This window comes from Dendropsophus ebraccatus, chromosome 11 (genome assembly GCF_027789765.1).
Source record: "Dendropsophus ebraccatus isolate aDenEbr1 chromosome 11, aDenEbr1.pat, whole genome shotgun sequence".
Classification (NCBI taxonomy): Eukaryota; Metazoa; Chordata; class Amphibia; order Anura; family Hylidae; genus Dendropsophus; species Dendropsophus ebraccatus.
In genome coordinates, this window is record NC_091464.1 from 61196976 (window position 1) to 61341154 (window position 144179).

General features: G+C 44.5%; 3 protein-coding genes across 13 annotated transcripts; 1 reads left to right on the forward strand and 2 right to left on the reverse strand.

Annotated features, from left to right (window-relative positions):
- Positions 1 to 5104: 5104 nt before the first annotated feature.
- Positions 5105 to 94828, reverse strand: TTC3 (tetratricopeptide repeat domain 3). 2 transcript variants are annotated; one of them, XM_069946206.1, is made up of 46 exons: positions 94670 to 94828; positions 91994 to 92061; positions 89286 to 89334; positions 86619 to 86748; positions 84530 to 84617; positions 83754 to 83807; positions 83339 to 83480; positions 83158 to 83243; positions 82941 to 83035; positions 81557 to 81619; positions 74061 to 74115; positions 52036 to 52198; positions 51283 to 51331; positions 49078 to 49159; positions 44197 to 44254; positions 44057 to 44114; positions 43755 to 43809; positions 38464 to 38601; positions 38167 to 38247; positions 32600 to 32712; positions 32331 to 32457; positions 31988 to 32110; positions 31620 to 31721; positions 31425 to 31517; positions 30675 to 30739; positions 23184 to 23311; positions 22778 to 23092; positions 22399 to 22668; positions 21697 to 21743; positions 20551 to 20610; positions 19188 to 19261; positions 18628 to 18780; positions 16996 to 17704; positions 15810 to 15875; positions 14538 to 14687; positions 13855 to 13994; positions 13117 to 13185; positions 12180 to 12279; positions 11531 to 11634; positions 11303 to 11381; positions 11087 to 11167; positions 8188 to 8531; positions 7123 to 7267; positions 6909 to 7040; positions 6507 to 6599; positions 5105 to 6236 (listed from the first exon to the last, which is right to left on the reverse strand). In XM_069946206.1, the coding sequence occupies exons 2-46, from the start codon at positions 92057 to 92059 to the stop codon at positions 6129 to 6131; spliced, it is 5502 nt and encodes a 1833-aa protein (XP_069802307.1). In that variant the 5' UTR covers positions 92060 to 92061; positions 94670 to 94828; the 3' UTR covers positions 5105 to 6128. The 2 variants fall into 2 exon arrangements, with proteins under 2 accessions (XP_069802307.1, XP_069802308.1); XM_069946207.1 differs by lacking the exons at positions 74061 to 74115; positions 81557 to 81619; positions 82941 to 83035; ... (6 more) ...; positions 91994 to 92061; positions 94670 to 94828 and adding an exon at positions 64893 to 65105.
- Positions 65244 to 113945, forward strand: PIGP (phosphatidylinositol glycan anchor biosynthesis class P). 9 transcript variants are annotated; one of them, XM_069946213.1, is made up of 11 exons: positions 65244 to 65350; positions 74351 to 74394; positions 76556 to 76721; positions 83781 to 83828; positions 84134 to 84361; positions 88968 to 89035; positions 111414 to 111477; positions 111654 to 111753; positions 112693 to 112765; positions 112877 to 112995; positions 113739 to 113945. In XM_069946213.1, exons 8-11 carry the CDS (start codon positions 111672 to 111674, stop codon positions 113885 to 113887), a joined length of 423 nt encoding a protein of 140 aa, XP_069802314.1. In that variant the 5' UTR covers positions 65244 to 65350; positions 74351 to 74394; positions 76556 to 76721; positions 83781 to 83828; positions 84134 to 84361; positions 88968 to 89035; positions 111414 to 111477; positions 111654 to 111671; the 3' UTR covers positions 113888 to 113945. The 9 variants fall into 9 exon arrangements, with proteins under 9 accessions (XP_069802314.1, XP_069802309.1, XP_069802312.1 ...); XM_069946208.1 differs by having other exon boundaries at positions 111414 to 111473; XM_069946211.1 differs by having other exon boundaries at positions 76587 to 76721; positions 111414 to 111473.
- An 11225-nt stretch (positions 113946 to 125170) lies between these two features.
- Positions 125171 to 141051, reverse strand: RIPPLY3 (ripply transcriptional repressor 3). 2 transcript variants are annotated; one of them, XM_069945936.1, is made up of 4 exons: positions 140983 to 141051; positions 126822 to 126891; positions 126186 to 126256; positions 125171 to 125824 (listed from the first exon to the last, which is right to left on the reverse strand). In XM_069945936.1, exons 2-4 carry the CDS (start codon positions 126843 to 126845, stop codon positions 125569 to 125571), a joined length of 351 nt encoding a protein of 116 aa, XP_069802037.1. In that variant the 5' UTR covers positions 126846 to 126891; positions 140983 to 141051; the 3' UTR covers positions 125171 to 125568. The 2 variants fall into 2 exon arrangements, with proteins under 2 accessions (XP_069802037.1, XP_069802036.1); XM_069945935.1 differs by lacking the exon at positions 140983 to 141051 and adding an exon at positions 140452 to 140517.
- Between the last annotated feature and the right edge of the window lie 3128 nt (positions 141052 to 144179).

The window sequence follows — 144179 nt, forward strand, 5'->3', positions numbered from 1 at the left end:
TGTCCTCAAGAAGCAATCTCCCAGCCTCCCCCCCTGACTTCTTATCTGTGCATTATCAGGCAAACACGTCTTCATTACAGAGAAGCCAGTGAAGACTGGTTCTGCTCTCTCCATTGTAAGCCTATGAAGGGGGAGGGGCTGAAGGAGATGAGGGAGCAGGAAGAGGTGACATGAATGTCAGCTGTTTGTAGACTCTCTGGGCACCTAAAACGCTAAATTCAGGTGTCAGAAAGGTGAGTGCTTATCTATGAACTTACTGAGAGAAGATTGCAGGGTGTTGTGCTGTGCAGGACTGCTCCGTGCTCAGTCCCTCCTAACAGCCCCTCCCCTCTCCATAGCCACATAATGGAGACAGAAATCCTGCTTCATCTGCAGTGAGGGGGGAGGCTGGGAGATTGCTTTTTCAGTACAGAAGGAAACTCTTTTGGTACATAAAACCTATTATAGAGTTTCTTAAAATCGCTTGTACTGTTGATATTTAATGTTTTCAGAAAAATGACCCTGAAATTACAGTTACTCTTTAAACTGCCCACAGCAACCAATCACAGCTCAGCTTTCAGATCTGGTAAAATGAAAGCTGAGCTGTGATTGGTTGTTGTGTGCAGTTTACACCAGGTGTATATTTAAACCCCTTCACAAATCTACCCCAATGTGTTTAAAGGGGAACAGCAGTGGAAAGTTGTTGTTTTTTTTTTTCTTTCAAATGAGCAAGTGCCAGAAAGTTAAACAGATTTGTAATTTACTTCTATTTAAAATTCTCCAGTACTTATCATCTGCTGTATGTCGTACAGGGAGTGGTGTATTCTTTCCAGTCTCTCAGTGCTCTCTTCTGCCTCCTCTGTTTGTGTCAGGAACTGTGCAGAGCAGGAGATTTTCTATGAGTTATTTGCTCCTGCTCTGGACAGTTCCTGACATGGACAGAGGTGGGAACAGAGAGCACTGTGTCAGACTGGAAAGAATACACCATTTCCTGCAGGGCCTACAGCAGCTGATAAGTACTAGAAGACTGGAGCATTTTAAATAGAAGTAAATTTCAAATCTGTATAATTTTGACACTAGTTCATTTGAAAGAACAAATGTTGCCAGCATACACCTTTTAAGTGGCAAGGACCTATATTACAGTGCTGATTATCAGCTGCATATGCTTGGTGGCTGGGACATGTAAGTATATGGATGCTTCCCTTCTCTTAGTTTATCACAGGTTCCTAGAGCTGTAGTGCAGTCTTTTTTTTTTTTTTTATAGAGCTACAGACTCCAGAGATTGCCCAGAGGATTGCCATATAATGCAAATACTGCAATCTGAAAAGACTTACAACCATGACTATCACACACAATCAATATTGTACTGGTGAGTCACATAACACAACACTCTGCAACCCTACCCATTGCTCTGCTATCCCCATCAGTCACCAAACAAACCTTATTCCTTACTGTAGTGAACATGCTGGGTTGTCCTTCCTGACTAACTACATACTGAAGTTACAAGGTGCTGCCTAAATAATACAAAACAAAGGTATTCTGCCAAAGTCATAACCCAACAGCTATCACTCATGCCAACTACAACTGAAATAAATATTTCCAAAGAAAATAAAATCAGTCAAAAGACAATAAAATTTCCAAAAAGTCTGATTCTGTGTGGTGCATAAACCAATAATCCGGGGAGAGGAACCTGTGGGCAAAACTACAATGGGCCGGGCTGTCCAGATGGGTATTCTAGCTTTGCAACAGCTGAAGGTCTGCAGGTTCCCTATCCCTGATCTATAGAGATGCTCCCAGGCTCAGGGCATCACTGCTTTCCATACAGTTTTGCATTCAGGCTATTCTCAGCTATTACTTAACCCCTCTCTATCCCAATGTAATTGTTACTAAACCTACAGTGATAAATCCTGCATTGTTTAGTGTGGGTTATAGTCAGAAGTGCTGCAATAATTCCGTCAGCATATACATATCCATACAAAAAAAAACACCCATGTAGTTACAGTATATTACATTTATTTTACAGCCAAACATTTTTTTTCAATCAAATACAAAATAAATGAAAAACAGAAACTGTGCAACAACATGTAATAAGAAGCGGGCCATGTTCTATCATAATATGAAGGCGGCTGCTGAGGCAACGTCAGCATCATAGTGATCTGCAAGCCGTTTAGGTCATCAGACCAGCACTGGAGCCTGCACCTTGCGACTGTAACATGGATGCAAGATTAAACTATTACTATTCTGAAGCTTTGTGTGAAGCTACAAAATGGCCTTTCATCATTGTTTCCACTGCTTGAAGGGGTTATCCAACATTGAAAACACAGCCACTTTCTTGCTAAAACAGCACTACCCCTGTCCTCAGCTTGTATTTAACAATTCAGCTTCTACAATACCGCACCAAATCTGAGGACAGAGGTGGTGCTGTTTCTGAAAGGAAGTGGCCATGTTTTTCTAAGGCTGGACAACCCCTCTAAAAAATGATGGATGTGGGGGGGGGGGGGGGGGGGGGGGTGTTAGGTAGCTTTTCTGCTATTGTTTTTTATGGAGTACACTGTTGTATAGTTAATGATAAATCCAGTACAATTACATCAATACTAAGTTGATATAATTTTTTTAACCCCTTCATGACCAAAAGGATATTGATGCATAGTTGTCCCTTGTCACACTGAAAGTGTATTCCTTCTTGCCTTCTAAGACCCAGAATGCTTTCATTTTTTGACCTACAGGGCTGGTTGGAGTAATTTTTTGCACCACGATCTATAGGGTTTATTGGTATCATATGGGTGTCCCCCCCCCCTCTATTCATTCAACATGTAAGAATAATATTGTACAATATTAGGGTACAAACACACACACCGTATACGCAGCAGATCTGCAGCAGACTTGGTGGTTCAGATTTGATGCTGTGTTCAGTTATTTAGATCTAATCCGCTGCGTATCTGCTGCGTATCGCAGCAGTAAATAAGCTGCGTATACGGTGTGTGTGTTTGTACCCTTAATAGTTTTTAAGCATATTTTTATTTGAATAATAAGAAAGGGAACGATTTACCCTTTAGCATAGCATTAATCAGTATTATCGGTCCTTTCCTCAAAGAGTCTGCCTGAGGCAGACTATGAGAAGATTGCTGATCGACAGGGTGGAGGTATTACCTCAAGTGATCAGGATCCCTGGCAGGTAGCAGCACGATCACTGCTGTCAGTATGCACGGCTCCTGGAACACTTACACTAAAGCAGCACATACACATTAAAAATTCCTTCATGTCAGGAACATTTATACACATTCTTACCGCAAGGGGCATCGGCAGTAGGAAAGTATATAGCCATATGGCTGACATTAAGGGGTTAACAAGACTGGTCTCGGTGAGGGCTTTTTTAGTGAGAGGAGTGTCTTCATTTTCCCTGTTGACATTTGAGTTGTTACATGTGACGTTCTGATCATATTTATTCCATGTTTTGGGACATGTATGAACCGTGTGGAATAACAAACCAAAGGGGGAAAAAAGGCACTTTATAGTTTGAAATACCAATTATGTAGTTATTCTTTTCTGTATATAAAAACTATTTTAATTAAGGAAAAACACAATTTTATATACAATGGCTTTAATGTGAATACTCCCTATAACAAGGTGCAGACATGGCAAAAAAAAAAAAAGTGTCATTTAAAATATATGAAACAAACCTCTCAATAAAACATAATAGGTGAACTTCTTTCAAGAACAGGGTTCCCCAACCTGTGCAAACCAGCTGTTGCAAAACTACAACTCCCAGCATGCCACTCTAAGGCTGAGGAACACTGATACAGGCTAATAAAACAATAGTGTGAGCCACAGCTTATAATAAAAATCAACCAAACATTGCATTAACATGGCCAATGTTCTAGGGTAAGAAACCAGCAGAATAAGCAATTTTTAGCATGTTCTGTTTCTTTCATACACCGCACTGTTACCCTGTCATTTAGCATATAGTTGGAACTGTGCCTGCTTCTTGTCACTACTAAGGGACTGATCTGTACACAACCCCTATTTAGACTATTAAGTCAGTATACATGTAATGTGCCTACAGGAGGCAAGTGTAACTAAAAGGGATGGAGCCCTGTGGCCTATTCTAATATATTATAATACTCAAAGTAACTAGAGGTTAAGGGGGTTGTACAGCACGTCTCCTGTCTAGAGATGAGCAAACCGGGTTTGGGTTCGAGTCCATCCGAACCCGAACATTCGGCATTTGATTAGCTGGGGGCTGCTGAAGTTGGATAAAGCTCTAAGGTTGTCTGGAAAACATGGATACAGCCAATGACTATATCCATGTTTTCCACATAGCCTTAGGGCTTTATCCAACTTCAGCAGCCACCGCTAATCAAATGCCAAAAGTTCGGGTTCGGATGGACTCAAGCATGCTCGAGGTTCGCTCATCTCTACTCCTGTCCCCTCTTTGGGGGCAATTTGAATGGAGTAGAGTGAATGGAGCTGAACTGTAATACCACACACAACCTGAGGACAGGGGTTGCACTGCAGGCAGTTAGAAACACAACATAATACTGAAAAGTCTTAATGGGGTTTTAACTTAAAAAAATGTCCAGAACAGCAATTTAGTTGGATTTTAAAAAAACAAAAAAAAACATATACAATGCTCTTGTGTAGATATTGCTGTTACATATTTGTCACAGGGCCCCCTGGTGTTCTCAGGTCCCTCTTCATGTCCAGGGCTAGTGGTTGCACATGCTCAGAAGCTCGGTACCATCACCTGGGCTGGCTTGTAAACTGCCAGTGAACACTTCCTGCTATTGTGCGGCCAATAGGTTTCAGCAGCCTTTCTACCACTGGACACAGAAGTATTTGGGTTTTAGAAAAGTGCATGGTTTTGCATAATTCATCCTTTACAGAAAGTTATGTAGTCCTGTGGAGGGCTGTAACAGGGAGCTAAGGGAAGAAACTGAAGTACTCATCCATCACTTACTCACAAAGTAGTGAATGGACATAATAGAGCATTACATACTAGCTAAACAGATTCTTGGTGGTTTCAGAACCAGGGCAGAGAGGTAAGCAATACTATTTGCCTCTGCAGCATTTTTATTGTTTTTCTTCTTTTACGTGACATCAGAGTACCCATTAATATATATATAGGGAATATACGGACTGGAAATCAAAAGTACAGCAGGGGGCACTTGACCTAACAGTGACCTCTACACACGGGGCTATTTTTCCTTCTATTATCTATATTGGAAAAATGATCAACCCCTTTATACAAGGAAATGCCAGCCCAGTTTAGGTTAAGACAACTAATGTCTGGGCAGCAAGATTTAACACGCTGGGCGATTAATCTGGGGGACATATGAGTCCAAGTTGGCACACGAAAAAAAATATAGGAATTTAACATTGTCTTTTGAGCCAAAGCTTCAAAATGAATGGGAAACATGTAGGAATAACTTATACGTCTCTCCTTGACACAAAAACTGCCCCGCGTGACCCCAGCCTTTTAACCCTGTGCCCAGGCTTTCCTGGTCCCCTATACCAGGACGTCTACATAACACATCACTGAAGGCAAGTAAAGGGGCACCAAGGAAGCCTTACAATGGAATCAGCAAAATTCTTCTTTTTAAATGATTTTCCACAGATTTGGATAGTGTCGCAGATCCACAGGTGATCTGCAGCAAAATCCGCAAAACACAGGAAATTGATTGATAATATGGAGAAAATCAAAGACAAATGCTTGCACTAAGGGAAAGCTGACTAATTCTCACACAAAAAGCTGCAGACAGAACTGGGCTGTTACACTGCAACTAATGTCTTCAGAGGTCATTTGCTGTTTTTGCCATTAAGGGGGTATTCCAGAAACCAAAAAGCATACCGGGGGGGGGGGTTGTCTCCCATAAATATGAGAACAGGGGCCAGACTCACAATACTAAATGGAGCGGTGGGTTAGCATGAATTCCATTCATTCTCTATAGGGCAGCAACTAGCTTCTTAGAGAATCAATAAAGCTCATGCCAATCCACTGCCCATATTTAGCCAGTAGAATCTCCATTCCCATGATCAGAGGTAGGGTGGGGGTGTCAGCATTTGGGCCCACCCACCACCCTCGTGAACAGCCATATATCCTGTGTTTTTTGTGACTGGATTATCCCCTTCTGCCCTGGGAGGAAACAACACTATGCGGTTCTCATCCTTCCTGCAAGGACAGGGAAATCTTCTGGTAATAGAGCGTGTTCACGGCAGGTTGGACAAGTGCTTTGAGTATGGAGCCAGGTCTTGATACACTGCGGAAACAAACAACAAACTGCAATGTCAATGCTGAAAAGCTGAACCAGTTTTAAGCTTGCTAAACCACTTGGCTTATTTCCAGAAAAACAAAAACTGTCACAATCATTCTCTCCCCCAACATCTAAATGCTAGTAAGGACCCAGATAAAGATAGACAGACATAGATGATTGTCGGCTGTTGCAATTGAATTAGTCCATATATATATCTAACATGTATGGCTACCTTAAGATGACTTGTCTATAGATCAATCCCATCATAATACTCACATGCTTATGGAAGTAGTGACCGCAGTCCAACTTGTGTACAGGGAACTGTTTCAGCTCATCATGACAGATTATACAGGGGTCTTCACCAAAAGACTGTATAAAAGACAACCACACAACACAGTCACTATATCAGATCTATCTCTATTCAGATGGCAGTCAGCCTCATAAAACTGTATATGTGAATGAGTAACCTCATAGGGAAAGAAGCAAAATATAGACCAATCCAGACCACTACTATTGTGGCCAAAAGTAGCAATGAAATGATGAGGTGGATTCCTACTTATGAGTCTAGTGACCGACAGCTGGCATATATCTGTACACACAGCAGCCACGGTCAGTCACTGGACAGGGTGCAACTCATGGTATTTGCTTGTGTGGAAATCTTTAATGTGAATATCGCACCTCTAAGTCATCAGAGTTCTGCCACTTGTTTTTGGCCCCTCCGGTGACCACCCTCCATGGCTGCTTTGGCTGGGGTGGAGAGGGCTGGGCAATACCAGATCCAAAATTAGAAGCATTCAGTCCAGTTGTGTTCTGTAAAAAACAACAAATTCAAAGTGAACAGGAATAAATTATAGAAGTTTGGCTATGATGGTCCAGACAGAACTCTCCTCACCTGGGGGGCTGCGGGTGGGGGGCTCTTAGCCTGGCAGTCAAGTATATGTTCTGTCACCCTACAAATAATTTCCTCATGTGACAAGCCGGACAAAGTCCCATTATTTCGGACACGGAAATCCTTTATAAAACCAGCCAGTTCAGCGCTGCAAATAAAATAAGATGGTATTGATTACTTAGCGTAGTGCTCAAAGGTATTATACCAAAATAAGATTGTCATATCCTACCCCAAGAATGGGTGATTGGCAGCTGATCAGTGGAGGCCTGACTGCTGGAATAGAGATCAATTGTCTTTCAAGTGAATGAAGCAGCAATGCAGTTCAGCCACCACTCTTATAAGACTTCTGAACAAGCCAGGGTCAGCAAGGCTCAGAAGCCTATATACAATGAACTGGGGGACAACTGATATCTGTTCTTGTAATGATTGGGGGGGAAGGGGGTCTCTGTGGTCAGACTCCTAATGATCAGCTAGTAATAAAATGAAAAAAGGTGTCTACCGTATTTTCCGGCGTATAAGACGACTTTGTAACCTCCGCGCGTCTTCTCCTGTCCCGTTCCCCAGCGCAGGCGGTGAAGCACACTGACTTCGCCGAGGATGCCCAAAGCTCTCCCGAGCAGCTGAGTGTCTAATCGGAGATGCTGGGCTGCTCGGGAAAGCTTCGGAAGTACCCGAAGCCTCTGTCATTCTTCTGAAGTTCTCCCGAGCAGCCGAGCGTCTCCGATTAGACGCTCGGCTGCTGGGGAGAGTTTCGGGCATCCCCGGCGCAGTCAGCGTAGGTCACACTGGCTGCGCCGGCAACGGGAGCGGAGGGAGGAGAAGACGCGCTGAGGCCGGGAACAGGATCGGGTGAGTTAACTGTTTTTTTTCATTAGTTTAGATGCATTTTCCGGCGTATAAGGCCAATCCCTGACAATCTGATTAAAAGTCAAGGGTCGTCTTATACGCCGGAAAATACGGTATATGTGCAGTAGGTAAAAGAAAAAGCAACATATCTGTGATGTATATCTAAAATATAGATCAAGATCTGTGCATCTAGGTATGACCAATTCAGAACGATGCTGTTACCTTTTATAATGAGGAAATATATCATGAAGTTCCTCAATGATCTTATCAAATAATGTTGGTTTAGCAGATGGAGATGGTTTGGTTTCTAGCTGCCCATGTGCCCTTGGATCAGGACCTGATGCCCCAGGAACCTTTGCTGGGGAAGGAGTTGGGGTCTTGGGTTTGTGACTATTAGACACAGAGGGTGTTGGAGGCTTGTTGGTGACTTTTTGTTGGGCTTTCTTACTGACAACAGTTTTCTTTCCAGGAGATTTGACAGGAACTGGATTAGACGGATTGCTGGGTGATGGACTGGGGTTACTGGTTACAGGGGCTGCACTCGCTAAAGAAGAATTTGTTAACGCCTGAAATAAGAAAACCACATAATAAAACACATGAAAAAGAAAACCTTACAAAATCAATCATAAGCCCATGGCTAAAGCTATGCTCCCGCAGTGTATTGTCCTGTTAATAGAGTACACAGTGGAATATGGGTGCCCACTTTAAAATCTTTTCCTCTTTGGGGGACACAGCTACCACCCAAATTTCTATTTTTACCCACGTAACTTGTTTACCGATTACCATTGGTATGTCTCAGGATACCAATTGCAGTATTTCTATTTAAAGAAATAGAACTTTCTACTGCATCAGTGCAGACTGTCTGCAGGAGGAGTATAACTTGGTAGGAGATAGAACTATTCTGTGCTTAAAAGGGTTATGGAATGCTACAAAAACATGGCCATTTTTCCCCCTCTCTTGCCTCCAGATTGGGTGGCGTTTCAAACTCAGTTCCACTGAAGTAAACGGAGCGTAACTGTCATTTCAGGGTCATTTTTTTTAAAACATTAAATATCAACAGTACAAGCGATTTTAAGAAACTCTGTAATAGGTTTTATAAACCAAAAGAGTTTCCTTCTGTACCGAAAAAGCAATCTCCCAGCCTCCCCCCTGTAACCGGATGGGTTTATTTCAGATTGTTAAAGTGTCTTATTCATGTGATAGGAAGGAATGTAGTGTTTTCATGTCTTATTTGTATCCATCCATCCATCCATCCATCCATCCATCCATCCATCCATCCAAGCTGGCTGTGTAAGTGGGATTGGTTTGTATTTAGCTATGTGCATGGGAATAGGTAGATGTATTGTTATGTCAACTGTTCGGCCATAAACCTCCCCAGTAGTGTCATCCTCCCCACATTGGAGGACACAGTTGTTGTTATTGCCCAAATGCATGTAGCTGTAATTGTACAACCACATTTTGCTTGATAAACATGTACAAGGCCTGGGAAACTTCCATTCATGGTCATCAGTGGTCTACATAGACATTTCTGGCAGCACATCACCCCCCACCCAAACTTACTATAAAGATCGGGGGTATGTAGCTTCTAGTCAGCCTCAGCTGGGACCATGGATGGAAGGTGCCCAGCACCTTGTCATCGGGCGAGATGGGTGTATATTAGTGCATAATATACAATGGGGCTCCCCATTTCATTGTGGAAGGAACATCTATGCATCTGTACCATCTGTAACTGCAGCTAAGTATTGTTTTCTGTAATAAATCTCTTATTTTTCTATAATTCTGTGTGGTTATAGCCTTCTCAGACTATTATCAAAAGCAACCGGTTACACCCCCTCACATCAAATGAAGCAGGATTTCTGTCTCCATTATGTGGCTATGGAGAGGAGAGGGGCTGTTAGGAGTGACTGAGCACGGAGCAGTCCTGCACAGCACAACACCCTGCAATCTTCTCCCAGTAAGTTCATAGATAAGCACTGGCCTTTCTGACACCTGAATTTAGCGTTTTAGGTGCCCAGAGAGTCTACAAACAGCTGACCTTCATGTTACCTCTTCCTGCTCCCTCATCTCCCTCAGCCCCTCCCCCCTCCATAGGCTTACAATGGAGAGAGCAGAACCCGTCTTCACTGGCTTCTCTGTAGTGAAGACATGTTTGCCTGATAATGCACAGATAAGAAGTCAGGGGGGGAGGCTGGGAGATTGCTTCTTGAGTACAGAAGGAGGCTTTTTTGGCTGATAAAACCTATTACAGAGTTTCTTAAAATTGCTTATACTTCTGATTTCTGTAATAAAAAAAAATATGACAGTTACTCTTTAATTGCAAACTGCACCTGAACTGGAGACAAGAGAGGGGGGAAAGTGGCCATGTTTTTGTAGCGCTAGATAACCCCTTTAACCCCTTAACGACGCATGATGGGTATACCAGTCATGCGGCCGTTAAGGGTAATCAGAGAGGGCTCCCAGCGTCAGCACTCTCTACAGCCTGCGGTCACCGGTTGCCATGTATAGCCAGGGACCGCAGGTATTAGCCGCCGCGGGCGGCCAATTAACAGTTCAAATGCAGCTGTCAAACAACAGTGGTGGTGGTCCCTCTCCCTGGTGTCTAGTGGGGGATCTCCCCCCCGCGATGCGATGCACGCGTAATCGCCCAAACTATTACATTATTACATTCCTGATCTCGCACGGTAAACGCCGTAAGCGTGAAAACCCGCCAAAGTGAAAATTGTGCATTTTTGTTTACATTAAATCCAGAAAAAAATTTAATAAAAAGTGATCAAAAAGTCACATATATGCAAACAAGGTACCAAAAGAAAGAACAGATCGCGGCGCAAAAAATTACACCACACACGGCCCCATAGACCAAACAAAAGCGGTATAAGGATGGGAATAGAGCGATTTTAAACACATTTAGTTTTTCTTAAAAAGGTTTAAATTTTTTAAAAGCCATCAAATAATGGCAGTGGTCTTTTAAACATGGAGGGAAAAACGAAAGCGCAAAAATGAAAACTGGCTAAGTCCCTAAAAGGTTTATGTCGCCTCTTAGTGGCAGCAGCCTTTGCCCAGTGCACAATACCCGAGCCATTTATTAGGCCTGTTGCATGTCTTATACAGCCCTTATACTTACAGGAGTAGTTTGCAGATTCACTGCTGCAGGACTTAACTTGACATTTTTTTTCATAGTGGTAATTTTTTCATCAAATTCAGACTATGAGAGATATAGAAGATTTAAAAGGAAATTAGTAGGGACGGATCTGTTTTCTATCTGCAGATTTCACGTTTTGAAAAGAGATTGTAAGAATAAGAAAATTATTATAATTAAAGCGAATACAAATTCACTCACCTGCAACTTTTCCATTTCTTTCCTTAGTTTGGACAGACAAGACTCCATGGTAATGATCTGGTCTAAAGTGGCTGGATTACTGTAGAGAGAAAGAGTATACGTCTCATAAATCCATCAATCTAGATAAAGCGCAGAAATATACTACGACCGGAATGCTGATCTCAACTGAAAACAGGTTAGAGCGAAATGACACAAATTAATAAAAATAAATCAGGCAAACATAAGTACCTGCTGGCCATTGGTTTTAACATTTTGATGCTCTGTTCCGCATTAGAGGCTTTCAGACGGAGTTTTAATAATTCAGCTTGCTTTGTGTTTTCCAAAATCATAACCTACAGAGAGAAATGGTTACATAATGCATGTAAAATTAATAATATAAAAGTGTACCTAAACAGAGACCACAGATCCCTTACATGCTGCGGTCATCATTGGACTGCGGCATGTAACAGGATTGCCAGGATTGAAGGTATCTCTGGTCCTGGCATCAGTAGGGGGAGCCCGGCTGTCAGTATGATCCCTGCACAGAGACATGTGCCACGCTGCTAGGTTGTGACTGATGTAAAAATATATATATGGGCAGTCAGTCTGGGTTAAAAAAAAATAAAAATGCAGGTCAATTTTTACACAGAAGATTTCATCCATTGTGTACGGAGGGTGTGACCTGTCCATTATAGGACAGGTCCTAGTGCAGATCTGCATTTGCAGCATGGATCACTATCTTTCGTAGTGGTCTGTGAATTGCAGGTCACTACTGATGCACATTTGTAGCGTAGTCTGCAATTACAGGCTGCACTATGGACGTGTGAATGAGGCGTTAATGTATAAAGCAGGAAGAAAGCATTTGTCCCCCCTCAGTCCCACATCCAATGATCCTCACCTCGGCCACAACAGCCCTCTGTACAGCTTCTTCTTTGTCCGCCTCCCGCTTAGTAATGTGTTTTTCCAACTTCGCTTTTTCGCTTTCAAATTTGGTGCAACTGAGTGACAAATAAAACTGAATCAGCCAAACTGCTTAAGATAGCTTTTTTAGCACATACAGCAGATTTTGTAGCAAAACAGTTGCATTTAACTGAATGAGGCTGCTGCAGCATTAAGTACATGGATTTCTGCAAAAATGGGATGTGACCATGTACTGGCACTTCTAGGTTTTATAGCTTTCCAGAATCTAGTTTTGTTACTGACAGAAAGCATTTCTGTACTATGTTCCATGTCATGTTTTTACATATTTTATTTTTACTTTATGTCTTGTTTTAAAACAAAAAAAATGTTTTAATAAAAAAGATCTTATTTAAAAACTAATAGTGCTTTTAGACGGAACGATTATCGTTCAAATTTGCGCGATAATCGGAGTCGAACAATAATCGTACGCGTAAATGCTGCGAACGATCAAACGACGAGCGAGAAATCGTTCATTTTGATCTTTCAACATGTTCTTAAATTGTCGTTCGTAAAAAATTCGCAGATCGTTCCGTGTAAACAGTCGTTCACCGATTTAACCTATGTGTGAGATAGGCTTAAGCGATCGCAAAACGATTTTTCCGTACGATGTATCGTTCCGTCTAAACGCTGATCGTTATAAAAAACATCGTTCATTCAAAATCGTTAATCGTGTGATCGGGCGAATTATCACTCCGTCTAAAAGCACCATAAGTGTTGAAACTAACAGTACTTTCATGTCCATGGGAGTTGTAGTTCTGCAACAGCTGGACTGCCAAATTAAGGAACACTGCAGTGACCAGAACCTGACCTTCACATGAGATCATGGCTCCTTTTTTTGTTGTTTATGCAAATTTTGAGCAGCCTAATATACTTACTGTATCTTTGCAAAATCCTCTATATAGACTTCATACTGCTTCTTCATCTCTTCTATACCTTTTGAAAATCTAGCAAAGAAACATGAAGATGTTAGGACGAGGAGCAAAATGGATACCAATTAGATCATGGATTCTGTAGCCTGGGCAGGCGTCTAACCCATGATGGGAAATCTTCATTCCCATCACCCCTTTTAGCTTCTGACTTACGCACTGTTCACTTATGCATTGTAAGCAACCATCTGGAGTTGTAATGGCATGAATGGTGCAATCAGCAGGCATATTCCTGCTATCAAAATGTTGAAGATTAACACCCCCCACTCAAGCCCATGGGGTCACTGTCCTGTGGCACAGGCAGCGCTGATGGAAGTACAGACTGCTTGTGACCTGGTTATTGACAGCACAGATATATACATATCTGTGCTGTCAGTTTCCCTTTATCGTCCACACATAAGAGTTTACAAAGGAAGATGTATGGCCGAGAACGATAAATTTTGTAGCAGGCTTGAAGATGTCACTTTACATGGGCCGATTATGAGCTGCAGGAGCATTTCTAGCAACACTCCTGGCCTATATTCAGCCCGTGTAAACGACCTTTACTGCAGAAAGAAGATACATAACTGCTCCAACTAAACTAAAGTGCCATAAAACATGACGGCTAATACAAACCTAAAAGAGAGTAAATGCAGAACACCCCCCATATAAGTTCATTACTATGGGCCGACCTAGTGAACCACTCACCTCTCATTCCCTTCAGTTACAGTTTTTATGTTATTCTTGAGAGACTTCAACTTTTCCTGATTTTCCTTCCTTTCCTGCTGCCATTTCTTGGTCTCATTCTCATATTCCTGCCGAAGCCAAACCAGTTCTGTCTTTGCAATCTGCAATAAAGAATCATATACACTAGTCAGATACATCTTAATTATGCTGTAATCGTGAGAAAAATCACTATTTAGCATATAATGCTGCATATTCTCTGTAGTGGCCATTGCAACCAGTGTATGCATGACTAGTTGTGGCTCTAATTCTGGCTATCCGCTGTTCATTTTACATGTCAGCTCTTTCCCTCTAGCCACTCGGGTTACAGCGCATGAACCAAGACACCTCCTGTGCGCTTACCATCATCATGCCTTTTAATTATCGCACTTGGCGTTCACTACATAGCAGCAGCCTCATAAATGTACAGCAGTCTATCCTAAGTGGTTAAGCATATAATATGTATCCTGTTGCTAAAGCTACTGTCTTATCATACAGTAAAGAAGTTGTGCAGAAACTATAAATGAGCAAAAGTTACTCAAAACTCCAGGTTGTGTGTGTGTGTGTGTGTGTGTGTGTGTGTGTATGTGTATATGGTGAAGCAGATATTAGTCCACAAAAGGAGCATTGAGCTACTTTTTAATGCAGTGTATGAATACAACACAAACCTTATTGCTTTCTGTAGTGTTTCTTATCTGCTCTTCCAGGACTGCTATTTCTTCCTGGTAGCGACTCTGCAGATTATTGTACTTGTCGGTAGCCTCCTGAAGCTGGTCCCTTAGTACTATATGTTCTTTTTCCATACGCAAAATATCCCCCTGAAATAAAACTATGTTTTAGGATGACAGTAATCGTGCTGTCCTACTAATAATCGCTCAACACCCTTCTTAGCTCTGAGTTGGTAATTTGGTTCATTAAAGGGGTTATCCAGCGCTTCAAAAACATGGCCACTTTTTCCCCTACTGTTGTTTCCAGTTCGGGTGCAGTTTGCAATTAAGCTCCATTTACTTCAATGGAACGGAGTTTCAAAACCCCACCCAATCTGGAGACAACAGTAGGGGGAAAGTGGCCATGTCTTTGTAGCGCTGGATAACCCCTTTAATCTGGAAGAGGTTGTTATCTGTAATAAGTGTAAGACCAGACCAGCATTCCCACTAAAACAACAAGTCAAATCAATCAGCACAGTGGGCCACATAGTCTGTACATTAGAGAATGGATATTGAAATCGTTGCACCTGCCCAGGTAATTTATGAATAAGGCAGCAGAGACCAAGGATATCACAGATTCTCTCTACCATGTGCAACCATAGCTCACACATTGCACATCACTGACCTCTATAATGTTACTCTGCAGCTTAGAGCTTCTCTGTCCAGTAGACGGTCTAGTTTGCTGGGTCATAGTCCAGTAAGTAAAGCTAGGGTTTGATACTATATCTAACATTGCAGTATTGACATCCCGGGCCAGTTAATCATTGACAGAATTTCCTCCTACAATCATCACAGCTGTACAGGAGGAGTTTGGAATAAGATACCTCAACTTGTGCAATCGGTCTGTCTGAGAAAACTAGAGACTACTAGGGCCTGCTGAATGGAAATGGGGCTACCCTGAGGATTTACACTTTGTCACCTGAGTTTAGTTAAAACAGGAAATTATTTGCAATTCACTGACATGACATGAGATTACTGAAATATGGTGTCAGCCAAGTAAACAACCTACACACAGGTCATGTCACTCCTGGCATCTATTTAAAAGGGATATTGTCAACAGATATATGGTCGTCAGACAAGTCAAAAACTACCCATGCTTCACTCCCTGGCGTGCAGGGACAGACAAATTGTTTGATCCATAGTCTCTAATAAAGTGAATCGGATTTGATTGACAGCTGGGGAGGGAAGCACGCTGCCCATATGCATCTGTGCAAAGCTGTAAAAAGATGTTACCTGCTGTGTCTCAAAGGGTTGGTAGGGTTCAGTATTAACTTCATGATAAGAATATTCTGTGTCCACCTAGAACAACAAAGACAAGCATGTAGTAAACTTATAGACTGTAAGCCCTCATGGGCAGGGTCCTCATCCCCCATGTACCAGCCTGCCATTTGCCCTCATGTAATGTGTTTTGATCTTGTAATGTTCCTGTTCGTTACCCCTATCGCTTGTATAGCACTCTGGAATTAAGGGCGCTTTATAAATAAATAATAATAAATACAAAAACCAGCTACTTATATTTAGTTAAATGGCCACTGTCACTAAAATTAACTTTTAACATGTCATCAGACATGTCAAAATGTATTGATGAGAGTAGGTCTCACTGCTGACACACGCCCTGATCGGAAGATATAGCCAGGGAAAGACTGTAGCAGCACCATCCTTTCGGCTCAGCGATTTGAGCCATAGACTTTTATTAAAATTACTGACGGACTGTGCCACAGGCCAGGAGTTGCACTCGGCTGCCACAATCTTTCCCTGGCTGTACCTTCTGATCAGAGCGGGTCTTAGCTGATTGATAACTTTATCCACGTCAAAAGTTCAATTTAGTGATGGGTACCCTTTAATGCAATTTACCATAAAACTACAGAAAATTATTAAGCAATATACTTTTACCATTGTGCTTATCCCACTCCATCCCATCACTGCCAACCCTACTGAACAAGTACCAAGAGACAGGCAACAACATGGACCAGGAGCAGAATCTTAAAGGGAAACTGTCAAGCAGGAGACTGGGACACAACTCACCCTACCCCTTAATAAGGATGCCGATCCCGCTGCCGAGAAATTGCTGCCACTTGTCGTCACACTCATTATGCTAATGATGACTGCACAGTGATTTCCTATAGACGTTGAATTCAGCTCTGTTCATTGGCACAATAGGCGCAAAGACGAGCAGCGGCAATTTCTCGGCAACGGGGCTGGCATCCGGAGCGTCACCTGGGGGAGAGGGTAGGTATCTATAGCTTTATCAAGGGGTAGAGTGGGTTACGCCCAAGTCTCCTGCATGACAGGTACACTTTAAAACCTACTTTCTCCATTCAGAACACATGAACGTTACTATGAGCCTTTATAGTGTTTGTATATTGTCCCGGAATTCACAAGCAGCAATATACATATGTACATACAGCATCAGTCTTACCTGCACTGATACTATAGCAGTCTGGATATGTTTAGGCCATATTTTATTCATAGATGGGACTGGATAGTTGCTGCGGTCTGATTCTTCTTCATATGATTGCTCTTGGCTTAATTCACTACTTTGTTCAGGAACTGTATCGTCATCCTCTTCCTCCTCATCTTCCTCTGCGCTAGATACAGACCTACTGCTAATTGAGCTATGTACTTTATCCAAATCCTCATCTAGGATGGGATGTTCAAAAGAGTCATTCTCTATCAGGTCAAACTGTGAACTGGTTAAAGTATTACAGTGACGGCTGTTAAATGGCTCAGGAAATTTCTGATAATTTAGATCCAAGTTGTTATAAATGACAGGGAGCTTGTGACATTCGGTGGAACTGGAGTCAGAAGACATATAATCAGGGCTGGAAGCACAATACGCGTCTGATTTATTATATACAAGGGTAGTAAAGGAAGGCTTGAACTCCTCTGCAGTCGGATTTAGCTGATATTTTTCTCCTTGTTGTCTAAATGGAAAATCATAGTGAGGAGACAGCGCAATCATGTCTTCCACAATGGTGAACTCGTAGGACTGAAGCAGGAAATTCTTAAGACCCCCGTAATCTTCCACCATCCTGTGCGTTTCTTCTGGAAAATCTTTATATTCTCTTATCAAACGCTCATCATCTATTTTCAAGGGACCGTGTTCATCTAAAATCTGAGAGAAGTACCTGGAAGAAAGAGACAATGGACTGAGTAAGTTATCAATAGAAAAGGTAATAATATACAAATGTCCAACATAAGGGCCCTTTTAAGAGGATATATTGAGACAGGGGAACATGAGAGTCATGTATTATTTTAAATTACTTCTATGTAAAAATCTTGTGTCTTCCAGTACTTATCAGCGGCTGTATGTCCTGCAGGAAGGAGTGTATTCCTTCAAGTCTGACTCTTTGCTGTCACCTCTGTCTGTCAGGAACTATCCAGAGCAGGATAGGTTTTCTATGGGGATTTAATACTGATCTGCACAGTTCCTCACATGGACAGAGAGATCTGGCAGAAGAGAGCACTGTGTCAGACTGGAAAGAATACACCACTTCCTACAATACATACAGAAGCTAATAAGTACTGGAAGACTAGAGTTAAATAAGTTACAAATCTAGTTAACTTTCTGACACCAGTTGATTAAAAAAAAAAATTACACTTGAGTACCCCTTTAACCCTTTCAGGACCGATACAGAACCATAGACCACATTTTTTTTAAAAATCTTACCTCTTTCAGATTTAAGGTCAGAGAGCTCTGTGATGTTATAACTTACCTATGCGATTTAGAGATTATTTTACATTAGGTTAGTGGTAAATTTTGGCAGATATTCATACAATTTTCTTTTACAAAAAAAGCTCACATTTAATAAAAAAAAAGGACAAAATTAGCTTTTTTCTAACTTTGAATTTTCAGCATTTATGTACAACTAAGTACAGTTGTGTTCTTGATTGGGAACGGATTAAGGAATTACATATTACGGAGATCAGACTTTCCCAGCAGTTCAGAACAGCTAATTCTTTTCGGCACTCTGCTGCGAGTCGAATTTTAGATCAGGATGTAGGTAAACTCCTATTTGGACACTTGAATACATGTTAGAGAAATACTTACTCATAGAGAGTTTCCCTGATGGGCTCCAACTCCTGGTAAAGAGGTCCAAATAATCTCATCCTCATCCCTATCCCATAAAGAGCTTCAAACTCGTCTACATCACTCTGCAAGAACTCGGGAACCAAAAAGGGTTCATTTGTGTCCAAAAGGCTTCTGAAAACAAGAAATAGGAACATAGTTGTAAGAGTTTATAACTTCAGGTGACCACAAGCATATAATCCTGTGAAAGTGACTTTCAAAGAAATTGTTTTGCTATTGTAAAATCCTTTCCTTGTCATTCAATGGGGGATACAGAAGAGAAAGGTACCCTTGGGTATATAGAGGCTGTCAAACATTATATACTGTGTTCCCCAATACTACAGATTGGAAAAGAGATCATGCTGCCATTATGTGACAGCTGTGGGGTGCTCTTCCTCCCCCCCAGTAATGGCCTTTGCGCTATCCAGTTCCATGTGTATGGCAATGTCATATACATGGCCACTGAATGCTGGAGACAGGATTGGTCTAGAACATTGAGGGAAATCCAAACAGACTGTATACAGTAAGCTAAAAAGACGTACAAGGTATTTTCTTCAGTAAAAATATCCTCATCCTGTGATCTCGTGCTGACCGCTCCAGACAGCTTGTACATCGGCTGAAGAACAAAATCAAATAAAAGTTTAATAAATTTAACAGTAAACATCAATATAAAGTATTCTTAAACCTGGGAGAAGTTGTATTATTTAATAATCACAGAGGCGAACAGGCACAGAGGCTGAAAGCACAAATCTTACAATAAGTAGGTTAAGTTCAGTCTAGCATCGATTGAACCCCATAGAAATGGACAGGTTCTAATGCATAAACCAAAGCTCATTTTATTATCAGTCTGCACACAGTCCACACAGAACGCCCCCTCCAAATACAAGTACATAACATGCTTTTTTCAGTGACTTTCCCATTTTAATTTTATGTCTTAAATCACTGTATAAATAAAAAGTTCTTTCACTTTTTCAATATAATAAATACACATTATATACGTATTATACATACATACACATATACAGTATATATATATATATTATACATACACATACAGTGTGTATATATATATATATATATATATATATATATTATACATACATACACATATACAGTATATATTACACACACACACATATATATATATATTATACATACATACATACACAGTATATATATATTTTATATATGCACAGTATATATATATTTTACACACATACACTCTATTATATATAAACATACAAGATGGGAAATAGAAACACAAATCATGTCAGTTGGTGTCTGACCTACAAGTCCCCTGCGCACTCCCCGGCAGCTTCTCAATACTCCACCAGCCTATACCTAAACTAAAACCGATCCCTATAGCCAGCAGAAGCTGCCAGGAGGTGCCCCCATGACTTGTGGTTCAAGCAGCATTAAAGGGGTTTGCCGATTGAACTTACTTACAAGTATGAGATCATGGAGGGTCCGACCTCTCTGCCCCCCGGGTGATCTCTAGATTGGTGGCCCGGCTGCTTTGTTATGAACGGAGTCTTGGGTCAGCTTGTGATCCACAAATCCATTTATTCTTTATGGAGCAACCGAAAAAAGAAGAGTACAGCACTGCGATCTATCTAGTGGCTCCATATAGAATAAAGGGAGCTGTGAGTGACATGTCAGCCCACAGCTCCATTCGTAACAAAGACGACGGGGTGCCAATCTAGTAATCCCCGAGGGGCATGGAGGTTGGACCATACATTTCTCCCTTTACTCAAACATGGAGAGATCAATCAATCAAGTAATTTATGTTACTTCTAAAGGGAGTCTGTCGCCAGGTTTATGCCCTTTATCTGAGGTAAGCATAAAGATAGTGACAGAGATCCAATTCTAACCACAAAGAATAAAGAAAAAAAATATATATATTACCTTTACTGGTTGATTCCGTTTCTTTTTCTTGTGTTTAGTTTTTAGATTCATAGAATTATTCTAATGGAAAGAGATTACAAACATCCACAAATATAATAAGATATTTAGCAAAACCTTTTACACAGAGGAAAGTACAACATCTTGAGGACTATTATAATATAAATCTTGTGTAGTTGGGGAGACCGCACTCTGTGACGGTGGTGATCATGGTAGGACAGAGTGCCAGATATAGCGATAGGAAGCATCTCAGCACTTACAAAGTTAAATTATGCTTGTTTATTCAGTGTAAATCACCATAGGGTACAGGAGGACACGTTTCGGCATACAGCCGAAACACGTCCTGTATCCTATGATGTTTTGCACTGAACAAACAAGCATAATTTAACTTAGCGGGGATCCTTCCTATCGCTATTATTAAGTAAAAAGATTTAGTTGTGGCTTCAGCCTGCAAATACTATTCTAAAAGGGTTTGTGATTTCATAGCCCATGTGACTTCTGACAACCTGCCACTGTGCTTGTGCTGCAATCTCTTTAGCATTTACTCACAGTCATTTTTGCATCGCCATATTATCTGTAGCGCAGTCAAAGGAACTGCAGGGTTGTTTCCCTACATGGAACAACACTACAGTGCACTGTCACTACTAATGCTATGGAGATGAAAGCAAAGGCATAACTGAATGATTAGAGGCTTTAAAAAAAAAAAAAAAAGAAAAGAAAAAGAAGATGACAGAGTGCGATGCAGATATTGACACACTCTCAGGTCAACTTCACATACACTAATATTTAAAAGGTTTATCTAAACTAAAAAATGTCTACTTACTATACTACTACTAATACTACTATAAATGTCTACTTTCTTTTAGAAACAGCACCTCTCCTGTCCTTAGTTTGGATGTGGTTTTGCAGCTCAGTTGCATGAAAACGAATGGTGCTGAACTGTAATACCGCACACCTGAGGACAGAGGTGGTGCTGCCTTTGCAAAATAAAACAATTAATAAAAAATAAAGCTGATTTTCCTAAACCTGCATAACGCCTTTAATTTCACTAAAACCAAGGGTCATCATGAGACAAACCCTTGAGATTCAATTGATGCTCAGCAATTTCTGGAATACCAAACTAAAAGAAAAAACTACAGATCCACTTACAGTGTAATGTTCAAAGGATTTCTTAGGTTCTTGACACTGTGGTATATCTGTAACAAAACAACGGTAACTTATGGTAAGGTAAGATATGTGTACTAATAAAACGTTCAAACAATAACTGTGTCTTACACATGTCTGACACCACAGAATACCCATGGTCACTGTGTAATGCAATGCTGAAGGGTTGCCAACTGCTTTTGTAGACAAAACCACTAGTCTTGTCCTCCCTATACAATCACTTAGGGACCTCTACTTTCTGAAAGTATCATTTAAAGTTACAGACCCAAAGCCTGAGGCTCCATTACTGATATGACATTTCCGCAGCTGACCTTTGTGAAGTGGAATGTTGTTTTTGTTGTGATAACCTTATGTGGTTTTCAATACCCACATATAGTTTTGGCTTACATATGTGTGGGTGTGTGTATGGGTACTTATTTTCCTGGATCACCATAGGATATCATAGACATAGGAGATATGCAATAAATACAGGCTACTAATGGTGTGACCTACAGACTAATGAACTTTTTTTTTTCCTCCTCTCTCTATTAAGGCTGAAATCGCACACATGCAGTAGGGATAAGCGCAACTCAAGCATGCTCGAGTCCAAGCTCATCTGTAACATGCAGTTTTTGATACAATGAATGAATTAGGTCAATGTCTATGTGAAAGATCCCTACAAAACTTATAAGGAAGAATGCTGCTCACCCATCTCTTGAAAATATTTATCCAATTCCTTTTCTAGCCCGTACTCTGCTGCGATATGCTTGTTTTCTTCAAGAAGCCATAAGAAACATCGAAATCCTTCTATTCTCATACTATTTAGCACGTCAAACAGATTCAAAGAGGAACAGTCTGCCATGATATAGTTTATGTTCTTCCCATAGGTTTCATTCCACAGATTTACTACAGTCTCTGGCTTAATGTTTTTCAGTCGTTCTCTATTACGATCTCTGAATTCTACGGCTGCTTCCAAACCTTTAAAAAGAGAGAGAAAAAAAACAACACATCATAAATTGCAATGTGCAATTGAACAGGTTTTACAGGAACCAACAGTCAATAGGGATAAAAAACAAAAACAACATACCTTTATTATTTACTATATGAAGCCAGTCGCGCAGATTAATAGTTATAAGTTCATCCTGCAGCAGCAGTAAATAAAGGAATATTCTGGTTTTCACCCTATCATTTAACTTGTACAGATAGGTTAGAAAACTCTTCATTTTACTACTGGACTGTGCAGTGCTAGTCCTGTCCAGCTCCTCCTGACTTATAATCCTCCATACACATACAGAGACCCAAAAACTTGGAATGCACGCTGGACATCCACGTTTTATCAGCCCCTCCTTCTTTACTACTTGTGCCAACAAAGGATCCCACCTGGCCCGGTAGCCATTAGTCACTGGAAAGAAGAAAAGATAAAGACATCAAATAAAGAAACTTGACTTCACGGCAGAAATATCAGAGCAGAATGATTCCAAGTTCTCACTTACCGACTGCTTCCGATAGGCCTGCTTCTTGGGGCTGCTTTTTACCATCATCAGAATTTCCTACACACTCCTCTTCTATAACCTTCTTGCGCTCAGACTTAATTTCATGTTTGATTTTATTGCTTTTGTTGCTAGGATGTTATAAAAAAAAAAAAAAAAAAAAAAAAAAAAAAAAAAAAAAAAAAACAGTGTTAAAGGGGTTGTCCGGCGATAAAAAATTATTCACAGAATAACACACATTACAAAGTTATACAACTTTGTAATGTATGTTATGTCTGTGAATGGCCCCCTTCCCCGTGTCCCACCACCCCCACCCGTGTACCCGGAAGTGTGGTGCGCTATACATTACCTGTCACGTGCCGACCACAGTCTCCGATCCTCAGCAGTGACGTCTTCTTCGGGAGGCCGGCGGATCTTCCGAGTGCCGGCCGCCCTCTGCAGAGTCATCCGAAGCTCAGCCGCGATTGGCTGAGCATAACTGTGCTCAGCCAATCGCGGCTGAGACGCGGCCACGAGATGCGGTGAGTATAGAGCACCACACTTCCGGGTCTAGCGTGGGTGGGGGGAAACACGGGGAAGGGGGCCATTCACAGACATAACATATATTACAAAGTTGTATAACTTTGTAATGTGTGTTATTCTGTGAATCATTTTTTATCGCCGGACAACCCCTTTAAGTATTAGATTTCATGTCCTACAGGATATATGGACAAATTTTACTACAAGTGGGAAACCAAGGAACCCCAACAATTACTATAGGCAACTGACAGAACAGCGTGGCAATGCAGGCAAGGAGTAAGATGACAACTACTGCTATGCAAATATAGTTCTTCTCTTTGCTGTGTTATATGGCATAAATGCTTTGGTCATTTTGTCCGATATACTGCTAGTTTGAGCATTTCTTGTCCATTTAGAAATCAAAGTTTAAGGGGGTTATCTAGCGCTACAAAAACATGGCCACATTCCTCCTACTGTTGTCTCCAGTTTGGATGGGGTTTTGAAACTCAGTTCCATTGACGTAAATGGAGCTTAAAGAGGATGTACCACCTGGTACGTCCTCTTTAACCTAAACCCACTGATCGAACGGCGCTGGGACGGGGAAGCCGGTGCCGCGGTCCGTTTTTCGGACCGAGGCCCCGTTCCCGTGCACGGCACCGTTCTATGCACCGGGACCGTCCGCTGCTCAAGCCCTCCCACTGGGGGCTGCCCGGCCCGCCTCCAGTGCTTAAGCACCGGCCGATTCCGGTGCATAGAACGGCGCCGTGCACGGGAACGGGGCCTCAGTCCGAAAAACGTTCGATCAGAGGGGTTTAGGTTAAAGAGGATGTACCAGGTGGTACATCCTCTTTAACTGTAAACCACACCTGAACTGGAGACAACAGTATGGGGAAAAGTGGCCATGTTTTTGTAGCACTGGATAATCCCTTTAATGGCTAAGCAGTATTCGAATGCTAAAAACATTAACTTTAAGGACAAATATTGGGAAAAAGAGGATTTTTTACTCACCGTAAAATCTCTTTCTCGTAGTCTTCATTGGGGGACACAGATACCATGGGTATAGGCTGCTGCCACTAGGAGGCGCTGACACTAAGAGAGACAAAGGAAGTGACTCCTCCTGAGCAGGATATACCCGCCCACAGGCACTGAGCTAAACCAGTTTGTACAAGAGCAGTAGGAGAAGTCAAGAACAGGTAAAGTAGGAATAACCCCAAAAACGGAGAAAACTACCATACCGAGGAAAAAACCCAAAAAGAAAATGGGTGGGTGCTGTGTCCCCCAATGAAGACTACGAGAAAGAGATTTTACGGTGAGTAAAAAATCCTCTTTTCTCGTGCGTCTTATTGGGGGACACATACCATGGGACGTCCAAAAGCAGTCCATGGGGTGGGAAAGATAACCGCTAGACAAGAGCGCTTGGTGAGAAGGCACAGAATAGCACCAACACAACCATCAACTAGGAATAGAGCAAGGGATGATGCTGAATGCATCAGAGAAAACCCCTACAGGTCCGCAGCAAAGGAAAAAATGTCTAGTCCCTGGAGCAACGTGCTGCACGGCAGACAGAGTGGGTTGTGTCCGTCCTGGAAGCCAGCAACATGATGTAACATCGAGTCCAACAGAACTAGTAGGCTAGATGTGGGGAAGAAAAGCAGACGCCCAGCCAAGTGGGTGACCACAGGCGGCAGGGACTTACTCTGAGGTAGAATAGAATAAAAGGCAAATACAACCATGACGGGAGAGACTGGAAAATGTTTCATGGCACATAGAGGTCTAAGGCGTCAAATAAAGGAGAGAGAGGACTGAGCGTCTCTCATAGAAGGTGCCACATGAGATGCAGGAGAAGCTGCGTCCTTGACTATGGAGCTGGGAAGAATGGCCAGGCTGGAAGCTCCATGGGCCTAGGAGTACAGTCTTCACTGAGAAGACAAAACTTGAGCACAAGAGAAGCCATGGCCTATGACATGAGTTATCCCATCTGAGAAACACATGTTAATAAGAAGAATCAAGCTGTCCAAGCATAATGCAGTCCAGGGAAGGAAGGAAAAACAAGATCAGAATCTTGAGTAAGTTGTCCTGGAAGGAGTACAGTAGTACCTGGTACCCCGCAGTGCCCGGCAGAAAAGAGGAGCAGAGGAAAGCCGGTAAGCCGGGGAAAAAACAACTCCATGGGCTGTTAGAGCCTTAGAAAGGAGGTTGATCATATAAAACACTCCGCTCCAAGGAAGCCTAGAGGTACTCGAGAGCCTGGAGTCCCAGAAGAAAACTGTCAAGGGAGGTCAAGGTAAGGCTGATGGGCATGGGAGTTGTCACAGGACAATGGGCACAACAGGTAATACATAGACTAGAGTCCATATGTAAACTAGATCCAGAAACCAACGCCTCAAAGGGTGAGCAGAGACGTTGCTTGGTAAGAGCAGAACAGCAAATGTAAGTCCTGCCAGAATGGGCCAGTGAACAACCCTGTTTCCAAGGAGAGGAAACCCTTAAGGGATTAAGTTCTCAAGGAATCCACATGGGAGACAACATAAGGGAGGGGGATGGCCAGTCAACAACAAGACCAAGGACAAGGAATTCAAGCAGGAGTGCTCATAGAGGCCAGTGAGGGTCAGAAACCCACACCTGCCTGTCGGAAGAAGCTATTACGGAATAGCAGTCCTCAGGAGGATACTTATACTAAATATTCCATCCTCCTGGAGGAGGGAAGGGCTGCTTGAAGATTTTCTGACTGAGTGGTAAAAAACCAAACCCAGGATGGGGGGGTCATGCACAACAGTGCATTAAGCCAGGGAGAAGGAGTAATGGTGTAAGCGGGAGCACTGCAAAACCCTGAACTGAGAGCAATGCTTCATAGTCCATATGGCCAAGCAAGGACACCTGGAAAAGCTAGACCACGAAGAGACCATACACCTATGCTTAGGATGGTAGAGAAACAGTGCAGGCAGTAAACATGAAATCCTCACCCTGTGACACTGCAGCTGCCTAAGAGAGAAGACTAAATACTTGCCATGTTGGCCATAGGCAGATGCAGAAGGAGAAGTCCTAAAGTAGCACTGTGATAGACATGTAGGCAATTGATGTCCTACATACACCAGGGGTAGAAGAAACCCTTTACTGTTTTACCTGAGGAGCAGAGAGGCCTCACTTCATCCAGATCAAAGAGGGGACGGCCTAAGCAATTCAAGCCATACTACTGGGGAACAGCCAGCGAGACAAATGCCAGAACATGGTAGTTATGCCCAGACAAAGGACAGAAGAACCACCCTGACAGTACCAGGATGAAAGTGACCGGATCTGTATGCTGCCGGCCACTCAGAGGACCAGAGTATGAGAGTCCAACAGTCCAGGGGCAGGTAAAGCGAGGGGTTCTGTACCTCGTGTAGTGGGACACGTAGCAGGATGCTTGGGCTTTAGAAAGGATACAGCCCAAGAGGAATACAACAAGGTTACGCTGCCTGAGAGCAGGTAATGAGACTTGTTAGTGGAAACATATAGAAGACAACATGGTGTAGTAACAAGTTGCCCCATGATGATCCCCTGAAGTGACAGGCACAGATCATGGAAGTCCTACGAGGATGAAAGGTAATATACAGGGTAACACGAGCAGAGTAGCTGCAAGCAGTAAGTAACAGAAGACCAGCATTCAAGAGATACAAATACCTGGACTGGAAACAGGTAACGTGCCTGGTCAGACCTGTAAACAGAAGCCTACAGTGTGTGCCCTGGGAGCAGGGAAGAGATCAGGACTGTGTCCCTATGTAAATGAGGACTGGATACGAGAACTGCCCAGCATCACCAGGATAGTGAGCAAACCTGAAGGTTGTGTATTACATCGTGTAACAGAATACCACAATCTGTGCACACCGAACTACAGGTAATGTAGTTGGAGCCATATCATGCAGCAGAGGGGAGAGGTCTGAATAACCTTGTACCACCACCTGGGAGGGGGTAACATGTCCAGTTCTATGTCTGTGACATCATGTAGTAAAGGAATCTATGTCATGAAGATGAGAGGCAGGTCTGAAGCACCGCCCGCTAATGGGTGATGTGAGTGACAGGACTGGAAGCTCTGAGTAACACCGGAACAACGACTGGCAATGGGTGATGAGTCTGGTCCCATAACCTGTCTAACAAACCATGTAGCAGACGGTTCTGTTGTGAGAGCACAGGAACACAGCATAGTAATAGGTAATGTGTCTGGTTCCATGTCCTGCTTGCGACATCATTTAGCAAAGGATTCTGCCTCAAGAACACAGTAGTCCCCTTAGGAACGGTAATGTGTCTGGTCTCATGTCCTGCTTGTGAAACCATGTAGCAGAGGGTTCTGCTCAGAGATAGTTTGTCAACGAGTAACGTGTCTGGTTCCATGTACATACCGTGACACTGTGTAGCAGAGGGTTCTGCTCAGGGCACAGATACACTGTCTGGAAACAGGTAACATGTCTGGTTCCGTGTACTTACCATGATACTGTGTAGCAGAGGGTTCTGCTCAGAGCACAGATACACTGTCTGGAAACAGGTAACGTGTCTGGTTCTGTGTACTTACCATGACACTGTGTAGCAGAGGGTTCTGCTCAGAGCACAGATACACTGTCTGGAAACAGGTAACGTGTCTGGTTCTGTGTACTTACCATGACACTGTGTAGCAGAGGGTTCTGCTCAGAGCACAGATACACTGTCTGGAAACAGGTAACGTGTCTGGTTCTGTGTACTTACCATGACACTGTGTAGCAGAGGGTTCTGCTCAGAGCACAGATACACTGTCTGGAAACAGGTAACGTGTCTGGTTCCGTGTACTTACCGTGACACTGTGTAGCAGAGGGTTCTGCTCAGAACACAGATACACTGTTTGGAAACAGGTAACATGTCTGGTTCCGTGTCCTGCTCGTGACACCGTGTAGCAGAGGGTTCTGCTCAGAGCACAGATACACCACCTGGATAGCGGGTAACGTGTCTGATTCCATGTACTTCTCGTGACACCATGTAGCAGAGGGTTCTCAGAGCACAGATACGCCACCTGATAGCGGGTAATGTGTCTGGTTCCATGAACATCTCGTGACACCATGTAGCAGAGAGTTCTCAGAGTACAGATACACCGCCTGGATAGCGGGTAACGTGTCTGGTTCCATGTACTTCTCGTGACACCATGTAGCAGAGTGTTCTGCTCAGAGCACAGATACACCGTCTGGATAGCGGGTAACGTGTCTGGTTCCATGAAATTCTCGTGACACCATGTAGCAGAGGATCTCACTGAGGGCACAGAAACACTGTATGGTGATGGGGAATATGTCTGTGCGTATGTGGTTGGAGGGGAACCAGAGTGTCTGTATATAAGTATTAATGTAATCTTATATATATATAAAATCTGACACAGAGGTGTCAACCAGCACCAAAAATGCTGGATCTGCAGACCAAGGGTTGCTGGAACATTATATGGAACATTGGCCATAATAAAACATGATGCAAGCCATTCTCATATATGTAATGGTGTAATAACCACTTCCACCAGTAGGTGGCAGGAGAGATGCATCAAGTGTCCCAAGCTGCTGGAATAGAAGGGTAGTGTGTGTGGTAGCTCCATCAGGAGACCGCACACACACACATGGCAGGGGGAGGGGGAAGCAGCATCCCTCAGTGCAGGCTCTGGAGAGAGCCAAAAGGGGGAATGCCACGGTCCGCGCTGCACCCGAAAAGGGGCGGGGCCTACCGGGAGGGGGCGGAGCATCTTATTGTGAAGGCTCCACGGAGAGCCACAGGTAAGATTAAGGTGGGATGCTGAGGCCCACCCGACTCCCGAAGGGGGCGGGGCCTGCCGGGAGGGGGCGGAGCATTCCAGTGCAGGCTCCACAGTTAAGAAAAAAGGCGCAATTCTCCGGGCCGCGCGGCACCCGGAAGGGGCGGGGCTTACCTGAGAAGGCGGGGCATCCCCAGAGCAGGCTCCAGTGAGAGCCAAACATAATGAGAGGTAATGAAGAGGGCCGCGCAGCGCCCGAAAAGGGGCGGGGCATATCAGGAGGGGGCGGAGGTAGCCCTGTGTGTACTCTGGAGAGCCACAATATAGGGAAAAAAGGGCAGGATGCCGCGGCACCCGGTAAGGGGCGGGGCTTAGGGAAAAGGGGCGGAGCATCCTTTAGTATGGTCTCTAGAGCCACATGAAAAGGAAAAGTGCGGGAAGCTGCGGCCTGCGCAGCACCCAGTCAGGGGAGGAACATCCCTCACAGTGGCACCCAGAGAGAGAGACACTAATAAAAATAAAATGGTGGAGAGGGCTGGCCTGCTACCGACTGAGGGGAGAGGAGCATCTGCCTGGGGAGGGCTGCAAGTGACTGGAGAGGGAGAGCTGCCTATGTGGAGTAAAATGGCGGCCTGGGAGGGAGGGCAGGGGGAATATACTCACCTATATAGGAGCACATACTCACCATTGTCGTCTTCAGCCGGTGGGTGCCTCACCTTAACGCGCCAAGCTTTGGGGGGCGAGGCGGGAAGGGGCTGTGCGGATACAGAGTCCGCAGAAAGGCGACCAGATAGTCAGACTGATCTGGGGCCCTGGTGTCACGTTGCCGGCCGGTGGCGACCGAGGGGTCACAGCCCATTTACATTTATGGTCTGTTCCCTGGTCGCATAGTGGGGGGATCAGGGTGAGTTTTAGATAACCCACCGTGCCCAAGAATCCATAGGACCTAGAAGGAAAAAGAAAAACCAACTAACTAAACATAAAGGAAGAAACTGGTCTGGAGAACCCAGACCTGTGTCTGCCTCCTACTGACACTAAGCTAAACTGGTTTAGCTCAGTGCCTGTGGGCGGGTATATCCTGCTCAGGAGGAGTCACTTCCTTTGTCTCTCTTAGTGTCAGCGCCTCCTAGTGGCAGCAGCCTATACCCATGGTATCTGTGTCCCCCAATAAGACGCACGAGAAAAAGGGAACTCCATTCAACAGCACTAGATATAGTCATGTTATAAAAGAAAAAAAAAAATTCTGCAATGCAAAATCTTACCTGGTGACTTTATGTTTTGTTGTTGGCTTCTGTGGTTCTCTTTTCTTCAAGGTTTTATCTTCAAACTGTAAAAATAAAAAAAAATAAAAAAATATAATAATAATAATTAATAATAATAATTAATAATAATAATAAAATAATAATAATAAAATAATAAAATAATAATAATAATAATAATCTGCATATATGCAACTTTTGCATTGTAAAGTTTTGAGTGTTTAGACCCCTAGGTATTTAGGAGGAGTCAGGAGAAAAAAAGTCTGTGCTTACCATATTCTCTCCCGACCACTGTCACATGACCAAGACAGCTGCATAATGCAAGTCTATGAGGGCCACCTAACTTACATAGACAAAGCAGGGAGAGGCGCATGTCACTGCACATTTTCCCTGCTCACTCCTGAATTGGTCAGTATCTTAACAAATCAGACCCTGACCAATACAAACTTTTAATGTGTCTCTGTGACATGTCAAAAGATTTGCATCACAGTGATTCCCACTCTTGTCCTCCTCCTAAATGCCATTAATAGTGTTGACTGCAGCAGTCAAAGGATTAAGCAACATCATGCTCATCAGTAGTGTGCCCAAGCAGTAAGGACAACAGCCAAAGCTCCATTCCTGACCCCATGGGCACACTAATAATACTTATGTGATCAGTATGATGACGTATGATCATCACAAGCAGCATATACAGTCATCTATATGTTCATAATGTTTACAATTCATCTGAATAATCTGCATTTGAAAACTTACCTCACATTTCACCTGTGCCATAGAGTCGAATATTACAATATGGGAGATGAACCCTTTGCAGTCTGGGGTGAGACACGTATACTTCAGGAAATCCTGAGTGAAGAAAAGTAAACGCATAATGAGAAGTAGTCTAGGCAAATCCTTATTTCTAATTCACAATGACACCATATGCAGCAGCAGGAGAATCTAGATTACCTTGTCATTTTTATCAGAATACAACGTGGCCTTCATTTTTTTCCAACAGCAAACATGAAATTCAACTCTACAGAGCTGGCAGCACACCATGCGTATAAAGCCCTGCATGGAGGGAAATACATGGGACTCAAGACGTTACTGAGTAATATCAGGTCAAACAATAACAACAAAAATTATAAAGGAGCTATATGGTCTTTTACATTTGGATGAATTTGTAGGCTATGGGGGACAGGCTGATTATAGACTATATACACTTCACAACAAATATATTTTAAATTGTTCTAATACCTCTGAAATAAAGAGCAAAGCCACTTTACATTAGGTTACAACGATAAAAAATTCCTACATACAATATTATCCTATCTTACCTTAAAATCAGGGTCTGAAAAATATATTTGAGCTTTAGGCAAGCTTAAGCACTGCTCATAGCGACATATAGCATCCGGTTTAGGTGGAAACTTGCACTCTTCAATGCAGTTATCAAGGAGAACCTGAAGAAATAAATAGAAAAGGCAATTACAGGTCAATGCTGTTATTTTCAGAAAAAGTTGACGAAAACATTACATGTTCAAAAATATTTTATTTTTTTTTAAATTAAAAAACTACAATAAGACACACAAAATGCAATGATAAATTCCCTTTTTTGTGTTTTCCACTCCTACGAAGCTTCCTAGAATGGCACGGTAAACTCAATCTAAACCAGACACTCACCTGTAATTTTTCAGGCCTAGATTCTTCAATGACAACAGATGAAGTTGGCCAAGTTAAAACCCCAGGAACCATCTTATGATTCACCATGGTCTTTGACTTAATATACTGATTTAACGCATCAGAAAAGCTGGGGGGGGGGGGGGGGGTATTGGGGAGGAAAAGAGAGACTTAATTAGAAACCAAACTTATATCTTAAATCTACTAATCTTTGTTCAACTAAGAACATAAAATGGTAACAAAATGTAAAAAAAATAAAAATAAATAAGTACCGATTTTGCCTTAAGTACACATTGCCAATTCCATAGAAAGCCAGGCAGTTAAACCTCTCCTTGGAGTGATTCTGTATAATCCCCTTAAGTTGGTTTTCTGCTTTCCCCAACTCCTACAAACAGATAAAGAGTGAAAAAAACATGTTGAAGACAATAGCAAAAATAATACAGTAAAAGGCAGAAAAGATTTTTTCATGGAAAATAAAATTAGATTTACATAAAGTGACACTGTCACCCCCTATTTGCATTTTGACTGCTCTCAACAGGTGTAAGGGGTAAATGTTACAGCTTTCATTACTTATTTTATATTACACACCACGGTCCTTGTTGTGGTAAAAAGTTGTTTTTAACCCCTTAAGGACAGAGCCTGAAATGGCCTTAATGACAGAGACAAATTTTATGAATATGACCTGTGTCACTTTAGTCATTAATAACTTCGGGATGCTTTTACCTATCCGGCTGATTCTGAGATTGTTTTCACGTGACTTATTGTACTTTACATTTCTGGTAAATTGGAGTCGATACTCATAACAAATCTTTATGAAAAAAACCCAAATAATGTGAAAAAATGTGAAAAAATGCATTTTTCCAACTTTGAAACTTTTTTGCGTATACAGAAAATGGTTATACCACATAAATTATATATTAAATAGCATTAGCAACATGTCTACTTTATGTTGGCGGCATTTATTAAACTATCTTTCATTTTTTTCAGACAATAGGGAGCTTAAAACATTAGCAGCAAATTTCAGAATTTTCAGTAAAATTTCAAAATCAGATATTTTTAGGGACCTGTTCAGGTTTAAAGTGTATTTGAGGGGCCTGTATGTTAGAAAGCCCCACAAAGCACCCCATTTCAGAAACTGCACCCCCAAACTCTGCAAAAGCATATCCAGAAAGTGTTTTAACCCTTTAGGGGAGTCACAGAAATAAAAGCTAAGTGTGTAAGGAATTTGAAAATATTAATTTTCTGTGCAGAGATTTTATTGTAATCCAATATTTTTCATAATTATAAACCTATTACCAGAGAAATGCACCCCAATAATTATTGTCCCGTTTCTGCAGTTTATAGAAATACCCCATATGTGACCCTATTGCGCTATTTGACGCAACCACAAGCCTCAGATATAAGGGAGCGCCTAGTGAATTTCAACGCCTCCGTTATATTTGGTCATTTTTGACTGTACCACTTCAGGTTGGCAGAGGCTCTGGGGTGCCAAAACCTAAAAAACACCCCTAAAGGGACACCATTTAGAAAACTACACCCCTCAAGGAATGTAACAAGGGGTGCGGTGAGCATCTGGACCCCATAGGTGCTTCACAGATTTTCCGAACAATATGGCGTGAAAAAAGAAAAATTTATTTTTTACACTAAAACGTTGTTCTAGCCTTCAATTTTTCATTTTCTTAAAGGGATAAAAGGAAGAAAAAAAACACACAAAACATGTAGCGCAGTTTCTCCCGAGTACGGAAATACCCCACATGTGGCGATAAAGTGCCAAGGGGGCGCAGGACGAGCCTCCAAAGGGAAGGAGCGCCAATTGGCTTTTGGAAGCTGAATTTCACTGAAAAGGATTTCAAGGGTCATGTCGCATTTACAGAGCCTTCGTGCTGCCAAGACACTGGAAACCCCCCACAAGTGACCCCATTCTGGAAACTACACCCCTCAAGGAATCTAACAAGGGGGGCAGTGAGCATATGGACCCCACTGGTGACGGGCACAAATGTGGAACAATGTGACGTAAAAGTAAAAAATTTCATTTTTTCACTTTCATGGCACAAATGTGCCCGTCATCAAGGGGTCCATATCCTCACTGCACCCCTTGTTAGATTCCCTGAGGGGTGCAGTTTCCAGAATGGGGTCACTTGTGGGGGGTTTCCAGTGTTTTGGCAGCACAAGGGCTCTGTAAATGCGACATGGCGTTCATCATCCATTCTAGCCAAATCCAACCTCCAAAATCCAAATGGCGCTCCTTCCCTTCGGAGGCTTGCCCTGCGCCCACATGGCGCTTTATGTCCACATGTGGGGTATTTACGGACTCGGGGGAAATTGATCTACACATTTTGTTTTTTTTTCCTCTTTTAACCCCTTGTGAAAATGATAAATTCAAGGCTAAACCAACATTATAGTGTAAAAAATGTAATTTTTTTTATCTTTTAACCCCTTGTGAAAATGAAAAAATCATGACAAGATTAATGATTTAGAGTAAAAATTTTACAAAAATTACACTAAATGTTGGTCTAGCCTTGATTTTTTTCCATTTCCACAAGGGGTTAAAAAAGAAAATGAACACAAAACGAGTAGGGTAGTTTCCCCTGAGTACGAAAATACCCCACATGTGGGCATAATGTGCCATATGGGCACAGGGCAAGTCACCAAAGGGACAGAGCGCCATTTAGAGGCTGGAATGGAGGATAGAGGCCATGTCGCAATTACAAAGCTCCTGTGCTGCCAGGACAGTAGAAACCCCCCACAAGTGACCCCATTCTGGAAACTACACCCCATAAGGAATCTAACAAGGGGTGCAGTGAGGATATGGACCCCACTGGTGACGGGCACTTACGTAGAACATATGCCGAGAAAATAAAAATACAATTTTTTTCATTTTCACGTCCCAAATGTGGCCGTCACCAGGGGGCCATATCCCCGCTGCCCCCCTTGTTAGATTCCTTATCGGGTGTAGTTTACAGAATGGGGTCACTTGTGGGGGGTTTCTACTGTCCTGGCCGCACAGAGGCTTTGTAATTACATCATGGCATCCTCTAATGGGAATGGTGGCCATACCTACTTAGCTGGGGAAAAGCGACCATTCTAATTTATTTGGTGGTATTGGGCCAATTATTAGTTTATAAGGTTGAAAATGACAGGTGTCCATCAAACTCAACCTGTGTTGATCCAGAGGAAGGCAAAAACCCCTCGTGAGGCAGACGACAGTAGCCTCATCACAGGGGAAAAATTCCTTCCCGACTCCATAATGGCGATCAGAATAATCCCTGGATCAACGTGACCCCTGAAATAGGAATAAGGGACAGAATTTAGATAATGTAGAACCCCAATGACGTGTGGTACGCCTTGAAGCGATCCAGTATGCAGAGGCCGGGGGGATCAGGACAGGTGTCACACTGGAAAATGGTGTCCTTCCTGATCCCCCTGTTACACCACACTCTGCACTTCTTCTGGGGTCTCCCGTTCTCCAGTGTGGGGGACGTCACCTGGAAAATGTTGTCCTGGTGCGATACGGGGTCCCACATATCCAGAAGCGCTGGGTCCGCTCCATGGCTGCTAAATATTAGGGCTCTATTACTACTTCTGATATGTTCGGATCGTGCCGCAAGCTACAGTAGCTCGGGCAGCGAGGGACCAGAAGAGGGGGCGCTGGTATAAAAGTTATCCCCGTACAGGTGGTAACCTTTATCCAGCAGTGGGAAGATCAGTTCCCGGACGATCTTCCCACTTGTTCCGAGGATGGGGGGGGGGAGGGGGCATCTGGGGGCTGGATTCGGGTGTCCCTTCCTACATACACTCTAAGGGTACGTGCACACTGCGGAATCGCAACAGATAACCCTTTGTGCATTCCGCAGTTGGCACCCGCCGGCGGACTGATGCAGGCACACGTCTCCGTCCGTGTCATAGACTCCATTCTATGCACGGACGGATTCCGCTCTCCGTCCAACGTGTTCATTCTTTGGACGGACGATGGAATCCGCCCATGCATAACATGGAGTCTATGACACGGGTGGAGACGCGCGCCTGCATCAGTCCGCCGGCGGGTGCCAGCTGCGGAATGCACAAAGGGTTATCCTTCGCCATTCCGCAGTGTGCACGTACCCTAAATCTGTAAGTGTACCCTGAGGTACTCTCACAGAGTTTGTAGAATTTCACGCCATACCGTCATCTCTTATTGGGACGGTACTGGCGGAAAAGACGTGTCTGGGGGGCAGCGTACGCTACGCTACCCCCAGACACGTCACTGGATGATGAGGATGATGAGGATGAATGGAGGAAAGAAGGATCCCCGCATTCATCCTCACTGGCTGTTTCGGTGTCGGAGGCAATAACGTATGCGTCCGACGCCGAAAACACCCTAGGGGCCATCTTTATACGGGGATTGGTATATGGGGTATGTAGTGGTGTAGTGTCAAACTTTATTCAATGTAGTGTGGTGTAATGTAGTGTTTTTTACGTGTTTTTTTACAATAAGTATAAAAAAAAAAACTACGCCAACAAAGGAGTTGCTGATAAATGCCGCACTTATGTGCGGCACTTATAAGCAGACCGTGGCAGTAGAATATAGAAAAAAAAACACCCTACGCCAAAAAGGAGGAGTTGCTGATTAGCAGCGCACTTTCGTGTGATGCTGATCAACACTCAGCGGCGGGTGCGGAAAATAGAAAAAAAAACTAAAAACTTTTTCTACATTCTGAACATCCCTGTAGCTGCTGATAAGTGTATTACACATATCAGCCGCTAGAGGGCAGCAGAACGCAAAATACGGAAAAAGCCGACGCTGGAGCCGAAAATAGCCGAGAGAAGCCGAACGTGACGTCACGGAGGAAGCCAAAGACCCGAACGAAGACGAGGACGCCGCGAACCCGGAAGACGCCGATCAGGAGCCCGGGACAGGTGAGTAATGTACAAATACCTGCTCTGGACCCCTCGGCTACCTAGCTGAGGGGTCCAGGGCAGGTATTTACTATTTTGTGGGACTCTGATCGCCGTGCCACCGGCCCGATCGCCGTGAACGGCCGGCCGTCCGTTCACGGCGATCGGGCCGGTGGCACGGTGACCACCATTACTTTTAACAGTAATGGAGGTCGGTGCCGTCCTTGGACCGCCATCTGAATTGATCAGCCTATAGCTGCGATCGTAAGCACGGGGGGCGTTAACCACCCCCCGTGCCGTGAAGCTAAGATGGCCTGCTATGATTTATAGCAGGCCATCTTCCCCGACCGCTGTGTGTGAACACACAGCGATCGGGGAAACATTGGGCGTACCTATACGCCCGTTTGCGTTAAAGCCCACCCTGCGGGGGCGTATAGGTACGCCCGATGTCGTTAAGGGGTTAATCACCTGTGGATTGGTATGTGTGGGCGGGGCCTCAGGGCATATGTGCCACATCGCTCCGCCCCTAGCGCCACTTAGCCCCGCCCCATCCGTGACATCATCGCCACACAGGCCGTGCATATACTTTACCTGATCCCGGCTCCGGCTTGCTAAAGACACCGGGAACTGCCGAAACAAGCCGGAGCTGGGATCAGGTAAAGTTTATGCTCTGGCGGCCGGGGGGGGGGGTTAACGGGGCGGGCTGGGGATTTTGTCTGCCATTGAAAGAATAGGGCCGGGATCTGCAACGAGTCTCGCTGCAAATACGCAGCAAGAGGACTCGCTGCGGATCCGGCAAGTGGGTTTGTACTCTTAATACCTTTTATTACTGACATGGAGCAGATACATCAGTTTACTTTTCTTTTTATTAAACTTTACACATTGTTACACATAAACTTTGACTGTCAGCAAAAAAACAATAAGTGCCATCACTATGATCATCAAATCTGTGTTAGATACTTACCACACATTGTCCAATACCAAGCAATGCAATCGCATGGCCATACTGAAGTACTACATAGTCCAGCTTTGTCAGATGCAAACTCTGTAGTAGAGAAGGGAAACTATTATTCCTATGTGATGTCAATGTAACAATGATTCAGATAGATAATTAAAATCTAGGACAGGGATGAGAAACCTTCTGAACTCCAGCTGGTGCAAAATTACAATTACCATCATCAAGCTTTGGCTGTCCAAGCATGATGGGAGTGCTGAAGGTTTATCTGCCAGAATCTGATCTCATACACACAAGATAATTTACCTTGAGGTCAGATTGTTCCAGAATGCCCAGGAGTTTAGAAAATATTCCTTCTGCATTGCGACATCGCTGGTCATTCAGTGCTTCATAGGCTTCCCGTACAAGGGACTTGACCGAGTCTTGGACTGTAGCTAAATCAACCTGCAAGTAAGACTCCAAAATTATTTTAACCCTTTGAGGACCAGGCCCAAAATGACCCAGTGGACCGCGCAAATTTTGATCTTAGTGTTTTCGTTTTTACCTCCTCCCCTTTTAAGAGCTCCAGCACTCTCAGTTTTCTATCTACAAGCCATGTAAGTGCTTGTTTTTTACAGAAATAGTTGTACTGTGTAATGGCGTCATTCATTTTACCATAACATGTATGATGGAATCCCAAATATATTATTTATGAAGATATAAATAGGTGAAATCGTAAATAAGAATGCAATATGGTAATGTTTGGGGGGTTCCTGTGTTTACGTAATGCACTATATGGTAACAGCGACATGACACTATTATTCTATAGGTCAGTCCGAACACAACCATATGCAGGTTACACAGATTCTCTAATGTTATATATGTATTTTTTTATGAAATCCTTTTTTTTGGCAATTAAATATTAATAAAATGGGCCTATTGTGACGCTTATAACGGTTTTATTTTTTCACCTACGGGGCTGTATGGGGTGTCATTTTTTCCACCATGACCTCTAGTTTTTATTAATACCATATTTGTGAAGATCGGACATTTTGATCACTTTTTATTGATTTTTTTAAAATATATAATGTAACATAAAATCGGTAATCTGCGCACTTTTTCCCCTCTTCGTGTACGCCGCATATCGATCACAATGACGCTTGTTATATTTTAATAGATCGGACAATTACGCACGCTACGGTATATTATATGTTTATCTATTTATTTATTTTTATATGTTTTATTTATATAATGGGAAAGGGGGGTGATTTAGACTTTTATTGGGGGAGGGGCTTTGGGGTAGTGTAATAGTGTTTTGAACTTTTTTTTTTTTTACACTTTTGAAGTCCCTTTGGGGGACTTCTACATACAGTTAGGGCTGGGCGATAATGGCCCAAATCAATATCGCGGTTTATCGCACATGTAGCTGCGGTAACGATAATTGAACAATAATTATGACACGCCCCTTTGTAAGCCCCACCCACTTGTCTGTGCCAAACTCAGGATATTTTGTTTAAAAAAAAATTTAACTTTCTGAGCAGCAACACAAGGCTGTGAAATTAGTCTATTTGTCATTATTAGGGGTCTCAGCAGAGTTAGGGTATGTTCACATCTTGTTTTTCTCCACACATCGGGCTACACGTCAGGAATCAGTGAAAAAAGGATGTGGACGCACAGCCCGACGTGCGGGCGATGGCCACATTGACTTTAATGAGCAGGACGGAGTCATTATGTGACTGTGTTCTACTCATTTGCTGGACGTACACGGCTTTTGTGCAAGACTCAAAAGAGTGGTCAACCAGATCCTGCACAACAGCCGTGTACGTCCAGCAAATGAGCAGAACACAGACACGTAATGACTCCGTCCTGCTCATTGAAGTCAATGTGGTCGTCATGTGGCTGTCGTCCGCATCCTTTTTTCACTGATTCCTGACGTGTAGCCCGACGTGTGGAGAAAAATGAGATGTGAACATACCCTTATACAGCTCTATACACACAGGAGGGGGGACAGGTCTGTATACACACACACACAGGAGGGGGGACAGGTCTGTATACACACACACACAGGAGGGGGGACAGGTCTGTATACACACACACACAGGAGGGGGGACAGGTCTGTATACACACACACACAGGAGGGGGGACAGGTCTGTATACACACACACACAGGAGGGGGGACAGGTCTGTATACACACACACACAGGAGGGGGGACAGGTCTGTATACACACACACACAGGAGGGGGGACAGGTCTGTATACACACACACACAGGAGGGGGGACAGGTCTGTATACACACACACACAGGAGGGGGGACAGGTCTGTATACACACACACACAGGAGGGGGGACAGGTCTGTATACACACACACACAGGAGGGGGGACAGGTCTGTATACACACACACACAGGAGGGGGGACAGGTCTGTATACACACACACACAGGAGGGGGGACAGGTCTGTATACACACACACACAGGAGGGGGGACAGGTCTGTATACACACACACACAGGAGGGGGGACAGGTCTGTATACACACACACACAGGAGGGGGGACAGGTCTGTATACACACACACACAGGAGGGGGGACAGGTCTGTATACACACACACACAGGAGGGGGGACAGGTCTGTATACACACACACACAGGAGGGGGGACAGGTCTGTATACACACACACACAGGAGGGGGGACAGGTCTGTATACACACACACACAGGAGGGGGGACAGGTCTGTATACACACACACACAGGAGGGGGGACAGGTCTGTATACACACACACACAGGAGGGGGGACAGGTCTGTATACACACACACACAGGAGGGGGGACAGGTCTGTATACACACACACACAGGAGGGGGGACAGGTCTGTATACACACACACACAGGAGGGGGGACAGGTCTGTATACACACACACACAGGAGGGGGGACAGGTCTGTATACACACACACACAGGAGGGGGGACAGGTCTGTATACACACACACACAGGAGGGGGGACAGGTCTGTATACACACACACACAGGAGGGGGGACAGGTCTGTATACACACACACACAGGAGGGGGGACAGGTCTGTATACACACACACACAGGAGGGGGGACAGGTCTGTATACACACACACACAGGAGGGGGGACAGGTCTGTATACACACACACACAGGAGGGGGGACAGGTCTGTATACACACACACACAGGAGGGGGGACAGGTCTGTATACACACACACACAGGAGGGGGGACAGGTCTGTATACACACACACACAGGAGGGGGGACAGGTCTGTATACACACACACAGGAGGGGGGACAGGTCTGCATACACACACAGGAGGGGGGACAGGTCTCTATACACACACAGGAGGGGGGACAGGTCTCTATACACACACAGGAGGGGGGACAGGTCTCTATACACACACAGGAGGGGGGACAGGTCTCTATACACACACAGGAGGGGGGACAGGTCTCTATACACACACAGGAGGGGGGACAGGTCTGTATACACACACAGGAGGGGGGACAGGTCTCTATACACACACAGGAGGGGGGACAGGTCTCTATACACACACAGGAGGGGGGACAGGTCTCTATACACACACAGGAGGGGGGACAGGTCTCTATACACACACAGGAGGGGGGACAGGTCTCTATACACACACAGGAGGGGGGACAGGTCTGTATACACACACAGGAGGGGGGACAGGTCTGTATACACACACAGGAGGGGGGACAGGTCTGTATAAACACACAGGAGGGGGGACAGGTCTGTATACACACACACACAGGAGGGGGGACAGGTCTGTATACACACACACACAGGAGGGGGGACAGGTCTGTATACACACACAGGAGGGGGGACAGGTCTGTATACACACACAGGAGGGGGGACAGGTCTGTATACACACACAGGAGGGGGGGCAGGTCTGTGTACACACACAGGAGGTGGGGACAGGTCTGTATACACACACAGGAGGGGGGACAGGTCTGTATACACACAGGAGGGGGGACAGGTCTGTATACACACAGGAGGGGGGACAGGTCTGTATACACACAGGAGGGGGGACAGGTCTGTATACACACAGGAGGGGGGACAGGTCTGTATACACACAGGAGGGGGGACAGATCTGTATACACACAGGAGGGAGGACAGGTCTGTATACACACACAGGAGGTGGGGACAGGTCTGTATACACACACAGGAGGGGGGACAGGTCTGTATACACACAGGAGACAACTGAGACAGCTCTGCTATGCTCTGTGTACATAGAGAACTGAGAAACCGCTGCCTCCTTTAGCCTCTGCCTCGGGTGTCAGTGATAAGAGACGAGCACGGCAGCTAAACAAGACAGCGGCTCCTCCGTGCAGTAACCTGCTGCTACACAGACACTGTCCCATCAATCCTTATCTGACCTGGGGGAGATGATCTACAACCCTGCGGCTGGACAGTGTACCTCCCGGAGACTGGTGACGGGGGAGGGCTGTGTGGACGGCAGCGGCACATAGTAGGAAGAGGTTACCTCATGAGAGCTGCTGCTGTTAGTTACACAGAGGGGGAGAGTTGTGGCTGAGCACAGTGACTGGAGCCTCTGGAACCGCTCTGGCTCCAGGTCACTGCTCTGCGCGGCAATTGCCCTGTTTGAAAAGACGGGTCCCGGCAGTGACAGGAGGGGGAGGGGGCAGAGCGGTCATCCGGTCCTCGGCTCTGTGCTGCATGCGCTGACCGGGGAGAGAGGCCCAGGCGGGGAGCGCAGGACACTTAGAGGCTGCACTTGGCCAATGATCCCTCATTCGATCTGCTGCAGCCACATCCTGCCTGGCTGCCGGCATCCCTGCGTCGCTGCTCAGCACACAAACATGTGAAATACCGCAGATACCGTCCTGGCAAAGTTGAGGTCGGTTAACCGACGCCAGAGACGGTATCGGTATTTTCACGGTATACCGCCCAGCCCTACATACAGTACTTTGATTTTTACACTGATCATTGCTATGCCATAGGCATAGCATGCAGATCGCCGATCGGACCGCATGGAGGCAGGTGAGAGACCTCCGGCGGTCCGTTTCAACGATCGGGACCCCCGCAGTCACACTGCGGGGGTCCCGATCGGTAAGTGACGGGGGGAGTCCCCTGTCACTTACCGATCGGGACCCCCGCAGTGTGACTGCGGGGGTCCCGATCGTTGAAACGGACCGCCGGAGGTCTCTCACCTGCCTCCATGCACTCCATGCCCCTTACACTTAAACGCGATCGCGGCGTTTAAGGGGCTAATGACACGCGGCAGCGCGATCGCTGCAGCGTGTCATTACCGGTGAGGTCCCGGCTGCTGTTTGCAGCCGGCCCCCACCTGCTATGAAGCACGCTCCGCTCCGGAGCACGCTTCATAGCGGGAGAAACACCCAGGACGTAAGGTTACGTCATGGGTCGTCTGGGGACAGACTTCCATGACGTAACCCTACGTCCAGGGTCGTCTAGGGGTTAATGTAGATGTTGATTGCAGCAAGCCCCTAAGAAGCCCAGAAACCACAACTTGAGGCAGTCAAAAAGTTGTTATTAATTACCTAGTCAGTAAATCAGCAGGATTCCCTTTGGCTTTTTAGTACACTGTTTTCCGATCAATCTATTAATCCCTTACCTGTGAAGGGGGAGGAGATGGCATCTTTTGGGTCTCTGGAATTGGATTTAAAAGCCTAAAAAACATCAAATTAAAAAGGTTAAATAAAAGTATTAGTACAAAACATTAATATGCAAGTAATCGTAAACGACTGGGTAAAAAACTAGACAAAAAAAAAACTAAAACTGCCACGTGAATAACTGAGAAATAGTCCGTTGTTTGACGTGTCAAAAAATGGCCGATGTTTATACAGCATCTGAACAAGTGTTTTTATTTCACATTTCATTTGATTTCCTCAATGAACAATGGATCAATTTACTCACTTTAATTTCTCCCATTCGCTGCCCTTTCCTTTGGATTTTTCTTTCTTGGGTTGTGGAGCTGCAATTAATACAAATAAGTCAATTCCGAGGGGCTTCCTAGAGACCCTTGTGAGCAGGACGCACAGAGATATGGTTCTTACCAGTCAGGTTTTCAGCTGAATGTTCTTTATTTTCTGTGTTACATTCAGTGGCAGATTCCTAGATGAAGGAAAATAAACATTGTTACCGTCTAGTAATAAAAATGCTATGGAACCAACAGAAAAATATTGCATCTGAAAAATCTTTATGTTGCAGCGAAATGATAGAATTTAGGGATTTGATCAAATCCCGGGAGATGATGAAATGGCAGAGCCCTTCCATCATTTCTCTTAAAAAAAAAAAAAAGTCAGTGAATGATCGAGTCAGTAAGACGACAATAGTCATTGAAACAGAATTTTTTTTTTAAAAACTAATAAACAAAGGAAACAGGTAGCTAAGCTGATAATTTTTAGGGAGCAAAAGTCATCATTACACAGCACATGGGACAGGAGGCGGACAGGGGAGCAGTGCCCGGAGCAGGAGGCACCACACAGCACACAGGACCGCAGGCGGACAGGGGAGCAGAAGGCATCATCACACAGCACACAGGACCGGAGGCAGACAGGGGAGCAGAAGGCATCATAATACAGCAAGCGGGGAGCAGGAGGTATGTTGCATGATAGAATACCATTTTATCATTTCCCTGAAAGGGGTTAGGGATTTGATCAAATCACTGACTTTCTTCAGGGAAATGATGGAAGGGCTTGGCCATTTCATAATTGCCTGGGATTTGAGGCCACCGTCCACTTAACACAATCTGCAGTTGATAAAAGATGACTTTTTACTTGAACAAGCACCATGACGTATGATATAAAATAAGGTATGAAAACCGCTAAATGTACCCTTTACACCTGTGTAGAGATGTCAGAATGCACAAAGGGGGGTGACAGTGTCACTTTAAGGACCCATGTCGTACCTGTACATCATGGAGTCTGGTGGCGCTTTGAAGTGAGCTCAGGAGCTGAGCTCACTTCAAAGCACATGGGGAACGGCTGTTATATGCAGCCAGGTCCTCACTGTTAATGACAGGCCGTCAAGGTTGCGTTGTGGCCTGCCATTAACCCCTGCAATGCCGCAATCGCTGCACTCCTGTCACTGACTGATCAGGACCCCCGCAATGTCACTGTGGGGGTTCCGATCGTTCTGACTGCTGGAGGTCTCAGGCAGGCTCTATGCATTGATCGCAGATTACACTCATCAATCAGGGCTCCAGACTAAAAAATTTACCTGGGAGCCATTGGCTCCTAACCTGAAAAATTTAGGCGCCAAATAGAATATTTGGTCGCCAACATTTTAAACCATGTAAAATTAATGTTATGTTAAATGGGACTTACTGTGTGCAGAGGCCACGGCAGCATCCTCCTCCTTTAGATCCTTTCTTTTCTTAGTTTGAAAACGTTCAACATGGAAACTTGCAACTTGACAACCATATACAGTCTGACTCAGTACTTCAGCTTCACTTGGCTAGCCTTTTAATGAGGCTTACTCTTCTGAACTTGAACTTAAAGGGAACCTGTCGACCCCCGTGCCGGGGTGACAGGCTCCCAACCCCCCGTCAGAGCCCCCTATACTCACCTCATCGCGCCGGGTCCCGCTTCTGAAGATCGCGGGGTCACGGAGATCTCAGCCGCTGCAGCCCGGCGTGCGCTGAGAGATGAGTCCAACGCTCATCGAGAATGACGGGAGAGTCCAACGCTCCGTCATTCTCTATGAGCGTTGGACTCATCTCTCAGTGTGTGCGTCGGGCTGCAGCGGCTGAGATCTCCGTGACCTGACCATCTTCAGAAGTGGGACCCGGCGCGATGAGGTGAGTATAGGGGGTTCTAACGGAGGGTTGGGAGCCTGTCACCCCGTCACCGGGGGTGACAGGTTCCCTTTAAAAGCTTGCAACAGTCTATACATACTGAGCTAGACTTATGACTGCAGCCATAGTGACCCCCCACAAGATGTGTATATAGATAGATAGATATATCTCTCACCTAGTGACTAATGCAAGTGACCCCCTACAATACAGACACCTGAGGGGCCCTGATAATAATAATTGTGCATATATCTATCTCCCAGTGTCTGCAGCCAGTTTGCCCTACACTTATAGATGGCCCCCTCCTTTTATAGATGCCCCCTCCTCCCCCCCATTATAGATGCCCCCTCCTCCCCCCCATTATAGATGCCCCCTCCTCCCCCCCATTATAGATGCCCCCTCCTCCCCCCCATTATAGATGCCCCCTCCTCCCCCCCCCATTATAGATGCCCCCTCCTCCCCCCCCCATTATAGATGCCCCCTCCCCCCCCCCATTATAGATGCCCCCTCCCCCCCCCCATTATAGATGCCCCCTCTTCTCCCCCCCTTCTAGATACCCCCTCCCCTTATAGATGGCCCCCTCTCCCCCATTATAGATGCCCCCCCTTCTCTTCCCCCCATTATAGATGCCCCCCCCCTTTCTTCTATGCTAAGCAGTATTTAAAAAAAATAAACACACAAAATCACCTGACAACCCGCTCCCCCGGCGATCCTCTTCTTCTTCAGGCGCTGTCCCCGGCTGATGCGCGGCTGCCGGGGGTGTCCCGTCCTATCCCCGGCAGCGCGGCGCGTCAGTGAGCTCCCTGTACGCCGGGGCTGTGACTTCTGACACAGGAAGCGTCTCTGACGCGCGCTTCCTGTGCCGGAAGTCAGGGCCCCAGGCAGCTCACTGATGCGCCGCGCTGCCGGGGATAGGATGGGACACCCCCGGCAGCCGCGCATCAGCCGGGGATACTTAAAGAGACAGCGCGCCGCCGCCGGGGCCAGTCGCAAATGGCGCCCAGATTAATAAATCTGGGCGCCATTTGCAAAATGTCAGTCGCATTGGCGACCATTCTGGTCGCCATCTGGAGCCCTGTCAATGCTATGCTATAGCAAAGATCAGTATATGTAACGTAATGTAAAAACGTTTAAGTCCCCTAAGGGGGGGGGGGGGGGGAAGGAATTAAAAAGTTTTTAACCCTTTCCCGCATCAGCACGTAACTGTACGTCCAGATGCGGGTGGGGGCATTCAGAGACCCCGCTCCGAACTGCCGCGATCCTGGGTGTTATGTGTAGCCCGGGACCGCAGCTATTAGCAGGTGCGGTCCGATTGCCGTGCCCGCTAATTATACATTTCAATGTAGCTGTCAAAACTGATAGCTGCATTTAAATGTATTGTTTCCCCCTTTCCCTGCTGTTTAGTGGGGGGATCTCTCCCCCCTGCCCCGCAATGCGATCGCGGAGGGGAGATCCCTTCTGATCGATCATTGCTGTATTAAGTATACTGCAGTGATCTCTATGGGAGAGCAGGGGGAGGAAGGAGACAACAGAGGTGAAAGCCAGGTGAGTATATGTCCTATTACACGGCCGTTACAGCCAATAATAGTTTAGTGTAATAAATAATGTTAAAAAACCAACAGTGCACAATGTCGGCTGATCATGAGCCAACATGCTGAAAGACAACTATGACGCTAACGACGGTCTGCTGGCTGTGTAATAGAAGTAGCGGCAGCAGACTGCAGCTATCTCCTATGGACTACTAAAGATCATCCACGCAACCCCTCCACAGCTCCCTGTTGCCCCCCCCCCTCCCTCGGATGTGCAGCAACAAGGGGCAAACAAAAAGTGTTAAGACAAAAAAACGTCCCCATAACAGTAATCAGAGATGTGCATCATATCTCTCAAATAGTATTTTCCCAATAACCAAAGCAACACACTAAACTTTAACATGTTAACGTTTTCTATAAATGACAGTAACGCTTGCACAAACCAAGAGAAAAAAAGAGGCACACTACATACCCATCCGCTCTGGTCACTTCTCTCCAGCAACAACAGTAGTTTTAGGAGCATGACAATAAGCCATATGCAAGCTTCCCTGAGCACAGCTCTATAGCGAACAAGCATATTACTTACGATTGTAATAAGTGCAACAACAAGAACTCTCTTATCGCACAACTGGTCCATAGCCATAACACGCCTCGTAACCACCGCAGACAGCTCCTCTCTCCCATATACAAAACAGTAAACCTTGAACTAAAGCCAATGATCTATTCTCCTACATTATGCAGCCAGACCAATAAGAAAGACACGTGAGTGTAACGCCATATCTTGCCAAAGACGTTGTGCAACCTCAGCAGACTTTACACAAGACAATACGGTTTTATCAACTGTTGTATGAACGGACTCTTTTATACAGTTTGAAGAACTGAGAGCTTCCCATAGCTCCCTTTGCCACACCCCCTTGTCAAACAAAGGAAGTTTTAGCACTCTTATTGGTGCATTTTTATAACAAATGCAACAAATTCTGTAACAAACCTTGGCTGTTTTCTACCATATAAACAATGTATAAAGGTCTGAAATATAATGTGGATGTGAGAATTCAGCCAAGTTTTCATGCTGCATTCGTGTAAAAATTCTTAAATGAATTTCATGCTTATGTCTCCCTACACTCTACTAACAAGGAAAACGGTAACACGCAGTGGTCAAGTTACAAATATTTTCCTTGCATTGTGCGTTCCTCAGTAATTCCCTCTGGAAATCTATTCTCTAGGATTATCTCACAGCGAACATGAGTAAACAGACATAAGTGACCCTCTTGAACGTGTTAAGGTGGCCATATACTCTCAGTAACTGACAGCCAAACTTCCCCTGCATTAAAACATTCAGAACAGCCAATCAATCCTGTGCTCTCTAAAGGGGAATGGAGGAAGAGCTCTCTGGCTGTGGCTCATCTCTCCCTGAACAAAGGGGTCATCAAGTAGTGATTTTGCCTCACAGCCAACCTCTATCTCGGACATGAGATGACATTGGTGGACAGTAGAGAGAGCACTGACGGCTGAACATGGATACAACTGACAAAAGAATAAGGTGTATTGGACCTTTACATATAAGAATAGATTACGGCAATAGGGGAACTATATATTTATATTATAATGCAGACCTTATCAGGAACATCTTCTGGTTTGCTCGGTGCTTCCTTTGCGTCTTTGCTTTCTACAACAGGTGTGAACTGTGCGGCAATCCTTAAAAAGAAAGCGATCACACATGAATGGTCTGCCTGCTTTACTCTTGCTCTATTACCTTGGTCTTCTGATCACACACAATACAGATGGCAGACAAATGATGGTTCCTTAGACCTACAGCAGCATTTATGTTTTATTAGCCAAAAGAGGAAGGCTATCAGCTTCTGCCATAAACTAAGGCCTTTATAGAACTTATGGAAAACAAGTATAAGTCTAACAATTATTTTATTTTCTGCACTAGAAAATAGGAGTCAGCCATGTTTCCCGAGAACTGCTTACAGCAGCCATAGGATTTGTAGTCTGCCAAGAGTAGGAGATTGGGAACAGCCCTGCAGTAGTTCCAGATACAAACATTGGCAGCAGCAGAGGTGGCTGTGTCAGTACCAGAGGTAAGTATGTAAATTAAATTAACCCTTTGAGGACCAGGCCCAAAATGACCCAGTGGACCGTGCAAATTTTGATCATTGCGCTTTCATTTTCCCTCCCCCCTTCTAAGAGCTCTAGCACTTTCAGTTTTCTATCTACAGGTCATGTAAGTGCTTGTTTTTTACAGGAATAGTTGTACTTTGTAATGGCGTATTTCATTTTACCATAACATGTATGATGGAATTCCAAATATATTATTTATGAAGATATAAATAGGTGAAATCGTAAAATAGAATGCAATATGGTAACGTTTGGGGGGTTCCTGTGTCTACGTAATACACTATATGGTAAAAGCGACATGATACTATTACTCTATAGGTCAGCCCGAACACAACCATATGCAGGTTACACAGATTCTCTAATGCTATATATATATATTTTTTTTTTTATGAAATCCTTTTTTTTTGGCAATTAGTTAATAATAAAATGGGCCTATTGTGACGCTTATAACGGTTTTATTTTTTCACCTATGGGGCGTCATTTTTTCCGCCATGATCTCTAGTTTTTATTAATACCATATTTGTGAAGATCGGACGTTTTGATCACTTTTTTATTAATTTTTTTTATAAATATAACGTAACATAAAATGAGTAATCCGCCCGCTTTTTTCCCTCTTTTCGTCTACGCCATTCTCCGTTTGCGATGACGCTTGTTATACTTTAATAGTTCGGACAATTACGCACGCTACGGTATATTATATGCTTATTTATTTATTTTTATATGTTTTACTTATATAATGGGAAAGGTGGGTGATTTCAACTTTTATTGGGGGAGGGGTTTTGGGGTAGTGTATTGGTGTTTTTAACTTTTTTTTTTTTTACACATTTAAAGTCCCTTTGGGGGACTTTTACATTCACTACTTGGATTTCTACACTGATGATTGCTATGCCATAGGCATAGCATTGATCAGTGTTATCGGCGATCTGCTCACTGAGCCTGCCTGTGCAGGCTCAGTGTAGCAGATTGCCGATTGGACCGCACGGAGGCAGGTGAGAGACCTCCGGTGGTCCGTTTTAACGATCGGGACCCCCGCAGTCACACTGCGGGGGTCCCGATCAGTAAGTGACAGGGGACTCCCCGTCACTTACACTTAAACGCTGTCCCGGCGTTTAAGGGGTTAATGACACGCGGCAGCGCGATCGCTGCAGCGTGTCATTACCGGTGAGGTCCCGGCTGCTGATCGCTCCGCTCCGGAGCGCGCTTCATAGCCGGAGAAACACCCAGGACGTAGAGTTACGTCCAGGGTCGTCTTGTGACAGACTTCCATGACGTAACTCTACGTCCTGGGTCGTCTAGGGGTTAAAAAAAAATAAAAAATAACCAAGTTATAATTAAATTATTACAAATATCAAACCAACATATTAGCAAAAATAAATACATAATAATAATTAAAAATAATAATAATTAAAAATAAAAATATTAAAAATAATAATAATTAACAATAAAATAATAATTAAAAATAATTAAAAATAATAATTAAAAAAAAAAAATTATATATATATATATATATATATATATATATATATATATATATATATATATATATATATATATATATTAGTGTTAGTCTCTGGAGTACCCTTTAAATTATTTGGCATAATGTAGTCTGACCAGATAAAACAGGGTAGATCCACCTGAAAGGTTTCTGTTAAAATAAAAAAATAATTAAAAATAGGTAAATTAAAAAGATTACTCACTTTTTCTCACCGGTACGTTTCTTTTTAGAACTTTTCTTCACTTTCATTCCTTGAAGCCATTGGTCAACAGGGAAAGAAAAAAATAAGTACATTTATATGTGCCTCTCTCCCCAGCTCCCTGCTCAGTCTATCTGAGCACAGGTGCTACAGACTTTTACGATCTTCTGCAATAAATCTAAATGAGGGCTGGGCTGCAGAGTGACACGCACGAAGGTAGAGCTGTCAAAAGCTGCTTTCCTTGCCACTCGATCGCTGTTCTTAACCTTTTTCTTTTCTTCTGCATTTTTAAACACTTCCCTAATTGACCCTATGCTAATTAGGGGTGTAGCCCTGCGGCCCAGAGCACCTGCTCGTACCCCCCCCCCCACTATGTATATTCATATATGCACAGTGGCCTCTTTACAACACATGTGCAGGAAACATTTCCCGTTGGAGATGGGCCACAGGGTGACACCCCAAATGCTCCTAAGGGTACAAACACACACACCATATATGCTGCGTATTTAGTGCTGCTATACGCAGCAGATTAGATCTATATAACTGAACACAGCATCAAATCTGCTGCAGATCTGCTGCGTATACGGTGTGTGTGTTTGTACCCTAAGCCCCTTATTAGCAAAATTTATAATTACTTAATATGCATTCTGAACACGAGCATCAGAAGTACTGCAGGGAGTGCTGCAGTTATTAGATAGATAGATAGATAGATAGATAGATAGATAGATAGATAGATAGAAAAGCTGCTATGTTCACCTGCTGCTGCTTCCATGTCTTTGATGAATTTGCCATTCTGCTGGATTAGGTCACGGATGCCGTCAGGACAACACTTGCACACCTCCTGCGCCTTTTTATTGGACGACACTGCACGTTCGGTTTCCCCAAGTAAGAAAAGGGCTTCACAGAAGCGATAGTGGCCCTAAAATAATGTATACATTTATTATATACACAGTTCATAGTCAGAAACCTATACATAATATAATAATATATAAAAGTAAATAATAATAATAATAATAATAATAATAATAATAATAATAATAATAATAATAATAATAATAATAATAATAATAATAATAATAATAATAATAATAATAATAATAATAATAATAATAATAATAATAATAATAATAATAATAATAATAATTAGAACATAAACACAAATAAGGACACATACAGCAAGGCCAGACAAATCACAGTAGCCTAATAATGGGATACTTCAATTTTACAAGATCAATATTTCCTGTGGCCCTTTACACACATTTGTATCTTGTGTACTGAATGAGTACACCAGGAGTCTCCAGGAAGTACTGCGGTACATGCCCAAGGCCAGATAGAATGCAGCTTTACCAGTATGGTGTTTTGCTGGGCTATTTTTGCAAGTGTTTACTGTGAACTTATAAATGTTGGAAATGTTCCAATTTGCTGTGTTGTAAAAAATGTCCACCAAATAAACTACAGCAGTGACATCTACTAAACACAACGGGTAAGATTTCTCAAAGGGTGCAAAATATACACTGTGGTAAAGGGCCCACAGAAACCAGTCACAGCTCAGCTTTTAGCTCTGGTAAGGTGAAAGAAGAGCTGGGACTGGTTGAGGAACTGTGGGCAGTTTACACTAGTTTATATTTCTTGTGCCTGTCATTGGGGGACACAGCACCAGTGGGTATAGGCTACTGCCACTAGGAGGCGACACTAGACAGAAGAAGAAGTGACTCCGCCTGGCAGCCTATACCCCTCCTACAGACACCAGGCTAACCCAGTTTTAGTCTAGTGTCCGTAGAGGTAGACACAGGTGCCATGCACCTCCATTTTTTATTTCTTTTTCTTTTCTTTTAGGTTATCAGGGGGACCGTCGGCGTGGGCTGCCACATCAGACGCAGTTCCCCCTGAGGGTGCATGGGAAGTTTCTTTTCCCTGCGCCGGTCACCCGTCCCCCAACGCCCGCTCCCTGCGGCAGGATACCGGTCCCCCACTAAGGTGCGAGGTGACCGAAGGGGTGACCCTGCGCGCACCTGAAGACGCCGGACAGGTGAGTATTCCTGTCCTTAGCCTTCCTTGGAATCTGGGGGGGGGGGGGGGGGGGGGGGGGTCATCCTACCAGGGCACCTAAATATCTCTCCCCCCTGTCTCTCTCTCCTTTCTGCCTCTCTCCCTCCCTGCCTTCCCCCTCAGAGGCCCTGAGCAGGATGGTCTGTGCGGGCCTCTTTCTTCAGGGAGAGGGGGTGGAGGGAGTCTCTGGAGCTCCTGCCCGCAGGCAGCAGCTCCATAGGGGCGACCGGGTGGTTTGCCGGGCTCTTCTCCATTCCCTTCTGCCGGCGGCCGCGTTTTTCAGCGCTCCGCGCCGCCGTCTCGCTGCCGCCGGCCTGCCCATAAATTTAGCCCCCGGCTTCTGCCGGAGCTAGGCCGCATCGGCGCACGCGAGTGACGTCACGGGGGCGGAGCGCCCGCCCGTTTTCGGCCCTTCCCGCCGCTGGCTTGCCTCTTATTGGCTACTCCTGTAGCCCCCACCTGCTCCTTCCTGTGCCCCCTCCCTTCCTCCTCTCGTCTCCGCAGCAGCTTGTGGCCTCCTGCTGTTCTCTCTGCCTGCCAGCTCCCTGTGCACAGCAGCAGCAGCTCAGAATCCACAGCATACAGTGCAGTCCCTGCATCCAGTGCAGCTCCAGCTTCCAGTGCAGTTCCAGCGTGCTCCAGCATCTAGTGCAGCGCCAGCATCCAGTGCGGCAGCAGCTCCAGTGTCGGGTAGGCTCACCCAGTGGGTGATATTCCCCTCCTCCACTCCCCAGGCTACCAGCCCTAGCTACCATGTCTGGTCCCCGGGACGAGCCCCCTAGGCAGCTCGCTCCTGCGGCTGTGGCGACACACTTTGCGTGTGCTCGCTGCAATAAAAAGTTCCCCTGCGGTCAGCCTGGCCCCCTCTGTCTGCTATGCCTTAACCCTAGTGCCACCTCCCAGGAGACCTCCCCTGCAGGTTCAGATGTAGCCTCCCCTGAGTGGGCTAGGTCCCTGTCCCAGGCGATTGGTGACCTCTCTAAGCTGTCCCAGGTCATGATCCATGCCATTGAGCGGTTGCCTTCCCAAGCGCCTCCAGCGGCGGGACCCTCCAGGGTATCTCCTGACTCGCCTTCCAGAGGACGGTGTCATAAGAGATCTAGACTCTCTGTCTCACGGTCACCTTCTAGGTGTTCCTCAGACCCTTCTCCGGACAGATCCACTGCAGGCGGTTCCGCTTCCCAGCGACCCCTCTCCGCCTCCTCGGGGGACCCCTCTGACTCTGCCTCAGAGTCCGACAGGGAGGATCAGCTGGCCTCTGCAGTGCAAGCCTTGATCCGTGCAGTGCGGGACACCTTACATATTGAAGAAGAGTCCCCTTCTACTTCAAGGAGTGAAGTCTCTTTCAGTCGCCATAAGCGACAGCCTTTGGTTTTTCCCAACCATAGGGATTTTGAAGATCTTCTAGCCAAGGAGTGGAATCACCCTGACCGGCGGATTCCATCCTCTAAGCGTGCCGAGGCCTTGTTTCCCTTCTCCCCTGACTTGGTCACTACATGGACAGTGCCCCCATCTGTGGACCCTCCGGTTTCTCGACTTTCCAAGTCAACTACTCTGCCTCTGGCAGATGGTGCTTCACTCACTGACCCAGTCGACAAGAAAATCGACGCTTTTTCGAAGTCTGTCTTTGTTGCGGCTGGTTCGGCCCTACGTCCTACCTTTGCCGCATCCTGGGTCAGCAAGGCTTGTTCCTCTTGGGCCAGGCAGTTAGTCCATGACCTCTCCCTGGACACCCCGCGTGAGGATCTCCTGTCTCTGGCCTCGCAGATTCTGCATGCGTCCAAATACTTGTGCGACGCTTCTCAGGAAGCCGCTCGTTTGTCTGCGCGGGCCCTGGCTAACTCTGTAGCCATCCGACGATCTGTCTGGTTAAAATGCTGGTCAGCTGATGCCGCCTCCAAGAAGGCTCTGACTTCTCTTCCCTTTGCAGGGAACAGACTTTTCGGGGAGCGGCTTGATAAAATAATCTGGGACGCTACAGGGGGGAAGAGTTCCTTGCTCCCTCAAAACCGGTCCCGGCGCCCTCAGCCTCACAGGCGTTCTAGCCGTTTCCGCTCCTTTGAGCCTCCGGCGCGTCGTCGCCCGGCTAAGGATGCGCCTCCAGCTCCTTCTAGGAAGCCCTCTTTCAAACCCCGCCCCTCCTGGCAGCCCCGTTCTCGCCCTTCTAAGGGTCCTGCCCCCAAGTCTTCTTCCTGATGGTCCTTTCCCTGTCGGGTCTCCCCCTCAAGTAGGGGGTCGTCTGCTCTCCTTCAAGGAGATTTGGCTCGCCCATGTGCCCGATGTGTGGGTACGGGAGGTGGTGTCTTCAGGATACAAAATCGAGTTCGCGTCCATGCCGCCTCCTCGCTTTTTTCCATCAAATCTCCCACGCTCTTCGGCGCGGCTTTCCGAGCTTTTTCGGGCGGTTCGGAATCTCCTAGCTCAAGGAGTTGTGGTCCCAGTTCCTCCCTCCGAGCACTTCCAGGGATTCTATTCCAATCTGTTCACAGTCCCCAAAAAGGACGGCTCGGTCCGTCCCATCCTGGATTTGAAACGGCTGAACAGGTTTGTTCGCCTTCGGCGGTTCCGCATGGAATCCTTGCGGTCGGTGGTCGCGTCTCTAGAGCAGGACGAATTTCTTGCTTCTATAGACATCCGCGACGCCTATCTGCATGTTCCCATTGCAGCCAGTCATCAACGTTTCCTACGTTTCGCCGTCGGTTCTGGACATTTCCAGTTCGTTGCCCTGCCCTTCGGGCTCGCCACGGCGCCTCGGGTCTTTACCAAGATCCTTGCACCTTTGATGGCTCTGCTTCGGTCAAAGGGGGTGGCTGTCCTGCCATACCTGGACGACCTTTTGGTAAAGGGCCGCTCCAAGCAGGACACTTTGTCCAGCCTCCAGATCACACTCGATCTCTTGACCAATTTCGGTTGGGTGATCAATTACCAAAAATCTTCCCTACTTCCCTCCCGCTCTATGGAGTTTCTCGGGATGCTATTCAACACCGAGATGGCCCGCGTCCTCCTTCCTCCAAACAAAGTTGCCTCCCTGCGCTCGGCAGTCTCTCTGCTCCGCTCGGGCGCCCCCTGTTCGATTCGCCTTTGCATGCGAGTCCTGGGCAAGATGGTCTCCTCTTTCGAGGCGATCCCCTTTGCTCAGTTTCATTCGCGCCCTCTGCAGCAAGCGATTCTGTCACAGTGGGACAGGTCCCCTCTGTCTCTCCACAAGAAGATCCTCCTGTCCCCTGCTGTTCGCAGGGAGCTTCTTTGGTGGTTGACGTCTCCGGTGGTCCTCCTCGGCCGCTCGTTCCTCCCCCTCAATTGGCTGGTCGTCTCTACGGATGCCAGCCTGTCCGGGTGGGGGGCTGTCTTCGGGAGCCACACAGCTCAGGGCTCTTGGTCGCCGACAGAGGCTCGGCTTCACATCAATATCCTGGAGCTCCGGGCCATCTTTCTCGCCCTGTCTCAGTGGACCGATCGCCTGAGGGGTTATCCGGTCCGTGTTCAGACCGACAACGTCACCGCCGTTGCTTATCTGAACCGTCAAGGCGGCACCAGGAGCCGCTCTGTCATGACCGAGGCCGCTCGCATTCTCCGTTGGGCGGAGCGGGTTGTTCCAGCTCTCTCGGCAGTCCACATTCCCGGGGTGGACAATTGGGCGGCGGACTACCTCAGCCGCGAAAGACTGGATCAGGGCGAATGGGCTCTACATCCCGAGGTGTTTCTTCAAATCTGCCGGCGGTGGGGATCCCCAGATGTGGATCTCTTCGCCTCCAGGCTGAACCACAAACTCCCCATCTATGTGACTCGGGCCCGGGATCCTTGCGCGTTCGCGGTCGACGCCTTGGTGACCCCATGGGAGCAGTTCCCCCTGGTTTACGCCTTTCCTCCTCTGCCCATTCTCCCACGAGTCCTGAAGCGCATCAAGGCACTCGGCGTTCCCGCCATTCTTGTCGCTCCAGACTGGCCGCGCCGGTCCTGGTACGCCGACGTAGTGCACCTCCTGGCCGACGCCCCCTGGCGCCTTCCCCTGCGGGCCGACCTCCTTTCACAAGGGCCAATATTCCACCCCAATTTACCTCAGCTGAGTTTGACGGCGTGGCTGTTGAAGCCGCGGTATTGAGGTTTCGTGGGTTCTCGGAACCAGTCATCCAAACCATGCTTAAGGCCCGTAAGCCTCAGTCAGCTCGGGTCTACCATCGCGTGTGGAAGTCCTTCTTTTCTTGGTGCGAACAGAATAATTTTCACCCCTTGGTGTGTTCCACGCCCAAGATTCTTTCCTTTTTACAGTCCGGGCTGGATAAAGGCCTCAGTCATTCCACTTTGCGTTCGCAGATTTCCGCCCTGTCTGTTCTTTTTCAGCGGGCTCTCGCTTTCCGCCCCCAGGTGAAGACCTTTCTTCAGGGGGTGGTCCATTTGGCCCCTCCTTTTCGTCAGCCTTTAGAGCCCTGGGACCTTAATTTAGTCCTCGAGGTTCTACAAGGTCCTCCCTTTGAGCCTCTTCGGGAGGTGTCTCTCTGTTTCCTTTCTTGGAAAGTCGCCTTCCTGGTGGCGATTACCTCCATCCGTAGGGTGTCTGAACTGGCAGCGCTCTCTTGTCGCTCCCCTTATCTGGTCCTTCACAAGGACAAGGTGGTGCTTCGTCCTCTTCCTTCCTTCCTGCCGAAGGTCGTGTCTGCATTCCACCTTAATGAGGACATCATTCTCCCCTCTTTTTGCCCTGCGCCCTCCCATCCTAGGGAACGGTCCCTGCATTGTTTGGACCTTGTCCGGGCCATACGGATCTACTTGGCAGTCACTGCTCCCTTCCGCCGCTCGGATTCCTTGTTCGTGGTCCCGTCGGGTCCCCGCAAGGGGCTGGCGGCTTCCAAGACCACCATTGGGCGTTGGATCAGGGCAGCCATCGCAGAGGCCTACCGCGTTCGTGACAGGGCTCCTCCTTTTCGGGTCACCGCTCATTCTACTCGAGCTGTGGGGGCCTCTTGGGCGGTTCGCCATCAGGCCTCAGTGTCCGAGGTCTGCAAGGCCGCCACCTGGTCTTCAGTTCACACTTTTTCAAAGTTTTATCAGGTCCCTATCCTGGCTTCCTCTGACGCCAGTCTGGGCCGCAAGGTTCTGCAGGCCGCCGTGCGTTAGGCAGGCCGCATGGGGATTGTAATCTTCTTTCCCCACCCTCTGGGACTGCTTTTGTACGTCCCACTGGTGCTGTGTCCCCCAATGACAGGCACAAGAAAAGAGGATTTTTTTATACTCACCGTAAAATCCTTTTCTTGTGGCTTCATTGGGGGACACAGCTCCCACCCTGTTTGAGGTTGTGCTCCCGGGGCTTGTTCTGTTCTTGGGGTTTTCGTTCCGGGGACCAGCCTGGTTTTTTTTTTTTTTGCCTGTTTTCGTTACTACTTTCTACTGCTTGTGACTAAACTGAGTTAGCCTGGTGTCTGTAGGAGGGGTATAGGCTGCCAGGCGGAGTCACTTCTTCTTCTGTCTAGTGTCGCCTCCTAGTGGCAGTAGCCTATACCCACTGGTGCTGTGTCCCCCAATGAAGCCACAAGAAAAGGATTTTACGGTGAGTATAAAAAAATCCTCTTTTTACTATTGTTTACGCTCATCTACAGAGCCTATTACATGGGGGGTCGATGATAGTGCGGTATTCCACATTTTACCCTCGTCATGAAGACCTAAAACAACCCAGTCATGAAGGGTTTAAACTAGGGATGGTCCGAAACTGCCGCTTGGCATCAGATTCCGGCTGTCTGCCCGTTCTGTGCAGCGGGTGGATACAGCGGGAGGACCGCCTGGAAAACTGGGATACAGCCTATGGCTATGGTTGTATCCCAGTTTTCCAGGCGGTCCTCCCGCTGTATCTACCCTCTCCACGGAGCGTGCAGAAAGCGGGAATCATTGCCGAGCGTTCGGGGTCGTATGAACCCGAACCGAACTCGGTTCAACCATCCCTAGTTTAAACAATGTTTCCTTTTACTATTACAGACCGAAAACCATATAGAATGGAAACAAAAGTATTTAAAGTGAAAGAAGGTTTTGTTCTGCAATTATCAACCAATATTTACATAAGTCCAAAAATACTCATCACAACGTCACATCAGAGTTTTAGTCAGTATATTAATAAATACACAGAAATAAATGATGTTCCTGTGTAGAGATTTTTAAGGTAAGTGAGACCAGAGACTGGTATCTGGTTAGGTGCAGCAGCTCCTTTCTCTCGCCATATCCGTACAGCGCTTCAACATGTTCTCTCGTACTCAGACTGGTAGGAGGTAATGTACAACTACACCAGATCAGTGGAGAGGGGTTATGGGGGGGAATATAAGAGCGAGAAGTCCTGTTCTATCAGAGTCTATCAGTCATTGGTAGCAGAAGCACCAACAATAGTATTCAGGAAATTATATGTTGTTGAGACTGAATGACTCCTCGCCAGGAACTTTCTGGGAAACTCGAAAGAGAGTTTAGAGCCCAAGAGAATTTTAGATAACCTAAGGAGGTGATTCATTTCCTACCAGCGGCAGGTCTCTATCCGGGGTGGATACATAGGATTATGGAATTTTACAGTTGGAAAGGTTGAGTTAGCAACTTGTGTTGGGAATGAGGGATCATGAAAAGGTGGGAACATAAAATGAGGCTGTATTCACACGACCCTAAATTGTCCATGGTCGTGGATCCGCGACCACGGACAATTTTAGAGACCATTGAAGTGAATGTGGCCATTCAGGTGATCCTAGCCACGAAAAATAGGACACGTCCTAGTGCGGATCGCGGCATGGTTCACCCCCCCAGCCGCAGAGATGACAGGAGAGCATGATGTGCGCTCCTGTCATCCCATCTACTACTCACCTCTTCCCTCGTGCTGACCGGCTTCATTGTTCACCACAAGTGGCCTGGACTATGCTGCCTTCCTCTCGCAGCCACTACCTGTGAGCGCGAGCAATAGGTAAGTAGTAGATGGGATGACAAGAGCACATATCGTGCTCTCTCTCTCTGCTGGGGGGGTGGGATGGTAATTCGTGCCGGGCAACAGGAGGGCCCTGGCTAGGGGATCCGTACCGCAGTCCTCGCGGCACAGATCATGTGAACAAGCTCTAAGACTCCACGAACGTGAAGGGAATCTGGACAGCAAAAAAAAAAAAATATGGTAAAGAAAACGTGACAAAATTATTGACTTAAAGGGGTATTTGCCCCCCCTTCACCGCCAGCCCGCGGCAGCACTCTTAGCCCCCCGCCCGAACTCATCATCGGCGTCCCGCGGCAACATCCCCCCCCCCCCCCCCGAACCAATTACCTGCGGCCCGCGGCAGCACTCTTACCCCCCCCCCCCCCCCCCCCCAAACTCATCATCGGCAGCAAGACCCAACCCCCAACCCCCCCGAACCGAGGTCTTATAAGAACAGACACCAAAGTGACACCCCTGATGTGATGCAGCTCACCTCTGCCTTACCTCTGCTATGTCGCACCCTCACCTCTGCTATGTCGCACCCTCACCTCTGCTATGTCGCTTGGACAGCTTTGCTATGTCGCACACTCAGCTCTGCTATGTCCCTCGGACAGCTCTGCTATGTCACACGCTCAGCACTGCTATGTAACCATCACAACTATGCTATGCAACTCAGTCAACTCTGCTATATCTTGTGCATATCAGCTCTGCTACATCATGGACCAATCAGACATAAGCATTGCATGATGGGAGATGTAGTTTTCTGGCCCACGCCATGTTGGATGTAGTTCGGCTTTTTTAAAAAACTTGTAACTATGGAACGGAAGCAGCTGATGGGAGACAGCTCAAAATTCTCAGGGGGACTTGGTGAGTAACACCAGCTAGGTTTGGGAGCATTTTATTTTTAGCTCTTGGAGGGGGGGGGGGGGGGGGGGAATACCCCTTTAAGCCACCACTCAGACAAGACTAGCACAGCGAAGCCCAGGTATCTGGATCTACTAGGGTGCCCTGAATAATGTTTATGCTTGTAGAATGTAGTCGGGGGAGGGGTAAGTTGTATCCATTGGGTATTGGCAAGATGCAAATGCTGCGCAACACAACGTAAGTGATGGGTGAATCAAAGAGAAGATTAAAGGGGAACTATCAGCAGGTTAAGACGAATCTAACCTGCTGATTGCCCCTTACAGCGCCTGGGATGCTGAGGAGAAAGGTTATCTGTTACATTAATCCTCAGCCCTGTTCCCACACTGATCGTCGGAGTAATCTTCACTCTGGTGCACTGTAAGGAGCACTGCCAGCATTGGGGAGGAAGGTTACACACATATCTCCCTCCTCAGGGTCCTGGGAGCTATCAGCAGGTTAGATTCATCAATTCTGCCGATAGTTCCCCTTTAAGAGCATCTAATACTGGGCTATGAAAACCAGAACACTGTAGAACGGCAAACAGATAATATAGACATATTGGGGGAAATTTATAAAAGGGTGTAAACTTCCCATGGCAACCAATCACAGCTCAGCTTACAGCTCTGTTAAAATAAGAGGAGCTGTGATTGGTTGCTGTGGGCAGTTTACACCAGTGTTTTGCACCCTTTGATAAATCCCCAATATGTGTCCTATCCAGCTCGGGGGCAGGTTTACGTGGAAATTGGTAGATGAACGTAACAAATGTCTCACTATCGCTGAGCTCCTGATACATCCTGCAGATAAATACCACTGCTGTCCACTAGGGGACACCATGGACCTTTCTAATATACTATATACTAAGGGGCAAATACATGGAGTAACAGCAGCAATGGTGGACATCCTCCTACCTGTGAGGTGCGCACCAATCATGCATCACAGGCTCATAATTATTATTATTATTTTTTTAAGTTCACCTAAAATCCTCCTCAGTGCGATCATGCAGAGGAGAAGACTGGGGGGGAAATCCCCCCTAACAATCATCTATCATCACCTGACCACTGCTTTGAGGGGTCAACCATCAAAACGATCGGAGGAGCTGAAGAACGAGCATTTGCCAGTTACTCTATTAACTTGCTTAAAGTGTCACTGTCGTGAATTTTTTTTTTGCAGAAATCAATAGTCCAGGCGATTTTAAGAAACTTTGTAATTGGGTTTATTATCCGAAAAATGCATTTTTATCATGAAAAAGCAGTTTGAAGCTCTCCCCCCTGTCTTCATTGTTCTTCTATGGAGAGAGCTAAAGAAAAGACCAAAACAGGACAACAAAGAGTTAATCTACAAATATCTCACCCCTTATCTTCTTGGACAGTCACCAGTGACCTGTCTGAGCTCTGATTACAGCTGTCACCCAGCTCCGTGCCTGTAATCCTCTGTTATCTGCTTTCTGCTGCCGGCTAACTCCCTCCTTCCTCCTCCCCCCTCCCCTCTCCCTAGAGCAGACAGGGGACGTCTCCTGCAACAAGTCACAATTTTCAGATTTTTCAGAGTGGATGAAAAAGAGGAAGGAGGGGGGGACCTGGGAAAAGGCTTTTTACATGCAGATAATGGCAGATTTGGCTAATAAACCCAATTACAAAGTTTCTTAAAATCGCCTGTACTATTGATTTCTGCAAAAAAAAAAATACGACAGTGACTCTTTAAAGGTCCATTTTTGACAGATTATCTGCCAAAGATTTGAAGCCAAAGCCAAGAATGGATTTGAAAAGAGGGAAAATCTCAGGCTTTCCTTTATGACCTGATCTCTGTTTATAGTCTGTTTCTGGCTTTGGCTTCAAATCTTTGGCAGTTAATCGCTGGGGCTAACAGGACCGTAACAAGTACATTACAAACAAGATGGAAACTAAGCTCACATTTATGATGATGATTCAGGGACGGTCAGCAACACAGGGGGATCAATGGGGACTTGTTGTTGAATGTTCACTCCAAATGCCTCTATGGAAACGCGCACACACGTAATACAACAAATAGCGTAGTAACCTGATGCTGTCCTTGCACTGCCCATCACACAACGTCCCTGCACTGCTCACTTTCACTTTTGTCTGCACTTTGCTTCTCAGAAACTAATGTAGTAAGCAGTGAAAGGGTTATGAGTCTGTAGGGAAAATTCCAGGTTTTATGTATCCCAATCCATATACAGATATATGGGGTTAAAGGTATTATCCAAGATTTTTAAAAATCAGTGTCTCTCATCCTCCGTTTGGGTGCAGTATTGCAGCTCAGTTCCATAGAAGTAAAGCAGAGTTGCAATACCACACGACCTGAGGACAGGGATGGAGCTGTTTTTACCAGAAAGAAGCAGTTTCCTTTTAATCCTGATTAAAGGGGTACTCCGGCCTGGGGGCTTTTTTTTTTTATATGGCCGGGGAGGAGGTGGCTGAGGGCAACGACGTCCACTCACCTCCCCAGTTCCAGCGGCAGGTCCCGTATCATAGAGCTCCGGTCCCCGCTGCACGGCCACTTCCTGGTCTCTGACACAGGCTTGAGACGTGGCATTTCAAGTTCGCTCAGCCATTCAGTGACAGAGGCGGGATCTCTGTTTCGCCTCTGTCACTGACTGGCTGAGTGGACTTTAAACGTCACGTCTTAAGCCTGCGTCAGAGACCAGGAAGTGGCCGTGCAGCGGGGACCTGAGCTCTATGATACGGGACCCACCGCTGGAATTGGGGAGGTGAGTGGACGTCATTGCCCTCAGCCACCTCCTCCCCGGCCGTGTAAAAAAAAAAAAAAGCCCCCAGGCCGGGGGAACCCCTTTAAGAACCCCCCACAGAAGCTCCTGTTTACTATGTGACATGTCTGCCGGTCCATAAAGTGCCCCCCCCCTTAAATTCACAATTTCGTAGTGTGAACTATGACCTGTACTCCTAATCATAGCATATAGCATAGGGCAACAAAACGCAAGGAATGAGACAAATCTATAACAGAAAGGTATATAATGGTACAATGTAACACTACCATACAGCATTTTCTATACAAACTACAACTCCCATCATCAGGGACGTATTAAAGAGGACCCGGCGGGATCAGGTAAGTATAGGGGGCTCTAACGGGGGGTCGGGAGCCCGTCACGGGGGGGGGGGGGGGGGGGGGGGGGGGGTAGGGGGGGGTGACAGGTATCCTTTAACAGCTGCTGCTGCCCTAGGCACAAAGCCTGAAGACGCCCCAGCGTGGGGGAGCGTGTATTTGGCCACATGCATTTCTTTACTTGTAGAAGCATTGAATCACATTTTCATGGTTTTTAACGGCTTATAAGATAAATTTCCACATTGAATCAATGATTAGAGCCGTCTGCATGTTGTCTGATGGAATTCTCACCACAGGATTGGTAGATTGGTAGGTAATAGCTCCAGGCGTCACAGCCATAGCAGACCTGAACATACCTCCCCCACCCCCCTCAAAAAGTCACCAGATTTACTGGCAAGTCTGACCAGGAGGTGGGAGACAGTTCTTTTCTGTCCCCCTGCTCCCTGGTGCTGCCCCCCTGCAAGGTGCTGCCCTAGGCACCGGACCACGGGTGCCTAGTGATAAATACGGCCCTGCCCATCATGCCGTGAGAGATGAAAGACATTGGGGCATGATGGGAGTTGTAGTTTAGCACCACCTGAAGAGCCGCAGGTTGGAGAACAATGATGAAGAGCTATCAGCCAGTCACGTCTGTCCGGTCACTACACACACAAACCTTCTTTATCCTGACCATCTTCCGGGACACTCTCACCGGCTCCGCAGTCACTTGCTCCCCCATAAGCTCCTCCCAGTACCGGCAGTGAGGTGACGCACCGGCGGCGGGCAGGCAGCAGGGTTGCTCCATCTTGTAACCCACGGACACGGAACTAAACCAAAAGTGACGGAACGCCTCAGACGCTACACCCTGGCATGGGCACCACGTGACCAACCCCCTGCGTTCTCATTGGCTGAGTGAGCACCACACAAAACGCAAGCAACCAAGAGACAAAACAGGATAGAGCGCCGACGGCCGACGTGTCACGTGACTCGCATCCGGCCTCCTCATTGGTCTAAAGGACGGCGGGGAAAGCAGAAAGCTGTGCGGCTCTTTAGACCACGTCCTGAGTCACACAAACCGATGAGGGGACGGTTAGGACTAAAATGGACTTGTTGGGAGGACGTCCTCTTTATAAAGTCAGTCACGCACAGTAATCTAGTGTGTTCACTATAAACAGGCTCGAATTGTTATGTTTATCTATACAATAGGAGAAAAAAAACATCCATCCTGGTTGTTTTCACGCAAGGATAGAAACGGAACTAACAATGAATCATGGATCGATTTCAGTTTCATGGCCGTGTTCACACACCACAAAGCCATCAGCTGCCATGCGGTTTTACTCAAGAAAACAAAGAGATGCATCTAAAGACCACAGCCATCACATCAAAACATCCCTCATGTATTTTAATGTGACCATCTAATGCTGCGTTTACACGGAACGATTATCGTGCGAATTCGCATGATAACGATCAAATTCAAACGATAATCGTACGTGTAAACGCTGTAAACGATCAGACGATGAGCGAGAAATCGTTCATTTTGATCTTACAACATGTTATAAAATCGTCGTTTGCAAAAAATTTGCAGATCGTTCCGTGTAAACAGTCGTTCGCCGATTTAACCTATGTGCGAGATAGGCTTAAGCGATAGCAAAATGAATTTCCGTACGATATATCGTACCGTCTAAACGCTGACCGTTATGAAAAAAAAATCGTTACTCCAACATCGTTAATCGTACGATTGGGCCAATTATCGTTTCGTGTAAACGCAGCATAACTCAGGGATGTCAAATTGCAGCCCTCCAGATGTTGCAAAACTACAAGTCCCATCATGCCTGGACAGCCAAAGCTTTAGCTTTGGCTGTCCAGGCATGATGGGAATTGTAGTTTTAAAACAGCTGGAGGGCTGCAGTTTGACACGTCTGAACCCCTTCAGGACCGGGCGAATTTTCGTTTTTGCTTTTTTCCTCCGCGTTTAAAAGGCCACAGCACTTTTTTTCCTACCTACAGGCCCACACGAACCCTTATTTTTTGCGCCACTAATTGTACTCTGCAATGACCAACTTAATTTTTCCATAAAATATGCTGCGAAACCAGGAAAAAAATATTTGCGCAGTAAAATTCCATATGTCCAATGTAGAGATGAGCGAACCTCAAGCATACTCGAGTTCATCTGAACCCGATCATTCAGCATTTGATTAGTGGTGGCTGTGAAGTTGATGAAGTTGGATGCTGTGGAAATCATGGATATAGTCATTGGCTGTATCCATGTTTTCCAGACAACCTTAGAGCTTTATCCAACTTCAGCAGCCACCACTAATCAAATGCCGAACGTTCGGGTTTGGATGGACTCGAGCATGCTCTAGGTTCGCTCATCTCTAGTCCTATGGTAAAATTGACATTATCTATGTTCCTCAAGTCAGTACGATTACAACGATATGTAACCTGTGTAAGGCTAGGCTCACAATGCGTTTTTGCAATCTGTTTTTTTCAGCCTTTTTTTGCAAAAAAAAACGAATGCATTTGTGTGCATCCGTTTTGATCCGTTTTTCCACTGACTTCCATTGTAAAAAAAACGGATCAAAACGGACACAAAAACATAGCTGACACTACTTTTGTGTCTGTTAAAAAAAAAAAAAAAAAACAGATCCTTTTTGATCTGTTTTTTTTTTTTTTTTTTACAATGGAAGTCAATGGAAAAACGGATGCACACAAACGCATCCGTTTTTTTTTTTCATCCGTTTTTTGCAAAAAACATGATAAAAAACGGATTGCAAAAACGCAGTGTGAACCTAGCCTAACTTATTTTATTTGATGGCTTTTAAAAAATTAAAACCTTTTAAAAAAATCTATATGCTCCTTAAAATCACTCTATTCTAGAGATGAGCGAACCTCGAGCATGCTCGAGTCCATCCAAACCCGATCGTTTGGCATTTGATTAGCTGGGGCTGCTGAAGTTGGATAAAGCTCTAAGGTTGTCTGGAAAACATGGATACAGCTAATGACTATATCCATGTTTTCCAGACAACCTTAGGGCTTTATCCAAGTTTAGCAGCCACCGATAATTAAATGCCGAACGATCGGGTTCGGATGGACTCGAGCATGCTCCAGGTTCACTCATCTCTACTTATAACTGTTTTATCTTTTGGTCTATGGGGCTCGTTGGTGTGTCATTTTTTGCGCCATGATCTGTGCTTTCTATCGGTACCTTGATTGTGTATATGCGACTTTTTGATCGGTTTTTATTACAATTTTTCTGGATTTGATGCATCCAAAAATGCACAATTTTGCACTTTGGCGGATTTTTGCGCTTACGCTGTTTACCGTGCAAGATGAGGAATGTGATAATTTAATAGTTCGGGCGACTACTCACGTGACGATACCAAATATGTTTATTTATAAAATGGGAAAGGGGGGGTGATATAAATTTTTATTTGGGGAGGGGATTTTTTATTAATGAAAAAACTAGAGATGAGCGAACCTGGAGCATGCTCGAGTCAATCCGAACCCGAACTTTCGGCATTTGATTAGCGCTGGCTGCTGAAGTTGGATAAAGCCCTAAGGCTATGTGGAAAACATGGGTATAGTCATTCTATCCATGTTTTCCAGACAACCTTAGAGCTTTATCCATGTTCAGCAGCCACCGCTAATCAAATGCCGAACGTTCGGGTTCGGATGGAATCGAACCCGGTTCGCTCAACTCTAGAGGAAAACTTTATTTTTTACACAGTAATAAGAAGTTCCCTGGGAAGCCGCGTGACCCCCGATCTGAACATCCCTACCCAACCAAGGACGTTCAGTTACGTCCTTGGTTGGGAAGGGGGTTAATATTTTTCAGCCGACTAGATTAGTCTATGTTCATACAGCTAATTAGCATTTCTATTGCTTGACTCCATTAGTGAAGCCACACAATGAAAATGGCACAGGGCGGATCCCACAATAAAGGATTCAAATAACACTGGACACAACACATTCACTTAAAAGGGTACCATCCACAATTTTAACAGACAAAATAGCCCAGCATGCGCAGCAGAACGGTGTTTTTAGATGGACGTCTACAGTCAGTAATATAATGGAATGGAGTTCTAGTTTTTTCAGTATACTTGTTTACACATACTCATGTTTACACTGAGTAAATCAGACGGAATTCCGAACTTTCCGCCGCGGAATACTGCCTGCCTCAGTGTACCATAGCCAGTCTATGGGAGAGCGCGCGCTCCTCTGCTGCCGCCGCTCTCCGTTTAAAGTAGTGACCTGTCACTTCTTTGGGCAGAGAGCGGAGACAGTGGAGGAGCGCACTCTCCCATGAATGGGCTATGGCACACTGAGGCAGACAGGATTCCGCCTGATTTACTCAGTGTGAACTTAGGATTAGGGATGGTCCGAACAGAGTTCAGTTCGGGTTCGTACAAACCCGAACCCTCGGTAATGATTCCCGCTGTCTGCCCGCTCCGTGGAGAGGGCGGATCCAGCGGGAGGACCGCCTGGAAAACTGGGATACAGCCATAGCCATAGGCTGTATCCCAGTTTTCCAGGCGTTACTCCTGCTGTATCCGCCCGCTCCACGGAGCGGGCAGACAGCGGGAATCTGCTGCCAAGCGTTGATGATGATGCCCCTTCAGGACACATGGCCAGCTCACATACCATGTGTCTCTGAAGACAGAAGATCTTGTGCATTAGCCCTAACATGCAGTTGTTAAAAGGAGGTCCACACTCTGCAGTTTGTACTATAAGAACATGGCAGGAGGTCCTCTGGCTGCAGTCAGTGATAAAGTAGAAGTGATATAGGAGAATATCTCTCTACTGTCACATATATGTAAGTTCCTGGTTGACCCATAAAGAGCTTTTAAACACAACTTTTTAAAGGGGATATCCAGAAATAGCTACTTTCTTGCAAAAACAGCACCACCTCTGTCCTTGGGTTGTGTGTGGTACTACAATTCAGCTTCATTCTCTTCAATGGAAGCAATCTCCAAAAACATTTTGCAATACAACGTATAACATAGTCCTGCAAAGTAAAACATATATGGGTGGGACATGGCCCAAATATTGTCACTAGCTGACTAATGTTTTAGCCACTTAATTGAATGTAGTCGCTGCCAGTATTTGGAGATATATGTCAACATTCATTTTTAACAGGATACAGACAAGTACAGAGTGGGCAAATGAAGTAAAATCATGATGTGAATGTTGCCTGTACTATAAGGGGGAGACTGTGTGTAAACTGGGGAGATCTGTTCTTCTTTACTTCATGTGATTATTGGAATATTAGCATCAATATAAAGACAGGGGAGTCCTGTATTATGGAGGAGGATACAAGTTTTGGAGGTAAACACTGCCCCAGCTCTGTGCTGTGGCTGCTGCTGGGTGTATGGAGTGAGAGACTCACATTAACCCTTTACAAGTGTGAAAGTATGACACCATCTCACCCAATACTCCATTTAGTATTCAACATTATTTTGCTAGTTAAAAATATATTTTTGCTGCGTTTAAAGAATTGTTGCTTATCCAGGCAAATATTTTAGGTATTACAACATCAAGAGGCCTGATAAATCATTCTGGCAGAAGCGGATTTGGCCTGTTTCAGTCCATGTGGCCTTGGTCAGTGTAGCGATAGTTAAATTTATTCAGTCTACTCTGCCTAAGGGGGACCCCAAGATCTCCTCCTCCCCCGCAGTAAGCTGCATAAAGTACTGCTAAAGTCAGCAGAACATAAACATACAGTTGTTTCTTTACATGTGTCGAGTCTAGGGCTGTGTTCACACATTTGCATTTGTCACCAGAAGGAAAAAAAATACATAGTTTTTTGCCTCCCTCACCTTCTAAGATCCGTAACGTTTCTACTTTAACACTAGCAGTTGTGCAAGGGATTTTATTTTTATAATTTTTTTTCTTTGTTAAAGTGACATGTTGTATTTTGTACTCCTAGTCCCCTGCTTTTACCATATAATGTATTACAAAAGCATGTCATTAGTGGGATAAAACTGACAAAAATACTGCAAATCTGTGGGTCATTAAAAAAAAAACAGACAAATTAACTTTATTCTGTAAGGCAGTGTTCACACGGACCGCATTCACAGCCAATTATACTGCAATAAGGCAGAGCCATAGGGCATGACTACCGCTTATCGCAGTGGATTTTACTGCTAAATTTGCAGCGATCCACTGCGAATGCGGTACGTGTGAACGCTGCCTCAGTATGTTAACAACAAGGCCTAATCTGTATATTTTTTTCAGTTTTTACTACTTTTAAAATATAAACTTATTTTTTTGCACAGTGATCTGTGTTATTGGTATTGCGGGGAGATGAGAGTTTCTGATCACTTTATATTTCATTTTATTCCACATTTTTGATATGACTAAAAAAATAAGTTAGAAATTCTGGCATCTGGCATTTTTCTCACCTGCGCCATTCATCGACCAGGCTCAGCGTTCTGCATATATCATATTTCTATTATATTTGTATGTTTGGACAATTCTGCACGCATTGCAGGATCTATACAGTAAAATGGGTACTCCGGGCTGGGGTCATTTTTATTGTACGGCCGGGGAGGGGGGGGGGGGGTATATAGAAGGCGCCGGTCACTTACCTCCCCGGTTCCAGGGCCGGGTCCCGGATCGCGTTGAGACGTCACGTCTCAAGCTGCAGCTCAGACTACGAAGAGACAGCCTGACGGGAGGACGGGAGAACGGGGCGGCGCGATCCAGGACCCGGCACTGGAATCGGGAAGGTAAGTGACCGGCGCCTTCTATATCCACCCCCTCCCCTGCCTACAATAAAAAATGATCCCAGCCTGGAGTACCTCTTTAAATTGCTTACATCTGGCTGCTCTCAGATACCAGTCATCAACAGGGGGTGTCAGCTGCAGACAGCAGTCATGTATCATGTATGGTTCCTGAGCCGGCGCCATATATGCGCACCCAATCCATAACATAGATGTACCTCAAAAGTCATGAAGAGATTAAACTTGTAGCAACTGTTACTTTTATCCACAACTCATGTAGCCGTGTCCTTCACTAGCAGATTAACCCTTAACAATCTGGGCTGCATAACACATAGAAAGCTCTTGGTTACATGGCTGATAAACAGGTTTTAGGCTGGGGTCACACTTCTGTAGCCGCAGATAGGATTGTGAATGTGCAATTGAAGCCATTTGCAACCTGTTGCACAGACCCCTTCACTTACTAAAGGCAATTTAATGCCGCAAATACAGAGCCATATAATGTGTGCAAAGGCCCATAGGAAATAATAGATCCCTATTTTGTCAGTAGATATGGATTCTCAGATATGGGCAAAAATTACTGATGTGTGAATGAGGCCTTTAATTTTAGCTGAGAGAGATCTATACTGGACTTTGACATAAATACATAAACAAAAATACATTTTTAAAGTCAAATTTGCAAACCTTAGGCAGCATTCTCATGGAACACGGACGTAAAATGCCTGTAATGGAGTCTCCACCGCCGGGCAGCATATGTAATTAGATGCTGGGAGCGGGGGAAGTGTACAGATATGTACCGCACTGTAATGACAGCGCTGTGCGGCTGATTCATTACAGCACGGCACATATCTGTACAGTTCCCCCGCTCCCAGCAACTAATTACAGATGCTGCCCGGCGGGGGAGACTCCGTTAAAGGCATTCCACATCAGTGTTCCGTGAGAATGTGGTCTAACAAAACAAACTGGTAGTAGCACAGGAACAGATGAGGGGTGTAGTAATAGTACAGGTATAGATGAGAGGTGACCGGGGCACCTAGCGGTGATTGGGGCAGGAGGTCCCCGGTCTCTGGAGGAGGCTTTGCTGCGATTACTGGAGCTGTACAGAGGGATCTGGGGTATGAACTGCCCCCCCCATCCCGCTGTACAGCTCCAGCAACACTATCACCTTATCCTGCAGTCACTGCGTGGCTGGGAGGGGAGCCCATCCCGCTATAAATGCGGGGACAGATCAGCAGCAGCTCTGCTAGTGACTAGAGACTAGTCCGCCCACCCTGCACCTTACCACCGGCACCGCACTACCCCTCTTCAGACCGCTTGCTCGCCCGCAGTGATTTTTTTTGTAAAAATCGAATTTAGATTTTTTTCCAAAAATCGTAATCGATTCTTAAATTCTGGGCCAATTAGTCAAATTAATTCGATTAGTCGCACAGCCCTAGGCTACAGGGATAACAATGTATGCACGGAAACTTTTCTGTTTCAGAATTTGACAAAAAAAAAAAAAAAACTAAACAAAACACATAAGCCCAGAATCCTGATGAGAAGCCCTATCTCTGCTATTGTTTAGCTTGATTATTATCGTTAATGATTGGATTAACAGCAATGTTTCTATCTTTACAGATGACATCAAGCTTTGTAGTACAGTCCAGTCTATGGAAGATGTGCAGATGTTACAAATGGTCACTGACACACTCAGTGTTTAGGCATCTGCTTGGAAAATGAGGTTTAATGTGGATAAATGTAAAATTCTGCATCTGGGTACTAATAAACCACAGCATGATATTTCCTAGGAGAAATAACCTGCAGCTTAAGTCCTAGAGGGAGTAATAACCTGCAGCATCATATGTCCTAAGAGGAGTAACAACCTGCAGCATCATATGTCCTGGGAGAGTCACTGGTAGAGAAGTACTTGGATGTATTCATAGCTAATAGACTACAGAACAGCACAAGTGTCATGAAAAACCTTTTCCCAGTAATTGAAGCACATTACAAAGTTATATAACTGTGTAATATGCTTCAATCACCTATCTGCCTCCCTTCCCTGTCTTTTCCCCCCTCCACCCCCCAGCAGGAAGTGTCCTGACTCACACAGACCTGATTACTGTCGTCACCGTCACCAGGCAGCTCCTTCTTGTGGGGATGAGTCATCAGCAGGAGGGCTGCTCTAGCTCCTGTTACACCAGCCTCCCCCTCCCCCTCCTTGTCAGTTGACTCTGCTTGCTCAGCTTATCTTCTCTAGTGACATGACTCCTTCACTGAGTCCACGGCAGCAGGAGAGAGGGTATGAGGGGAGGGGGGAGGGGGGAGCTGCCTATATGCCAGAGTCAGTCAGAGGGAAGATAAGCAAGTGAGATGTGACAAGTGATGGCTTGCAGTTGTTCAGCCAATCGGAGGTGAGCAAGCCTGTCACCTGACAAGGCAGGGGAGGGGGGGAGGCAAGTGTAACAGGAGAAGGAGCCGAGAGAAGAGCTTGGTGACGGTGACGACAGTAATCAGGTCTGTGTGAGTCAGGACACTTCCTGGTGGGGGGTGGAGGGGGGAAAAGACAGGGAAGGGAGGCAGATAGGTGATTGAAGCATATTACACAGTTATATAACTTTGTAATGTGCTTCAATTACTGGGAAAAAGTTTTTCATGGCACTTGTCCAGCAGGATATTGTCATGCATTTAAAACAGGCCTGGACTCTCGGGAGAGCTATAATATTACCGCTTTGGTGCAGCCACATCTACAGGATGCTGTTCTGGGCCCCAATTGATAGAAATGATGTACTATAACTTGAAAAGTACAATGTAAATGAGAGTTTCCCACTAAAAGCTTTGATCACTAATGCACAGTGCCGCCACTTCAAAGATTCTGTATTCCTCCAATACATTTATACAGAGCAGAAGCATCAGCTCTTTACTACCAATGCACTGGTGAGGAGGAGTCCTGCAGCTGTGAGAAGATACTAGAAGGGGGGTCCAGCGTTTAAAAATATTTTACTGTCAATCGACATCTCTTAAGAATAATAATAATAATAATAATAATAATAATAATAATAATAATAATAATAATAATAATAATAATAATAATAATAATAATAATAATAATAATAATATAATGAAATATGCATGCAGAAGGTACCCACCTTGGGCCAGGTGTTCTTTAATACAATGGCTTTCTTCCCATCACAAAGAGCCTTCCTACAAAACACAGTTACAAGAGTTCACTATCACAATCTAGAATACGTGACTACCTGTTAATGCTAGATTATTGGTAGGTACGATGCAATCATCATATCATGTCTGTAACCGGTTTATACACATGCTGTACAAAATTATACATGCATGAGGCCTTTTGGGGGTCATCCACACTTCCTGTTCTCTTGTTGCAGCCAGTGATTGGTTGATCAGTAATTTTGCTCTTTTTGGGACTTAGGAGTCCAGTGGGCAGTCCTGCCAGTGATTGACGACCTTTCCCATGTAAGTGTACATACTCAAATAGCCATCAGATTCTTAAAGTGTACCTGTCGTTTATTTTATTTTTTTCAGAAACCAATAGTACAGGCAATTTTAAGAAACTTTGTAATTGGGTTTATTAGCCGAAAAATGCATTTTTATCATGAGAAAGTAGTTTGAAGCTCTCCCCCCTGTCTTCATTGTTCTCTATGAAGAGGGGAGAGGTGGAGGGAGATGAGGCACCAAAACAGGACAACAAAGTTAATTTACAGCTACATCACTGGGCTATCTCCTCTGAAGTCAGCACTGACCTCTCTGACCTCTGAATAGAGGCTTTCACACATCTCCCGCTGTGTAATCCTTTGTTCTCTGCTGCCAACTAATCTCCCTCCTCCTTCCTCCCCCTCCCCTCTCTATAGAACAGACAGGGGCATGTCTGATGTAGCAAGACATTATTTCCTAAAAATGAGCAGTGAATGAGAGAGAGAGAGAGGGGGAGGGGGGGGGGTGAGGCCGGGGAAAGGCTTTTTAAATGCACATAATGCCATTTGCTCGAAAAACCCAATTACAAAGTTTCTTAAAATCGCCTGTACAATTGATTTTTGTAAAAAAAATAAAAATAAATAAAAATTAAATAAAAATTATATATATATATATATATATATATATATATATATATATATATATATATATATTATATAACCACAGTGACACTTTAAGCCCAGAAGAATATTGAATCTTTTACACAACTATATATCAATCTGCTTAGCTCATTTTGATGTAACATGGCACCTGCAGGCTGTACTGGACTTTCAGCATTCTGATTCCTACTTTTTCAGCACCCCCCCCCGTCTCTGTCTCTTCTCTGCTGTTCCTTCCTATCCCCTGTGATAACAGTCTGGACTTGTGTAGCAATGTAATATTTGGCCTCTGTACCCTGCATGATTAGCAAGTCAGGTCACTGCACAGAAGGATACACTTAGCATCCCATTTACGAGGAAACTACTGAAGAGCGGACACTAAACCCCGCCATTGTGCCATTGTGCTCAGAGCAGTAAGTGTAATTATATAAATCACATACACATATATATATATATATTTATTTATTAAATTCTGAATTAAAATGGGTTATCAAGGATAAGGAAAAACACAGCCACTTTCTTTTCACAGAAAAGCAGCACCACCCCTGTCCTCAGGTTGTGTGTAGTAATACAATTCATCTTTATTCACTTCAATGGAACTTAGCTGCAAAACCCACAGCCAAACTGAGGACAAGAGAGGCCATGTTTTTTAAGACTGGATAACCCCTTTAAGTTTTGTATATATGTCCAAACAACTCCAATGTTTAAAGGTTTTATCAGTTCTTAATAGATAGTTCTTGGTTTACCTCCTAACTTATTTCAAGGGTAGAAGATCAGCACTAGTTTACAGTGGCCTTTAACTTGATTAATCATTTCTTGTACAGTATGTGGAACTTGTATTGCCAAAGGACGACCAAGTACTATGCCTACTACTGATCTGATTACAGGATCCAACTGTGTAGCGTAATATCCTCAAGGACTCCGCCACCACTACCGCCACAGAACTGTGTTAAAACTACTCTGGCAATTTTTTTTTCCTTTAAAATCAGATGCTGTCAGGAGGTTATATGGATTAGTAGTTTACCTCTGTTTACAAATTTCCAATCTTCCAGTACTTATCAGCTGCTGTATGTCCTGCAGGAAGTGGTGTATTCTTTCCAGTTTGACACGGTGCTCTCTGCTGCCACCTCTGTCCATGTCAGGAACTGTCAAAAGCAGCAGCAATGCTGCATAGAATACCTCTCCTTCTCTGGACAGTTCCTGACATGGACAGAGGTGACAGCAGAGAGCACTGTGTCAAAGGATGCACCACTTCCTGCAGGACATACAGCAGCTGATAAATACTGCAAGACTGAAGATTTTTCAAAATAGGTAAGTTACAGGTCTACTGAAAAGCGAATCAGCAGGCACCACTTATATAATCAGTGCAAACCATCCTTAGGCACACATCCTGAAAAAGGATGATGCACTCCAATTTTTGATCTGTGTTTGTATAAAAAAGGAAATTATTTTAATATTTTCATAAATTGGAGTGCATCATCCTACTTTAGGCTCTTTCTCCTTTATAAGTATAAATTTCAAATCTATTTTACTTTCTAACACAGTTGATTTGACACAAAAAACTATTCGGCAAAGTTCCAGATTTGTCAAGAAAAGATTGCAGTGAAGACTATGGGATTCCTAGTGCCGGCGCTGAGTCTAATGTATCCGTCAACGTCTGAAAACTTTTCTTAGCTTGCAACACTAGGAGAAGCAAACACATTAAATAAGGTATCTATTCTCTGCAATAGCTCACTATTTCAAGAATTGTTCTCTTGTTAAAGTTGGCTCTTCAGCCAGTTCTATTGCTTTTTTTCCCCTATTGTCATTGGTGTACAAATACAATGTTCCAAAATGTAGTCTTTGTCCTTGTAGGTTTTCTTTGGTTATTTTAAAACCTTCAGGCAGAGGAATGTTAGAGGGATAATGCCCCTATTCCACAGGTCATTTAGAGGAGCAAACGAGCGCTCTCAGCACTCGTTTGCTCCTCGTTCCCCGCTCGCTGCCGCCGCTATTCAACACGGCTGCAGCGAGCGGGTGAGTGCGGGGGGGGGGGGCTGCCCGGGTGATCGCTGATCCTCCGGGCAGCCCATAGGATATAGCAGCGTCTGCTGCCGATGCTCCTATTCAACGGAGCGACGACAACATGTTGAAAAACAAGCGACTGCAACGATCAGCCGACATGAACGATGTCGGCTGATCGTTGCACTCTATTCCACCGGACGATTATCGTCCGTAGCGGCCGATATCGGCCGAATACGAACGATAATCGTTCCGTGGAATAGGGTCTTTAGGTTTCTGCCAAACAAGCTTCCTTGGTTGGTGCCCAGATCATTGAGCCATCTACAAACTGGATCTGTGCTTCCTTCTATTGGTTCTGAGAAGGCGGCATCAGCCAATTCAATTATGGTAAAATAATTAGCACTAGAAGGAGTTTGACTTAATAGAGTTATCTGAATGATGCTGTAGACCAGATTTATGTTTATTCTTATATATACTGGAAGAAGAGGTGTATTCACCAAAAGGAGTACTGAGAATATGAAAAAATACATTAATAGTTCTTATCCCCAAGAAGGGGAAGGATCCCGCACTGGTGGAGTCTTACAGGCCCATATCGCTGTTAACTACTGATATTAAGTTGTATGCCAAAATTCTTGCCAATAGGCTTAAAACGGTTATCTCTGATATAGTCCATCCAGACCAGAATGGATTCATTCCTAGCAGAATAGCAAAGTATAACATTCAAAGACTGCATAGTAGTCTGCAGGTGGGGTCAGGGGGGGGGGGGGGTCCCCACTCCATCCTGTCTCTTGATGCCGTTAAAGCATTTGACAGGGTGGAGTGGGAGTACCCTTGGGAAGTGCTGGAAAGGTTTGGGGTTGGTGATGGATTTATAAGGATGGTTAAGCTTCTTTATCGGGGGGCTAGGGCATCGGTCCTGGTTAATGGGGAGAGCACAGCTGGTTTCACACTTGGAAGGGGTACCTGGCAGGGTTGCCCCCTGTCCTCTTTGCTATTTGCTCTAGTGATAGAGCCTCTAGCAATTGCCATAAGATCGCATTCACAGATTGAGGGGTTCGGGGCACGGGAGGCAAGTGATGTCATCTCTCTCTATGCCGATGATATTTTGCTATATTTGGCGAACCCGGAAAAATCACTGCCGTGTGTGGCAGAGATTTTGCAGGGTTTTGATAAATTCTCTGGGCTACGTATAAATTGGGCCAAATCAATATTTCTCCCTTTAGGGGAATATAGCCCTCCATTGATAGGGGATTTAAGAGTGTTGCAAGAAAATCAGGAGTTTAAGTACTTAGGCATCTCTATTAATGGTAAGATTTCTGATTTTCATAGGATTAATACGTTTCCAATGATAAGGGAATTAGAGAGAAAGGGGGAGATATGGAATAAGCTTCCTATTTCCAGAATGGATAAGATTGTGCTGATTAAATCTGTATGTTTGCCTATAATTTTGTACACCTGGGGGGCTTCCCCTTTGTGGGTGGATGAGTCTACGTAAAGGAGAATTTTAGCGTTATACAATTCCTTGATATGGGGGTGAAGGAAAATTAGAATTAAGATCTCCACACTGTTCCAGCCCCTGGATAGGGGTGGTTTGGGTATCCCCGATGTGAGGAATTATTTTCTTGCAGCTCAGTTAAGACTTATAGTGGAGTGGAAGAGAATTCCTTTTTTTAATTTCTTGATGGAGTCCGGGAAGGTGAAATATCTGGATCTTTTTCAGTTTCTTGAGGGGGGGCCCCCCAGGAACTTGAAGCGTGCTCAATGTCCTGTTACTTTCATGATATTCAGGGTGTGGGAAAGGTTTAAAGAGCTGGTCGGGGTAGATGGTTTTATAAGTAAGTCCCCGTTATGGTATAATTCTAATTTTAGTGAAGTGTATAGATTGGGGATTCTCCCTGGTATGGCTGCGGCAGGGGTGAGTAAGATGGGGGATGTGTTGAATGGTGGGAGTGTGCAAGAATGGTCAGTGTTAAAAGCTAGATTTGATTTATGTGAGAATGTATGGTGGGAATATATGCGGTTGAGACATGCGTGGAGACAGGAGAAGGAAATTCCTCAGTTATGTAATGCTACCGGCGTCTTTAAGTCCGTTCTAGAAGGGAAAATAAAAGCTAGAGCGGTATCGGTGATATACAGGAATATCATGGAGCGGGTTGCAGTGACTCAAGAGAAGTGCGACTGTTTGGGATAGGGAGCTGGGCCCTTTGGAGGAGGATACGTGGGCTATGGTATATAAGAACATAAGGAAGGTATCTAGAAATGGGGGTCATCGTCTGGTCCAGATAAATATACTCCATAGGACTTATTTTACCCCCGTTTGTTTAATTCGGATTAACAGGAGGGAGGGGGATGTTTGCCCAAGGTGTGGGATAGAGTCAGCTGGATTCTTGCATATGTTCTGGCAATGTAGTAAAATTGGAAAGTTCTGGATGGAGGTTTTCAAACAGGTTTCGTTGGACGTTGGGTGTAGAGTAGAGCCATCCCCGTTGGCAGCGCTCCTGGGGGTAGACCCTGTATCTGGTCTTAATAAAAGAAAGAAAAGGGGAGATTTTCTATGCCAGACTTTTGATTGCCCGGAAATGGCTCTCTCCTACCCCTCCAACGGTAAATGAATGGAGGACACCTGCCGTGACATTTTGAGCGGTACAATCTGGCGTCTCTTTAGGGACTCATGGAGTGATGAGTGGGGGAGGAGGTTAAAGGGAACCATTCACCCCCTGGCCCCAGGCAGAAACTGACATACAGTGACATAAAGGTCAATATACTTACCACATCGCTCCCGTTCCTGTCCCGAATCCCGTTGTTGACACGGAGAAATCGGCGATTCTTCTTCTCGCGCCCATTATGGTAATGAGCGTCGCCGGGTCCGAAGTCCAGCCTTCTCCCCGCCTCCGACACTTGATTGACGCCGGGTCCTCTTCCTCCTCGTCTTCTTTCTTCTCGCCGGATCCCGCGCAGGCGCCGTGACAGTCGTTTTCGGCGCATGCGCAGTTCACAATTGAAGCCGCTCCGCAGCTTCACTGTTTACTGCGCGTGCGCCGATTGCCTCAAACACGTATCCTGTTTACCGCGCAGGCGCAGAGAGGTGATGAGACCATCGCAACGGCGCCTGCGCGGGAATTCGTCAGAAGACGTCAATCAAGTTCCAGGAGGCGTGGATGGGCGGCGACGAGAAGAGGACCTCATGAATAAGTTGGACTCGTCCGTCGTTTCCTATGGACGTTGGACTCATCTCAGCTCATTACCATAATGGGCGGGAGAAGAAGAATCGGCGATTTCTCCGTGTCAACAACGGGATCCGGGACGGGACCGGGAGCGATGTGGTAAGTATATTGACCTTTATGTCACTGTATGTCAGTTTCTGCCGGGGGCCACGGGGTGAATGGTTCCCTTTAAAATTGAAATTATGAAATGTTATGTAAATAGGTAATTTTTTTTGTTTTTGCTTCTGTTATGTTATGCGTAGATAAGTATTGAGCTGTGTAATTAGAGGGTTTTGTATGGTTTTGAAATTTAATAAAAAATTAAATAAATAAATAAAAAAAAAAAAAAAAAAAAAAAAGTCTTCAAATCGACTGGTGTTAGAAAGTTATACAGTTTACAAATCTCAAGTCTTCCAGTACTTAGCAGCTGTATGTCCTGCAGGAAGTGGTATATTCTTTCCAGTCTGACACAATGCTCTCTGCTGCCACCTCTGTCCATCTCAGGAACTGTCCAGAGCTACTGCTACTGCTTTGGACAGTTCCCATTACCGTGATAAAAGATGCTCTTTATTACGTGTGTTTTTTATTCTAATTCTATTCTAATTCTATTCCTGCACACAGTAATGGAAGCAATCATTATACCTGAATTATGTAACAGCAAGTAGAAACAGGAAGAAATCATTTAATGGAGTTCTACAATCTGTTATTCTAAGAGTGTTGTGGGCATGCTCTGTGACGTGCAGTAGACCTTTTTTGAGCAGCAATGTCGCACAAATCATTTGGTCAGGTCGCTACCAACCTAGATTTTGGGGAGGGAAGGGGGGGGGGGGGGGGGGGGGGGAGGTTATTGCATTATCCTGTACACCACATACACTGGGACAGATTTTTCCAGCTATGTAACCTATTCTTTTAAGGGTCATGTGCTAAACCCACTATCATATGAAAATCAATGGTTAAGGCGAATGTACCATCAGGTACATTGCTTTAAATTTTTTACATGAGTAGACCATCACGGGGATGCAGCACTGGAGGCGAGTCTGCCGCCCCCCAGTGTGATGAAATCCCTCCCCTCTATGACGTGGCTCCATTGATTTTAACGGAGCCACGTCACAAAGGGTCGTCACACGAGGTGGCGGCGGACTTTCCCCTAGTGCTCCGGGACGGGGCGATGCTCCTGAAAATATCAGCAGTGTGCAGGAACAAGGTGGCAATTCTTTAAGGTATAATACCCAAAGTGATGTACCTAATGGTACATTCACGGTAAGACCTCATCTATTACAATACAATACATATTTTTTGTCCACCAATACTGTCTACACCTATAATACACACACCACTTACCGATAGTCCTGCAGGCGAATAAAGCAGAGTGCCCGATTGCTGAACAAGAAATGGTTATGGGGACTGAGGAGAGAGAAAAATAATAATAAGTCTTCACTGGAAATTATAGTCAAAGACATCACAAATTATCCAAAGTAGGAGTTGTCCATAGCAACCTGTAATTTTTCAAAGTTTTTTTTTTTTTTTTTTAAAAAAAAGGTTCCTGTCACTACGCATTGCCACGTGCTCTCCATACCTCACACCAGGGCTTTAGACTGCCGAGGAAACACCCCATGCGAGTTTCATGCAAGAGCCCTATTTTGATTAATAGAGATTGTGCATGGGATTCATCCATTGTCAATTAATACTTCCTGATCCCTCAGTGTGAGCTACACCTCTCAACTCTGAAATGATGATAGGTGCCCTTTAAAAGGGTTGCGGAGGAGGAGAAAACTGTCATTTCACTTCTGTCTCCTTGGAAGTATTAAGGCCCTATTACACAAAGCGATTATCAACCATATTTGGCCGATTATTGGCCATTATGACTGATAATCGCTTTGTGTAATAAAAGGCAATGATCAGCTGACATGCACAATGCCGGCTGATCGTTGTCTTTTAACGTCTTTCAACATGTTGAAAGGTGAAAGACAACGATAGCAATCTGCTGCCCTCGCTCCTTCTACTAGGAGTGGTGGCAGCAGACTAAAGATCTAAGGATTATCCAGGGAGCTCTTCCTGCAGTGCCCCGCGGCCCCCCTCATTTACCAGCTTGCTGTTAGCACGTTTAACAGCGCCGACAGCAAGCAGGGAACGAGGAGCAAGCAAGTGCTGATCTGATAGGTCGGTGCTCACTTACTCCCTCTGATCACCCCATGTAATAGGGGCTTAACTAACATAGCAACTGTGACATCTTCAAGACTACATGCAAGCAGAAATGAAATGTTGAGAGTAGGGGAAGCTATTGCATTTCTTCCTCCAGGGCAACATCCTTAATGTTTTAAGTCAAAAGTTGCATTCTATACTGGACAGCCCCTTTAAGATATTTATTAAAAAAAAAAATCTATAACAATAGTGAATTTTCTCTTTGTTCAAAAATCTAAAAACAGAAGGACAGGCCACCTCCCCTTAGAGAAGATGAGGTGGTGCATCCTCCCAAATGGGTTTTGGACATGGAACTTTAATACAGAAGCAGCTTGTACCTATTGCATGTGCCACCATGGGTCACTGAGAAAGTTTCATGTCCTATATGATTGCTCAGTTTGGATGTGGTATTGCAGCTTAGTTCTATTGAAGTAAATGGCGCTGAATACCACACAACCTGAGCACAGGGTGTAGCTGTTTTGGGAGGAAACTGGGACGATCCTGCAGTCTTCATGGAATTTATACAGTAAAGAAGACAAGTTACCTGTACTGCATTGCTGCAGTGTAATACTCTATGGCGCAGTGGTACTGACGCTTCTCAAAGGCAATGTTACCGCAAAGCTTCCTCTTATCACATTCCTGGAACAGTGAACAACATTGATCTTTAAGTATAAATCTCAGTATATGGACAGGGGTGTGTAGTAATAAAGTTTTGTGAACACAGTGCAGTGGTGTCACTCTTCTGCTCCCCATTCTCTTACCTCATCACATTTGTCACACGCCTGTTTTTTCACTTTATCGGTCAGTGTACAGCACTCTTCCCCCATCTTGGTCAGTAAAAAGGAATCTATAGGTTGGAGTACAAATAAAATAAAGGATTTACATTCATCACCATCATCCCTGATGGAAGTGGGTTTCACGACAAGCATCTTCATCACATACACTGGAAAAAGAAGGTGAAGAGGGAGATATCACGCAGACGCTGCTGAGTCTCCATGATTTTTTTATACGCCTCTTGGTCTCCAGTCGCCTGCACCCAATTGATCGCGTCGCTCAAGGCAAACATTCGAGTCTTCAAATTAGGCTGAAAGACGACAAGGGAGAATTTTATTTTTTGCATTTGCATCAACTTTTTTTTATCAATGAGTGCAAGAAAAGTCAGCACTGCTAGCCCTTCATTTTTAAAATGGGTAGGAGGCCCAGAGGTCGGATCCCTATGGATAATTGTGTTACGGTAAATCCTAGCAGTATTACTTTACATGCTAAAGACAATGGTATTTTATAATAGTAATAAATAGAGAAGTCAGAAGTTTTTGCATAAATACAGCAGGAATATTTCTCATTGGTTATTACTTACTACGTCCATTTTATTTCCTATTTTCAGTAAGCTGTCTACTGAGCGAAGATCAGTCTGAAATGAGAATACATCAGGGTCAGTACTTCAAGTGTCCAGCGGTATGAATCACATATTCAGTTACATTAGACCATATAGACACACACATACATTATATATTGGTGCCTACATGATTTACTACTGTCTCAGGCAATGATTCTTAATTCTGTATTATGTAAGGAACTCGTAAATTTCCCCCATTGTGGACACCCCTTACTGACATTACACATTCAATAACCCCCTTCTTATATAGAGGCATGCTAGGATTAGCATGCATGTGTTTTTAATAGAGAAAGGCCAGTAAGCCGCTGACAGATTACTCTGTTTTTGTTTTTTTCCCCAAGGGAGAACAAACCGGTCAGATACTAAATACCAAATCACTACAGGCGTTAAAATTCAACATGGCGGATCCTTCCCTGCCCTTGACATCATGTGGGGGTTATCCAGAATCAGAAGAAAAACATAGCCGTGTGCTACCTATTTCACTTTCTTCCAAAAACAGCACCACCACTGTCCTCTGGTTCTGGTGTGGTTCTGAGGACAAGAGAGCAGCCATTTCTGGAATCCAATAGGTAAAGCCCTTTCAATATTACAATAATTTGCTTTGATCAATTTATGAAAGATATCTTTGCACCTTACCCAGTTTGGGGTCCAGGAAACCACAGGCCTCCCCAGGACGCTGGTTGTGGATTAGCTAAGCCTAGAATTTATGTATCCCCATTACAGTACATTGTACTCACCGCTACTTTCTTAAAAAGATCAGCAAGATCCTCTAATACTTCAATGTAATCCATGTCCTTCATGGTCCTATCTAGTGGCGAAAAGATACTGATATTGAGGAGAGAGAGAGGAGAGAGAGAGAAAACAATATTCCATTATCCACAATGATCTATGGTAGTTTAGTTTTGGTTTCATTGCAAAACAAAAGACAAGGATGTTAGAGGACTTTTACATTTATTTAGTGTACTTAAAGGGGTACTATGGTACTAGAAAATTGTATTTAGGTAAAAGCGTCACCCACAAACATCTAACACATATCGTGTTATCACTAATACTAGTGGCTTTAGCTTGGTGCCGCTTAGTTTACCCCTCACAGGAAGTTGGGTAGTTGTTTTATTTTCAGTGCGGTGTTGTCTCTAGATCCCTGGCTTCTCCCTCTCAAGACAATGCATCATCCTCTGATGTCTCTGGAAGCTTGGCTGGATCTGGTCTCCGAGCTCTAACCCTACCCCCCAAGTGATGTCACCAACTCCGACCAGCCCCTCCAGCCTACATCACCATCTCCCCGTCATCTGTCTGTCTATCCATGCAGATTGTTCACTCTGCTGTCTTTTCCCCATGTCCTGTCTGATGTAGTTAAAGGGGTTGTCCAGAGAAAATATTTTTCTTTCAAATGAACTGGTGTCAGAAAGTTATATAGATTTGTAATTTACTTCTATAAAAAAAATCTTAAGTCTTCCCATACTGATCAGCTACTATATGTCCTGCAGGAAATGTTTTATTTTCAGTCGGACACAGTGCTCTCTGCTGACATCTCTGGCCGAGACAGGAACTGTCCAGAGCAGGAGAGGTTTTCTAATGGGAATTCATATAAAAACGAGACAGAGTTCCTGTCTCGGCCAGAGATGTCAGCAGAGAGCACTGTGTCAGACTGAAAATAAAACATTTCCTGCATGACATAGAGCAGGCATGTCCAAACTTTTTTCGAAGAGTGCCAAATTTGATGAAGTGAACATGTGCGGGGGCCGACCATTTTGCTTGACATTCTTTGGACCATTAAAATGAATGCAAATAAACTTTTTTTTTACAAAGTTTATTGAAAACGGCATACTTTTTATACTTAAAAAATCCCGGGGCACACCACCAACCAAAATGGCACAAAATGACACTAAAACAGTACATATTATACATATAGTTAATAATATAGATTCTAAATGTATTTATACTCACTCAGTGTGAAACCTGGGCCTGTTTCGATAAACACAAAAGGGATATCCCTGTTTCTCTCCCCCATCCCCATGTGTCTCTCCCCCCTGCTTCTCCCCCATCCCCATGTTTCTCTCCCCCCTGCTTCTCTCCTGTTTCACCCCCATCCCTGCTCACCTTCCTTGAGATGCTCGCCGCGGGCGCCATCCCCCTCACCTACGGGCCCGGACGTGCTCCTCCAATCAGGGGAGACCAGGAGCGTGGTGCACCACGCTCCTGGTCTCCCCTGATTGGAGGAGCACGTCCGGGCCAGTAGGTAAGGGGGTTGGCGCCCGCGGCACACTGGTTGAAAAACACTGCTCTAGTGCACGGGAAAGGAAAGCCGAAATCGCGGACATCGCGAGATTTCGGCTTTCCTTTTCTGTGCACTAGAGTGGCGTGGCGCAAGGTATCTGTTGTTGCCGGATACCTGGGGGGGCCGTAGAAGTTCGGAACGCGGGCCGCAAATGGCCCGCGGGCCGGACTTTGGACATGCCTGAGTCATAGAGTAACTAATAACTATGGGAAGACTTTGAGATTTTTTTAATAGAAGTAAATTACAAACTATATAATTTTCTGATATCAGATGATTTAAAAAAAATAATATTTTTGCTGGACAACCTCATTAACATTAGAAGCAGAAGGAAAGTTAGTAAAATAACCTTATATACCAATAGTTGTTGCTTTATTATCTGAAAATAGGTCAGGGAACCCTTATAATGCCATTCTTTAAGACCCTCCACCAGGTCATGACTTGGGGACATACAGAGAATGCTTGTGTGCATGCCCAATGCCCCATGGAAATGCTGAAAAACGCTAGGACTGGAATTGAGGCAGATTCAGGATATAAAGAGAGTCACTCACCAGGGCTGATATAGCGGTTCAATAGCATTATTAGTCATCAGGATTGGCATCAACAGATAGATTTTCATTAAATCACAGTTCTTTTTCATCTCGTCATAGGAGTGGGAAAGCCAGTAACCAACGGGATCCACTGGTGAACATAAAATATACATAAATAAATACGAATTCTTGTGATGTCACAGCCACGCATTAACCCCCTCCAAGGTTTTTTTTTCCCTTCATTTTTATCTTTTGTGAGACACCATTCTGGAATACATATAACTTTTAGTTTTGTTTTTTTTTAAACATTTTGTTGGGAGGCAGATTAACTAAATACAGCAATCCTTTTTATCACGGTCACGGGGGGGGGGGGGGGCTAAATAATAAAATAATGATATTGTTTTGTGTATCTTATTTTTAGGTTTAATAAAGAAAAAGGGAAAGGGAAAGGAAAAATAACTTTTTGGGGATGGGGGCAATTTTCTTAATTAAATTTTATATACTGATTATATATACTGATTATATATATATATTATATATATATATATATTTATTATATATATATATATATATATATACATATATATACACACACACACATAGAAAGAGATATATATATATAGATATATATAAAAATCAGATGAGATGACTACTATAATACACTGCACTAGTCCTCCAGTACAGTCTTGAGCCGGTCAGCATATCACTATGCCGCAGACACGATCGTGTACTCAGCCATCCATGGCAGACCTCAGGGACATCACAAAGCTCCCCAACTAGCATGGAGACTCATCAGCATCGGAGATCGCGTTAACCAGAAGCCGATAAGTAAGTTCTGCACTCCTTAAATGTCACAGTCAGAATCTGACCACAGCATGTAAAGAGTTCATACACCAGAAACAGAGGTTTCTCCATTCCTGGTAGGTACAGTGGGAGCCTGGCTGTCACGCTCTGCCTCAAAGTCCTAATAGATGAGGCAATTTTTCGCTTTCTCTAAATAACCCTAAATGATTTCAAACGTTCACTTTTGCAAACGAACTGAAATCATTCACCAAAATACCCGGAATTTTGGTGATCGTAATGACGATCGTTTGTATACTCTAATATAATACTCTAAGCATGATTGTCATTACGAACAAACAATGTGCACATACATTGGAAGATTGGCAAACGTTTAACGACAATTGCATGGTCAACTTAAAAGATGCGAACAATGGTACATGAACAAATTTTCGTTAGTTGTTTGCCTGTAGCCTGCATACACACAAAGATTATCACTTAAATTTGAACAATATAATGTTTTTTTGCACGATAATCTTTCCATGTATTAGGGCCCTTATTTTAGGCCACCAGAAAAAGGCAGCAGCCTAGAATAAGTTCCCTACATGATCACTGTAAAAAGGCATACTGGTGGTCATTAACAGGTTAAAAGTTTTGCCCGCCACCAATCAGGAGAGCAAACTGGGAGACGTGTGCAGCAGAGCATTTCTCTCCCCGGATTGCAGCGATCTCCATGCAGGCGGCTCAATTTTAAGTCTATAAAGCTGCCATAACAGAGATGATTGACAGCAGGGAAGTGCAGCACATCTCCCCCATTCTACCGATCAGCTGGGGGGGGGGGGCATCAGCGAGACTGTGCCAGATCAAACCTTTTGACATGTCCCTATGAGACGTTTGCTTTATGCGCTCTCTAAGCACCCCTTACAGCTATATCCTACATAGGCCGTGGCTAGTTTTCAGAAGTTAGTTTGAGTTGATGCGCAATACCAGACACGGCCTATAGATAAGAGTGGCGCTGTTTTTGCACTTCAGTTCCCTGGCTGTATCTGTATGCACATTTTGTATTCTGAATGACGCTCAGACTGCTGAATAGCAGAGCAGCCAGGAATGTATAAGATATATACCGTAAATGTCATCACGCTTTCCCAGCAACAGAAAAAAAATGACTTAACAGGATGGGCAATGGAGCTTTATACATTACACATCCCACATGAAAAATTCTAAAAAAAAAAAAATCTCATCTCAAACCCTTCTCCAGTGCAGCATCCTGCAACGCATGCGGTAGAAAAGCTACAAAACCTAGCCGGCTCTAACACATGTAGAAAGTCACATATCCCTTATACACAGAGAGATCAATCATGGCCGACCAGGCGAAACCTGATTATTCACCGCTCCCTTCCCGGCCGCAGTTATGATTCTTTTGAAAGAGTGGCTCACGCACCATTATGATAACAGATTCCAGCTTCAAGCTGCTTGTGGTCCCCTTTAACCCCATAGAGCCCAAACCATACCAGGGCTTGTTCTTTGCGAGACAAGATGAACCTTTTAAAGGGATCTTCCAATTTAACGTTTCTTTTCCACTATTCACAGGATAGACAACAAGTAGGAGATGGCAGCCCATCGACACCTAGCAATCATGTCGCTGTGCTGGTGATGGGGTAAGTGAGACCCACAGATACATTACATGTCGTGGTTATGATTTGATCATGGCATGTAACAGGTTAAACTGCCAGGAAAGGCCATTTCTTTGGCCCTGTCCTACCAACAGCCGCTCCCGGCACCAAGCTGCTGCCATAAAAAGGCGGCGACCTGGCATACAGCCCCTTAAATAATACACACAAACAATTCCCGAGACGCCTGAACCCATCTTTCAGCACAGAGGTGGTGGAGTCCTGGATAAGACGTTACCTTTAGTAATAATATCGATAATAGGAACCTCTATTAGTTTATCATGGTTCTGAAAGAAAGAAAAAAAACAATTGACTTGTAGTCACACAACATTACAGAACAGAGTATAATAACGGCGTATTACAGATCAGCTGACAATGGCAGGCGTCCCGCACAGGATCTGTTCACACCAGATTTCTGTATCCTGATTTTGTTTTCAACATTAGACAGAAGTTTACAACCCACCTTCTCCATGGACACTGAGACCTGCATCTATCAGACATCTATGCTACTCCATAGATGATGATGATTATTATTATATTAAAAAAAAATACTGAAGTCTTCCAGTACTTATCAGCTGCTGTATGTCCTGCATGAAGTAGTTCTTTCCAGTCTGTCACAGTGCTCTCTGCTGCCACCTCAGTCCATGTCAGGAACTGTCCAGAGCAGTAACAAATTTCCATAGAAAACCTCTCCTGCTCTGGACAGTTCCTGCCATAGGCAGAGGTGGCAGCAAAGAGCACTGTGACAGACTGGTAAGAATACACCACTTCATGCAGGACATACAGCAGCTGATAAGTACTGGAAGACTTGAGATTTTTACATAGAAGTAATTTACAGATCTGTATAACTTTCTAACATCAGAGCTGTTTTTTTTTTTTTTTTTAAATCTGGAGTACCCTCATTCTCTGGCTGTGTCCCAGTCACTTAAAGACCCACGGATCGAACTGCGTCGTCACGAGGAAGCCGGTGTCTGGTCCGTTTTTGGAAACGTGCCCCGGTTCCAGTGTACGGCGCAGTTCTATCCACAGGTCCCGGGTCGGTGCTGAAGCACTGGAGGAATATCCCTCCCTCTGGGGGGTGGGCCGGCCCACCTCCTGTGCTTCAGCACCGGCCCAGGACCCGTGGATAGAACAACGCCATACACGAAAACTGGGCCGCGGTTTCAAAAAACGACCGCGGCACCGGCTTCCCGGTGACGGCGCTGTTCGATCCGTGGGCCAGATTAAAGAGGATGTACCTGATGGTACATCCTCTTTAAGTGACTGGGACGCAGCCAGAGAATGAGGGTCTATGTATGGTAGAGATACACCAGGTCTACCAGCCTTTCTTACATAGGGCACATGCACAGGGGCGGTCTTGGCATGTCTGGGCCCCCCCCTCGACACGCGTTCCAAAACAATAGACTGCTGTGTGTTGCCCCCAGTAGTATATACCCCTTGTTTGCTTCCCCCAGTAGTATATAGACCCTTGTGTGTTCCCCCAGTTATATATAGCCCCCCGTGTGCTCCCCCAGAAGTATATAGACCTCCTGTGTGCTGCCCCAGTTGTATATAGACCCCATGTGTGCTGCCCCTAGTTGTATATACCCCCTGTGTGCTCCCCCACAAGTATATAGGCCCCCTGTGTGCTCTCTCAGGGGTATTTAGCCTCCCTGTGTGCTCCCCCACTTGGATATAGACCTCCTGTGTGCTCCCCCACTTGGATATAGACCCCTGTGTGCTCCTTCAGTAGTATATAAACCCCCTGTGTGGTTCCCCCAGTAGTATATAGACCCCCTGTGTGCCCCACCAGTATTATATAGACCCCTTGTGTGCTGCCCCAGTAGTATACAGACCCCTGTGTGCTCCCCCAGTTATATATAGACCACCTGTGTGCCTCACAAGTAGTATATAGACCCCCTGTATGTTCTCCCAGTAGTATATAGACCCCCTGTGTGCCCCACCAGTAGTATATAGACCCCTGTGTACTCCCCCAGTAGTATATAGCCCCCCTGTGTGCTCCCCCACTTGGATATAGACCTCCTGTGTGCTTTCCAAGTTGTATATAGACCCCATTCTGCTGCCTCAAGTAGTATATAGACCCCCTGTGTGCTGCCCCCAGTAGTATATAGACCCCTCTGTGAAGCCCCAGTAGTCTTTAGCCCCCCTGTGTGCTCCCCCTGTTATATAGCCCCCCTCTGTGTTCCCCCATTTATATAGACCCCCGATGTGCGCTCCCCAGTTAAACAGACCCCTGTGTGCTCCCCCTCCCATATAGTATATAACACAATAAAACAAACACTTATACTCACCTGGGTCTCCTCTTCTCTTCACTCTTGTGGCCGCAGGAAGTGTTTTCCCTGCGATCACAAGAGGCTGCACTCCCCTTGTCCTGGCGCCGATGCTCCAGTGATGTCACTGGAGCGCCGGCACCACAAGGACAAAGCTGCCACTTGTGACCACAGGGAAAACATTTCCTGCGGCCACAAGAGTGACTGACAGGAAGGGGGCCAATGTCTCCCGCCCTGTCAGTGCTGCTGCATGTAACTATGAGCGCTCATTACTAATGCTCATAGTTACAGTTCAGATGGCAGCAGCGAGACGGGCAGCGGCCCTGTTCAGCGGTCTTGAGCACAAGAGTGGGGCGTGGGGGCCCCCCCTGGATGTTGGGGGCCCCAAGCGATCGCTTGGGGTGCTTGGTGCCAAAGACCGCCACTGCACATGCACAGGAAGTCTGTCCATCTGTGTTTGTATTCCCTGTTAAATATTTCTGGGGAACCTTTTCTTAGAACACTACATAATGTTATTCCTCCTGGAAATGTATGAATTACTCACTAGCTACAAGCTGGTATACATTTATAACTGAGCATAAAATACAGTAAATGTGCCAGGGCCCTCAGGGTGGGGGCAGCACCCCTCGATATTAGGAACAGATTTTACCTACATGAAGGACATAAGAGGACTCACCCATTCACATTTGCCCGGTATAAGTTGTATAGTGCGCCTACTGAACTCAGTCACCACAGTAGCCATGGCTGTGATAAAACAAAGACATATATGAGTATGGAAGATAGCGACAGAGACCCATAGAGTTATCCACAGAATGACATACACATCAGTAGATACAGTGACCATAGTGCAGCAGCTTTATATGACTCCTGAGAATAGCCAAACCTACACATGTAAACCTTAAAGAGAACCTGTCAGCAGGTTCCCTTCAAACAAACATATAATTGTCCCCGCCATATTGGATCGGGGGCAATTTTTCCAATAGGAAGGTGGTCATATACCATATCAAAGACCAGAACTGCCTCAGACATTGATTGATGCAATCTGATTTACAATATATATTGTGGTGCAAAACTTAGGGTCCCTTTACACAGATTATTGAAGCCAAAGCCAGAAATAGACTATAAACCGAGAGCAGGTCATAAAGGAAAGACTGAGATTTCTGCTATTTTCAAATCCATTCCTGGCTTTGGCTTCAAAAAGTCAGATAAAAGGACCCTTGAAGCTACTCTGTACCCACAATCTGCCCCCCTCACCCGCTTGTACCATTGGATAGCTGCTTTTAATTTAAAATCCTGGGGTCCGTTCGGCAGATGATACACTTATTGTCCTAAAAGACAACTTTTATACTTCAGATTGGTGTGGCCTAGAGTGTCTATGCTCTAGGCCTGCAACGCCCCTCTGTGCCTCTTCCCCGCCCTCTTCATCATTAGGAATGCCCCTGGGCAGGATTTCTCCTAATCATCACCTTTCTGAACACTGCAGATAAGCTTTAATGATCCAGCACCTGTGCAGTGTTCAGATCCATGGGGGTCCCTGGCCTTCCCCCTAGCACTAAACCATCACTATGCAATAGAAAAACCTTACAGAAGTAGACTTTCTCGAGCCTGGATTATCATCTCCATAACTGTATAATGGACCTCTCAGGGCTGGCCTTTGGGGTGTGCGACCTGTGGGGCGCCTCACTCCCGGCCAGCTGGGGGGAGCGCTCCGGCAGGCACAGAGCTGCACTGCATATCTAGCTACAAATAGAAGTTAGATGTGCTGTGCCCCCTCCCCGGCAGAAGCACAGCACATCTTACTTCTATTTGTAGTTAGATGTGCAGTGCAGTTCTGTGCCGGAGCACCCCTGGCCGCCCTCCTCCCCGCAGCGCTCAGGTCCTTTCCTCCTCTGTGCGGCACCGGAGCATGACGTCACCCGGAGCACATGTCCAGCCAATCAGTAAGGGGACGTGCTGTCTGGGTGAAGTCATGCTACGCTGGCGCTCAGGTCAGAGAACTCTCAGCGGGGGTGATGGTTGTGTGGTAGGAGGGCTGGGGGCTGTAGTTGGGTGGTAGGAGGGCTGGGGGCTGTAGTTGGGTGGTAGGAGGGCTGGGGGCTGTAGTTGGGTGGTAGGAGGGCTGGGGGCTGTAGTTGGGTGGTAGGAGGGCTGGGGGCTGTAGTTGGGTGGTAGGAGGGCTGGGGGCTGTAGTTGGGTGGTAGGAGGGCTGGGGGCTGTAGTTGGGTGGTAGGAGGGCTGGGGGCTGTAGTTGGGTGGTGTGGCTGGGGTGGTAGTTGTTTAGGGGGCTGTAGTTGGGTGGGGAGCTGGGGGTGGTAGTTGTGTGAATGGCTGGGGGGTTAGTTGTGTGTATGGTGGGGTGGCTGAAGAAGCTTTATGTTACCTTTGGGGGGGTAAAGGTTTCGCAGAGGGCGCCATTTACCCTAAGGCCGGCCCTGGGACCTCTACTCTATCACCACAAAGGGGCATCATATGGATTAATGGAATCTCTATAGCCGAAGGCTGTCAGAGCATGATGGGAGTTGTTGTTTTGTGACTCCTAGCCCCATCTGGGGACCCAGACTCCCCAGGTTTCATCAGGTTAGTAAAGACTGCAGCACTGCCTCCTGTCACTTCTAGTCCCATCTTCTAAAGGCTCATGCTGGGAGTTGTAGTTTAGCAACAGCTGTACACCCATAGTTGGGGATATCTGTCCTGTACTCCTGATTCTTACCCCCATCTGCCATAGGCTGTAAGTGCCTGCTAGGAGTCGTAGTGTTGCCATAGCTGGGGTCACAGATGAGAGAAGACTGACATATAGCTCTGTGTGACTACATCTCCCATCATGACCTGAAATCCTTCAGCAGGTGAGAATAGACGCTATAGGGAAGTCCTCCCAATCTTTACTCACCAACTGTGGCAGGACTACAACTCTCAGCATGCCCTATAAGCCTCACGCAGACGGGAGTAGACAGCACAAAAAGTTATAGCAGTGTCTTTTGGTAAGTTTGACTCCCCAGCTGCTGCAGAACCAGAACTCCCAGCATGCCCAGGGACTAGTAGCTCCTCCCGATGGGGAATTGACCTATATACCTTCTTGTAACTTTTAGCCCCATGTTTATTGTTTATCTAATATAGTGTAACAAAAAGTATCAATAGTAAACAAAGTGCAGCCCCTTCTATGGGTGCATCACGTGACACAATGTAACAAAGGAGGAGTTGATAGCACACGTGGGGCTGACTCCCTGATACATTGTAACAAAGCATCTGCAGCTCCCAGGTATGGTCCTGATACACTGTACGTGATAACATGATATTACTGACTGCACTTACCCCCCTCTCCTCCCACATACCCTGCCCGGGGGGCGACACTCACCTAAGCTGCCACAAGTAGAGGCAGAAGCCCCCCTGTCGCCCCTCACAGTCACTCAGGAGGCTGGGACGCAAAGTGATGACGCCGTACAGCCGGGAATGTGCGCTGTAAGCGGGGCCGAAGGGATCACTCCCCACCCACATTCCTTCCACAGGAAGGAGAATTCATATGCATTATCAGCGTCACCTCACTGGCGCCACCTGCAGGTGAACCGGCGACTAGGAAACTGCTGCTAAAATAGACCGAACAGCACATTTCTGTGTGTGCGCGTCAGCGCCATCTGCTGGTAAAACGCTGAATAGCGTGAGCAGAATGGTATTGGTTCATAGCGACATCTACAGGTTGTGTGGTGAATTACATCATTACAGGAAGTGCTGCTGGAAACCGTGAGTATCAGGTCGGATCAGCAGAACTGCCTGGGATCTGGCTTCCTGCTTATTTTCCGCGTACAGTGGTGGGGTTCAGTGTCTGGACAGGGTGCAAGCCTCCTTCTTCTGTATAAGATTTGGAAGCCCCTAGAGCTGCAATGTATTGGTGTCTGTTCCCTATAGTGCCACCAGGGGCTGGCTGGCAAATTTTAGCCCGGGGGGCAAGTACACAGCACTGGCCCATGAGTAGCAGGCTGGCGGCCCATCCTTAAAGGACTACTCTGGCCTCTAACCTCTTACCTATAACATCTTCGGTCCTTCCAGTCATTGGTGACCAAATATCCTACTGTGCCCTGTGAAAGGGTCAGAACTCACTTTCCTGTATAAGTCTATTGGGCGGCTCAGTGATGACACGAAATGGTCCCATAGACAGATGCTAGGAAAGCTGGGTGACCTCTATCATACTGAGTATAAGATGCTGGAGAGCTGGGTGACCTCCATCATACCGAGTATAAGATGCTGGGAAAGCTGGGGTTACTGTATTTTTACAATAGTTTATATCACTCGATGTACTTCTGTATATATGTCTCCTCTATGTACTCTTGTATATATATATGTATCCTCTATGTACTACTGTATATATGCCTCCCCCTGTATATATGTATCCTCTATGTACTGCTGTATATATGTATCCTCTATGTAGCAGGGACACATGCAGGCAGGGGCATTTCCGGGATAAGCGAGGGGGTGGGGGTGGGGATAGCGGGACACATGGTGCCTCCATCTAGGTAGAGTGTAGTAGTGGAGGTATAGTGGATAAGGGGTGTAGTAGTACAGATATAGATATGGGGTGTATTAGTAATACAGATGAGGGGCATTAGTAGTAGTAGTAGAGGTAAAGATGAAGGGTGAGGTAGTACAGGTATAGATATGGGGTGTATTAGTAATACAGATGAGGGGGATTAGTAGTAGTACAGGTAAAGATGAGGGGTGTATTAGTAGTAAAGATGAGGGGAATTAGTAGTACAGGTATAGATGTGGGCTGTAGTAGTACAGGTATAGATGAGGGGTGTAGTAGAAGTAGTAGTAGTAGTAGTACAGGTAAAGATGAGGGGTGTAGTAGTAATAAAGGTATAAATGAGAGGTGACAGGGGCATACTGGGGGAAACTGGGGCAGCTGGGCGTGATTGGGGCAGGAGTGCACATATCCCTCCTCCTCTCACCCCGGCACACAGGTTCCCCTCCCGGCCACACGTGCAGGTCCCCGGTCTCTGGAGGAGGCCGCAGGCAGGGCTGTATTAACAGCTGCTGCTGCCCTAGGCACTAAACCTGAAGACGCCCCATCTTCACGCACCTATTGGTGATACCAGACCTGACCAATACCACCATACCCCCCCACCCCCCTGGAAAAGACACCAGATTTACTGGCAAGTCTGAACGGGAGAAGGGAAACTAAAAAAATAAAAACAAAAGAATTAGTTTTTTCTGTCCCCCTGCTCCCTGGTGCTGCCCCCTCTGCAAGGTGCTGCCCTAGGCATCGGACCACAGGTGCCTAGTGGTAAATACGGCCCTGGCCGCAGGGACTGTAGTGGTGATAGCGTCACTGCCATTACTGGAGCTGTACAGCGGGATCGGGGGATGCAGATCCCGCTGTTCAGCTCCAGGACCTGAAGCGACGCTATCACCACTACAGTCCCTGCAGCCTCCTCCAGAGACCAGGGACCTGCACGTGTGGCCGGGAGGGGAACTGGATGTGATATGTATAGCTGGGGCAGGTCAGTCGCGGCTCTGTTAGGCGGACTGCCCGACTGCCCTGCACCTCACCTCCGGCGCGACACTTCACGCACCGCCGCCCGCCATGCACCTCACCTCCGCGCCGCCTGCTTGACCTGCAACTCCAGCCCAGCCGCCAACCCATCACTCTACGCTGCTCTGCCTGCAGTGATTTTTTGTGAAAATTTAATTTATGATTTTAATCGAAATCGATTATAACCTTCTGGGCAAATTTATTTGATTAATCGCCCAGCCCTAACTCCTCTGTATGTCTCCTCCTGTATATATGTATACTCTATGTACCCCTGTATATATGTCTCCTCCTGTATATATGTCTCCTCTATATACTCCTCTGTATGTCTCCTCCTGTATATATGTATCCTCTATGTACTGCTGTGTATGTCTCCTCCTGTATATATGTATCCTCTATATACTCCTCTGTATGTATCCTCTATGTACTGCTGTGTATGTCTCCTCCTGTATATATGTATCCTCTATGTACTGCTGTGTATGTCTCCTCCTGTATATATGTATCCTCTATATACTCCTCTGTATGTCTCCTCCTGTATATATGTATCCTCTATGTACTGCTGTGTATGTCTCCTGTATATATGTATCCTCTATATACTCCTCTGTATGTATCCTCTATGTACTGCTGTGTATGTCTCCTCCTGTATATATGTATCCTCTATATACTCCTCTGTATGTATCCTCCTGTACATATGTATCCTCTATATACTCCTGTGTATGTCTCCTCCTGTATATATGTATCCTCTATGTACCCTTGTATATATGTCTCCTCCAGTATATATGTATCCTCTATGTACTCCTCTGTATGTCTCCTCCTGTATAAATGTATCCTCTATATACTCCTCTGTATGTCTCCTCCTGTATATATGTATCCTCTATGTACCCGCTGTGTATGTCTCCTCTTGTATATATGTATCCTCTATATACTCCTCTGTATGTCTCCTCCTGTATATATGTATCCTCTATATACTCCTCTGTATGTCTCCTCCTGTATATATGTATCCTCTATGTACTGCTGTGTATGTCTCCTCTTGTATATATGTTTCCTCTATATACTCCTCTGTATGTCTCCTCCTGTATATATGTATCCTCCTGTGTAGGTCTCCTGTATATATGTATCCTCCTGTGTAGGTCTCCTGTATATATGTATCCTCCTGTATATATGTATCCTCTATGTCAGGAATAGGGAACCTTGGCTCTTCAGCTGTTGCAAAACTACAACTCCCATCATCTATGGTAAGCCTATGGCTGCCCAGGTATGATGGGAGTTGTAGTTTTGCAACATCTGGAGAGCCTTGGTTCCCTCCCCCTGCCCTATGTCCTGCTGTGTAGGTACCTGGCTTCCTGCAGACACCATCTTCTTGGTCTTCAGGCTCTTCTAGCCCAGACACAGGAGAACCAGCTGGGAGGAGAGAGCGGCCTCTAGTGGCCGGAGGAAGATACTGCGTACAGCAGTTTGCTTTTTACCATAAGCCTCATAGGCTTATAGAAAGCATAATGGCCATAAAGGAGGCGGGGCTTAACGTCATGGGGGGCGGGGCTTCAGCGGCCGCTTCCATCACAGTCCGGATCCACAGCCACAGGTAAATATGACAGAAGAGGGCCGGGGCTGTAAGCAGGGGAGGCACTGAGGACTCCAGCCAGCTGTCAGCAGCCATGCGGCCCTGACAGCTGGGGGAAGACCAGCCCAGGGGGCATATGCCCCCCTGCCCCCCGGCCCAGCCCGCCCCTGAGTGCCACATTGTAATCATAAGCCATCCATATACTCCCCCCATGGTTTTTCCAACCAAAGAAGGTGAGTCTATAAACAAGGATGAGGGTCTTCAGGGTCACTTATGTAAATGTTGCCAATGACAATACATATTGGCCACGTTGGTTGGTTATCATTATGAATTTACAGCGATTATTTTTATGGTGTGAACAGATCTTTATTTACCCCCATTCCTGTATATATGCTCCTTGGGCACTGATATGTTGCCAGGTTTGGCCGATGTGAACAAGTTGCAGTGTAAAGTATAGAGGACAGACAATACTGCAGTGTGAGCTTGAGACCAGTAAGTTGGGAACCTACCGCTGTCCAGCTGTTCCAAAACTACAATTCCCATCATACCTGAACATCCAAAGACAGCAGTTTCCTCACCGCAGCTATAGACAATGCAATGCAAAAGTAGTCACCAGTCAATCATTAGCCACAGGTTGTGGTTTATGTAAGCAAACAAGTCACCCAATCCAGTCCATCTCTCTCTGGGTTTTCTGGCTGCACTGGTTTGGCCAGTCATATCTATGTTAGGCTAGTATTACTCACTGAATGTGCTGGCTATTTTAGACAAGCAGGTCACTGCCAGATGCTAGATCATTCATACAGCCCTCAACTATAAGGGTATGTGCACATTGAGGAATCCGGGTGGATCACCTGCCGCAGAATCCATGGCGGGTGATCCACCCAGATTCCTTAGTGTGTACATACCCTATCACAGAGCTGATGTTGTCCTGTGTATTAGAGCGATCAGCTGATCAGGTCAAAAAATCATCAGCCATCAGTGACACCTCTCTATGTAATAGGGGGATGTGCAGCTGACGATCCAGGGCTCATTCATGTGGCCCACCCTGGGTCATGTGTTAGGGCCCTATTCCACGGGACGATTATCGTTCAGATTATCGTTAAATAGTAAGAATCTAAACGATAATCGTTCGGTTGAATAGCAGTTAACGACTAACGACCGAACGAGAAATCCTGGACCTATTTTTATCGTTGCTCGTTCGCAAATCGTTTGCATTGAATAAGATGTCGTTCGCAGTAGCGACGAACGCAATAGCAACGACCGCAAGAACGATCATAAGTAACGATTATCTTTCCATGTAAATGGGTGAACAATTTCAGGTCTTTTGCAATAGCAGTCGTTTGGATCGTTTATCATTAACGATTATGCAAACGATAATCGTCCCATGGAATAGGGCCCTTAGAGGGGTTGTCCAGGCTTTAAAAAAAAACAAAAAAAAACATGTCCACTTTCTATCAAAAACAGCACCTCTCCAGTCCTCAGTTTGGGTGTGGGGTTTTGCAACTTGGTTTCATTAAGCTGAATTGGGATACCACACACAACCTGAAGACAGGCTGTTTTTGCAAGAAAGTAGCAGGTCATGGATGATTCTGTTCTGTTGATGCTGTGGGTTTTCTTATCCTGGAATCCGTCAAAGAACGAGCATTTGCTTATTTGTCCCAGCATTTTTTACAAGGGGCAATAATCATCCTATGTAAAAGGTCTATTACAACAGTCCCGCAACACTCATAGTAGGGTCTCACACTGCTCCCACCCCCAGCCATCAGCTCTAAAATGTGGAGAATCCCAACAGAAAGTGTTTAATATCCCTGCAGCGCCACCACAGGAGAAATGAAGTATTACACAATGGAATCAATAGGCTGTGGCCGTGTCAGGTCCTCGAGAACAGGAGACACACTCTTTGTAGCCACTTTGCATTCTGTTAGCGGAGGATGCAGAATTTCCACTCCCCTGCCCCCCTTCCCCCCATGTTGTTTACTAGACTTTTGGCTGCAGTATTTTTGGGTACAAAACACTCCATGAAAAATACCTGGGAAAAAAATGCCAAGCTGAAGGGAAGGGGCATAGCACTAAGCCTAGCACTTCTACTTCTTCATTGCTGGGGTCCGGGTGCTGAGACCCCCCCATTGTTGGCATGTACACCTTAAAGTGACAGAACCCTTTTTTTGCATTGAGCTAGTGACAGGGACATTTCACCAGGTACAATCCTATTGTGCTCTTCTCTGTCCTCTTCTAAAGTAAAAGTGAGAAACCTGCAGTGTTTGTAGAGGCCATGAGGAGGCTGCAGTGAGTGATGTGATGGAGAGATAATCCGCCATTCCCCTCAGCTAATGTCACTATGAGATATGAGACCAGGACACGGCTATTGTCCCACTGAGTGACCCCTGAGCTTGAGGAAAAATCCTCTCCTGATTCCCACAGCCATTGAGGGGAGGCCACAAGTTGTGACCTTTGGTGATTATAATTCATTCACAACTCAGCATAAATCATCTCTAGGAAAACTTTTCATACTTCTCTTTGGACAATCCATTTTTGTTAAAGGTGTCTCCTGAGAAGCTGATCACAGATAGTCCCCAAGCAATCAGCTTTAAAGGGGAACTCCAGCCTTTTTTTCCTTTCAAACCAGCTGGTGTCAGAAAGTTATATAGATTTATAAAATACTTCTACTTCAAGTCTTCCAGTACTTATCAGCTGCTGTATGTCCTGCAGGAAGTGGTGTATTAATAATCATTAGAAGGAGCGGATCGTGCCATGGGGGCAGGATAGTGCTCCTAACGGTTATACTAGGGTGAGGAGTAAAAGACTAGGGGGGAGATTTTATGTAAAGTCAAACTGGCTCAGTTGCCCCTAGCAACAAATCAGATTCCACTTTTCATTTCTCACAGACCCTTTGGAAAATGAAAGGTGGAATCTGATTGGTTGCTAGGGGCAACTGAGCCAGTTTCATTTTACACCATGTTTGATAAATCTCTCCCTAAGTGCAATGATGGACATAAGAGACATACTTTCCTCCTCAGCGCCTCCTGCGCAATAGGAAGTTATCAGCAGGTTAGTATTGTTTAGAGTTCCCCTTTAAAGTGACTGTACCACCAGGCCCAGGCTGAAGCACTGGAGGCGGGCTGACCCACCCTTAGTGGGAGGAAACCCCAGCCCCTCTATTATAGGGTTCCATTGATTCTAATGGAGTCACATCATGGAGGGGCTGGGGTTTCTTCCCACTAAGGGTGGGTCGGCCGCCTCCAGTGCTTCAGCCTGGGCCTGGTGGTACAGTCACTTTAAAGAAAAGTCATTGATTTCAGCTGGATCAATCAATCAATCAACTAATGTATTGGGACATCCTACTTTTCCCTGACAGTCAGTGTCAGATTAGGGAAGGATCAGGCATGGTGGATTTCAACAGCCCAAATCTTTTTTTTTCTCAGGGAGATAAACTACTGCCAGTGGAGTCTGGCAGTGGCTTATCCCCCTCTCACCACCTAGAACACAGGAAAACTTGGCTAAGAGAGAGACGGGAAAGATAGCGATGCGCAGTGGGGGAACGATGATTTTAGGTCTGGCCCTAAATGAACAATCAGCCGATGATCGTTCTCTCTATTTCACCGAACGATAATCGGCCGAATCGGGCCAAATGGGGCCGATCCGGCCGATTATCGTTACTGTGGAATAGGGCCCTTAGGGTGCATTCACACGTACAGGATCTGTAGCAGATCTGCAACAGATTTGAAGCTGCTCAATTCTGCGCCATCAAATCTGCTGCAGATCATGTACGTGTGAACGCACCTTTAAGAGGATGTCTCACAAAGGCAGAAGTCAGCATGGAGATCTAGCAGATCGCCACTCGTTTACATCGTTGATTGGGCCCTCCTCGGCCCGTGGACCCTAAGGAAGGTTAGAAGATTCCAGCTCTGAAGATGTGAATGCAATTTAGTGTGAACTAGTTTGGTAAAGGTTACTTACAATTGTTTTTCATAAGGAAACATTGCAAATATTAAAGGGGTTGTCCAGGCTTAGAGAACCATGGCTGCTTTCTTCCAGAAATAGCACCCCCTTCTCCAAACTTTGGGTGGAGTATTGCAGCTCAGTTTTATTTAAGTGAATGGAGAGGAATTGTAATACCACGTGTAACCGTAGGACAGGGGTGGCGCTGTTTTTGCAAGAAAGTAGCAGGTCATGGATAATGCCAAATGAACTTTGCAGTAATGTAGCCCAACCCCTTGAGTCATTGTTTCTTTCCAATGGTCACCTTTACCTTTGCTACAGGCGATATGCACACCTTACCTATGGAAGCTGAACTCAGTACAACCCCTGCCATGTTCACCTGTGGGAAAGCTATTGGCAGGGCAGTGAATGTCACCTGTAGCTGCTGACAGCAGGACAGGAGGCCATGTGAAAATGAAGTGTTTGTTTCTGTTCCTGGAGAGGGATATCAGTAACTCACCACCTCCTGGAGTTTAGATAGGGCAGTGCTGACCTACACCTGAACCGATCCCTGATGTCATGTGCAGGCCAGCGTCCTCCGCCAGATACACCGCACTCACACACCTGTGTATAATAAGCCTACTGCTGCCGAATTCTGCAACAGATCTGCACAAGATCACCAGGATGGGGCAGTGCCTGATCCTTCCCTCCCCCAACATCATCTACACTTTATATGGTCGGCCGCTCTTGGCGGCCTATAGGGACTTATCCATGACTTGTGAAGGTTTACGGTCCTATTACACAGAGCGATAATTGGGCTGATTCAACCGATTATCGCTCCGTGTAATAGAGACAACGATCAGCCAATGAAACGATCATTGGCTGATCATTGGTTTAGGGTGCATTTACACCGAGAGATTTATCTGACAGATTTTTGAAGCCAAAGCCAGGAATGGATTTCAAAAGAGGAGAAATCTCAATCTTTCCTTTATGACCTGTTATCTGTTTATAGTCTGTTCCTGGCTTTGTCTTCAAAAATCTGTCAGATAAATCTCTGTGTGTAAAGGCACCCTTAATTTTGAACCTAAAATTGTCACGCAATCGTCAGCCGCTGGCCGCGCATCGCTATTATACATAGCAATGCGTGGCCAACAGCTGACGATTGCCCAAACACCTGATACCTTACCTCTCCCTGCTCCCGGTCTTCTCTGCTGTGCTCCGCAGCTTTCTTGTCCTGGCGGCTGCACTGTCAGTGGGAGGAAACCCCCGCCCCTCTATCATGCAGCTCCATTAGAATTGATAAGAATTAGGTCCAACCCGTTTCCAGTGCTTCATCCCCGTCCGGTGCTCGGAAATAGAATTCCGTTCTATCCATAGGCAAAATTTAAATCGGCAAACAATCACTGCCGACAGCCGGCTATGTAAGAGGGTGAGCAGTGAGAAATCTCTCGTTTGTCGTCTGATTGCTTCTTTCAAATCATCAGTTGGTCACATCACGTCCCATGTAAACAGGAATGTGTTGGCCAGTACAGTAATAAGCCAAAAAAATGATACAGCGATTGCACGATTGATTGAGCTGATCGGCTGTCGCTTTGGGCAATAGTCAAGCCGTGTAAAAGGACCCTTGGTTAGAGGCCTCAGTACAGACTGCACCCGGGTCCATCATCCCTGACCTCACATTGACCATCTCCTGGCTCATCACACCTCGGCCTGAGTTGCTGATTAACAGCAGTGAACTTTTGTTGACTTCACGTGGCCCCCTCTCCCCCTCCTCCCCTGCGCCCGGGCTCCCTGTTATCAGCCATCGCTGCTCTATAGGTAATCTAAGAATCTGTTTATTCAGTTACACTTGACTGGAAGACAAACCAAATAATGAAATACTCCTTAAAGTGCCACCGATTTCTCTTTTATACTTCTCACTTCTTTCTCATAAATTTTAATAAAAAAAATTACTTAAACCATAACACATCTATTTTTTAATTGCATGTAGAAATCAAAGGGATATGCTCACAATTCCTACAGATTCTGACATGGATTCCTGCTTATTGGTGGGGATTATTGTTGAGCGGAGGGGTCAAACTGTGGCTGTATCCAGGTGTTCTAGGACTCCAAACTCTACAGCCACCAGGAGTCAAAGACCTAGCGCTCAGGTTCGAAGAACGTTGCCGAACCCGAACAGTTCAGCCCTTCCACTCAACACTAATGGGGATTTGTAGGTCCCAACTCTACAGCCTACTGGGTGTTATGTTCTCTGATTTGTAACATGTGCAGCCCCCCTACATTCAGTAGAGAGGTGGCCATACTCATGTGTTACCTTCTTCATTGAAGTCTAGGGAAGTTACAGAGGCGGACTCCTATTTAAATGGTAGTCTAAGGCCATATTACACTTGGCCGATTAAAGGCCGTTCCGGCTGATAACGTTATTTGTAATAGGACATGTTAAAAGCCCACGATCATTCGACATGCACATTGGCTGATTGTGGTCTTTCAACGACTTTAATGGGATCTAAGGATCATCCAGGTAGCCCCTCCAGCTGCTCCCCACGGCCTTCCTGCTGTCCCACACTTAGGGTACCATTACACTGAGCGATTTTTTACGATTAACGACTAACGATTGCAAACGAGATTGTTTATCGTTAACCTAAAATCGTTCACCATATTACACAGAACGATAATCGTTAAATACGATCGTTACTACAATCGTTATTGCGATCGTTACTATGATCATTTATTACTTCTGATCCCAGCAAAACAATGAACAATGTGCAATTACACTGAACGATTAGTGAAAAAAATGCGCAACTTGAGCGAACGAATGTGGAATTTCAGCGAACGATTAGCGAACAATTAACGATAATTTAAGGTTCAGATCTAAATCAATGATCAACGACATACAAACGATTTTTTTGATTGTTGCCTGCAATTACACAGAACGATTATTATTTAAAGTCAAACGATACAACGATTTTTCACACGATAATCATCCCGTGTTATGGGGCCCTTACTGTCAGACAGTGAGTGGGGAAGGATGGGGAAGCGAGCGCTGACCTGACAGGCCATTAGAGACCCCTTAGTGGTACCCAAAGCCATTAATGCTTCAAGTGGAAAATCACCTAATGCAAAAAGATTTTTTTTTTAAGTTTACAAAATCTATATAATAAAAATATCCTACATAAAAATAAAAAAATGAAATACTAAAAAAATACAAAAATAATACAGTTTTGAAAAATAAAATTTATAAGATATCACAAAACAGTACATTTCATGGTGTTCTTACAGGAGAGGTATCAAGTATCTGATGGGGAGGGGACCAGACACTGATCATGGGAATGGGGTCCCTTGTCCCAGTAAATCGAGCTGTGGTTAAGCATAAGCGTTGCCAATCGTGCTCAACTCTATTTGGAAGTCCCATAGCTAGTGAATGGATCGGCAGTCACATGCCTGACCACTATTTCATTGGGGGACATGGGATCTCTGTTCTAATGATCAGTGCTTGCCCCAGCAGTTGGACCTCCACCGATCACATACTAGTTATGATCTACGATGTGTCCAGTGATCAGGAATAAATAATCTTTGTAAACCCCATTAAAGGGGTACTCCAGCGCTAATAAAAAAAAAATAAAAAAATCAATCATAAACATAATATTTACAATTACCATCCCTCCTGAGTCTCCGTTTGAATTTCCCTCTGTTTGGAGGTCCCTGAAGCTCCAGTTGGTGGCTTCATTTTTTCTTTACTTCCTGGTTTGGGGTTTCCCATGATGCACTTTGTCTCCCGTGATGTCTAACTGACTCTGTAAAATTGTTAGATTGCTTACATCTTGTTCAGCCAATCAGAGCTGAGCAACCTGAGTCATCTGACAAAGGGAGGCTGACCTAACAGGGCCTAGACCCGCCTCCCTCTTGATGATGTCATTGTCACAAAATGGCTGCCACAGAAAAGCCTGGGGTCAACAGTCATTAGGTAAGAATGAGTTTACTTCACTTCCTGGTGGGGTGATTGAGGGGGGAAAAGATGGGGAAGGGGGGCAAATAGGCGATTGAAGCATATTACAAAGTTATAGAACTTTGTGATGTGTTTCAATTACTGGGAAAAAGCTTTTCGCTGGAGTACCCCTTTAAGTATGGTGATAAAAGTAACTTTAAATAGAGATGATTAAAAAAAGATATAAAAAGAGATGGAATGTAGGAACTAAAAAAAATAATAAAAAAAATCCGGTTCATAGCCATCAGTAAAATTGGGTGAATAATTGCTAAATTTAGTGATTTAGTGCAGGTTTTATAAATGATATTTTGGCATATGATGATTGATGACCCCCAGAGTGCAGTATAGGGAGACGGATCGCTCTTCACGCCCCTATTGCCTCCCTATAATTGACTTGGTTCTCAGTCAAGCAGTGACCTGCCGGATCCTTTGTCTCCAGGTGAACGCCTTGGCTGTTACTCTTCACCTTCTTCCCGCTTACATCCCTGCTCTTTGTGCTTACTATTTCTAAAACACACAAAAATTACAACATGGATCTCTCCGTGCCGCTTGTACTTTCTGTTCTGCTTGAATAAAACCTCTTCCTGACACTAAGTGCAATTGTTCTGCGTCATAACACACAAGACCCGTGTCCATGGGTGGGAAAATATTTACCCTGCATGGAGAGCACCGGAACACTGGATTTTCCTTTTTTCTTTTTAAATTTTTCTTTTTTATTTTTTTTCCCTGAGGTGGAAATATTGGACCATAACAAGATGTAATCGGATCTCTCTAATGGCCTTGGATGAATTCATCTTCATTTTAATAATTAGCTCAAGATTTTCACATTGTCTGATTCTTGGCCTAAAGAGAGGGGGGAGATGTGGCTGCATTAAGGCCCTATTGCACAAAGCGATTATCCGCCGTATCCGGATGATTATCGACCATTACGGCCGATAATAATCGCTTTGCGTAATAAAAGGCAACGATCAGCCGACATGCATGCTGTCGGCTGATCGTTGTCTTTTAATGTCTTTCAACATGTTGAAAGACCAACGATCCAAATAGCAACGATCTGCTGCCATTACACCGTGTAATAGGTGCTTGCTGTCGGCACGTATATCACTGACGGCATTGAGCGGGGAATGAGGAGCAAGCATGCGCAGACCTGACAGGTTGGTGCTCGCTTGCACCTGCTGATCGCCCCAGGTAATAGGGGCTTCAGCCTCAATTACATCTCCTCCATCTGGGCTCCCTTAACAGTACAGGTTGGCCTATGCCAACTAGAGTTGTAGGTATGCCAAAAGTCATAAGGGGCTATTACTAAAATTACTTAAAAGTTGAAACTTAGACGGGCACCATAGCTGATGTTTTGCCCTCCCTCCTTTTATTGTAACCTTTAGATTGGTGTCAGCCAAACCTACCAACATCAGCAGGATTAGCATGTATGGGAACTGCCCAACTGTCCCCTGATGACACATATTGGTAGAGAAACGGATCGGGCAGCTGGATTTTACCATGTCCAATTTTATTCTCAGAGGAGATAAGCAACTGCCAGAGAAGTCTTGCAACTGCTAATCACTCTCTACTAGGGATGAGCGAACCGAACAAAAAGTTAACCCGGCTGGTTATGAAAATAGGGGGGACCTATTAAATAAATAAATAAATAAAAAAAAATGCATAGGGTCCCCCCTATTTTCATAACCAGCCGGGTTAAAAACCAAGCAACAGCAGCCTGGTAACACCAGGGTGGGAAGAGCCATTGGTTTAGGCCCTCCCCAGCCTAATATTACCAGCCTGCTGCTGCCCAGTCCAGGAGCGCCAATTTTGACGCTTGGATCCAAACAACCGCTGGTCATCAATGTAGTCCATCGAATCTGACGTAATCCACAGGATACCGATATCTGAAAAACAAAAAGGGAGAAACACACAAAAAACACACAAACAGGAGCACAAAACCCATCATTGTGAGCTGTGTAGTGCACCTTACAGTATGCAGCATCTTTACAGATCGCTGCTTACAGTCTGGCCCCCAAGGGGTTAAGGTAGGGTGTATTGCATTCCCCTTAACCCCTCGGGGCCAGACTGATGTCAGACTGCACCCATACCAGCAAGGAAGGGGTTAAGTGACCCCCCCTCCCTTGCTGGGATGGGTGCAGTGCAGGGGAGGGGGTGGGGAGAGCTTTATACTCACCCTCCGATGTCTTGATCTTCTCTCTTCTATCTTCTCTCTTCGCTGGTCCGCAGCACAATGAAGTCACTGTGACATTACAGCTGAGCGCACATATGATTCAAAATGTTTCTTCTAATAATGCTATTGTGATAACATAATTAGAAGAATCATTTGATGTTTTAATTAAAGTAAAGTATTAATTATTACAGAAAGCTCTATTACCGGGAATATGAATTAACGGCTTTAACCCCTAGACGACCCAGGACGTAGGGTTACGTCATGGAAGTCTGTCACCAGACGACCCTGGACGTAACTGTACGTCCTGGGTGGTTCTCCCCCTATGAAGCGTGCTCCAGAGCAGAGCGCGCTTCATAGGAGGTGGGGGCCGGCTGCAGTGAGCAGCCGGTACCTCACCGGTAATGACATGCTGCAGCGATCGCGCTGCCGCGTGCCATTAACCCCTTAAACGCCGCGACCGCGGCGTTTAAGTGTAAGTGACAGGGGGAGTCCCCTTTCACTTACCGATCGGGACCCCTGCAGTATGACTGCGGGGGTCCCGATCGTTGAAACCGACCGCCGGAGGTCTCTCACCTGCCTCCGTGCGGTCCAATCGGCGATCTGCTACCTTGAGCCTGCACAGGCAGGCTCAATGAGCAGAGCGCCGATAACACTGATCAATGCTATGCCTATGGCATAGCAATCATCAGTGTAGAAATCAAACTAGTGTATGTAAAAGTCCCCCAAAGGGACTTCAAATGTGTAAAAAAAAAAAAAAGTTCAAAACACTATTACACTACCCCAAAACCCCTCCCCCAATAAAAGTTGAAATAACCCCCCCATCCCATTATATAAATAAAACATATAAAAATAAATAAATAGATAAACATATAATATACCGTAGTGTGCGTAATTGTCCGATCTATTAAAATATAACAAGTGTCATTGTGATCGGTGAACGGCGTACACGAAAAGAGAGGAAAAAGTGCGCAGATTACCGATTTTATATTACATTATATATTTAAAAAAATCTTTAAAAAGTGATCAAAACGTCCGATCTTCACAAATATGGTATTAATAGAAACTAGAGATCATGGCGGAAAAAATGACACCCCATACAGCCCCGTAGGTGAAAAAATAAAACTGTTATAAGTGTCACAATAGGCCCATTTTATTAATATTTTATTGCCAAAAAAAGGATTTCATAAAAAAAAAAATATATAACATTAGAGAATCTGTGTAACCTGCATATGGTTGTGTTCAGACTGACCTATAGAATAATTGTATCATGTCGCTTTTACCATATAGTGCATTACGTAGACACAGGTACCCCTCAAACATTACCATATTGCATTCTTTTTTACAATTTCACCAATTTATATCTTCATAAATAATATATTTGGAATTCCATCATACATGTTATGGTAAAATGAATGACGCCATTACACAGTACAACTATTCCTGTAACAAATAAGCACTCACATGGCCTGTAGATAGAAAACTGAGAGTGCTAGAGCTCTTAGAAGGGGAGAAGGGAAAAACGAAAACACTAAGATCAAAATTTGCCCGTTCCACTGGGTCATTTTGGGCCTGGTCCTCAAAGGGTTAATAGAGCTTCCTGTAATAGTTAATATTTAATTAATAAAACACATTTTCGTTGTAATAAAGTAATACTTTTATTGTTCAATAATTTAAATAAAACGAATCCATACTTTTGCAATTAAATACTGTAAAAAAAATAAATATATAAATATACATTTATATATATATATATATATATATATATATATATATATATTGAGAGTATAAACCCACACACCATATACACAGTGTATTTACTGCTGCGATACGCAGCAAATATGCAGCAGATTAGATCTAAATAACTGAACACAGCATCAAATCTAAACCATCAAATCTGCTGCGTATTTGTTGCGTATCTGCTGCATATATAGTGTGTGGGTTTGTACCCTAAGGGTGCGTTCACACCTACCGCATCCGCAGCTTATTTTTCCGCGGAAATCCGCAGGTTTGGTAGTGCAGATTTCAACCTGCGAGAAATCCGCGTATGCGTGCGTTTTGCGGTTTTTCTGCAGCAAGTTTATCGCAACTGAAATGTCCGTTTAGAATGAGAGACATTTTAAACGGACATTTCAGTTGCGATAAACTTGCTGCAGAAAAGCCGCAAAACGCACGCATACGCGGATTTCTCGCAGGGTGAAATCTGCACTACCAGACCTGCGGATTTCCGCAGAAAAATAAGCTGCGGATGCGGTAGATGTGAACGCACCCTAACAGTATATTTAATTGCACAATGATGGATTCGTTTTAATTAAATTATTGAACAACAAAAGTGACTTTATTAAAACGAAAATGCGTTTTATTAATTAAATATACTAACCATTAGAGGGATCGGCATTATTGACGGCTATTTTTTTTCCACTATTTTTGCACTTTAATTTTTTTCCACTTTTTTCATTGTAATAGCAACTGCAACTACACAAAACTATACCCTATCACACTCCCACTATTGTAGCTGCAATTATTCAGCCGTTATTGCAAGGTTCGTTTTAGGTTCCGTTCATAAGAATCCAAACTTCATGAAAGTTCGGGGGATCGAACCGAACCGAACTTTTCAAAAGTTCGCTCATCCCTACTCTCTACCTATTCAGAACACTTGCACGTTGGGCCGAGCACACAACCATATGGAGAGATCGGGAGAGAAAGCTGTTTGCAGAACAAGCATTTAGCTATCTGATATGTGAAGTGTATAACCAGCTTACACCTGTTGCGTTGCATCTAGCAACAATAATTTGTAATAAAAAAAAAAATCTATGCACATCTTTTTCATTTTTTAAGATAATTTAATCAAATTCCTGTTGGTTATAAATACTGCAATGTGGCCCTAAAGACGCTGGGAGTCATGAATAGTCCATACATTGAATTCTACGCTTGATCTCCACAGGACTTGATTATTCTGCTGCCTCCTTGTGATGAGATTCCTGATCAGTTTTCTTCCTGATCGGTAGGTAGGTTGAATGATTAAGAAGTATTGTATTTTAGCTGTTTAATGTGTTTGTTCCTTTCAGTATAGTCCATGTACAGCCTAGGCTTAAGAATATATACAGAAAGGCTACTACAATGAATAGAAAAAGCCCATTAAAACACGCATGTTAGACATCACTCCATTGGTTTTGTTTCTTAGGATTTTCAAGAGAACAGAATGGTAGAAAACTCTCCATCTCCTCTTCCGGAAAGAGCTATTTATGGATTTGTCCTCTACTTGGCATCCCAGTGTGGATTTAGTGAGTATACAGAATCTTGTATAAAATAATGTGCTAATCTCTCCATGTAAGCGAGAAAAAGGGAATATGACTGCAGGATCAGACTACACAGGGTTTGTTTGTAGTCTGCTACCTTGGAGACATACATTAAAGGAGAAGTCCAGCCATTTGAAAAAAATGACAGTCGGCAAGGGGGAACACAATAAACAGCCACTACTTACCTCTCCCTGTGCCCCCAAAGTGCTGTGTCACAGGCTACGGGACTCCCAGAAGGCAATTTCTCCCCAGTTCCGATAGCGCCATGACTCAGGGGGGAAATGCCTGAAGTAGATCCTGTAGCCCAGCAGGGGTCCCGAAGCGGCAAGCCAGCACTGGAGAGGCATGGGGAGAGGTGAGTAATGATTGTTTATTATTGAATTTTATGGCATGTCAATAGGATATGTAATACTATTTTTATCAGTCTGGCCTCAGACATATTAACCCATATCAAGGACAAGTCAGATTTTAACCCGTTAAGACCCTCATATACATTATAGTGTAGCCAAACCCACCATCTGGTACATATATAATCTGTGTGAGAGCCTCCTGACCTCCTTACCAGATGATGTCATAGTAGTCAAGGATAGGGCATATTGAATGTCCCAATACTTTTGTTCTGAGGGAGATAAACCACTGCTAATGGAGTCTGGTTGTGGCTAACCCAACTTCTCTGCATTTAGAACACATGCACATTCAGCCAAGCCAAGCATTCATATGTATAGGGGATTGGGAGAGATAGCTATCAGCCAATATTCAAGTGCATGGAGGGTTTAGTAGAGACAGGAGCATTCATGTGTATGGAGGGATTGGTAGAGATGGCCGTCGCCAATCTGAACGCTATCATATATGTGCATGGTTAGCCTTAGGAAAACTACTGTGTGATCTCACTTGACTTCCCCTACATTTTCCTTTGTCTTCTAGTCCTGTATCTGACCTGGGCTTTCGTCCCTGAATCGTGGCTACACTCCTTAGGACTGACATACTGGCCGCAGAAGTGAGTACTTGCGATAGTTTCGCGAAGGACTTCAAATTCCGCCCATACCATTGTGGTTTTGTATTATAGCTTGTATTTGTTGTTTTGTATGTGTTTTGTTCTTTTTTGTAGGTATTGGGCTGTGGCTGTTCCTGTATACCTCATGGTGGTGCTGGGCATCGCCTATATCTTCTTGTTTGGAATAAACTTGATGAACACTGCACCCCTGGACTCCATACATACTGTGACAGGTAATTTTGCTTTACTCACTATATAGCTACCTGTTATAACTAATATAGAGCTAAGTATATGCACAGTCACCTCTGAACATCGCTCCCTTCTACTGCGTTTCCCTGAAAATAAAACACCCTCTTAAAATAAGACACCCCAACTACTCTATCCTAAAGTAAGGCCCCCCTACTCTAAACTAGGGCACCCCCCAAAAGTAAGGCTGCCTGTTGCCACCCGCCACCCAGGACTCACCTAATCCCCTCGTGGACCTTTCGAAGCCAGTGCCACAGGCAGCCTGGTCCATGGCCCCCATGTCCTCCGCATGTCCTGCCTCATGCCATTGCACGCTTGACGCATGTTCCGTCGTAAGCCTGACCTACGGCCCGCCGCTGATGTGCTCTTGGTCCCAGGGTGAGTATTCTGGGGTAGTCCGGGGAGCACGTCTTATTTCTCTCCCTCTGGCCGACAGATCGGAACCTCAGCAGCTCCTACAATGAGGGTGCCACGTTCTGTTTCCAGCAGAAAATTGGGGGAGTAGCTGTATCCATAACTCCTATGTCCATCCAGCCACCAAAACAAAGGGTTTAGACCATTGATGGAGAGGTGAATGTGCCTTTAAATGAATGGGAGGACAGAAAAGTTCTGTAGTGTTGGGGGTCCCAGGCGACACCAAACATAACTGGAAGTTTTTGACCCCTAATCTATATTGTTTCTGTAGTCCAATGCTTTTCTATGTGAATGAATTATTCCCCCTCCCCTGCAGATACATATGCCAAAAACCAAGTGACGAAAGCGTCAGATACAGAAGCCATTCCTGCCCTACGGGACATCTCGATTAGTGAAGTTAACCGGATGTTCTTCCTCTCGGACAGGAGATGTGATCCTGGCAATGATTTGTCTTTCAGCCACTAATGTTAAATTATTATTATTTTTATTATAGGAACTGTTGAAATAAAGTTATTGTGACATATAGCGGCCTCCTGTCTGGGGTTACCTCATCTCCACAACTTTGCCATGAATTGAGCCCTTTTAAATTAGCCAATCAGCATGCATACATATGTCCTTCAATTCAGGGGATTATTGCACCCACTAGTGTACTGTGAAAGCCTACCAGTTAATAAAGGAACAGTATGAAACAGCGCCACTCTTGCTCAGTGGCTGGGCCGGGTATTGCAGCTTGGTCTAACTGAATATGGCTGAGCTGAAATACCCAACACAGCCCATTGACAGACATGGTGCTCTGTCTGGAAAGAACACAGGCTTTACTATCTGACTTGCTTAAGACTTCAGAAGGTCCAACACTTCCTTGAACATAAACAAAGCTTCAATAGACTTTAAGGTTAGCTTCACACATACCGGATCTGCGAATCCTGCTACTGTGATTTTCAATGGGGTTACATACCCGCAGCAGAACTTTCATTCAGCTTCCAGTACATAACGCCAGCCCCTTTAACCCCCCCCTCCCCCCGCTGCCTGCAGCATACATTACCTGCTCAGTGCTGCGGCTGCATATGAGGCTTCCATCAGTCCGGCTAAGCCAATCAGTTCATGGCCCCACTACAGTCACTGATTGGCTGAGCAGGACCCAGGGGAGACAGGAGCCTCAGATGCAGCCGCAGCGCTGAGCAGGTAATGTATGCTGCTGGTTAAAGGGGCTGGCGTCTACATACAGCAGAATGAAATTGACAGTAGCAGGATTTGCAGCGGATTTCCAGTACGTGTGAAACTACCCTTAGCTAGAAGTATAACCAGTAGGAAGAGGGAGATTGTAATCTCGCTCTATAGAGCTTTATGGTGCGTTCACACCTACAGGATCTGCAGCAGATTTCATTTAAATAACTGAACACAGCATCAAATCTGCTGCAGATCCTGTAGGTGTGAACGCACCCTAAGTGACATCACATGTCACATGTCACTAAAGTCCAAAGATGGGAGACATGGCATAAAACATATAAACATATCAGGACTTAAAGGGGTTATCAAGCACTACAAAAACCCCTTTCCCCCTACTGTTGTCTCCAGTTCAGGTGCGGTTTGCAATTAAGCTCCATTTACTTCAATGGAGTTTCAAAACCCCACCCAAACTGGAGACAACAGTAGGGGGAAAGTGGCCATGTTTTTGTAGCGCTGGATAACCCCTTTAATGATCTAAAGCTGAATAGTCTGTAGGGAGGAAGGGAAAGGGAGGACATGATGGAAACCTTTATATATGTTACAGGAGGAAGAAGGGAAAGAGGGACATGATGGAAACCTTTATATATGTTACAGGAGGAAGAAGGGAAAGAGGGACATGATGGAAACCTTTATATATGTTACAGGAGGAAGAAGGGAAAGGGGGGACATGATGGAAACCTTTATATATGTTACAGGAGGAAGAAGGGAAAGGGAGGACATGATGGAAACCGTTTTTATATGTTACAGAAGAAAGAAAGGAAAGGGAGGACATGATGGAAATATTTATATATGTTACAGGAGGAAGATGGGAAAGAGGGACATGATGGAAACCTTTATATATGTTACAGGGGAAAAAGGGAAAGAGGGACATGATGGAAACCTTTATATATGTTACAGGGGAAGAAGGGAAAGAGGGACATGATGGAAACCTTTATATATGTTACAGGAGGAAGAAGGGAAAGAGGGACATGATGCAATCCTTTATATATGTTACAGGGGAAAAAGGGAAAGAGGGACATGATGGAAACCTTTATATATGTTACAGGGGAAGAAGGGAAAGAGGGACATGATGGAAACCTTTATATATATGTTACAGGAGGAAGAAGGGAAAGGGAGGACATGATGGAAACCTTTATATATATGTTACAGGAGGAAGAAGGGAAAGGGAGGACATGATGGAAACCTTTATATATATGTTACAGGAGGAAGAAGGGAAAGGGAGGACATGATGAAAACCTTTTATAAATGTTAATGCCTAATTAAAGAAGTCCAGCCAGACCCATTTTTTTAGCAAGTGTTGGGAAGATAAAAGAAATAACATGCTCTTACCTCCTCAACTCCAGCTCTAATGTCTGTATCCTGCTTCTCCGGTCCCCGGGTCCCGGACGCTTCCTGGTCTTCCAGGTCTGCTCCTCGTTCCCCGCTCGCTGCCACCGCTATTGCGCGTGTCGGCAGCGAGCGGCAGAGTACAGGGGAGGTACGGGGAGCTGCCCGGGTGATTGCTAGATCGTCCGGGCAGCCCATAGCAGATAGCAGCGGTCTGCTGCCACCGCTCCTGTTCCACGGAGCAATGGCAGGAGATCGCTTCCATATTAGTTGTTTGTCTGTCAACATGTTGAAAGACAAACAACTGCAGCAATCAGCTGACATCTTTCATGTCGGCTGTTCGATTACACGAATACAGCCGATAATCGTTTCGTGACACTTTATTTCTTTATCTTCCCCCTCCCCAGCACTTGCTAAAAAATAGGTTTGGCCGGACTTCTCCTTTAAGGTTCAGGAGGGAAGAAACTGACCACAAGAACAAGGGGGCACAATCTGAGGTTATTGGAGAAAGAAGCAGCATGAGAAAATATTACTTTACTAAAAGAGTAGTAGATGCTTGGAGGAAACTTCCAGCAGATGTGGTTGGTACATCTTCAGTAGGTGAATGTAAACCTGCCTAGGATAAACATATATCTATCCTGAAATAATAAGAGAGGAAAAAATATAAGAGCGGACTATGTAGACCAGGGGAGCTTTTTCTGCTTACAGTCTTCTATATTTCTATATATCAATATATATGGCTAACTTTACAAACAGTAGCCTTGGGATTGGGTAACAACCTTACATTGAAGTCCGTAACCAGAGAACTTGTTTGCGTGGTCACCGATTGCTCCCATTATAACGTTTGTTTCCCACATCTTCTAGTCACCGACCAGTAATGATCAGTCTTGCCTATGTGACAACCATTGCTGCTCCCTGATACAAGAAACTGCTGGGAAAGATGCGGCCCGGGTTCTTGGACACAGAGATTAAAGGTCCCCGAGTCTCTGGAAGATGCTATCAATGATGAATCTGCCAATACATTTCACTGGAGACATGTCCGTGCTGGGGAGGGCTTTGAAGTCCGGGGAGAGGGGCTGGGAACTCTCTGTGTACTCGTCCTCGCTTGGTTTGCTGTTTACACAAAAACAACGTAAAAAAAGGCAAATGTTCAGGCAAAAACTTACAGGACTTGTTCCCAGGCAGACTGCTTAATAATTCAGCATCAATAATGCACCCAAGTAGTTCACAACAGTACATATAGTAGGACTCCCAAGGGCGGCCTCTCCGCTCCACACTATTTACTAGTGTTATATGACTTTCTTTCTCCCACTGGGAAAAAAAACACAGGCTCCTATGTACATTGGGCAGCCAATCCTGTTGAAATTGGTGGGCTAAGCCAATGCGTATGTATTGTTTAGACAGCTTTACTATGTTCTTGTATCAGTGTTCATGTGTTCTTGCCTTAACAATGGCCCAAACCCCAACAGAAACCTGTGAGAGCCCATCACGCATCAATAGGATACTATCGTGATCCTCTTAAAAATTGACTCATCGTAGTTCCATCAATAGGAATTACACTGGAGGTTAGAGTGACTATGAAGGAGCTGCCTATAAAGTGCAAAAAATTAAAGGCGCTCCATTCATTCTGGGGACAATTGTGTCCCCATTCTTGGGATTGCTAGGTATACCAGTGGTCAGACCCCCACTGACCAACTTGTTATCATCCATCCCACGGATAGGGGATAACAAGCTGAGATGGGAATACCTCTTTAAAGGGGTACTCTGGTATAAAAAAAAAATGTTTTCAGATCAACTGGTGTGATACAGATTTGTAAAGGACTTCCAAATGAAAAATCTTAAAGTGTGCCTGTTGTTTGTAAAAACTTTTGACATGTCGTAGAGACAGAGCGGTCCCCTCACTGCTCGCTCTCCTGATAGGTACATGGGTCTGAACACTCCATGACATGTTAAAAGATTTTTTACAAAGGACAGGTACAGTTCATAGGAGAAGTCCAGTGAAAATGTTTAATAATGTATTGTATTGCCTCACAAAAGTCACACAAGTATCATCCTCTCCAGCAGCCACAGCCGCACAGCTCTGGGAGTCGGGTCATGACATCACCATGTTATCCAGGAAGTGAAGCCTTGATGCAGTAGTAAGTGCAGGGAAAAAGCACTTTATAAGCATTTCCCGTAATAAGTGTATATTGGGGATTTGTATAACTTTTGGGGAACAATACAATACTGTAATAAAAATTTTCGCCTGACTTCTCCTTTAACTTTTCTAGTACTTATCTGCTGCTGTATGTCCTGCAGGAAGTGGTGTATTCCTTCTTTTTTTATTTTAAATTTGTTTGGTTCTTTTTTTTATTAAGGGCATAAGAACTTTTTTCTTTTTTGGTACCTACAAGCAGTACAAAAAATATGATATACACATAGAAAGCTAATTACAGATGGTGTAGTCTTTCCAGTTTGACACAGTGCTCTCTGCTGCCACCTCTGTTTGTCACAGGAACTGTCCAGAGCAGGAGCAAATCCCTATAGAAAATCTCTACTGCTCTGGACAGTTCCTGACAGCAGCTGATAATTACAGGAAGACCGTACCAATCTGTAAACCTTTCTGACACCAATTCATCTGAAAACTTTTTTTCTTTTTTACATGATATCTTCACATGCCCCAACCAGACTGAAACCAATGTATGACAATTGGAGTGCCATGGTACTATGATGTTTCTGGTGATTTCCATATGGAGCTGTGAAGGACCTCAGTACAGTATGGAGTTCCTTGTACCTGGATAAACATGTCCTTCTTTTATTACCTCTATGTAATGTGCTGCTGATATCTTGGAGGGGGGTTTTCAGCAGAGATCAGTGAGTGGCACATATCCATCTCTCAGTACATTACAATAATCTGTCCCATCAGCAGATCCAGAGCAATGTGCACTGATACCGACCAATGCAGTAATGATTTACAGCCAAGATCAAATATCCAGTGTCCCAGGGCCAGGAGAGAACCTGGTAACAAACTTACCCTCATCTTCACCTCCTGACCTGTTCTTATCAGCGACCACCAGAGGTCACAGAGAAAGGACATGGGAGAGGGGGGGTTGCAGGAAAAAGCATGCTGGGAAATATTTAAGTTTTGTTCAGATAGATCGATATATACTTTTGGCGAGAAGACTTATTTTTTAAGTAAAACATTTTTTTACTATTTTTTTTAGAGTGCTGCGGTCTTCTCGCCAAGTGTATATTAAAGCACCTTTGGTCACATAGGTGCTGACAGCTTGCACCACCATGTTGTTTTTTCTTCTTTTTTCTTTTTCTTCTTTTTCTAGATAGATAGATATGAGATAGATAGACAGACAGACAGACAGATAGATAGATAGATAGATAAATAGATAGATATGAGAGATAGATAATGGATGGATGGATAGATGGATGGATAGATAGATAGATAGATAGATAGATAGATAGATAGATAGATAGATAGAGGAAAATCCACAGCGTTCCTCAGTAGAATTCAAAAGGTGCGGTTTATTAGCAAAACTAGTGCAGCATACAGACGCACCGTTTTAGCGGGTATCCGCCACCATTTTCAAGCTTGCTTAGTGAAACACATAGGTGCAATTTATAGCAAAAAAACATTATGTGATAGGTGAATACAAAATTATACATTGATTACATCTGTGATTTACATATATCAGGTGGTGTAAATCACTGGGGAGGCCCTTGAGCACCCCTCGAGATCTTTAATCACAGATGTAATCAATGTATAATTTTGTATTCACCTATCACAGAATGATATATTATTATAATGCTGCTACTACCTTCAGTTATTATATAGACAGACAGACTGGCAGACAGACAGACAGACAGACAGACAGATAGATAGATAGATAGATAGATAGATAGATAGACATGAGCGATAGATAGATAGATAGATAGATAGATAGATAGATAGATAGACAGATATGAGCGATAGATAGATAGATAGATAGATAGACAGACAGACAGACAGAGGTGTTTGCAGCCGGGGCCTTTAAAGTGGAGCAGAAAGCTGGCCGATAAATGCCGGTTATTATACCACTCCCTCCTGTAGCTCCTTATACTCTTCTCCTCTGTTTGTTCTATGGGGTGTTGTGGGCAGAATAAGGACATTTCTATGAGAGGTGAGATGTGTTTCATGTAGAACAATATTGTGAGGAATGTGAGAGTTATAGTCCCCTCACTACAGTCACTGGGCGCAGGTAAGAGCCGCACCGTGTCTCTATATACAGGTAATGGAGCTGAACACCGCCTGTTTACCCAGTATTATCCAACCGAGTAATGGTTTATATGCCTGAGAGGAAATATATGAATACAGTATATACAGAAAGTCACCCATAGACTATTAGAAGATGATAGATAATACACACACACACACACACACACACACACATACATACATACATACATACATATATATATATATATATATATATATATATATATATATATATAACCATTGGACCTATATGAATTATATGTGGCAAAGTGTTATATACATTATAATTTCTCAATAAAGAGAATGAATTGAGGGCACTCACCGTTAAAATGAAAAAATCTTTATTTAATCTTCCTTAAAAACCATGTATTCCTTTGTGCTGCAGTGGATCGGGACGCCAAGCTACAGCTGATTACTAGTCCATGACAGCTGTTTCGCACGTCACGTTGTGCTTCTACGGATGCATCCGAGCATCCGTAGAAGCACGGCGTGACGTGCGAAACAGCTGTCATGGACTAGTAATCAGCTGTAGCTTGGCGTCCCGATCCACTGCAGCACAAAGGAATACATGGTTTTTAAGGAAGATTAAATAAAGATTTTTTCATTTTAACGGTGAGTGCCCTCAATTCATTCTCTTTATTGATGATTTGCACATATTTTTTCCTGTGTGAGCACCTCCGTAAATTTTTCCACCTCCCTACACTGCTACCATGTTATTAGCCATTCTAATCGGATAGTGCCAGACCGCTGCATCTTATAGACTGATACTACATTATAATTTCTAGGTATAGAGATTGATAAGTCTAAATTTAGATGTTGACCTGACTCTATGGAGCCAGGTCCTCCCAGGATGGATGGTATGTAAATATATCTAGAGCTGTAACCTGCAGTATTACCAACTCGTCACTTATAAATCACAGACACAGATAAGACAATGTATCATGATTATACGCCTGGATAAATGGCCCAAGTTTTATTATGGTGATCACATTTTATAGACAGAATATGGGGCGGTACTACACATGCGTAGTGTATTCATATCAAATGTAAACATTTACTACAGGCAGGGTTCCAAGTCACAAGACACATACACATACACACTCTGGTGGGTCAGTCCATAAATGGTAACAGTTTTCTGTACGGCGCAGTCAGGCTAGCACAATGTGTTATTCTCCATAAATTGTTTATAGATTACTGTCTCTCTTCTCCTTGGGTATTGTGACTACAAATGATAATTTTCCAGGAGCTCTTCTCATTGACGTGCTTCCAGCATTCCTTTACTTCTTCCAAACCATCTCTCTGTCACACTCTGATCACGCTCTGTCTCTTCAGAGGGCAGTATATGTAGGTGTAGTCATATAGGTACGAAGCAAGTAGGTAAAATCATATCACCTGGCCTTATCAAGATGATGACAGAATATAATAGAGTTACCTGCAGCCATCCAGGCATGATGGGAATTGTAGTTTTGCAATAGCTGGAGGACCACAGGTTCCCCACCACTGTACTATGGGGACCAAACATATTAGGGTTACATGTATTATTATATAGTGGTAGAATATAATAGAGTTTCATGTATTATTGTATAGTGGTAGAATATAATATAATATTAATTTACATAATGTTTATTATCTAATCATAGAACATATAGAGAGTCATTATTGTATGGTGACAAAATATAATAGAGTTCTGTGTATTATTGTTTATTTATATTATATAATAGAGTTACATGTATTATTGTATACTTATAGAATATAATAGAGTTACATGTATTTTGTATAGTTTTAGAATATAATAGAGGTATATGTATTATTGTATAGTTATAGAATATAATAGAGTTGCATGTATGTTATGGTGACAGGACGTCACTGTCTGTGGAGATCCCCTCGGCATGTGATGACACTGGTGGGAACCATCAGGACAGTGACCCGGTATGTGAGACGACCCCTGCTCCATCCATCACAGTCAGGCCAGTAGCAGGGGCAGGTATAATGTGATGGGCGGCTCAGGATGTATTTACCTGCTCTATGGAGTTTCCAATGTAGAAGTGTCACAGGATGTCACGGGCCGTGATATGACATCTGTGCAACATGATTGATGACTGCGGAGAAAGAAATTCAATATTCTATCACTGCGAGCCAATGCCATTACTGCTGAGGCCTATGTGACCCATGGAAGTCACATCAGCCCATTGGCCTCTATTGTGTTCTGGGGCCTTTAGAAGAACACAGGTATCTTATCCTTTCACAGACGGCTTGTCAATCCCTGACATGTTACTAAATACTTTTCCTCATAAGAACTCTACATTGTGTTTCTCTTTGCTATTCCTAGTGGAAATTACCACTCCTCTTGTCAAAAATTATTTTATATAAATTATTTTTTAAAGGGGTACCCCAGAGGAAAAAAGTTTTTAAATCAACTGGTGCCAGAAAGTTATACACATTTGTAAATTACTCCTATTTAAAAAAAATGGCATATTCTTTCCAGTAGGCAGGACATACAGCAGCTGATAATTACTGGAAGTAATTATTATATTTATATTTTTAATAGGGGCAGTTTACAAATCTGTTTAGCTTTCTGACAGCAGTTGATTAGGAAAAAAAAAATCTCCAGAGAAACCCTTTAAGTTCATGTAATAATTTCTCATTTTGATATTAAAACCCCTGTGATATTGTTGCATTACCCGCCATTTTCTCCCCATGTTGGTATCCTGTGAATATTCCGCAGGCCATATAACACCCGGATGTTTGCTATTGTTTATCTGATGGCACAGGCCTTGAACCTTAATCTTGCGACATTCCATGATGGTTTCAGGGATGAACCAACATATCCCGGATGGAGCATACTGACATCACCGAGACTGTCGCCAGTACAAAGAATACACACAACTTGTACAAGTTCTGCTTGACTAAGATCCACTTCTTGTTTTCCATCTTCTCCTTTCCCCTGGATGAAGACATAGGGGGACATTTATGAAGTCCAGCGTTTTTTACGCCGGGCTTACAAATGTCCCCGCAGCTCCGCAGCTCAGGGGATTTATGCAGAGGCGCATTGCATTGGATTTATGTAGAGGCGCCCGAAAATTTTGAAACCCACGCCATCAGAGCTGGCGTAGGTTTCAGTGTCATTTTTTCACGGAAAAAATGATAAACGCGGCGCACGCAGAGGCCGCGCCCCCTCTGCATGCTGCCACACACCCCATAACGCCCCTTCTCCGCCCTACTGGCAAAGGTGGTGCAGATGAGGCAGATGTGAAAGAAATATTCACAAAAATACTGTTTTGCGAATATTTTTACGCCGATTTGCCCGATCTGCGCCTGAAAAAAGGCATTTACGCCTATTTGTACATGTTCCCCAAGTGCCTGCCCTGCCCACCTGCAGGCAAACACCACGCACACTACTACTGTGTTAACCCCTTGCTGTCCCTAAGAACTTTTATACACATGCCCCATTTTTGCAACCCTAATGCCTACAATTTAAATTATGTTTAGGAGACTGGGGGTGACTGTATACAGAGGCATCCCAATAGCCTGGAGAAGAGTAATCTGTGTTCTATCAGATAACAGAGAATACATCTTATTTCTATTTTATGAAGACAGGTGATGGTTAGATAAAACAGTGCCACACCTACCACAGGTTGTACCTGACGTGTTTTGCTATACACCGGTGTCATCAGGGGACTTAGGGGGACATAATTATTTATGATTTTTATTATCACTAGTAGTAGTAATATTCCACTCAGTCCAGTTCATGTAAATATTTTATTAAATTCAACATAAATCATTAAAGTCAGAATGTATACTTTTTAAAAGTTTACAATAAAAATTATAATTACAACATATACAGGCTATATACAGTACAATAATAGGAGTGCAGTGAGCACACACATACATACATACATACATACACACACACACACACACACGGCAACAGGGTCTGTAGGATGATATTTGGTGTGATGAAGCTTTACCTCTGTGTTTGGCTACAATCTCAAGATTAGAGATGAGCGAACCTCGAGTCCATCCGAACCCGATCGTTCTGCATTTGATTAGCGGTGGCTGCTGAAGTTGGATAAAGCTCTAAGGTTGTCTGGAAAACATGGATACAGCCAATGACTATATCCATGTTTTCTACATAGCCTTATGGCTTTATCCAACTTCAGCAGCCATGGCTAATCAAATGCCGAACGATTGGGTTTGGATGGACTCGAGCATGCTCGAGGTTCGCTCATCTCTTTCTCAAGGGTTCTCAAAACGGGCCCGTCCTGCAGCAACCAGATGAATATAGGGGCTAACCTTTCAAAGTCTAAATCAACAGTAGATGTGATTTAAAGCATGTTTGTAATTTACATTACATTTTATTTTTGTTTTGGTTATCATGCTTTATAATAAAGCTATACTTACCCATATCCAGGTCAAGTCTTTTGAAGGCAGCTTTTTAGTCTTGTGCTGGTTGAAAAATAAGAGACTAAACAGAGGAAGCCCTGGTCAAGCCAGTCATGTGATTGATGGACACATTGAGCCGTGACTCTGTACAGGCCAGAACTCCCTGTGTTTAGTCTCTTTTTTTCAATCAGCACAAGACTAAAAATCTGTACCTGGAATTTTAGGTTCAGCTTTGTTTTACAGCATGATAACAAAATAATAAATAATGTAAATTGCAAACTTGCTTTATATCACATCTCCTGTTGATTTAAATTTTTAAAGTTATAACGACAGTGACACTTTAACCCCATATGATGTCCATTCCAAGCTTCCTCCAACCCATGAGATGTCCATCCTAAGCATCCTCCAACCCTTGAGATGTCCATCTTAAGCATCCTGCAACCCATGAGATGTCCATCCAAACCATCCTCTAACCTATGACATGTCCATCCAAACCATCCTCTAACCTATGACATGTCCATCCCAACCATTCTCCAACCCATGAGATGTCCATCTTGAGCATCCTGCAACCCATGAGATGTCCATCCAAACCATCCTCTAACCAATGACATGTCCATCCCAACCATTCTCCAACCCATGAGATGTCCATCTTGAGCATCCTGCAACCCATGAGATGTCCATCTTGAACATTCACCAACTCATGAGATGCCCATACCAAGCATCCTCTGCTCTGTAAATGATGTCCATCTTTGATCGTAATGACTATGATGCGTCAGTGCAAAACTAATAGAGAAACTAGCAAGCCATTCCCTGGGGTTATCCCAACTAATGCCACAAGAACCTTCCTAAAACAGAAGGTGGCACATAGTCATGACTGGTAAAGGCATGGCATGGCAAAAACAAAATCCCTGTTGGGTTTTATGGCCAATTTCTCAACTTTTAGTCTATATTTGGACCAGCTCTACTATTTGGTACTCTGTTCATTTCCCGAGGAGTATGCCGAGTCCTCTTCTACCATACTTTGAGCCTCTCTTTCTGCTAAACCCTTGTAATTCTGATAATAGTTATAGTAGTCCATCTCATAGTCATCTTCCTCTTCCTCCTGGGAGTCAGAATCGTCATTGTAGAAGTGTATGGTAGCCTGTACCGGGAAACTGGCCAGAACTTTTTTCCCCATGTGTTGTAGGTATTCCTCTGTCTTTGATTTGGGCATGTAAAGCCTTTAAAATAGCAAGAGATGAGAATGAGGCACATATACATACTAGCTGAGGCAAAACATTCAAAGAATTATTGAAATCATGGATAAAGATACTTGATCTTACATCTTAATCTAGGTGGAACTGGATATTGCTAAGAAAATCCATGTCTCCTACGTGTTATTAGTAAGTTCAATGTATCATCAGTATGCAGGAAGCTCCTATGCTCCCCCTACAGGTGACATAATAATAACGTTTTTATCATGTAGCTGCGTCTTTCCAGGGAATTTGGAGATCTGAACATTACATAAAGATATATTAAGCAATAAATAAGGATAGCATAAGTGGATATTCATTTAGACATTACATAAAAGTTGGCACTTACCTTACAGGGTGTTGAAATCCCAGCGATCCCTTCTTTCCAGTATTGCCGTTATCACTATTTGTCCTGGTATCCTGTCAATGAAAAACATCAAATTCGTCCGTATAAATTTTAAACTTGTCCTGATGTATCTTCCAACATGTCTGATCATCATACTGACCAGGCTAACATGATCCCCTTGTCTATGGCAGCTTTTGTGTTAGTACAAGGGCAATCACACTTTGGTTAAAAAGTTAAATTTGCTATACAATGCAATGATATAATAAGGCCTCTGTTGTGGTGTAATACTATCTCCATACAATGGCACACCACTAGCCTGTGAGTCTGGTAGCAGATAGAGAAATCCTATTGTCTATCGGTACTCAGAACATCCCTCTCTCTGCAGCCTCAGGAAGTGTTATACACCATAAAACATCAGCCCCCCCATTACAGGACAATAGAGCCGCCTCTATCTGGGCACAGATCAGATGTACCGGCTCTGTAAGAAATATCACTAACACTAAAAAAAGTGTATGGAGTAAACGGTCCTATTGCTAGATGGATAGATGATAAGTGGATATGATAGATTATAGATATTAGATAGATAGATCGATCATAGGTGGATATGATAGATTATATGTATTGGATAGATATTCTTACCAGCTTCTCCTGTGTGTCTGACATGCCGTCTGTAGATGAGAACAGCCAGGGCCTCCATAGGGCTGAGTTACTGAAAAAAATATTAGGGTCAAAATGAGTATATAACAATGTACTGGTGAAGGATCCTTGTGTTTGTTTGTTTTTTTTCTATAAAGTAGACAAGTCAAAAAGACCTCTTAGTAAGATTGTCTGTATATCTGTCTATCTAGACTCTAAACCTATTCATTCAACTAATTCAATACTAAGGATGATCCGAACCTGCCGAGGTTCGGGTTCGTATGAACCCGAACGCTCTGCATCAGATTCCCGCTGTCTGGCCGCTCCGCGCAGCGGGTGGATGCAGCAGGAGGACCGCCTGGAACATTGGGATACAGCCTATGGCTATGGCTGTATCCCAGTTTTCCAGGCGATCCTCCCATGGAGCGGACAGACAGCGGGAATCATTGCCGAGAGTTCGGGTTCGTACGAAACAGGTTCGGACCATCCCTATTCAATACCCTTACACGTGCAGTGTAGAGTTAATAAATATCTATTGATCACACGACATAGTCACTAGACACTCGCTATATGTCTGTGTATATATATATATATATATATATATATATATTTATTTATATTTATTTCCTCTCAGGCATATAAACTATTACCCGGTTGGATAATACTGGGTAAACAGGCGGTGTTCAGCTCCATTACCTGTATATAGAGACACGGTGCGGCTCTTACCTGCGCCCAGTGACTGTAGTGAGGGGACTATAACTCTCACATTCCTCACAATATTGTTCTACATGAAACACATCTCACCTCTCATAGAAATGTCCTTATTCTGCCCACAACACCCCATAGAACAAACAGAGGAGAAGAGTATAAGGAGCTACAGGAGGGAGTGGTATAATAACCGGCATTTATCAGCCAGCTTTCTGCTCCATTTCTTTACAATCCACATCAAAGGCCCCGACTGCAAACACCTCCAGGCTGGAGGAGACAACGCTAATCCTATAATTAACAGGTGTAGGGAGGAAAAGTCACAGACATCTGTATTATGTCTCAGCTGAATTCCTCCTGATACAATTAGATGCAGCTGGCATAGTGGTGGGATGTAGCAGAGCTGAGTTTGCTGTTTGCTGCTCATAGCCAAGAAATGAGTCGGGCAATTTTTTGCATTGCATTGAGTATGCATTGGCATATGACGACTCCTGAACTACTGTGCAAAAAAGGGCAAAAAGTCTTAAAGGGGTTGTCCAGCGAAAATCTTTTTTCTTTCAAATCAACTTGTGTCAGAAAGTTATATAGATTTGTAATTTACTTCTATTAAAAAATCTCAAGTCTTCCCATACTTATCAGCTGCTGTATGTCCTGCAGGAAATGTTTTATTTTCAGTCGGACACAGTGCTCTCTGCTGACATCTCTGGCCGAGACAGGAACTGTCCAGAGCAGGAGAGGTTTTCTATGGGGATTCATAGAAAACCGAGACAGAGTTCCTGTCTCGGCCAGAGATGTCAGCAGAGAGCACTGTGTCAGACTGAAAATAAAACATTTCCTGCAGGACATACAGCAACTAATAAGTATAGGAAGACTTGAGATTTTGTAATAGAAGTAAATTACAAATCTGTATAACTTTCTGACACCAGTTGATTTGAAAGAAAGAGATTTTTGCTGGATAACCCCTTTAAAACGCATAAAAGCCTAAATGCAAATTTGGGGTTATATAGCTAGTAGAGATGAGTGAAAAGGGTTCGAGTCGATCCGAACCCGAACATTCGATATTTGATTAGTGGTGGCTGCTGAACTTGGATAAAGCTCTAAGGTTGTCTGGAAAACATGGATACAGCCAATGACTATATCTATGATTTCCACATAGCCTTAGGGCTTTATCCAACTTCAGCAGCCACCGCTAATCAAATGCCGAAAGTTCGGGTTCGGATCGACTCGAGCATGCTCCAGGTTCGCTCATCTCTAGTAGCTAGCCATCAGGGCAATCTAATAATCATGTGATATATAGATTATTTAGTTATAGAATTTTTATTATTTAGTTTTATTCTATGTAGAGATGAGCAAATTTACAGTAGAAACGAAGCAAAGTGTTTTTTTCCCATCTGTATTCTCTCAGTTTCTCAGGACTGGATCCATCTTTTTCCAGCACCTGGGGAGGAACGGCAGGGAGTGGAGCAGACTTCAAAGTTCACAGCCTGATCAGCGGAATGGCGGTAGGAACAAAGCGCTTTGCTTCGTTCCTACTGTAAATTCCCTCATCCCTAATTCTATGGATGATGCTCTAACAAACAGCATTGGCTACATCAGTGATCCCCAACATGTGGTTTTTCAGGGGTTGAAAAACTACAACTCCCAGCATCTTAGTGATATCCAACCTGTTAAGCCAGTGGGTCATAACTATAGGGATACAGAGATAGCACTAGCCTGGGGGGTCTCCTCCACCATGTAAGAATACACTAGTAAATGCCGCAATAGACATTGTGCATTAGGACCCATTAGCTTCAAGTTAGTGTGTTTGGTGTTATTAGAGCGTAAGCCCTGTTTCCGAGAGACTGATGTGAGTTATTACAATCTGTATACATCCCTATGGAAATACAGAAGAGCTATAGAAGTAATGAGAAATAACCACATAATTGTCATCTACTCCTATGATATGGACTCAGGACCCCTGTTCTTTACATCAGTCGGGGTCCGAGCAGCCGAAGTCCCAGCAATCATATTCTTATTCCCTGTCCTTTCAACACTCCTCAGTTTTTTCTTCATCTACTCGATTCAAAACATACGTTTTTTTTTTTTTTTGCAGTTTTATGTTTACACACAGTATTTCTGTCAGTCTTTTTATTTTATTTTATTTTTTTAACCAAAATCAGGAGTGGAACTGACAGGGCAAAATTGTAATGGAAAGAATTGTACAGCTTCTGTTATTTCAACCCACTCCTGGTTTTGGTTGAAAAAAGACTGACAGAAATACTATGTGTGGTTTTAAATGCTAAAAAAAAACTCCAAATGGGGGCAATTTAGCAACGTTTTTTTGTGCACAAAATTGTTGTAATTGTTGCAAAACTTATTTCCCCAAAAATGTGCAAACTTTACTGTGCAAAAATGTAAAGGATTACGCCAATAAATTGATACTTTTCTGGTGGAAACATTAATATTTCCTCCCCAAAATTTATATTGTAAGCAAAATCTGTTAAAATTCAACAGTTAAAAAACAAACAAACAAATGAAACAAATTAAAGCAAAGTTTACATTTCTGTTAGCAATTTAACTGTCAAACCATTTAGTTGTTTTTTTTTTTTTAATAATATTTCTTATAAACAGGCTGAAAAATTACATCCGTCCACTTATTTTTATTTAAACTTTAAATAAATATAAAGTATAATGTTACTGCAACCCATATAAGAAAGTGTTTGGATATATAAAGGAGTGTTTAGCCCTGGCAGTGCCACTTACCTCTCTCCTTGACCAGGACGTATGTGGTTGGGGCTGTTGTGGCCACGGGGGCAGTGACACATATGGGCCACTGTGGCCTTTAGCGTATAATGTGCAGAGTCCATAGTGAGGAGGGGATCAGGCCTGTATCCCAGCTTGCTGTGAACTGACTGGCAGATCCATTGAGGCCGGCTCCTTTATCTTACAGCTCTCACTTAAAGTAAACAAGCCGTCAGGTAAGGGGGAGGAGGAAGGATGAGAGGGCCGCCCCCACTCTCCTTCAGGGGTTTTGTACAAAGTGCACACTCATCAGGTCACTAGACCCTCACAGAGAAGACTGACAGAGAGGCGGAGGCACAAGCTATAGCTGCTACCTCCTACTCTGGTAACAGCAGGTAGTGACACGTTACATAAAGCTTTTTCCCCAAAAATTTAAATGTTAATATTATTATTTTTTATTTCTAATGCGGCCATAATAATCATCATGGAATAATGTCATTTACCCTAGCTATTCCTAAAGAAGGAAAAAGCACAACCAGTTGTGGTCAATACTGATTTTAAATTGGAATGTTTTATCCAATTTGAATGGAAATTTTGGGGATAAAATTAACTACATAGTTTCATATTATGCCGGCCAAAGACGTGTAAAAATGGGCCCGTATGATGGATAAATGAAGGGTGGACATCACCCTTGACCCCCTTTTTTATTGTGCACCTATGACTTGGCTATTTTGCTGGGGGCAAGGGTGTTAGCTTGGGACCATAAGGGTACAACAATGGGACAAATAACACGTCAGCCTGGTGGACCTTTGTTGGACAGACATGAAATGATCATAAGAGTCTGGGCTGAACAAGCCAAAATCTTTCCCCTGTTATAAATGAGCCCTCCTGTTCCATTTATTCATCTAGGTGCCCACCTTTGACCTCTCTCCCACTCTCTTTAATCCTTTCAACAGGGTGGTGCCTAACACTTTATATCATATTCCCGATAGGACCATATGAGTGGTTCATAGTAGGACAATATATTTGGATTTTTAGGCATTAAAAAATTCAGCTGCTGCAGAACCTCACAATACACCTCAGCTGCTGCAGAACCTCATAATACACCTCAGCTGCTGCAGAACATAATACACCTCAGCTGCTGCAGAATATTTTAATACACCTCAGCTGCTGCAGAACCTCATAATACACACCTCATCTGCTGCAGAACCTCATACTACACCTCAGCTGCTGCAGAACCTCATAATACACCTCACCTGCTGCAGAACATAATACACCTCAGCTGCTGCAGAACCTCATAATACACATCTCAGCTGCTGCAAAACCTCACAATACACACCTCAGCTGCTGAAGAACCTCATAATACACACCTCAGCTGCTGAAGAACATAATACACCTCAGCTGCTGCAGAACCTCATAATACACATCTCAGCTGCTGCAGAACCTCATACTACACCTCAGCTGCTGCAGAACGTCATAATACACACCTCATCTGCTGCAGAACCTCATACTACACCTCAGCTGCTGCAGAACCTCAAAATACACCTCACCTGCTGCAGAACATAATACACCTCAGCTGCTGCAGAACATAATACACCTCAGCTGCTGCAGAACCTCATAATACACATCTCAGCTGCTGCAGAACCTCATAATACACACCTCAGCTGCTGAAGAACATAATACACCTCAGCTGTTGCAGAACCTCAGAATACACAACTCAGCTGCTGCAGAACCTCATACTACACCTCAGCTGCTGCAGAACATAATACATTTCAGCTGCTGTGGAACATAATACACCTCAGCCTCTGCAGAACCTCATGGCACACACCTCCGCTGCTGCAGAACATAACACACCTGAGCTGCTGCAGAACCTCATAATACACACCTCAGGTGCTGCAGAACCTTATCACCTCAGCTGATGCAGAACATCATAATACACATCAGCTGCTGCAGAACATCATAATACACCACAGATGCAGCAGAATATAATACACCTCAGCTGCTGCAGAACATTATAATACACATCTCAGCTGCTGCAGAACATACACACCTCAGCTACTGCAGAACCTCAGAATACACATCTCAGCTGCTGCAGAACCTCATAATACACACCCCAGTTGCTGCAGAACCTCATAATACACATCTCAGCTGCTGCAGAACCTCATAATACACATCTCAGCTGCTGCAGAACCTCAAAATGCACAGCTCAGCTGCTGCGGAACCTCATAATGCACACCTCAGCTGCTGCAGAATATAATACACCTCAGCTGCTGCAGAACCGCATAATACACATCAGCTGCTGCAGATCACGACATCATAACACACATCATACTAATCAAGAGTAAATAGTAAGCTCCTCCTTACTCTTCAGTAAGAGCTTCTGCAGCAGCTGCAGTTGCACTAGACATACAGCAGTCACTGTTGTAGTGGAGCAGCAGGGAGGTGCCATATTGTTATGGAAAACACTGATCTAAACACAATTGTTCTCATATTATCCACAGAACAATACAGGACGGGGGTCTGGGGGATATAAGGAGAAGTACAGCTGCCGCTATGGGCAATGTATGGATGACAGGAACAAAGGTGTATTCTGTGATGGAAATAATATCTGTATTTTCTATAGAACTCATTTCTGGAGCCATACAGTCATACAGTCCATACACCGCGCACTGTCACCATTCAGCTTCCCCACCTGCGGTATGAGCTACAAAGCTCCGCTGTGTTTACTAGATCCACAATTTTTACGTAAGTGGTTTCCCCAGAGAAGGTTATAGAAAATCTGACATGTCTTAAAGGGATATGGACGTGATTTACTAGAATGGGGAATAGCTTAGAATAAGTCACATTACACCAAAATGTTGGTGTAAAATTTATCTAAACATAGAGGCGGTGATTGTATTGTTGGTATTATTTGAGCAATACATGGCAGTACTGTATGGCACTGCTACTTAGGTGCAGTACAGGATAGTATTCGTGCAGTGTATGGTGGTGGACAACTGTATGGAACTATACATTAGGCACCATCCTGTATGACAATAATATTTAGGCACTACATGGTATAGGTAATTTTTAACAAATGATACCTTATGATGATACAAAGGATGTTTTTTAGATGATGGCTGTTTGCAAAGTTTTAAAATCATGTTTTCCTTCCAAACTTAAGAGTCATGAAGGCTGAGCTGCAACATGTATGTCTCCTCCCTTTCCCATTCCACTCTGCATGATGTACAGGGCTTAGTGGTGGAAGTCAAGCAGGGCGGGGGGAGGGAGGAGGCATTCATGCTGCAGCTCAGCCTGGCTTAGGGCCCTATTCCACGGGCCGATTATCGTTTTGCGATCGTTTTAAGATCGCCCGCCCGCAGCCCGGCCCGCCTGCTGCCCGGCCCCCCACCCGCAGCCCGGCCCCCTGCCCGCAGCCCGGCCCCTGCCCATCCGCAGCCCGGCCACGCATCCTACAAAGCACCCCCCCCCCGCCGGCTCGATCGCCACCCCGCCGGGCCGATCGCCACCCCGCCGCCCCGACCGCCTGATTGGCTGAAGAGGAGCCGTTTGAAATTCCCGGCTCCCCTCTTCAGCCAATCAATGCACTGAAGAGGGGAGCCGGGAATTTCGAACACCCGCTACGGCGAGCAGGTAAGGAATGCTTGTGGCTGGGGCGCAGGGGGCTGTAGGATGCGTGGCCGGGCTGCGGATGAGCGGGGTCGGGCTGCGGGCCGGGCTGCGGGCCAGGCTGCGGGCGGCCGGACTTTTGCGACGACCGTTTACACGGAACAATCTGTGAATTTTTTGCGAACGATCAACGACGATTTGAGAATATGTTGAAAGATCAAAATAAACAATTTCTCGTTCGTCGTTTGACTGTTCGCTGCGTTTACACGTACGATTATAGTTCGAATTCGACAGTTATCGTGCGAATTCGCACGATAATTGTTCCGTGTAAACGCAGCAAAAGTAGCCACAATTAAGGTAACACACTATGGAGGCATTCCCATCGATACGGTAGCACATATAATGATATAGAACTCTAGTTATTCCATGTGCCTGCATACAGGCCGACTATATACCTTTCCAGGCCAAACACTATAAGTATCAACCACTGAAATTATTATATTACATTCTCCCCAGATATCAAATATGTATATACTGTATAGTCAGGTGTGAAGAGAGGGGTCTCCATGTAACCGGTGGGATATCCTGCCCCCTCTATGATCCAGCAGGAGGGATGTTTTGCCATAAACACTGCGCTGGTCTCCGGGGGTCAGGAGGGTTTCCTGTGCTCTGTTTTCTACAACACAAAGTTATCTGGAAAACCTCAATGTTTTTGGAGAAACTCCTATTGATTCCCCTGTTTGTCAGCAAATATTCTCCAATAATTGTAATTTCCTGAGAATAATTTCATCCAGGACGGAGAAAATGTGAAGTGACAAATTAATACATTTCTGAATTTGGGAACAGAATAGGTGCCATTGGTGTCATTTTTGGGACATCATTTTTTTCCCATTGATATCTCAGTCCAGGGCAATCACATTAATTGAAACCATCTCTTATAAGAAGACTGTTATGGCATTCAGGATAAACTGATTTTTTTTATTTTACATCCCTACTTTTATTTTTATATTGTTGGTAATATTTATTTTATTTTTTTCTTCCAGATTATTATTTAATTTTAAAGGTGGATCTCTGATACTTTTACTGTTTGTATCCTCCTGCACTCCAAGACGGGTAAAACAGGTGCAGGTCCAAGGGGTAATGGTGATATAAAATATCATAAAATTTATTAAAAGAATTATGCCAGCTACACAACGCGTTTCGAGACCGGTTTAGTCTCTTTATCAGGTGTCTAAGGGCTCATTCACACTATCCATGCCACGATCTGCACTAGGACATGTCCTATTTTTTCACAGTGCGGTTCACGGCACGGATCATGTGAATGGCCACATTCACTTTAATGGGCCCTAAAAATTGTCTGTGGTTGCGGATCTGTGACCACGGACAATTTCACGGGACGTGTGAATAAGGCCTAAGGAATGCGGTTCATTCACATCCTATCAGTAAGAGTTGTGCCTTACACCAGCACAACCCACTCAGGTAAGAGTTCTATGTTCTTACTTTCACCACTTCAGCCCTGTCTGAATTACGATTTGGAGCGCTGTCTTATATTTTGTTTCTACTTACTGTTTGGCAGGGTTTTGGCATCCTAATAGGCCCTGCAACTTGCGTACAGGTGTACAAAGGTGACAACCCATGCCAACTCATCAGCTCCCCGTGATTGTGTCATTGGAGGTAAAGCAGCGTTTTCAAACTCTTTCTACTGGGCCTCACCCAACAGACTGAAGTGATGCCTGGACCTCACCAGACTGACCAAGAGGATGCGCCATCTGTGCTGGAAGTCCACGTGCACCATGTCGGCTGATCATTGTCATTCAACAGGCTGAAACGGCAATGACCAGCCTGGCAGCGATTTGTTGCTGTCGCCCTGTGCAATAGAAGCGGTGGCAGCAGACCGGACAATGCCGGTCAGCCAGAGAGCTGCCCGGACAATCTGACGATCACCAGGGAAGCCCTCCCCTGCCCCGCAGCCCATTGGCTCTTACCTGCTCCTCCTCACTCACTGTCGGCATGTGTAATAGCGCTGGCAGCGAGCATTGAAGGAGGAGCAAACAATCGCTGTCCTAACAGGTCGGCGTTAGCTTGCTCACCACATCACCCCATGTAACAGGGGCTTAACTTAGGGACGTCCAAATCTGAGCGTTCTGCATTTGATTACCGGCGGGTGAAGAAGTAGGATGGAGGCCTAAGGGCCCTATTCCATTGGACGATTATCGTTCGCATAATCGTTACGGATAAACAATCCAAACGACCGCTATTGCGAAAGACCTGAAATCGTTCACCCATTTACATGGAACGATAATCGTTACTTATGATCGTTCTTGCAGTCGTCTTTTCGTCGCTATTGCGTTCGTCACTACTGCGAACGACCAAACGACATCTTATTCAATGCGAATGATTTGCGAACAAGCAACGATAAAAATAGGTCCAGGTCTTATTAAACGATCAACAATTTCTCGTTCGGTCATTATTTATGCTATTCAAACGTACGATTATCGTTTAGATTCAAACGAGTTAACGATAATCTGAACGATAATTGTCCCGTGGAATAGGGCCTTAAGGCTGCCGGAAAAACATGGTTACAGCTATAGGCCATAGGCTGTATCCATGTTTCCAGGACTCCAACTTCTTCAGTCACTGGTATTCAAATGCTGAACAAGCATAGGATCCATTGTATTCTATGGGACAAAACACATGACTGTGGATCTGTCCATGTTCCTTGAGCTAAGATCGTAACATTCCACAAAATTCCTTATGCAAACAGAAACTGATTTAAAAAATAATAATAATAATTTTAGATGAAAAAATAAAGTTGATTAAAAAATACAAAAAACTAATAAAAAAATGACAAAGTAATAAAAAAATTATACAAATATATATGAAAAAAATGAAAAAAGTAAATGTTTAAAATACAATAAATGTTTGCATTCTCCAGAGAAGATGATTAGAGCGGCGACAGGAATGGAGGTGAGTGTGCGGCGCTGCGGAATATGTCGGCACTATATAAACAGCAGATAATGGAATAAATAGGGCTAAATAATCATCACTCTGGAGATGAAGATTGAATTGTACTTGTCCTGTCCTGGATAAGACAGATGCTGCGTCTTCACTCACACTATGACAGCCGGGGATCTCATCAGCATGGTCTGTACATCAACAGGCGGCCCTCACCTATTCACACGCTGCAGCCAGGACCTAGGGCCTCGGCCATCTTATCACCGGCCTCATCTGTCCTCAGTAAATGTGCAATGGTGATCATTAATCCTCTGCCCTCCCCCCCAGCAGTTATACCACAGGTTAATCCATCTGTCAGTGCTGAATTTAGCCTCCAGGTATCAACTGAGATATGGAATGTTATGTTAGTATAGAAACACTGCAGGGCGGTAATATACTAGGGGCAGGTACAATAATAGTAATTATATCTCTAGCTCCAGATGGGGGATACTGGGGTCACACCGGAAGAGGACACACCTGTTATGTAGTCAGCCTATGTATAAAGGCAGTAGTCAGACACCGTATGGCAGTATTATTTAGTCACTGTATAATGATGTTAGTTACTGTATTGAGGTATTATTCAGTGACTGTATGGAGGTATTTTTCAGTCATTGTAAAATAATATGCAGTCATTGTAAAGCAGTTTTATTCAGTCACTGTATAATAATATTATTTATACTATTCAGTCACTGTATAATCATATTATTTATACACTTTATAATGGCTATGCTAACACTGCGTATATGTTCGGACGCATATTTTCACGGCCGGACATATACACGGTAAACTCCGGCCGGAGATTTACGCTACTTGTGGCCGGCTACGTACGGACCGCGAACTTACACCCGAAGTCTACTTACGCTTCCCAAGCGCCCTACGTAGCGATCTGACAGCAGTCTTTTACTTGGAAATCTTCGCCTAGCCCCGGACACCCCACAGAACCTTTTGGATCGGCACAAAAAGCTGCAAAAATGAAGAAATCACCACTACGTACGGGACCGCATGTTACGCTACGGGCGTAAGTTACCGCATTTTCGTCCGCAAACAATCGTCTAGTTTATTTTTTACGGCGCCGCGTACGATCCGGGTATAAGTTCGTACGTAGTGTGAACTGTGCAGCCGTAATTCGTATACTTTCCATTGTACGCAAACTACGAAAGTCTCCGGCCGCTTATTCACGGAACGCGCTATGGCCGGAAACTTACGTAGTGTGAACATAGCCTATAGTTGTATTATTTAGTCATTGTATACTGATATTAATTACACACTGTATAGCGGTATTATTCAGTCACTGTATAATCATATTATTTATGCACTTTATAGTTGTATTATTCAGTCATTGTATACTGATATTATTTAGACACTGTATAGCGGTATTATTCAGTCATTGTATACTGATATTATTTAGACACTGTATAGCGGTATTATTCAGTCATTATATACTGATATTTAGACACTGTATAGCGGTATTATTCAGTCATTGTATACTGATATTTAGACACTGTATAGCGGTATTATTCAGTCATTGTATGCTGATATTTAGACACTGTATAGCGGTATTATTCAGTCATTGTATACTAATATTTAGACACTGTATAGCGGTATTATTCAGTCATTGTATACTGATATTTAGACACTGTATAGCGGTATTATTCAGTCATTGTATACTAATATTTAGACACTGTATAGCGGTATTATTCAGTCATTGTATACTAATATTTAGACACTGTATAGCGGTATTATTCAGTCATTGTATACTGATATTTAGACACTGTATAGCGGTATTATTCAGTCATTGTATGCTGATATTTAGACACTGTATAGCGTTATTATTCAGTCATTGTGTGCTGATATTATTTAGACACTGTATGGCGGTATTATTCAGTCATTGTATGCTGATATTTAGGCACTGTATAGCGGTATTATTCAGTCATTGTATACTGATATTTAGACACTGTGTAGCGGTATTATTCAGTCATTGTATACTGATATTTAGACACTGTATAGCGGTATTATTCAGTCATTGTGTGCTTATATTATTTAGACACTGTATAGCGGTATTATTCAGTCATTGTATGCTGTAATTTAGACACTGTATAGCGGTATTATTTAGTCATTGTATACTGATATTTAGACACTGTATAGCGGTATTATTCAGTCATTGTATACTGATTTTTAGACACTGTATAGCGGTATTATTCAGTCATTGTATACTGATATTAAGACACTTTATAGCGGTATTATTGTCATTGTATACTGATATTTAGACACTTACAGCGGTATTATTCAGTTATTGTGTGCTGATATTATTTAGACACTGTATAGCGGTATTATTCAGTCATTGTATGCTGATATTATTTAGACACTGTATAGCGGTATTATTCAGTCATTGTATACTGATATTTAGACACTGTATAGCGGTATTATTCAGTCATTGTATGCTGATTTTATTTAGACACTGTATACCGGTATTATTCAGTCATTGTATACTGATATTTAGACACTGTATAGCGGTATTATTCAGTCATTGTGTGCTGATATTATTTAGACACTGTATAGCGGTATTATTTAGTCATTGTATGCTGATATTATTTAGACACTGTATAGCGATATTATTCAGTCATTGTATACTGATATTATTTAAACACCAAAATATAGTAATACTATGTACTCACTCTATGGACGGTGGTACTAGTCAATCACCATATCACAATATTATTCAGTCACTATACAGTAGCATTCATTAGTCACTGTACAACATTATTTTGTTGCTGTATTGTTGTATTACTCATTATGTGATTATGTTAATATCATTCAACCACTGTATTATTAATTCATTGTTTGTAGCTTTAAAGGGGAGAAAACAATCATATTTTTAAGTCACTGGTGGCAGAAAGTTATACAGTATTGTAAATTACTTCTATTTAAAAATCTCAAGTACTCCAGCACTTATCAGCTGCTGTATGTCCTACAGGAAGTGGTGTATTCTTTCCAATCTGACACAGTGCTCTCTGCTGCCACCTCTGTCCATGTCAGGAACTGTCCAGAGCAGGAGAGGTTTTCTATGGCGATTTTCTACTGCTCCTGACACAGACAGAGGTGGCAGCAGAGAGCACTGTGTCAGACCGGAAAGAATACACCACTTTCTGCAGGAAATGCAACAGCTGATAAAGACTGGAAGATTTGAGTTTACTCAACAGAAGTAATTTACAACTCTGTATAGCTTCCTGACACCAATTTAAAAACATTTTTTTCTCCAGAGTACTCCTTTAACTAGTCATTAGGATATGGTTGAGCATGGTTGCCCTGCAGCACTGGGGTCCTGGGTTCACATCCCATCTGCAATGAGTGTATGTTCTCTCCAGGTTTGTGTGGGTTTCCTCTGCATACTCCCGATCCCTCCCACACTACAAAACATACAGATCGGTGAGGTAAGGCTGTGAGCCCCGATGGGGACAGGAACTGGTTTCAGTGATGACAAGCTAAGTACAGCTCTACAGAATACGTTGGTTCTATATAAGTAAATTAATTATTCTTACAAAAATTAAGGTTTCTATTCCTGTGAAATGTGCAAATTAAATAACAAATTTCTGTAAGTGCTGACCAGTGTAATTGAGGGTCTGGGGTAATTTCTTGAGGCTCCTTGCACATGGCTGTAAGCTACAGTCTGTTTGCGCAACTGCGCACAGTATTGGACCCATTGGGTGAGATTTATCAAACATGGTGTAAAGTGACACAGGCCCAGTTGCCCCTAGCAACCAATCAGATTCCACTTTTCATTCCTCACAGACACTTTGGAAAATGAAAGGTGGACTCTGATTGGTTGCTAGGGGCAACTGAGCCAGTTTCACTTTACACCATGTTTGATAAATCTCCCCCATTGTATTTTAAACGCCAATGCACATGGTTGTAAATTCCATGGTTTACATGCATTTGCCAGTGCTGAGACTAGAAAAAAAATGGACTTGAATTTGCAGTCCAGGTGTCGTGATCCCCCGGATGATGTAATAGCATTGGGACGGCTGGTCACTTGCTAGGTGGAAGTGTGACACCACTTCTTGAGGTGGATGGCCGAGATACAGCCGGACCTTTAGGGTTTTGTCACGTGACGCCAGTGCCTGGTGGTGCCTGGTACCTGCTCCTAGAAGATAAGGCCGGTTGTACCCTTCTCCCCAGTGGTCGGTGTCCTGTCAGGTTGCTGCAGGGTCCCTTGGGATTATGTCACAGGTGGTCAGAGTGGTGGAGTAACCCTCCTGAACAGTGGTTGGAGCCGCCACCTACAGGTCCCAAGGTTGCGGTGTAGTGTTGTGCAGGTGATAGTCAGTAATTACAGACCTAATAATAACATTGACTTGTTTTACTCTTTGTAAATGTGCAGCAGGTAATACAACAAATCTTCAGGTACATGTGATACAGTTCCAATAAATACACATACATAGAACCACCAGATCTGTGGGATAAGTGCTGAGTAGGATGTAGTAGAGTTGATAAGGTTGTACTCAGTTAGTACAGAGGAGGGTGCCATGAGAGTCTCAACCCAGTTGGAAAGTGCTCTGCCAGGAGGTTGGAGTGCTTAGAAGAATACTTGTAGAGTAAGAAGAAGAAGAAGAAGAAGAAGAAATAACCTATGCCTGGGTTGTGACCTTTCCTATAGTCTTCACACCGCCTTCTGCCCACTAGCTTTGGCTGAACCGTACTGATGAATGACACAGGCCCCAGACCCTGTTACCTGGGTTGAGCGGAATGGTTAGAGTTCCTAAGTACACCCACGCTGTGAGATGGAGTTCATCGACTTTCTAGTAACTTTGCTCCACCCGGATCAGTTCCTAGCTCTTTGGCTTTTCTCCGGAGACTGTCCTGCACTGTAGTGACTCCTAGTCCTCGGCGTGGGTTGAGGTTATCTGTAGGCTAGTCCTCTCCTGAAGGGCTTATCAGCGCATCATACAGCGTGTTTGGTGCTTCAAGAAAGAGGGTTGTGTGAGCTGTCTGTTCTGCGTCCTACCCCTGTGGGGCACTGACTAAGAACTCTTGTCTGCAGAGGGGACCTGGCAGAGGGCCAGGGCCCAGGTAGAACCACTGAGAAGAGCTATCTGAGCTGTGTCCTTTCTCCTCCAAAGATCAGCTAAGACTGCTCCTCACCCAAGGGATTAACTTCCTAACCAGAGGGCTGTATTGTAGTTGGGCGGAAAGAGTGCAATAGGACAACGGAATAGAAAAGAGAGAATAGGGCAGAAGAAAGGAGAAATCCCACGGGACAACAGAATCTGGTACATATACAAACAATAACCCTTTCGTTTACTTCAGCCGTGCAGTTTCTAGAGCTTAGTTACACACTATAGCGACATCTAGTGGTCATCTTCAGTAACACAACAGCTATAGCAAAATCACAGATAAGTACAGACTTTTACGAAGGGTGTAAAGATAGGAACACCCACAGTGGGACACCACACAGGCTCATATACTTCTGTTGAATTTGCAGTCTGTGATTGCCGAGGCAGCCCACAAAACCAGTACAGCCATGTGAGGAGGCCGTACTATTGCATTTCATGAACAGTTTATTGATTTCTTTGTGATTAGTTTCTAATTTCTCCTGTGGTGGTGCTACAGTGGAGTTCAACAATTTTTGACAAGTTTCCCCATATATTATAGCAGTGGGACACCCTCTGATATGCTTATGTATATTACTAGTACATTGCCCAGGGTTGATAACAGTAGCCAGATAAAAAAAACTCATTACAGTGTACTGTGTAAGTGTTAAATGCACCCAACATTGTTAGCAATAAAACAGCCAAAAACCCTCACACAAATCCTTAAAGGGGTTGTCCGGCGATAAAAAATTATTCACAGAATAACACACATTACAAAGTTATACAACTTTGTAATGTATGTTATGTCTGTGAATGGCCCCCTTCCCCGTGTCCCACCACCCCCACCCGTGTACCCAGAAGTGTGGTGCGCTATACATTACATGTCACGTGCCGACCACGGTCTCCGATCCTCAGCAGTGACGTCTTCTTCGGGAGGCCAGCGGATCTTCCGAGTGCCGGCCGCCCTCTGCAGCGTCATCCGAAGCTCAGCCGCGATTGGCTGAGCATAACTGTGCTCAGCCAATCGCGGCTGAGTAGCTGATGACGCTGCAGAGGGTGGCCGGCACTCGGGAAGATCCGCCGGCCTCCCGAAGAAGACGTCACTGCTGACGATCGGAGACCGTGGACGACACGAGATGCGGTGAGTATAATGCACCACACTTCCGGGTCTAGCGTGGGTGGGGGGAAACACGGGGAAGGGGGCCATTCACAGACATAACATACATTACAAAGTTGTATAACTTTGTAATGTGTGTTATTCTGTGAATAATTTTTTATCGCCGGACAACCCCTTTAAAGTGGAACTCTGGGAAAATATCAAATCAAAAGTAATAAAAAAGGAGAAGTAAACAAAACAAAAACTACAGCGGTGCCTTGGATTATGAGCATAATTCGTTATAGGACCATGCTTGTAATCTAAATCCACTCTTAAACCAAAGAAAATTTTCCCATAAGAAATCACTAAAATGCAGACAATTGGTTCCAAACCCCAAAAATAATGATTTATTATTCTGAATAACATGTAAAACAAATGAAACAAACATTCAGAAATAGCAGAATATGTGATATTATAAGATACTGTACAGGAGAGGATGGGAAACACAAGGGCGGACAGAGACTGCAGGGAGCATGAAGGAATGAGCAGGGCAGATGTGGGCACAGTATAGCAATCAGCATGTGTAGTATAATGTATAAACAGCTGCTGTTTGTGGATACAGGATGGAACTGCAGATCCCCATAATGGCGAGGATGGGAAACACAAGTGTGAACAGAGACTGCACGGAGAATAAAGGAATGAGCAGGGTGTAGAGTGAGCACAGTTTAGCAGCACTCTGTCTGGAGAGCTATGAAAAGATTACCTCCACAGTCCTGTCCCCTGATGTAAGCCCCAGCCTAAAGTGGATCTGCAATGATTTGGAAGGTGAGGGAGACTTCCTGGGTCAGAGTACAGTGCTGTAGACCAACCTGTGCAGGCCATCCCCCTCCCACCCAGTACAGAGAGCTCTTAAAGGGAATCCGTCAGCTCCTGGGCCCTACCTAAGGTGCTGACAGTGTGCTGTAGCTGGCAGCCCCCAGTGAGCATGGTGTCTTTTTGGTAATTTTTCGTGCAGCGGATTATGTACAATCTTATGTTTCCTACTGTCACAGAGCTGTTGTTCGTACCACACTTGTCATGCATGCTCCTCCCTCTTCATGAATAATCAATGCTGCGCGGCCTCCTGCTCGCTCAGCTGTCAGATTGCAG

Coding starts and splice junctions, on each gene's coding strand:
- TTC3 (XM_069946206.1), bottom strand. CDS start 92,059: ATGGCTACTGTGGTGACTGAGTTCAGTAGGCGCACTATACAACTTATA. Junction 44,255..49,077: donor CAGAAGATGTTCCTGATAAG/GTCTGCATTATA, acceptor TCCTTCATCTAG/GAATCTGCCACTGAATGTAA. Junction 18,781..19,187: donor TTTACTGAAGAAAATACCTT/GTACGTCTTTTT, acceptor TCTTGTTTTCAG/AAGCCTTTTGGACACAAATG.
- PIGP (XM_069946213.1), top strand. CDS start 111,672: ATGGTAGAAAACTCTCCATCTCCTCTTCCGGAAAGAGCTATTTATGGA. Junction 112,766..112,876: donor CTGACATACTGGCCGCAGAA/GTGAGTACTTGC, acceptor TCTTTTTTGTAG/GTATTGGGCTGTGGCTGTTC. Junction 112,996..113,738: donor CTCCATACATACTGTGACAG/GTAATTTTGCTT, acceptor CCTCCCCTGCAG/ATACATATGCCAAAAACCAA.
- RIPPLY3 (XM_069945935.1), bottom strand. CDS start 140,498: ATGTGCAAGGAGCCTCAAGAAATTACCCCAGACCCTCAATTACACTG. Junction 126,892..140,451: donor CCAGACCCTCAATTACACTG/GTCAGCACTTAC, acceptor TATTTTTTTCAG/TAACTCAGCCCTATGGAGGC. Junction 125,825..126,185: donor GGATTTCAACACCCTGTAAG/GTAAGTGCCAAC, acceptor GCTATTTTAAAG/GCTTTACATGCCCAAATCAA.